This window comes from Hemicordylus capensis, chromosome 2 (genome assembly GCF_027244095.1).
Source record: "Hemicordylus capensis ecotype Gifberg chromosome 2, rHemCap1.1.pri, whole genome shotgun sequence".
Lineage (NCBI taxonomy): Eukaryota > Metazoa > Chordata > Lepidosauria > Squamata > Cordylidae > Hemicordylus > Hemicordylus capensis.
In genome coordinates, this window is record NC_069658.1 from 211,757,977 (window position 1) to 211,860,014 (window position 102,038).

Below are 102,038 nucleotides of genomic sequence, written 5' to 3' on the forward strand. Positions count from 1 at the left end.
TGACTAGAGACCCTCTGGCTGCCAAGCCACTAGAGGGCCTCTTTCTGGCTGTTCCAGACTAAGCAAGCGACGGAGCGAGTGAGCCTCAGCCAAGGGCAGGCGCAGTGAGCAGCATGAAGGGCGCCCGCTGCCAAGCCAGGCCACTGACTGGCCGCAAGCAAAGCAATGGGGGGGTGCGGGGGGCAGGTGCAGTGAGCAGCATGAAAGGGGCCCACCGCGGTGCCCACCGCCACCAAGCCAGGCCACTCACTGGCCGCCAGCAAAGCAATGGGGGGGCGTGGGTGGTGCGGAAGGGACCGCTCGTGGGGGAGGGGGCGCCGACGCACTCCCTTGACTGCTGCAGCGCTGCTGCACTGAGCAGGAGAAATTTGTATTATTATTTTTTTTTAAAAAAGTTTGGTCATGGCGGCGCCCCCCATGTGACCCAAAAGATGGCGCCCGGGGCACGTGCCCCCCCTGCCCCCCCTATAGTTACGCCTCTGGTGACAGCCAAAAACCTGGATGGCTTGAAGAAGGGTTTGGATCACTTCATGGAGGAGAGGTCAATCAATGGCTACTAGTCAGAGGGCTATAGGCCGCCTCCAGCCTCAGAGGCAAGATGCCTCTGAGCACCAGTTGTAGGGGAGTAGCAGCAGGAGGGAGTGCATGTCCCTTTCAACTCCTGCCTGTGGCTTCCAGTGGCATCTGGTGGGCCACTGTGTGAAACAGGATGCTGGACTAGATGGGCCTCCTTGGGCCTGATCCAGCAGGGCTGTTCTTATTATTCTGTCGACCTTCCGGTACAAACATGGAATAATGAACTAACTAGGGCAATAGACACAATCGCTTCTACACGTCCTCTCCGACCTGCTTAAAGAATTAGCCCCATTGTATTCGGAAGAACTATGGGAACTGAAGAGGCAAGGTAGACAACTAGGAGTGCAAGCAGAAGAAGAGAAGTGGTTCTCTTCATGCCTTGCTTCCACAAATTTATGTCTGGTGGAGTTGTCTAGAGGTTGTGCGGGGACTAGTATGTCATGTGCCCCATCCCCTTTGAATTTGAACTTGGAACCATCAGTCACTTGCTGCGACGTCAATGACTTTTTTTGTAGATAAAATATCTCGTATTCAGGCCAAACTGGATTCCACAGTTACTGCAGAATCTACTGCAGAGGTGTCCAGCAGCTCCTCTTATAGGATTAGATTGGATCACTTTCAATTTGTGACTCCTGAGGAAGTGGACAAACTGCTTCGGACTGTACGTCCTACAACCTGTTCTCTTGCTCCTTGCCCCACCTGGCTTATTTCATCTGGTAACTGTATTATCAGAAAGGATTAGGTAAATATTCTGCTTCTCTGAAGGAGGGCAGGATGCCTCGTCTTGCTATTATTTAGACCACTCTTGAAAAATCCTGCACTGGATCCCTTGGAATTAGTTAATTACAAGCCCATTACCAATCTTCCATGGTTGGGCAAGGTGATTGAGTGGGTGGTGGCCTCTCAGCTCCTGGCAATTTTGGTTTATACAATTATCAAACTGGCTTTTGAGTGGGCTATGGGGTTGAGACTGCCTTGGCCAGCCTGATGGATGATCTCCAATTGGCTTTCAACAGAGGGCGCACAACTCTGCTGATCCTTTTTAGATCTCTTGATGGCTTTTGATACCATCAGTCATGGTACCCTTCTGGGTCGCCTGAAGGAGGTGGGATTTGGTGACACTGTTTTACAGTGATTCCGCTCCTACCTCTCTGCTAGATTCCAGATGTTGGCACTTGAGACTGCTACTCTGAAAAGCGAGAACTAAGGTATGGAGATCCGCAAGGCACCATACTGTCTCCAATGCTGCTTAACGTCTACATGAAACGGCTGGGAGAGATCATCATAAGGCTTGGTGTATGGTGTTATCAATATGCCGATGACACCCAGATCTATTTCTCCATATCAACCTCATCAGGAAATGGCATAATTTCCCCAAATGCCGGCTTGGCGGAAGTAATGGGCTGGATGAGGGATAAACTGAAGTTGAATCCAATTATGCTAGAGGTACTGACTGTTGGGGTCAGGACCCAAGAGAGATGGTTTAGATCTGCCTGTTCTGGATGGGTTTACATTCCCCCTTGAAAGATCAAGTACGTAGCTTGGGAGTGCTCCTGGATCCAAAACTCTCTCTGGTTTCTCAGGTTGAGGCAGTGGCCAGAAGCGCTTTTAAAGTCGGCTATATTCGGCTGATACGTCAGCTGCACTCACTACTGGAGGTAAATGACCTTAAAACAGTGGTGCATATGCTGGTAACCTCCATGCTTGACTGCTGTAATGCACTCTACTTGGGACTGACTGCCTTTATACGTAGTCCGGAAACAATTGGTACAGAACGTGGCAGCCAGATTGGCACAACCAGAAACGACCACATAACACCGATTTTAAAGGAATTGCACTGGCTGCTGATATGTTTCCAAGTGAAATACAAAGTGCTGGTTATGACCTATAAAGCCTTCAACAGTTTAGGTCCAGGGTACTTAAGAGAGCACCTTCTTTGTCAGGAACTCTGTCGCCTATTAAGATCATCTGGAGAGGTCCGGTTATGGTTGCCACCAGATCGTTTGGTGGCAACTCGGGACCGGGCCTTCTCTGTGGCTGCCCAAGGGCTTTGGGCTCCCTGCTGAAATAAGAGCATCTCCTTCTCTGTTTGTTTTCAGGAAGACCCTCAGGACACACCTGCTTTCTCAGGCTTCTAACTGAAATTAATTTTAAACTGTTTAATGGTTTTTATGCCATTAAGTTATTTTAACTTTTTTATTCCGTGAAGTTGTTTTGTTTTTAATTTTTTGTTTTCACACACACATCAGGCAGTATATACATATGATAAATAAATTTAACACGCCTCAAAAGAAGCGTGGTAACATCCAGATTGCCTTTTTTTTTTGCAGTGTTTTATCTACACACATCAGTAACAAGGGAGTTAAAAAAACAACGAAGGAACTAAACAGTGTGGCAAGGTGAGCTTGCTCAAATTCCAGCACTGATTTTTAAAATCCTCCTACTTAAACTTGAATTCAGGAGCAGAAGGCAGCACAGAGCAAAACTCCATAGCAAGAGAAATCCACGAATCCCCTCTGTTAATGATATATCCTCCCTGAGAGACATGCTGGATACACCACAAGGCTTTGATATATAGCAAAAAGTCTTTTTATTAAGAAGGCTTTGAAAGTTCAAAAAAATAAAACTCTGGATACAATTTTCATAACTGTCAAGTTGGCTCAGCAAATATATATAATCAGTACTTTAGCTGTTGTAAGGTTAAAGGCCCAGGGCCCCCGCAAACCCTGTTTTTTTTTTTTAATTAAATAAAATATATCTTAGTTCTTTAAAATTTATTCAATAAAGTCCTTATTTTCCTAGAAATGCCCTAAATATACACAGAGGTAAAAAATAAACTTTTTAAAAAAGGAACAAAAAGAGATAGCATTTTTTTGTGTGTATGTGCATTACTCATAATTTGACAGGTCTCTTCCCTTTCCCCACCCCCCAGCACCATTCCCTGGCTTTTCCATTACTGGTCAGCCCAAGACACCCCTTCCCCCGCTGCTCTTCACGCAGATTTTGGGGGGAATTCAACAGAACTGCTCTTACTAATGGATCAATCTCGAGTAATGTTTTTGGACTACAATTCCCATCATCCCAGCCTTTGGCCACTGTAGCTGGGGATGATCGGACTTGTAGCCCAAATCAAGTTATTGACTTCTCCCCAAAATACATAAACACGCACGTGTGCGTGTGCATACACACACACATTCATTGAATTGCATACAAAAAATATCAAAACAAATTTTTAAAAAGAATAAAATGCTTAAAAAAAAGATTTTTCTTTCTTTTTCAAAAAAGAGATAATCCTTGATGTGTCCTTTTTTTAAAAAAAGTGCTCGTGGAGCTGAGTTTTGCTAAATTTTGTTTAGCGTTGCAAAAAACCAAACAGCCAAGGAATACTGTGATCTGGAAATAATGGTGAGAGGAACAGCCAGGGTATTCCTCCACCCGGTTTGCGCACCCGGGTTAGAGGATAAAGCTATTCTGTAAACAACATTTTCCCACTTTCCCCTTTGCCATTCCCCACTCTCTTTCTCAGGATCCCTCCCCACCACTAAATCCTTTCTTCCAGTAGGGGTGTGCATGGAACCGCCACACTGCGGTCCGGCACTGGGGTGGGGGGTAGCTTTAAGAGCGGCGGAAGGGTTTACTTACCCCTCCCGCCGCTTTCCCGCTCTGGCGCCGTAATGTTACGAGTAATTGGGGCGGCAGGATACCTCCCTGCCACCCCTTCCCCTATGTTGCTCTAAAAAAACTCCCAGTAGTCCTTTGCGCGCGCACATCAGAGACGAGTAAACCCTCCCGCCGCTCTTAAAGCTACCCCCCACCCCTGAACCGAACCACCCAGGTCTGGACCGGTCCGGAGGCCTTTACCATGGCCTCCGGACCGGTCCAGGCCCATCCCTATCTTCCAGTCTAATGACACGGCTTCCCTCCCTGCCATATCTTGACGTCCTGCTTTCTGCCCGGAGAGAAATAACGGATGTGTTTCCTTCCCTTCTCCTCCCCCCGCCCACCCCCAACTCCTTTAAAGTTTTAAATTAAAAATACAATGGGTGTATTTAAGCAGTTACGAGTTCGAAAGAGCCATGTTTTTGTGGGTGGGGGTGGGGAGGGCACGGCGGAACCCGTGAAGCCCAACAGCTATGAAAAGATGTGGATGGCTTGCGTCGCTGGCGTGTGGCAGGCGGGACACTCGGGCTCTGCTTTGCCGCAGATCCTCATGGCACACTCCATGCAGAAGAGATTGTGGCCACAAGGCACCAGAGCAGCAATCACCTCGCTCTCGAAGCACACCATGCACTCGCGGGAGCTCTTCCGGGCCCCGTCAGAGCCGCTCGAATCCGTGGGGGAGCCCGAGGTGGCAGAGACGCTACTCGGTAAGGAAGAGGAAGACGAGTATCCGGTGCTGTTGGAAAACGAGGAGAGGGAACCCTGGGTCGGCAGCCACGAGAGGGCACTGACCGGATCACTTTGGATACGCCGGGCCAAAGGATGCTCCAAGGCCACGCTGGTCTCCGGGAGGGTTGGTGAGTGTCGGGGGGTGGCCGAGCTGCTGAGGCTGCTGTTGCATCTCTGGGAAGCGCCGTTGATGGAGGAGGAGCTACTGAAGGCCTGAAGTGGGTTGCCAGAGGGCTCAAATGGAGACCAGATGGTGGTGGGCGTGGTGAGGTCCAAGGCCAGGAAATCGAACCCGAAGTCACAGTTGTCCGAGCTGAGCACGGGGGCCTGGGGCTCGGTGAATGGGAAGCTGGTGCCGGTGCCAAAGGGGCTGTTGGGGGTGCCGTCGGCCACGTGACCCCCAAAGTAAGGCTCTGTCACGGAGGTAGCGTTCCCCAAGGAAGCAAGGTTATCGCCGCGCAGGCCGGAGAGGGGCCGGCGGGCAGGATTGGGTGCTTTGGCCCACAAGCCGGAGGTGCTGCCGCCCAGCAAGTCCAAGCAGACGTCGGTGCCATTGGAATGGAAGTCATTGTCAGTGCTGATGTCGATAAAGGAACCCGTCCGCATCGTGATGTGCGCTTCGATCTCCTCCCGAGCTCGGTCAACGTTCTCGGGCATGCCCGTCACCTCGAAGACAGGCTCCTTGTCCCGACTCGGGGTCACAATGTAGGTGTGAGTCTGCTGCTGGATCCTCTTGATCGTCGCTCCCTTCGGCCCCACCACCAACCCGACCACACGATACGGGACCCGCACCTGGATGGTGGTCTGCCCAGGAAGGTTGGGAGGACCCAGGACGGAACCTGACACCCCGTTGACCTTATTGCGTGTGGCCCGGATCATGGAGAAGTGCTTGGCAGCGGAGAGGATCTCCCGTTGGGCCATTTCCACGTCCTCCTTCCGCCCCGTCACAATGAAGACAGGTTCCTCCCCTCTCACCGGCGTCTTTATGTAGGTGTTCGTCTTCGCCCTCAGTGCTTTGATCTTGCAACCTGGAAGGCAAAGGGGCCGGGAGGAAGAAAAGAAGCGCCCCGTTAGCTGGCAGAGTCACATTTATTACCTTGTGACTTGATTTAGGAAGTGCGTGAACTAAATTAAACAAATCTCAAGCATATTCAGCTTGCGGATTTCTGCAATCTTAGAAGCAGAATTGCTGCACTGAGGCGCTGGCTTACAAACAATCCATCTAGTCCTGCATCCCACAGTGGCAAGGTCAGCTCCGGGGGGGGGGGGAACTGCCCCTCAGACAACTGCCCCCACACCCACCCCACCCTTTGTTTAAAAAATCCAGCATGGGGGACACAGCTTGCCCACCCATAAATGTACTTTGTCCCTTCTGTACTCCACTGCACTGTGGCGAACCAGATGCCACCAAAAGGCCAACAATTCAGACGCTAAGGTAACGGCTTCCCAGCAACTGGTAGTTCAGAAGAACAGCCCTGCGGGATCAGGCCCACCTAGTCCAGCATCCTGTTTCATACAGTGGCCCACCAGATGTTGCTGGGAGCCTACAGGCAGGAGTTGAGGGCATGCCCTCTTTCCTGCTGTTACTCCCCTGCAACTGGTACTCAGAGGCATCCTGCCTCTGTGGCTGGAGGTGGCCTTTAGCCCTCCGACTAGTAGCTGTTGATAGACCTCTTCTCCGTGAAGTGATCCAAACTCCTCTTCAAGCCATCCAGGTTGTTGGCTGTCACCACATCTTGTGGCAGAGAATTCCACAAGTGGATTATGTGTTGTGTGAAAAAGTACTTTCGTTTGCTGGTCCTAAATTTCCCAGCAATCAATTTCATGGGATGACCCCTGGTTCTAGTGTGATGTGAGAGGGAGAAGAATTTCTCCCTATCCACTTTCTCCACACCATGCATGATTTTATAGACCTTTATCATGTCTCCCCGCAGTTGTCAAGGAAGACTACTGCTGAGCATGGGGTTCTATCTATCACTCACAGTTAACAGAACCAGCTAAAAACATGAGAAATTGCCTTGCTCTTTAAAAACAAAGATCCATCTATCCTAGTAGACTACTAGGCTAGATGGATCTTTGGTCTGAATGAGCAAGGCAGTTTCCAACAGGAAGCTCACGGGGAGAAAGGTGGCCATTTCCTGTTTAACTCTAGAATCTTGCATTCAGGGGTAGACTTCTCCTGAACAGGGAGGTTTGGCACTGCAGCTTATAGGCCTCAGTTCTGGAACAAATGTAAATTACAAACGTTTCTCTTATTTTTCCATCATTTAAGCTGCTTCTATAAGTCATCAGACTGGAGAGAGTGTGTGGTGAAGAAGGAAGCCCCAATCCCGCTCCAAAATCTTATTTAAATGCTGCTCTGGTTCCAGAGGCTTCATAAGATAAAATAATGCCTTATTAAGCCTACTTTCCTCCAAGGAGCTCAAGATGTGGTGCACAGGTCTCCTCCCTCATCCTCATCTTATCCTCACAACGATCCTGCGAGGCAGGCGAGGCTGACAGGTAGCAACTCGCCCAAGATCACTCAGTGATCAACTTCATGGCTGACTGGGTACTTGTACCCAGATCCTCTTGTCCTCAGTCCAACACTCTAACCACTACACCACACTGGCATTAACTCTTCCTTTTCAAGCACATATAGGGGCTAGAAACTTGAGCTTTCTAAAAACAAGACCAAAGTTCCTTAGAAAGCCGATTATGCCAAATTAATCAGTTTTTTCTCTGCAAAACAGAGTGAATGAGATGGATAAAGAAATGTACCATCCACAAATGGTCCGCAGCCCTGGCAAGCAGCCCATTTTTAATACTGATTTGGGTGTTACCCGCTCCCCCTCTTCAAATCCTGGGAGATGCAAGGATGCCTTGCCCAGCTTTGCTTAAGAATCCACACACTTGCTTCTTCTCCCCGTCTCTCTGTATCCCAGCGAAACAGATCAGCGACTGCATACGGGTGGTGAGGCTCCAGCTATTAATAGAACACATCCCCACTATACATTTCATTTTAATTATTTATCCTTAAGCCCTGGTTTTCTTTCTTTCTTTCTTTTTTAAATCAGCATTGGCAGAGAGCAGAATTCAGTTCCCAGAGATGTAAAAAATCAAAAAAAAAAAAAAAAAAAAAAAAAACATGCTCTGCTGGATAAGAGCAAAAAAAGTCTACATTCAAGTCCAGAATCCTGCTTCTCATAGTGGCCAATCAGAGGCTTCGGAAGCCCTCTCCCAGCAACTGATATTCACAGAAAGACTGCCTCTGCACATTAAGGTTCCATGATCATCATGGTTGAACCTATTAGGGATGTGCACAAATCAGTTTTTCGATTTGATTTGTGCCTGAATTGAATCAACTGATTTGTTTTGTGTCTGAATTGTCCCCCTGAGTCACCCCAGTTTCGATTTGGATTTGATTGGATTTGAATCAGTTTGGCCCACTTATAAAGGTCCTAGGGGCACCAAATTTGGGTGGTGGGTAGGTCCCCAGTGGTGCCACCTTCAAGGCAGTGGGGCACTTGGTTGATTTTTAATGATTTCCTTTTTGTTTTTACTGATTTTGTATATTTCTGCCATAGGAAATAATGGGGATTTAAATTTGCCCTATTCTAACCCTAACTTGGATCCCCAGCTTTCATTAAAAAAAGAAAGGGGGGGGAGAAAAAAAGCTAAGCTCTAGGCCTTGGAGAAGTGGAATTATGGAGCAAAATGTGTGGTCATTACTTTTCAAGTGTTTGGATTCTTTGGTGTATAATAACTTTTCTTCATAATGAATCCCTATGTGGATTCACTGCATACCTTCATTTCTTCTGTTAATTTTGACTGACATTGCACAGTTTATTTTTTAGGAATTTGTTTAGATTCTATGGTGTCCTCATCATTACACACCTTCATTTCTTCTGTTCATTCTGACCCCACTGCTTTGCAGGTGGGGGTGGGGAATTAGTGGCATCCCATGTGCCAACTAACCCCCAACTCACAAGCCACTGGGTACTCAGTTTATATTTTAGGAATTTGTGAAGTGTTTAGACTCTTTGGTGTGTAACGAACCCCCATAGGGATTCATTATGAGGAAAGGATATTAGACACCAAAGAGTAAGTGCTTGAAAAAATTCCTAGAACATAAACTGAGTAGTACCCCACTGCCTTGTGGGTGGGAGCCGGGTGTAGTTGGCACATAGCAGTTGACAGTTTTCAAAGACAGTCAAAATGAATAGAAGAAATGAAGGTGTGTAATGAATCCTCATAGGGATTCATTGAGGGAAAGTTTATTATACACCAAAGAATCCAAACACTTGAAAAATAGTGACCACACATTCTGCTCCATAACTCCACTTCCACAAGGGCTAGAGCTTAGCTTTTTTTAAAAAAAAAGAAAGCTGGGAATCTGGGAGACTTAATAGGAGGAATCAAATTCTCAAATCCATTTGAGTCGAATCTGGCACAATTCGATTTGAACCCGAATCTAGCCAATGGACCACAGCAGCAATTTGTTCTGTCTCCAAATCACCCAAATCAGCCAGATTTGGGCACAAATCAGCCAGATTTGGGCACAAATCAGCCAGATTTGGGCACAAATTTGTTCTGTCTCCAAATCACCCAAATCAGCCAGATTTGGGCACAAATTTGTTCTGTCTCCAAATCACCCAAATCAGCCAGATTTGGGTACAAATCAGCCAGATTTGGGCACAAATCAATTTGTACCCGAATCAATTTGCACATCCCTAGAACCTGTCCCTTTGGAACTGGAAGACACTTTGTAGGTCTCTTAGTCCAACTCCCTGCTCAGTGCAGAAATCTGCTTCAGCATCTCTGACATATCAGATTAAACAGGGGGCTCTTCCACTGGGCCTCATCCTCATCCTAAAGTGCCAGGGATCGTGGTAAAGGCTCTACCACCAGTGGGTGAGCTTTGTAGAAGACAGGTGAGTGGGGACATTGATTTTTCTAGGAATTCAGCCCTTATTTTTCTAAGATGGAGAAAGCAGGGGAAAGTTGGGAGCACAGATGCACGCTCTAAATAGAAGCTGGGAGTGGCAAGGGAGTGTGGGGAGAAGGGGGGGTGGCGGCAGCCCCCCAGCCACCCAATAGGAATCAAGGAGCGTGATGTCACCACGCTCAACACAGCATGGTCTCAGCTAACAAAGCGAACAATGGGGCATCCTGCCCCACTTCTGACAAGGAAGAATAAGGCAGACCCAGCCTCCCAAAATATTTAAAACACACTTAGATAGACCGAGATCTTATACAGCAGTGCAGTGCCATTATAGACAGAGAAGAAATCAGGAGGTGGGGTGGGTTAGGGTTTGAGACCGAGAAAGAAAGCTAACTCCTACGAAGGAAGCCTCCCCAGGGTGGGTAGAATTCTGTAGACATGACATGAAACACCCTTAAAAACAGACAAACCCAAACACAGCCAATTTTAAGGGGCATTTTTATATATATTGCAAGCTGGTTCCAGGAGTGCACACTCAAAAGGGGGTCCCCACTGTTTTTTTTCATCTGACCTATTGTCCTCTTTGTGTGATATTTTTGCATGAAAAGATACCCCCGCCCCCATCACAGATAGTTTGTTTATAAACTGAAGTTGCAAGTAAATACCCTATTTACTGTCATGGAGCAAAAAGCATCAGTGGTTAGCAAAATCATCATCTCCAAAAGGTGGGAACTTTGCAAACGGAGTGATAACACCTTTTTGCAGGGGCTTGAAGGAGGGGAGGCCTGTGCATTTTATCACAGTTTGAGGACGGGGTGTGTAGCAAATGTGAGAACTTCCGAATCCTAGCTGTGTCTAGCTGGTTGTCTTTTTGAATCCAGTGGGGGTGGGGGGGGGGGGAGAGAAGAGAGAAAGCTTACCCTAAGATATGAAGATTCAGGTTTCTCCCTCTTTTTTGTTGTTCTTGCAAAGGTGTATTTGGGGTGTGTGTGTGTGTGTGTGGCGGGGAGGAGAAATACATAGGTTTCTAGAGGAATTTCAGATGTCCAGCTATAGAAGTTCAGGTTCTCCTAACCATTTCTTCCTCGCACTCCACATCTCGATGCCATGAAAGGAACAAAGGGACTGAAAGTCACCCAGGAGCAAAACGGGATAGGCCAAGCAATGACAGCATTTATTGTCTTTGTGTATTGCTCTATCCCTAGACTTGGGGTGGGGAGTGGGTGGGGGGCATGGCAAAATCTTCATGCACACACACAAACACAAGCAAGATAGGGTGGCTATTTGGGGGGGGTACAGTAGGGAGACACACACCCCCAGTGCTCCTTTTCTATGAAGCTATGCCTGTTGAAAGAGGAGCAAGATTCCTTTTTGTAAGGTGGACAGCATTTGCGGTGTGGGGGGAAGCAGTGGGCTGCAGCCTATATGCCCTCCAAGCTGTACTAACTCCGCACAAAAACACACCCAGTCCCCAAATCATTTTTTTAAAAAAAATAAAAAATAACAACTTGCTCTCCAAGCTCAGGATGGGTTCCCTCCGCCCTCCGCGCCCCCAAACAGCCTATCCCAGCAGCCAGATTTATCCTCCAAAGTTGTATGAATGGGAGAGCCCAGGGCCCAACTGACACCCCCCCATCTCACCATCTTCTAGGAACCCACATGGGGGGCTGGGCGAGATGCAAAGGGGGTGTGTTGACCATGAAAGCGCCTCCCCCGCAAAAAGAGAGCCAGGAAGGCCCACGGTGCCCCGCCTGCCTGCACCCCTGGCCTGATGTGGGGGCAAGGCGCCCCCCCCCCGCCACCCGCAGTTACCTTGCCTTCCCACGATTTCGGCCACATGCTCCGAGCTGGGCACCGAGACGCACTCGGTCATGTTGACGCTCTTCTTGCGGCAGCCGATGATGCCCAGGGGCCCGGCCAGCAGGGGGTGCGGCGGCGGCGGCGGGTGGGGGCCCCCCAGGTGGGGGTGGAAGGCCCCGAAGATCTCCGCGGGGGAGGCCGCGCAGATGGCCGGGGGGCTGCCCTCGTCGGGGTCCAGCAGCAGCAGCCCCCCCGCCGGCGGCGTGGCAGGAGGCGGCGGCGGCGGCAGCAGGGATGCTCCGGCGAAGACCAAGTGGTCCAGGCTGCCGCCCCTCGCCCCTTCCTCCTCCTCGTCCTCCTCTTCCTCGCCGCCGTCCGGCCCCCCGCCTGGACCCTCCATGGCCTTCTTCTTCTTCCTCTCCTCCTCCTCCTCCTCCTCCTGGCCGCCCTTCTCCTCTCCCAAGCCCAGGAGGGAGAGCTGGTCCAGCGCAAAGCGGAGCGCTACCGCCGTGGCCGCCGGCTCCTGCCCGGCCCCTTCCTCGGCGGCTTTGGGGAAGTCTCCCAGCGGGGGGCGAGGAGGAGGAGGAGGAGGAGGGGAGAGGGGCAGGAGAGGGGGAGGCGGGGGCCGCAGCAGTCGCCGCCGCCGCCGCTGCTGCTCTTCCTTGGGCTTGCCCGGCTGCAGAGGGGGGCCGCCGCCGCCGCCGCTCCTCTTGCCGGCGGAGCCCAGCAGCGCCCCCAAGCCGGGAGGGGGCCTGCAGGCGCCCTCCCCGCCGTCCGGCGGGCAGAGGGAGCTGGGCATGGCTGGCCGCTCCCCCGCCTCTGCTGCTGCTGCTGCCGCCGCCCCCTCCTGCCCCCCCAGCCTGGGACTCCCTCTGCCGCCGCCTCCCCGCTGCCCGGCAGCCTTGCAGCAGCAGCGCCCGCGCTTTGCACCAGCTCCCACCACCCCCCTCCTTTGTCTGCTGGCTCCGCCGCCTTCATCCAGCAGGCAAGCCGAAGCGGGAGGGGGGGAGAGGAGAGAGGGCGAGAGAGACCGAGCTCCCCCCGCCGGCTCCCAGCAGCTACCCCCGCCCGCCGCCCGGCCTCGCCTCTGTCCCACCCAGGAGGAGGACGTCACCTCCAGCCCAACAATGAAGGCTGAGCGAAGAGGAGGAGGAGGGTGGAGCAGCAGGGCGCATGCGCTCAGGCAACCCGCCCCCCTCCAGAAGTGCCCCAGCCCAGCACGCACCCCGCTTTCCCCAGGGGTGAGGTGGGGGGGCTTGCAGGCTGCAAAGTCCACCTCCCTCCCCGCCACCGCTTCCTGCCGGCCCGCCTCGCTCTCCCCGGCTGGTGTGCGCACAAGCACAGCTTTGCCTTGCTGGAGGTGGTCTGGGCCGGCCGGGGGTCGCAAAAAGAAACGGCTCCGGCGCCTCCGCGGGGTGCTGGTGCCCCCGCGCCCCCATCTGTGAATCGTTCCCCTTCGGGTACTCGCTTTCGGAGGGGAGTCACAGCAGGAGAGAGAGGGCCTGCCCCTTGAACTCCTGCCTGTGGGCTCCCGGCAGCATCTGGTGGGCCACTGCCGAAACAGGATGCTGGACTAGACGGGCCTCCTTGGGCCTGATCCAGCAGGGCTGTTCTGTAGCCTCCAGAGTCTGCGGCTTCTCTCCACCTCTGCTTTGGAGAGGCTGCCGTTTTGTTTTTAAACACACAGACACCGGGCCCGTTCAGACGATACTTTTACACGCGGGGTCAGCGGATCTGTCGTCTTTTAATACCCACTTGGAAAGACACATTGAGATAACAGACCAATGCCTGTAGAGCAAATGATTCCCGTCTGGGCTCTGCGGTGTGCACAATTCAAATTCAATGGTGGACTTCGCAATCTCGAGGATCAACTAATCACATGGCAGGGTCAAACAGGCACTTTAAATCCTACATTAGATCTAGTAAAAATTGTGGGCAGAGAATAGCCTGATTCAGACAAATGCATTGTACCTACAGATAGTTTACGGGTGCCATTTACAGGTGCCGCAAACTCCTTTGGTGGCAACTCAGGACCGGGCCTTTTCTGTGGTTGCCCCAGGGCTTTGGAACATGCTCCCTGCTGAAATAAGAGCATCTCCTCCACTTTTAGGAGGACCCTGAAGACGCACCTGTTTTCCCAGGCCTTCAACTGAGATTGTATTTTAAATTTTAATGTGTTTTTAATGTGTTTTATCTATAATTTTTATCTTTTTATGAATTTTAAATGCTATATTGTATGTTTTAATTCTGTAAACCACCTAGAGATTTTTATACTAGGCAGTATATAAATTCAATAAATAATAATAATAGGCAGTGTACTTCTGTACCTATGTTCAAAACAACACACGAATGACTGTACCTATGTACAGTGTACACTCAGGGTATGAGTGTTGGGACATACCATGTGAATGGGCTTAATGTACATTTTCCCATTCAGGATAATCTGTGCACTGAGGGGTATCAGCTGAACAGGCCCACACACAATCTAGTTTGCATGCCGAACCACATTTACTTAAGCCCCCCCCCCCAAGATATCCATTACTCCTTACCTTTGCTCTTCTATCACATAACAGGGAAAAATGTATTCCTTTGTTTTGTTTCCAATGTACTATAGACATCACACTAATGCTATACACTTTTTATAATACATTATAACTTTTTAAAAATTATTTTAAACACTTATTTTAAAAAAACCCTGTCCTCTATCTCTGTTATTAGTCCCCATAAGCTACTTCTAACTATGTATAATTGAATGCGAAAGCTGGACTTTGAAGAAGCAAGACAGAAAAAGTACTGATGCTCAAACTTTGGTCTTGGAGAAGACTTTTAAAGGATACCATGGACAGCCAGGAAAAGAAACCAATGGATCCTAGAATAAATCAATCCAGAATTTTCACTCGAGGCACAAATGATGAGGCTCAAACTATCATACTGTGAACACATTTTGCAAAGACCCAGCTCCCTCGAGAAGTCCAAAATACTGGGGAAAGTGGAAGGAAAGAAGATGGCCAGCAGCAAGGTGGATGGACTCGATTACGACAGTAATGAAAGCACTGCCGAGAGACCTTCAAGGCCAAGTTGGAGACAGATCATCCTGGAGAGAATCTATTGATGTGGTCACTAGGAGTCGACTCCAACTTGACAACACTTAATCATCAATAATGGAAGCCACAGCATTTTCCTCCAGTTTAGGCCTTTCTGTGCCCTTTGCAGGCTGTCTTCCTTTTGTTAATTTCTAGATTGCAAGCCCCTTTGGCCAGTCATCTTTCCAACTGCCTGGAGGAGGAGAGCGGGTCTTGTGGTACCAAGCATGACTTGACCCCTTAGCTAAGCAGGGTCTGCCCTGGTTGCATATGAATGGGAGACTGTGACCACTGTAAGATATTCCCCCCTCCGGATGGAGCTGCTCTGGGAAGAGCATCTAGGTTCCAAGTTCCCTCCCTGGCAGCATCTCCAAGATCGGGCTGAGAGAGATTCCTGCCTGCAACCTTGGAGAAGCTGCTGCCAGTCTGTGTTGTAGACAATACTGAGCTAGATGGACCAATGGTCAGACTCAGAATATGGCAGCTTCCTATGTCCCTGGACTGAATAATAACCTGTTCTTCCACTACCTCACCACACCTGTTGTCTTGTTTCCAGTTCTAGATTGTGAGCCCCTCTGGGCAGAGGCCTGTCTCTTGGGGTCATGGCTGAAAGTATAGACTCAGCATGCGGCAGCTGTGAAGAAGGCAAATTCCATGCTAGGGATCATTGGGAGAGGGACTGAAAATAAAAATGCCAATATTATAATGCCCATATATGAATCTATGGTGCAGCCACATTTGGAGAACTGTGTACAATCCTGGCCACCACCTCTCATGAAGAGGTACAGAAGAGGGCAACCAAGATGACCAGGGCAGGTAGCACACCTTCTTTGTAAGGCAAGGTTACAACATCTGCAGCTTTTTAGTTGTGAAAAAGGGAGGTATGAGAGGGGTCTATAAAATTATACACTGTGGAGAGAGGAAGTTTTTCTCCCTCACTCACAACACTAGAACCGGGGGTCATCCCAAACAAATAATGGCCATGAAATCTAGGTCCAAAAGGAAGTACCACCCCACCCACCCCCACAGTGCATACATCATCTATGGAATTCCCTGCCACAGGATGTGGAGGATGGCTTGAAACAAATTCATGGCGGACAGGAGAGACATCTCTTACCTGTGGGTTTCCCAGGATGCCGGATTAGATAGGCGTGATCCAGCAGGGCTGTTCTTATGTTGTTTTGACAGTAGCTAGATACTGGAGTGGATTAAGTGGACAGACTTTCAGACTTCCATAGAATGTTTAGGAAGGGACCGTAGGTGTCTTTGGCCCGCCTCTATTGCACAGAGCAGGAAACATCCACAGCACCCCTGACAGATAGCTATCCATCCTCTGAAAACTTCTAGAGATCACATCCCTCCCCCCCTTCATGGTAATCCTCCTAAAACCAATGGACTCCAAAATACTCCAATCCTGTTCCACAGAGTCTCCAACTCTAGGATATCCCAATTCCAGGGCGATACTGCTCTGAACGCCACACACCAGATTCGTTCGCTCAAAACTCAGCAAGCGTGAAACGTATGAAAACATTTTTATTACAAAACTAATATTCCCCAGACAAGGCTGTACAATAAGATGCTATTACAGTCAGAAGTCCACGTCAGTTAGTGCTAAGGAAAGGGAGTTCAACAGACAGACAAGACATCTGAATTCTCCAAAAGTTAACGTCAGCCTGGTGAGGAAGTCATTTCATCTTTCAAAATCGCAGGCTGGTCTGGCCACCAGGAAAGCCAACCAAGTGTTCACATGTTTGGGCCTGCGAGCAGCATCGAGGCCAGGGAACGCCACCGTGCAAACCTGTGCTTGCCCACATGCGATGTACAGTGGACAAAAGCAGGTGTGCAGAGAGGCTCTTGGGGAGGACCAGCCCAGGGTTATCTGCCTGGCCAGATTCCGGACAGGCAGTGGGCCGTGGGGAAGTGGAAGCACGCGGGGAGGAAATTCAAAGGGCTCATACGGATGACGTGGACAGATTCAAAAATCTGAACATCATCCAGCGAACTGGAGCAGGAAGTTGCTTGCTTCAAAGGCTGGTGGAGAAGCAGTCCAGGGAGGACCCCTCTTTCTGCCACCCCCCCCCAGTTTTAGAGGTCTCAAAGGCAGCTATCTGGGGGACCCACACACCAGCTGCAGCCCCCCCAGAACAGGAACACTCCCACTGTTTAAGCTCGGCAATCAAAACAAAAAGCAAAACCAGGACCTAGGGCCAGAAAGTCAGGTGCAAGAGACAAATCCAGAGGCAGGAGACAGAAGGAAAACCAGATGAGGCTGGGGGTGGGGGCTGGGGTTCCCCCCAAGCAAACCTGTCTCTGCTTGCATTCTGCGCCAAACACCCTCGGATCTGTTTTACTGAGACACAGGATGATGGGAAACTCGTGTGACTGCTCTAGAGTAGAAGGCTTCAAGCCAACCACTGCCTCCTTGAGGTCTCGAGGGTGCAAGACACTCTTGTGATTTTTGGAAGGAGGGGAAGAGGCGTGTGTACACACACAGAGGGATACCCCCAATATCATCTTTGAAGTTCTGTGCCTCAAGGTACCCCCTCCATGCCAACCCAAGTTATGCCAAACGAAGGCCTGGGACACACGGGCAGAATGAGGCAGCAGAAGGGAAGGCACCCGTTGAGAGTGTAGGCTGGGGGCTGTGTTCCCTCTATAACAGGGATTCCCAGATGTTGACTACAACTCCCATCATCCCCAGCCAAAGACGGTTGCAGCTGGGGATGATGGGAGTTGTAGTCAACACCTGAGAATCCCTGTTACAGAAAGTACTGGCTGCAGGAAACTGCTATTGCCCCCAAACTCCCTGCAAATAGACAAGCAGCACACCAAGCAGAGGGCAGGGTTAGAACTTAACTTTTTTCTTCTTAATTTGCAACGAGGCTTTTTAAAAACACACACTCAAAAGGTAGCATTAAAAGCACCCTCCCCGTTCAGTGTGAGCAGGTACTTTCCCCTTTTGCTGAGCATTATCGCCTCCTCATTCTGCTTGTATGGACAGACTATTTTCAGGGGGAGACAACCGTGGGCCTCCAGCTTACAACTCCCACCATCCCCAGTTCCAATTTATAGCAGCAGGGGAGGATGGGAGTTGTAGTCCAGCAACAGCGGGGGGGGGGGGGCGCAAGGTTGCCTACCTCTAGATGACATGAAGGAAATTTCTGCTTTTTCACAACTAGCTTGGTCAAGATCCCCACTCAGGGACATATTCTCTTTGATCCTTGAAGAAGGAGAAAAGGCATTTGATAGTGTGAGACAAAGGCTCCCATGATTGAATCCAAGACACACAGATAACGGCAGGAACAGGGACCCTGTTTCCTAGCCCCCAACCTCTGCAACTCCCTCTGGTTATGGGAGTTGTAGTCCAAAAACAGTGGGGGGGGGGGCTAAGTTGAGCAGGCCTGCCCAAGTATTCTCTCTCTAATGGACTCTGAAGCTTCCGTAAAAGCCATTTGCACTTGGAGAACTCTGCACAGACTCGAGGCAGTTCTGCATTCCATGTCCATTGCCAAAGTCTACAGTTATTTTGGAAAGGGCTCGGGGGTTGATTGAAACTTGGGACAGCCGATTACTCGGGAGCTCAGCTCCCCCAGGCCCACCCCAGCCTGGGAAGGCACCTTTTACCTCTGCGATTTTTTTTTTTGTTCAAGGAAAGTAACCTGCCAGTCAGAAACCACCACCCCCCCGCCCTGGTTCCCAAAGAACAATACGAAAACTTAGTTTCAACGCAAGATTTCACATACAGAATTGATTATTTACAACTCAAAAATGACCCGGCACACAGGGTACCAAGGAGGAAAGGGAGGCTCAGAAGTTCTTTGCATCATTCTCTGGCGGGGGGTGGGGGGGGGAAGAGAAGGAGGAGTTAAACCAAGAGGGGGGGAATTGGCTTGGGGGACACGTGTGGGGTGGTGCAGTTAGTGAGATTGGAGAATCCCGCTCATACGCTATCACTAACCCCTCACTTCGTTTCTGGACTGATTTCACGTAGCTCTTTGAAGCATTCCCCTTCCTTGCTAACAAAGAAAAACAAACTTTGAAGGAAGGGGGGGGGGTATTGGGGGCCGGGGGAGAACACAAGGATTTGTTTAGTAAAGTCCTTCTTCAGAACTACCCAGCATCTACGGAGCTGCTTCTCAACGCTTCCTGCGAGGAGACGTCAACACACACTCACACACCACGCACACACTCACACGGCTGTGTGTAGCCAGCAAGCCATGTGGGCCGAAGACACGCTTAGCTCTGTGCGGACGGGGTCGCGGCTTGAATTCTCAGGCGGAGCTACCTGAAGGGCAAAAAAGATTGCAGTCAATGAGAGTGAGGACTAGCACCTTGATTGTCCGGCTGAGCTGGCAAAGGGAGGGGAGTGGTGAACACAGGAAGCCAGCGTCTACGGATTCAGACCACCGGTCCATCTGGTCGACGATTGCTTGCCTTGACCAGCAGTCCTTTAAAACTTCTATATTTTCTGCCTAGCAACTACCTGATTGTGGACCTTCAAGTCGGAATAAACCTTGGCAGTCTTCTAGTCCAACCCTGTGCTCAGTGCAGGAGTCTGCACTGCGCAGGGGGTTGTGCAACATCCCCGACAAATGCCTGGCCACTCAGTTTGAAAACCCCAAGCAAAGTAGGAACATAGGCAGCTGCCACATACCGAGTCAGACCCTTGGTCCATCTCGCTCAGTATTGTCTACCCAGACTGGCAGCAGCTTCACCAAGGCTGCAGGTAGGAGTCTCTTCCAGCCCTATCTGGAGATGCTGCCAGGGAGGGAACCTGGAACCTTCTGCACGCAAGTGTGCTTCCCAAATAGGCCCCATCCCCTGAGAGGAATGTCTTACAGAGCTCACATGTAGTCTCCCGTTCAAATGCAACCAGGGCAGACTCGGCCCAGCAAAGGGAAAATGCATGCTTGCTGTCACAAGACCAGATCTCCTCTACAAGAGAGCCTCCTGCTTCATGAGGCGGACTGTTCCACTGTCCAACAGCCCTTACAGTTAGAAAATTCTTCCCAATCTCTCGCCTAAGCCTGCTACCTTGCCATTTCAACCAGGGTGGATCTGATTTAAATCAAATCGATTTAAATCACGATTTAAATCACTAGTCAGTAACACTAGATTTAAATCATGGTTTTTTACATAAAGACTCATTCTTGCTGGTATAATCTTAATATTTACAACCAGATGAAGGTTTCATTTTTGGTCCTCTTCTGGCTAGAAAAAAATGCCCGAAATAATCTTACAGAAACCTCTGGAAGAGCATGACATTGTGAATGGATTAATGGAATTCATTTACCAGAAAATTTAAACACTGCATATATACAGCCTCATGCTACATAATTAAAAACTAATCTTTATTTCATTATGAATATAATGAAATATAATGAAATGAAATAATCTGGACTATAATGTATCTTAAATAGAAAACTAGATAGATTTTTCCCTCAAAAAGCATTTTATTTTAAAAATCCGATTTAAATAAAACGAATCCGATTTAGATTTTTAAATATCCAGGTTTGTGTGTGTGTGTGTGTGTGTTTTAAATTGATTTTTCCCCACCCTGATTTCAACCCCCTGGTTCTAGTATTGCCCTCCAGAACAACCAAGGACAAGGACACTCCTCCTTCGACACGACGGCTCTGCAGATATTTGAAGCTGCCTCTTCTCCAGGCTGAACATACACAGCTGGTCTCCGCAACCACTTTAGGGTCAGGAGTCCAGTTATCAAGATTTGCGACACCCACCTACCAAGGAGAATGAACGTTTACTTTCTGATACGGAGAACCCCGAGCCGCTCTGTCCACACTCCGGCCCTACAGCTAAGAATTTGTGCATCATTTTATGGAGCAAGGGTCTAGAACAGGCCTGCTCAACTTTTGCCCCCCCCCCCGGTGTTCTTGCACTACAACTCCCATAATCCCCAGCCACAGTGGCCAATAGCCAGGGGTTATGGGAGTTGTAGGCCAACATCTGCAGGAGGGCCGGAGTTTAGCAGCTCTGGTCTAGACAGAGAGAAAACCATGTCCCCTTCCTGCTTGGGCAATTTAAACCACCGAGTTAAACCTGACCCAATCGGTACTGCTTTTTCCCACCAATAATTCCCATTAAGATTCCAAGGTAACCCTGCTGTTCTCCGCTACCGTAAAGAACTGTAGAGGTGGTGTGGGAAGGTGTTAATGCAGAGCAACTGCAGTTACCTGGACTATACACTCTCCATCTCCTGGCTGCGGTCCGGATCCTCTTCCTCCTCCTCCTCTTCCTCCTCCCCATCTTCGTCACCCCCTGTCTTCTCCGTAGGGGCCTCACCGTCCCTCGCGATCTCCTCCACATGGGCAAGCATGTCTGCCATGAGTGCTTCTTCCAGTCTCTTCCGCACCTGCTGAACGAGCTCCTCCTGTTTCCTGCCAAGGGCAAAACAACAACAAAAACCACCATGTATCAATTTGAATTCTCTATTAGCCTTCAGGAGAGCCCTTAAAACGCATTTTGGCTTAAATCGGTTTTAATATTTTAACCCGGTTTCGGAGTTTTTAATTACTGCAGTTGTTCAATTCTTGTTTTAAAATGTTTTAAAATTGTTAATTGTTGTTATATTGTTTTTAATTTTTCTTTTAGCTCTTTATTGTTTTAGTGGGAAGTGCTTGACTAGCAAGCAGAAGGTTGCCGGTTCAAATGCCCGCTGCTACTATATCAGGCAGCAGCGATACAGGAAGATGCTGAAAGGCATCATCTCATACTGCGCGGGAGATGGCAATGGTCAACCCTTCCTGTATTCTACCAAAGACAACCACAAGGCTCTGTGGGCGCCAGGAGTCAAAATCGACCTGACGGCACACTTTACCTTTGCCACCCTGCACTGCTCAGACCTGGCCTGGGATCTTGTGATTGGTTCAGAAGCCGACATTTTGGGGAACGGGCACTAGTCAACTGGAAGGGGTTCAGAAGATGGTGAGGGGGCTGGACACCATACTGTGAGGGATGGTTGAAGGAGCTGGGTAAGAGGGGTGGGGGATACGAGAGCCATCTGGGTATCGGAGAGGCGGACATGTTCTCTCTCTGGCTCTCAAGGGCAGGACTAGGACCGGTGGGTTGAAACAGCCAGGAAGCAAGTTCAGCCTAGACACAAAGAAGATGTTCTAACCACTAGGGCTGTGGAACAGCCTGCCCCTCCTGCAATGGTGGGCTACCTTCCACTACAGGTTTTCAAACAGAGCCTGCATAGCCATCTGCCAGAGAGGCTGTAGCCGGTCCTTGCACTGAGCCTGGTAGGGGTGTGCACGGAACCGCGGAGCTGCGGTCCGGCACTGGGTGGGGGGTTCCAAAAGAGTGGGGTGGGGGGCTTTACTCACCCCTTCAAGAATTCTGAAGTATATATTCGAGTAAGCGGGCGGCATACCTCCCTGCCGCCCGCTTCACTCCCCCTCCTCCGGCGGCGCGCGTTTCTCCTCGTGTTTCTGGCTTCAATTACAATCGGGCGGCAGGGTAGCTCCCAGTCCCTGCCGCCCGGCTCTTCAATACCCCCGTGTCTCGGCTGGCGGCTTCCCCCTGCTTAGACCCAGGACCCCTGCCGCCCCTTCCCTTCCAATACACAGGCGGTCGGCAGGAGAGCTCTCCTGCCGACCCCGTCCCCTTCCCCGGCTCGGCTGCAAATGGCTTCTAGGAAGCCTTTTGCGCACCTGCGCAAAAGGCTTCCTAGAAGCCATTTGCAGCCGAGCCAGGGAAGCGAGCGGACGGCAGGGAGTTCTCCCGCCGCCCGCTCGCTGAAGTTAACGTTAACTCCCGGAGAAGGGGGAGTGAAGCGGGCGGCAGGGAGGTATGCCGCCCGCTTACTCAAATATATACTTCAGAATTCTTGAAGGGGTGAGTAAAGCCCCCCCTATTCTTTTTGGAACCCCCCACCTGAACCAAAACCACCCCGTGTCCGGACCGGTCTGGAGGCCTTTAGAATGGCCTCCGAACTGGTCCGTGCACATGCCTAGAGCCCGGGGTGGGGTGGGGTTTGACTCAGGCAGCTACAAATCCCCTTGCCAGCTCACCTGTAGCAAGTGCCCTCAGCCCCTCTGGCGAGCAGGACACCCAGCACCACCACACAGCTCTCCTCCCCAGTGGTCTCGCCTCCACTGCCATTTTTGAGCTGGTGAGAAAGAGCAGGAAGGGGCAGCAGGAGGGGGCCAACGGGAGTGACAGACATCTCAGTAATATTAAATGTGCCAAGGTGGGTGCCCTTTGGTGGCCCACTTTTTGGAACACAAGCACTCTTACAAAGATTTCTGTTTGGGGGCTGTTGAAAAGTTTAGGTTTGGCCATGATAGAATCTGACTCAGGAGGAAGGCTTGGTGGAGTCTTGAATTAAAAACCTCAATTTCAGGTGCTTTAAATGAGGAGTTCGATCTTGGGGCTATGCTCAGGTGAAGACGATTCTCCTTTAAATAGCAGGACTTCAGGAGTTGGTTAGGCAATGCAGTACAGCTGGGGTGTTATCTAAGGGTATAAATTTGCAGGAAAATGGAGAAACATGACAAGCTCACATTAGTAAGATATTATCCAATGTGCTCCATCAACTTTGGTAGTCCAGGATGTAAGTATTGCTATGCTTTTCAGTGTTATTTTTGGTCAAGCGCTATGTTTGCAAAACAGAGCTTCTATTTTGAATTTTCTAGATTGTTGCCTGTTTTTGAAGAAGGGTTTTTTAAAACAGGATTACATTGGATAAGATGTAAGTGCACAAGGATTACAGTTTTCACAACAAGTTGGCTGAATACTATCGTCTAAGAGTTTTATGATGGTATATTAACACTTTTCATGTCATGTATCCGGGTTTGCCCCTGAAGGTGGCTCTGGCCAAAACCTGTTGGGTTCAAATAAATAGGTTTACAGCACAGTGGGACTTCTGTCTCTTCATTTGCAACTGTATTTGGTGCTCCTCATTTTTCTTCATCTATGGCTAGGGAGTTATGCCCAAATCTGTGGGGCACTGGTGGGACTAGTGGTGCTCTGATGTCACTTCCAACTCTTAAACAATGTGTTCTCTAATGTTTTTCATCTGTGTGAGGAATGAGTTTTGTTCTGAGCGGCAGTATCAAGGCAGTGTGTGTGCACCTACACTCAGAATGGGGCCTTCCTGATTCAACCTGAGTGGGATCTAAAACTAACTGAATGGGCATCAAAAAACATGTGAGCATGTGCGCACGCCTTAGAGGGAATGCTGCTCTTAACATGCTATAAGCCCAGTGCAGTCATTTCCTTAGCACCTGAGAGATAAGAGCACACTAATTCCAATTTTTTACTGTGCAGTTTTTGTGGTTTTTTAATATTGTGTTGTCCACTGCATTTTTCTAAATTTTGGGTTTCATCTGCTTGGGCCCGGTTTAACGTGTTGCCCTCTTCTCTTTTGGAACGGAGGCTTGCTAAAGATCATCCTGTTACCGTTTTTTGCCCTTGTGGCGCTGGCCTCCTGGAAACTGTCACCCATGTTTTGCAATATTGCTCTTTGTTATCGGGCTGCCAGAGAAGAACTTATTCCTCCTCTGTTACTCAAAATTCCTGGAAGGTGTGAGCTCTTCTATACATATTACTGTCTTGCGGATTCATGCTCCAAGATTACAAAAATTGAAGCTAAATTTTTCTACATTGTCATTAGGTTAAGGTCCTTATTAAGCACTTAATTGCGAGAGTTGTTTGTTTTTAAGTAACTTATTATGAGTGATTGTATTCTGTTTTATTGTGTTTTAGCATTGTTTATCGATCATTGTATTGGACATATTTGTTGTTCTTATTTCTGCTGGCCAATGGCCGTAATAAAATTGATGGTGATATTGTGTTGTCTTGTAAACCACCTTGAGATTGTAATGAAAAGTGGTATACAAGTTTAACAATAAATAATCCTTCACCACCAGAGGGCAGCAGAAAGGTGAGGCAGGGAGGGGGAAAAGCTACCATGTGCAACATGAAATACTGCCCCCCACACCCCAGCAAGAGTGCCCACTTCTACATTTCTTCCACTGCCTGCCTAAGGGGGAACAGGCAGGAACCACATGATGATTATTACTACTTATTTAACACATTTGTATACTGCCCACTAGCCACCTAACGTTGCAGCAGGGAAGTAACTTGTCTAGAGAGCAAGAGGTTGCTCGTTCGAATCCCCACTGGTATGTTTCCCAGACTATGGGAAACACCTATATCAGGCAGCAGCGATATAGGAAGATACAGAAAGGCATCAGCTCAGACTGTGTGGGAGACGGCAATGGTCAACCCCTCCTGTGTTCTACCAAAGACCACCACAGGGCTCTGTGGGTGCCAGGAGTTGACACCGACTCGGTGGCACTACTTTACTTTATACTGCCCACTATTGAAGTATCTAGGTGGTTAACAACAATGATACAATCAACAGTTTCTCCTATTCTAGGCCTGTCATCAAAACGGCAAACACACCCAATACAAATCCAATTTCATGAATTGTGAACTGTTCAGGAGGACTCTTAAGGGTGAAGCACAATGTACAAATATCGTAAAATAAAAGCCAGTGTGGGTGACTCTGGGCCAGTCACGTATCTCCCAGCTTAACCAACCTCACAGGGTTGCTGTGAGAATAACAGTAAGCATGTACACTGCTCTAGGCTCCTTGGAGGAAGATGTTCTATGTTCTTACATAGAAGTGTAAGAACAAAAACAGAATTTTTAAAAAATCATTGAAAAGGAAGCGGCAGTCAGGAAGAGGCATCCCCTTTTGAAAAAAGGTTATCTTGCACCTCTAGTCAAACGAGGGGAAGTTATTTACCCATTTGCAGAATTTGCCTTCAGCCAGCTGGAAAATGAGCTGCTAAGCACAAGGCATTTATTGAGTGGCGCCCAAGAGGGAAGCCATTCCTGCTCCTAGATACCTGATGTCTTCATCCGTCACCATGAAGGCTTTGCAGAGGGGCTGCGAGGTGTTCAGCCAGACGCCCGGATTCTTCTCCACTGCAGCAGAAAGCTGCCCAGTGATGGGCATCGTGCTGGTGTGCAAGGCGCTGGCGATGGCAGAAAGGAGGGTCTCGTCGGTACAGCCGGGCCCCACGCCTAAGAGGCAGCAGGACAAAAGGACAGGTCAGATGAGGTGAGCTCCTCTTTCCTCTCCCACTAGAGAGACTACTGACACCCTCTCTGCTTGCTTGGCAGCTGAACGGCTTACCAGCACTCCCGAGGCCTCAAAAATGCAATTATTTGGGACCCCAATTGACCAGGGTGCTTTGAAGGTCTTGCCTTTCTAAATCCAAGGCCCTGTTGCCTGGCAAAGCAAGGGGAGGAGAGCTGATCTTGCGGTAGCAAGCATCAACTGTCCCTTTGACTAAGCATAATGTGCCCCAGTTTGCATTTGAATGGGAGACTATTGCTGCAAGAGATTTCCTGTAGAGCAGCCTGCTCAACTTTGCCCCCCCCCTGCAGTTTTTTGGACTACAACTCCCATAAATCCCAGCCACAGTGGCCAGCAGCCAGGGATTATGGGAGTTGTAGGCCAACATCTGCAGGAGGAAGGAGGCTGAGGAGCCATGCTACAGAAGATGGGGGTGCAGCTCAGTGGAGGAGCAGAAGGTCCCAAGTTAAATCCTTGGTAGCACCTCCAGGTAGGGCCGGGAGAGACTCCTGCCTCAACCTTTGGAGAAGCCGCTGTCAGTCTGGGTAGACAATACTGGGCTAGATAGACCAAGGGCAGCTTCCTATGAGGCAGGTAGCTCTTTAGAGCAGGGCTTTTTCAGTGGTGGCCCCCTTTGGCTCCCATCCCACCTTCCTTCCAGCCATTTGTTCTATTCTACAATCCTTGTCTTCTTGGTTCCATGTAATATTCTAATTTTCTGGGATTGTGGATTTGGGGTTTTCATGAGCTGTACGCCATGATCATCACAATTATAACAAATTAAGGCTTGACTTATCTCGCTTTGCAGGTAATGCGTCTGTCTCATATATCAGTTTCACCTTTTAATTTGCATTACTGAAATTAATGGACTTTTGCACGATATTCTAATTTTCCGAGTTTCACCTGTATATAGCTAACTCCTGAGATATCTTTCTATGGCTTTTAACAATATATTGCATTATGATTGGTTTTATTAACACTATGTTTATACTGAGTTTTAAAAATACATTTTATATTTTTATACACACACTACTTGTAGCAATTTACATATTTTGTAGAATTGGCTCTGAAGAAGAGCGCTGCCCCCCCCCAAAAGCAATACTGAACCAGTTTTATAAACGTGTACTAATAGACACATTGAGCAAACCCGTCAGCACTTTGGGAGTTCCCCCCACCGCCCCCTTTTTAGCCTTTGACCAGTCAAATGCCCCACCCAAATCCCAGGCCTTGGGCACTCAGCGCCCTGGCTGTTGCCGTCACCTAGGGCCCCAATTCGATTCACTTGCTAAAATGTAAAGCCCGCCCCGTGGTGGATCAGCCCATCCAACAACTGCAGCCATCCAGTTCAAGTACCTTGCAACCCCTTCGGAAGGTCCATCGTTTTCACCAGCTCCTCTGCAATATCAAAGGCATTCAGCCCGCTGAGCTTCTTCTCCCAAAAGAGCTGAGAGAGAGAGAAAGGATGCTCAGTCAACTGGTTTCTCTTACTTGCACCACCCACGACACTCTGGGAGGCCACACTCTGTGTCCCACCAGAACCGGACTGAGTTGGTGGAAATGCTGGACAGTGTCCTTTTGGCTGCTGCACCCAGCCTGTGGAACTCCTTGCCCCAGGAGGTTTGCTCCACACCTCCAACAGCATTTGGCAAAGCCGTGCCAACAGGCCTGAAGGGCTTCTCCCTTGAGTTATACTCTTGCTACTCTCTTCTGCGCATTTGTGATCACAACAGGAACTCTGCCTTATAACCTAAGTCAAGACTATTCATCCATTGTGCTCTCATCCATGCCGACTATCAGCGGCTCTCCAGGTTGCCAGGCAGTGGTTTCCAAGCCTCAATTGGAGATGCCACCAGAAATTAAACCTGCCTATGGTATGTACAACATTTGGGGACAATGAACTAACTGGGCACTGCCCACTTAAGTACAGCCCAGCTGTACTTCAAGCTCCATTCCCACATTCCTTTGTCTAGGGAGGAAAGCGGGTCTTGCGGTTTGCAAAGCAGGGTCCACCCTGGCTTGCATTTGAATGGGAGACATTTGTGAGCACTGTAAGATAGGGGGCTGCTCTGAGAAGAGCCTCTGCATGCAGAAGGTTCCAAGTTCCCTCCCTGGCAGCATCTCCAAGATAGGGCTGAGAGAGACTCCTGCCTGCAGCCTTGGAGAAGCTGCTGCCAGTCTGTGTTGTAGACAATACTGAGCTAGATGGACCAATGGTCAGACTCAGAATATGGCTGCTTCCTATGTTCCTAGGACAGGGTTACACAACTCCCATCAGCCCTCACTACTGGCCACTGTGGAAGGGGATGATGGGAGCTGCAGTCCATAAACAGTCCGAGGGCCAAAATTGTGCAGGCCTGACCTAGGAGAAGCCCTGCGGCAGGCCTGAATTAGGAGCCCTGCCAGGGAGCTACATTTAAAGTTTGTGAGAGTGAATTAGCTAAGCTACAAACATCTTTCTGGAGCTGGAATTCAAGGTTTGACGATGCATAGCGGAGAGCTGGGTGGCGGAGGCCCGAGTTCAAATTCCTGCGCTCTGGGTTGCTGTAGGCAAATCACTGTCACAGGATGCACACAGAACAAATGTTGACAGCAAAACAAGCCAGAATCCTTACCTGGCGGGGCTGGTCAACTGCCTTTTGGGGGTCAGTCTTCACCTTATTACTGGGGTGGTTTGTGATTTTTGTGACAGGCTGTTTGAAGATTGAAGCTGTCTGTCTGACAGGGAGGGCTGTGTTCAAATCTGGCTTGCCCTAAAATGGGAGATTTGGAGAGTGGGGGGAAAGAGAAGATTGAAAGCAGACATTAGCTTTATTCACAGGTTATCTTCAACGCTCATACACAGGTACAGATGTAACCAAGTTCACTTTTAAAACCAACACAGGTACAGCCATCCAAACAAAAACATGTACAAGTGTACAGATACCTGTACACTCATACAATGTCTGAATAGCTGCCTTAAAAGAAAAAAACAAACCAATGTGTAACTTTGGGCTGGTGCTCCAGGAAAAAGCCAGAGAAAAAACCGTTCTACAAATCATCCATGTTTAAGAGCATAAAAGTTGCAGAAGAAGACACCCAACCCAACAAACACCCAGACTTGGGTTAGCTACGGCACTGCCAAGGTCCAATCCCCCGTCACCTTGGCCTGGCTGGAACAGTCGTAGCGCATCCGCTGCCGGTTCTTGTTCACTTTGCTCATCAGCATCTTCCCCGTGCGGAAGTCAAACGTGCTCAAGTCCATGGAGTTCCCCAGGTAGCGGGCCAGCTGGGGCTTGCTGCGGAATTTCTTCCCGCTTGGGCTGATATGTGGACAAGAGGAGTGGGGAGGAGAGAAAGAAAATTACAGCTCTCGATCTTTCTGCCAACGCTATGGTCACCTTCTGGCCAAGCAAGCACATGGCGCGTTTGCAAGCTGCCCCTCTTGATACCAGGGTTAGTATGCGGGTCTGCTGACCATGGTCAAGGCCGCCACCAAGTCAAGAATCCCCATGCAACAGGTGCGCGGAGGGCATCGTTCTCACAAGTACCTAAGGGACCGCCTGCTCCCAAGGGCTGCTGCTCGTTTGATGAGGTCATCTGAGGGTGCTCTGCTCCGGGTGCCGACAATGAGGAAGGCTCGGTTGTCGTGCTCGCGGGACAGGGCCTTCTCTGTTGCTGCCCCCAGATTCTGGAATGCTCTCCCGGTGGCTATTTGCTCCTCGGTCTCCATCACAGGCTTTAGAAAGCATGTTAAATCTTGGCTTTTTATCCAGGCTTTTATGTGATTGTCTCTGTTGCTGCTTCTTCTTTGTATATTGTATGGTTATTTTATGCCTGTATTTTAAATCTTTTTAGTCAGACACATTTTTTGTATTATCTTAATATTTTAACTGTATTTTATAGTCTTGTTTTAATTTTTCTGTGCAAACTGCCTTGGGATTGTTTTAATGAAAGGCGGTATATAAATGTAACAAATACATAAATACCCACTTCGGGCTCTAGATAAAAGGCCAGTTCACAGTTCTCCTCTCACAACCAGTGAGAAACCATGCAAAAAGTAGTCACTATGGTGGGGGCCCCAGACGTTGCTAGCAGTGATTCTCCCAAGCATGGTGTATTCCCCCCCCCCTAGAATTTGCAGCGGGGGCCTCTCGCCCACCAGGTGCTTCAAGCAGCCATCAACATCAAGACAAGTCAATTTCACGGGAGCAAAACATACCACCACAGGTGCCTCCAACATTGCCTGCCAAACCATTCCGAAATATTGGACAAGGCAGCTAGGGGTTCCAAAGCCCCTTAACTGGTCAGATGGCCCGCAGACAGTTCAGGTGCAAAGGGGGTGCCAAGAGACCTCCAGTTCTCACCTTGTGGAAAGCAGCAGGCCCAGAACCACCTGGATGGTCTCATCTGTGCTTCTGCTCTGCACAAAAGATGTGAGACAAGGCTTTGGAAAAAGAGGTGGCTGCAGAAAGCCATGGCAGAGGTGTATAAAATGAGGCATGGAGTAGAGCAAGTGGACAGAGATAGCTTTTCCACATGACTTGGCCCCTTTACTAGAGGTGGGAGGACTGTAAGGTGGGGCGGGATGGAGCACTTAGGGGATGGAAGAGCATCTGCATATTTGCATGGTTCCAAGTTCCCTCCCTGGCAGCATGTCCAAGATAAGGCTGAGGCAGCCTCCTGCCTGCAATTTTGGAGAAGCCGCTGCCAGACGGTGTAGACCAGGGTTTCTTAATCTTGGGCCCCTTAATCTTGTAGCTGTTGGACTACAGCTCCCATCATCCTCAGCCACAAAGGCCATATCTGGGGGTGATGGGAGTTGTAGTCCAACATCATCTAGGGGCCCAAGGTTAAGAAACCCTGGTGTAGACAGTACTGAGCTAGATAGATCAAGGGTCTGACTCGCTTCCTATGTTCCTAACGGATGGCCAGGAAATGTAGGACCAACAAAAGGAAGTTCTTTTTCATGATCAATCAATTTAATTCTCTGCCACAGGATGCGGTGATGGCCACTAGCTTAGATGGCTTTAAAAGGGGCTTAGACCAATTCATGGAGGACATGTCTATCAATGGCTACTAGTCGGGTGGCTATAGGTCACCTCCAACTTCAGAGGCAAGATGCCCCAGAATCCCAGTTGCAGGGGAGCAATGGGGGAGAGAGGGTGTGCGCTCAGCTCTCGCCTGTGGGCTTCCCAGAGGCATTGTGTGGGAAACGGGGGTCTGGAATGGACAGGCCTTGGGCCTGATCCAGCAGGGCTGTTCTTATGAGTCTGCAGGGGGTCTTAAAGCCCAGGCAGATCTCTCTGTGCTGGAAGAATGGTGTGTCACATGCCACTGGGTTGCTCGATTACTTCATCTCAGTCATTTTTGGAGAACATAAGGTGGGAAAATGGAGCCAGGATAAGAGGCTAGCCCTCAGCAAATGCTCGATACCAGTATTCCCTCTAAGGCGTGTGCGCGCTCACACATTTTTTTATGTCCGCTCAGTTAACTTTAGATCCCGCTCTGGTTTAATCAGAAGGCCCCACTCTGAATGCACATGCGCGCACACACTGCCTTGGTACCGCCACACAGAACAGGACACATTCCACACACAGAAGAATCTCTGATTCTTAAAATCTGACAATTTTTTAAAAGCACTAGAAAACCCACCTCTTCAGCCAAGCTCTTTCAGCTTTTTAAATTTAAGTTTTAACTGGTTTTTAATTTTTAGATTGCCTTAATCGTTTTAAGATTTTTGTGTATGTTTTAAATTGTTTTATGTCGTTAACCGCCCAGAGATGAAAGTTTGGGCGGTGTACAAATTTGACAAATACAAAAGAAGAAAATAAAATAAGAGAACATTGTTCGTTACTCCTCTGGCATTCAGATCTTGGCCTTGCTATTCCTCTGAAAAGCCAGTGGGGTTTGTAGGCTGGGTCCAATGGCTCAAATTGAGAGGAATGTTTGCAGGCTTATTCTCAAAGCTGGTTGTAAGGCTGCTCCTTCTCATCCCAATCTATCATCTCATAGGAACATAGGAAGCTGCCATATACTGAGTCAGACCATTGGTCTATCTAGCTCAGTATTGTCTTCACAGACTGGCAGCAGCTTCTCCAAGGTTGCAGGCAGGAATCTCTCTCATCCCTATCTTGGGGATGCTGCCAGGGAGGGAACTTGGGACCTTCTGCTCTTCCCAGAGCGGCCCCATCCCCTGAGGGGAATATCTTGCAGTGCTCACACGTCAAGTCTCCCATTCAGATGCAACCAGGGCAGACCCTGCTTAGCTATGGGGACAAGTCATGCTTGCTACCACAAGACCAGTTCTCCTCTCCTCATCCCATATGAAGCTTCCAAATGAGTCAGGCTCTTGGTCCCTCTAAGCCACTACTGTCAACTCTGACTGGCAGCAGTTCCCCAAGACTTCTCAGAACCTGCTACCTGATCCCTTTGCAGGGGGGAAAGAAGTGTCTTCAGTTCAAACATGTGCCTCCCAGATATAAGTTCTCTCTCTCTTTCTCTCCAATTTGCTACTAAGGGCAAACATCCAGCTTAGTTACTCATGACTAAGCACCACTGAAGCCAATAGGACAAGTTTGTCTCAACTATGTTCTTCCATTTCCAATGGGACTTAGTCATGGCGAACTTCATCCAGATGTTGCCATCTGTACTGGTTATTGTTCAAGGTTTAGGGGTGCTGTAAACAAACGTAAACCCACCCCCGGCCTCCCTTGAACTATCAAGCTGTATCTTGCTTCTGAAATAAGAAAACTGGTTGAATACAAGCTCACGTGAAAATGCACACCAGGCTGGAGATGCCAGCATCTGGACTGGGGCTTCTACATCGCAGGCCCTCTCCCAAAAACCTAGAATCCCGACACCCCACCTTCCTTCCACTACAAAACTCCACAAACAAAGAGTCCGTCCCCCCCACCCCTGCAGACGGCCATCCAGCAAGGCTTACATTTCAGCAAGCCAGCTGCCATTCGGAGACCATGCCTTGAGAGCCTGCCCAGTTCTCCCAACTTTTTGTCAAGTTACACTTGGGGCCCGAAGACGGACATCCACACAGGCAACGCCAGACAGTCCTTCCGGCGGCACGGCACGTGCGCTCCAACACAAAAACTTTGCAAAACCATCCGCACTCGGGGCTGGGCGGCTCACTCCCCGCTGGAAGGCCCCCTCCGCGGCGGAGAGAAGAAAGGCAGCTGCCGAGCGCCGGCCGGGGCAATTTTGCACGCCCGTCTGCTGAAAAGCACGCTGGCACTGTCGAGGTTTCCACGGCTGGCCCCCAGCGCTGGCCCCAAGAAAAGGCAGCCTGGGGAGCCCCCCCCCCGCCCCGCGCGTGTGCTTTTATTTAAGGTGCAGAGCGTTGCCTGCAATCCACAGACTTCTTTGAGGCAGGTGGGGGGAGCAGAGGAAAGAGAATGCAGGGCGGCCTATTCAGCCCTCTGCGCCGCCGGCTCCAGATGTCCACCCCGCATGGGCCAGCAGCCGGCTCTTTGTTCCTTTATGGCCTGCTCACAAGAGGAGAGTCCTGCTTGCAAAAGGCCACTTAGCAGTGCCTCGCCTCCTCCTCCTCCTCGCTACGCTCAGCAGCACCCTGCACACAACATCTGCAGAGCCTGGAAGAACAAGCAGCTTTTAGTGTCTGGGTTTGTTTAAAAAGCATTTCTAAAGAAGCAGAATAAAACTAAGTGGTATAGAGGGATAGTTTGCTAACTGGCAAAGAACAGCCCTTCTGTGTCAAATGGTCTGCTGAAGGGCCCTTGCAAAGGATTCTGGGAAATGCTCTAGGCCAACGTGCTGAAGCTGACTTTGAGCCGATCATGACTTCCCAGCCTCACCTACCTCACAGGGCTGTTGGTGGAATAAAATAGCAGAGGGGGAGAGAGAACCCCAAGCTCTTTGAAGGAAAACCAGGATATAAACAGGATGAAGTAAAGAGTCAATTTCGACTCCTGGCGCCCACAGAGCCCTGTGGTTGCCTTGGGTAGAATACAGGAGGGGCTGACCATTGCCTCCTCCCACTCAGTATGAGATGATGATGCCTTCCAGCATCTTCCTAGATCGCTGCTGCCCGATACAGGGGTTTCCCATAGTCTGGGAAACAGACCAGAGGGGATTCGAAGCCAATCGAAAAACCCAGTTGGGGTTTTTTTTGGTTGGGGGGGGGCAAAGAAAACCCCAACAATTTAACCACATGCAGTAATTTTTACTTAACTGGAGGTGCTTTCACATAATTTCTACCGAGTCAGTCTCTTGGTCCAGCTCAGAATTGTCTGCTCTGACTGGCAGCACTCTCCAGGGTTTCGGGGGGGGGGGGGCTTTCCCCAGCCCTACCTGACAATGCTGCCAGGAACTAATCTAATCTAATCTACCACAGCAAGGCATCCTAAGTATTTTCCCATAGCCTCCAGGAACCCTGCAAGCCAGGACCTAAAGGACGCGGCCATCCCTTGCTGCTGTATTTACAGCATTCCATATTCAGAGGTATACTGCATTTGCCCATGGAAGTTCTATATAGCTTGCATATCTAGTAACCTTAGGACCTCCTCCTCCATGGCGGTCTCTAATCCTCTTAAAGGCCTTGTGTGTGGCTGTCTCTATATCTTGCAGCAGTGAGGGCCACAAATTATTGATGTTTTGTGTGAAAGAGTCTAACCCAGCCCTATTAATAATAATTTAATTTATATACCACCCAACTCCAGAGGCTCTAGGCAGTTTACAAAAATCTCCCTACTTGGAGAGGCTGCCTGGGATTAAACCTGGGACCTTCTGCATGCAAAGGGGGGCCTTTGCCACTGACCTACAGCCCCGGCCCCCTCTTCTTTGAGGAGTGTAGGCAGCTTTATATGGTTCCTATCAGTCTCCCAGGGCACCACCAGGAATTAGACAGCCCTCTAGGTGTGGAATAACTGGACCCCACAGGTTGACTTCCGGACTCTGGGAGTTACTTTGGCTTTTACCAGGGATCCACCAAGGTGCCGAAGACCAGCTCATAGAGGTGGACGGGCATTTAGGGTTAAGGGAAGGGGTACTTCCGAGCACACGTCAAGTCCAGGAATTTGTTCCCAGCACCAGGACTGAACTGGCAAAAAGCTCAACTCGCTATAGAGAAAGTCATCCTTGGTCCAGCAACACAATTTTTTTAGAAAAGGGGGGGGGGATTGAGGCTTTTCGTGTGGGTATAGTTACACGAATTGGAGTCAGAAGCCTGTACTGATCTACTGCAAGCCACACAGAGACCTACTGGGAGATCCCAACCCAATTTCTGCTGCTCTGGTGTGAGAAGCAGGAAGCCTAAGCGCACGCCATGTGCCACTATGCAAGATGATGCATGAGCGCACATATGCACTCATGCGCGCACACATACACACACACAAAATTGAACAGGATGTCACCTGCTATGCTGCTAACAGGCAGCCTGTGAGTGGGAGGGACGGCCTCATATCAGACTGAAGCAATCTGCAGTGCCCCTCTCTGCCCCACACATTATCTGGAGCCCCCCTCAACTAAACCCTAGGCAACCAGAGGGGTCCTCAGCTGCAGAGATCCAAACTGACAGCCTCCCAGGCACTTGGGAATTGACACCCGAGCACTTGGGAAGGGAGATCGAGCCTCCTGGATTCATAGTGATGTGCCGTGCTTCACTCTGTCGGGGTGAGCCAGCAGCAGGTGGGAGCGAGACACAGCTGCCTCCGGATCGCATGCCAACAGGACACCACCCTCACCAGCAAGAGTCCGCTAACCTAGGGGCCTGCCCCACCACCCTCTTGCAGTGGGGTGGCGCGTCAACAGCAGCTGCTGAAACCCACCTGCCCCCTGCCTCTCAAGAGCCAACCTAGTCAGGGTGATCTGAAGACACCCTCCCAACACCAAGTGGGGCGACGGTCTTCCAGAGCGCAAAGGCCCCCACAGCTGCCATGCAGTCAGGGAGGCCGCTGTGATTGGCAGAGGAGCAAAGCCTCCAGTCCCTACCCCCCACCCCGCCTTGCTATGGTGCATTTTTGAAGAGCAGCCGCCCAGCTAGAGACAGAAATCCATATTCGTGGCTAGGCTCCTGCAGAAACACAGCCGCAAGCAGAGGGGCTGGTGGGGTGAGGGGGCAGTCCTTGATAGAGAAAAACCTAGACACACACACACACACACCCCAAATTCAATGAGGTGCCCATTGAATTCCAAGCCCCACAACTGTCATTACACAAAGGTGTCTCCTAGATTAGTGGCTGTCGCCTCCCCCCCCCGCAAAAAGAGAAAGGGTATCCAGTGGGACTCTACTACACAGCAACAGGCCTGTAGTTCACAATCCACTCCCCCCCCCCGCAAAATGCACACAGAGAACAAGCCCTCCACAACCCAGCTTCTCCCTCCCCATATGCAACTGTTCAGCCTGAATGCATCAAGGGATGGCTACAGTTTGCATGTCCCCCCCCACACACACACACAACGCAAAGCCAGAGGGCCTCAGAGCATCATGCAGAGCAGAGGAAAGGGGGGGGTCCCCCCAGACAGCTTCCAGAACCTCCCCCCACCCGATTCTTCTGCAGCAGCCACAAGCACAGCCGGGGGAGGACGGCGGTGGTGGTGCAGCCGCCCCCCCTCCCTGCTGCCATTGTGCAAGCAGTCGGTAGGATCCCCCCCCACACCATTTTCTGTTTGCAATGGGGTGGCAGCATGTTCTAGCAAGCAGAGTGGCAGGCGACGGCAACATCCCCCCCTCCACCTTCCTCCCTCCCCGCCACCTCCCCAGCCCCGCAGGCCCCTCCGCCATGGCACATTCACCTATAATAATAGACATCGCTCTTGCCGGCGGAGAGCCCCGATTTCCTGGTCACTTCTTCCCTTTTCCATCCCTGCGGGAGGGCAGAGCACTCCCACCTCTTCCGATCCATCGCTTCCACTGGGCCCGGCTCTGGTTCAGGCTCGCTCCAACCTCCTCCTCCTCCTCCTGCCGCAGCTCTGCCGCCGCCCGCCTGCCTGCTCCCTCCAAGGTCCCTTCCAGCCAGGGCTGCGGTGGCGGCTGCTTCTCGGGGCGGCTAGCTGGCTGGCTGCTCCTTCCTGCTGCTGGGGGCTCCCGCAGCCTTCACTTTGGCTCCCTGGGCCAGGCTCTTCCAGAGCGCCTCCCTCTGCTGCGATTGGAACGCTGCTGCCGGCGCTGCTGCCTGGCTCTTCCCTCCAGCGCAACCCCCCTCCGCCTCTTCCTGCCTTTCTCCGGCTCCGGAAGGGGGCGCTGTTCCTTTTACCCTCCCTCTGGCTCGGCTCTTCTCAGGAGAGCGCTCCCCTCCTCCCGCTACCGCCGCGGCCCATTCATTCTTGCTTCGCGGTCACCGCGCGCGCGCGCACACTCTCTCTCGCCTTCCTCCCCCTGTCGCTGTTCCATTCTGTCGCGCACCTCCTTCAAGGAGCGCGCGCAGCCGTTGGGCGGGAGCGCGCTCTTTCGAAATAAATAAATAAACAGAAACGGCTCGCCACCTCGCATCCCGCCAAATTGGGGGGGGGGGGCAGACCGACCGTGCGCTTCGATCCCGTATCCGTCCGCGCGCGCCTGTGGAAATATAGTCCCTCGGCTCTCCTGAGGAGGGGGGGAGGAGGAATCCAGTCCTGCGAAGTGCACGTGAAGACGCCTCCCTAAGAGGCACCTGCTGCCTTCTTCCCACCTCGGGAGAACACGGCACGCAGAGCACGTCTGAACGCAAACCCGCACAAGTGTCCCCCAAACACACAACCACGACTGCTCCACACCTGCGAATAAGTCTGGCGTACTTGATCCCCCCCCACACCTCACTTTTCCTGCCCTCCCACCACTCAGATGAAGGATCTTCCATCCCCGCAGAACTCGTACCCCACAGGAACAGCCCCCAAGGCAGCCCCCCTTCAAGCCCCTCAGCTTCACCCCACTTCCACTTTCCACACGTCTTTCCCAGCCCCATAGACCAGACCCCCCCAAGCCCCCCTTTTACCCCCTCTTCTCCTCACACGCCTTCCACAGCCCCCTGCCCCATTGCTGGCCACGGATGTCCCACAGCTCCTCACTACAACCTCCCCCTTTAAGCCCCCCAGCTTCTCCCCACCTCTTTGCACCCTTCAGGTTCTCCACACACACCCAGCCCCATAGACCTCCTCCGCTGCTGCCCCCATAACTCAGTCCCCCAGTACATCTTTTCAACCCTCCCCTTCTTCCCCACATCTTCTAACTCCCCGTGTTTTCTCCAGACCTCTTCGCAGCCCCCCACAGACCTCTGCCCCTTTACTAACACCCCCACTTTTTCCCTTAACCCCTCTGCCTCCCCCCAATGCGCCCTACAGCCCCCAGTTCTCCTGCCCCTCCTAATGTGCCCCACAGCCCCCAGTTCTCCTGCCCCCTCCTAATGTGCCCCACAGCCCCCAGTGCGCCCCACAGCCCCCAGTTCTCCTGCCCTAGAGATCTCTGCCCTCTCTACTGCTAGCGCTCCCCAATTCATCCACGATGCCCACTTTTTTTTTTAAAAAAACACGCATTTAAAACGATATAATATAGTCAACGTCTGCATCACGGAGCCCACTTTTCCCTGGCCGACCCCATAGCTATCAGACGGCATATCAGTGTGATAAACAAATAAAATATAATAAATAATTAAGTGTTGCCCCCAGATCCACTCCCAAGCCATGCTCCCTATACATTTGCACCCCATAGCATCACGCCTCCACCCCCCCCACAGGCCTGCTCTTCTTCCCAAGTTTTCTCACACAACCCCATAGCCCTCCTGCCCCCCCAGCAACCCCTTCCTTCACCCCACTGCTCGACCCCCCCTTTCTGCCCTGACATGCCCCCCATCTCCCCACACTGACCCACCTTTTTAACCCTTTGACTCCCGCCGCATCTCCAAACTACACATCCCACCCCCAACAACGTGCTGCTCTGCCCCATAACTTAACCCACAGACTCCAACCCCCCCCGTTTCTCCCCCTTATTTATCCCGCCCCCGCCCCTCTGCAGTCCCAACCGGCCACAGACTTCTCTATCCTAGCCCGCGTGCAACCCCGAACTCCCCGACCAGCCCCACAACTGCTCTCCTCTGTACCCTACCAAAGCACAGCTTTTTGCCACCCCCTTCGCCTTCCCCTAACATAAGTTTCCGCTTCCTCCAACCCCCCAACCCTATTCCAAACCCCCCACGTGCTGCTCACCCCACGCTTTGCCAGGATGATCCCCTTGGCTGCCCCAGATCCTCTCCCCCAGCCCCATGCACGCACGATGACCCACTGACCCTCCTGACCCATTGTTTGCAGCCTCCTCAACGCCCCCCCTCCCTATGCATGCACCCCCTTGCAAACGGGCATGCTGCTTGCCTTGGAGCCCCCGCCCCATGTCTTCCAACTCACCCCAAGGGAGGGCAGCGCGGACTCCCTCGCGGGCCCCCAGGTGACCCCGGCGCCTTGGCCATCTTCCTCTTTCCCTTCCTCCCCCAGAGAGGCCGCCACGTGGTCCCAAAGCACACACGACCCCCGCCCCTTTTCAGCCCCAAGCCCCGCCCCACCGCAAGCAGCCGGCGGAGAGAAGGAGGGAGGGGGCCGCTTCTAGCCGCGGGACGAGTTTCAAAGCCTCGCTTTCTACTGAAAGAAAGTTTCCAAACCGCCCCCCCCCGCCCCACTCCAAACCATCCAGGATGAGGATCGCCACTTTTCCCCCTGTGGGGGGCACTTGTGCCTTTAAACCAGGCAAAAGCGCAACAGGTGCAGCGCACAGCTCTTGGCATGGGAGAGCCAGTATTATGGTTAGAAAGTGCCGATCTACTATAAACTGTCTCAGCTTCTTGGAAGTAAAGGTGGGATAAATCGGTAATTATTATTTATGATTCCTCCTGCGGTGATGGGGCGTGACTCACATGGTGAGTTTCTGCCTGTCACAAAGCCGTTCGTGACTGTATGCCTGCACAATTTACTCACCACTGCCCACCCACACCCGGGTATGATTGTCCTCTCTGCCCAGGCGCACAGGAGAACTATTTATTTATTTTTAAATTTCTATACCGCCTTTCATTAAAAACAATCACAAGGTGGTTCACATAGGAAAAAAAATAGAAACAGAACTATAAAAATTACACAATTAAAATATTAGGCTAACACCTTACGTCACATAATTTTATTAAAGCGCATTTGAATATATGGATACCCCATTGACACAACAGATAGATCCCTTTACTGGATCACATCGTACAGATATCGTTTTTGGCACAAGCACACCAAATGCGCTCGGCTGTGGCTTCTGTACAGGAATCGCCTCGCCTTAATACAGGAGCATTATGCCACCACCATCCCCTCGCAAATAATTTCCTGCCTTATAGAACACGCACCAGAACCTGCTGCACTACGCAGGGCTTTCCTGGCAGATAAACTGGACGTAGAAAAATTTTCCTGGAGAAGAGTGAGCCCAACATGCATTGCTTCAGCAGGTATCCATGGCCAAATAACCAGGATTCTTGTTGTTATTTAAAACGTTGGGATAGGCGGCTTACCCACCATTTTAGATCTTTCAGGACTTTTCACTTAGATTGTAGCACAGCTATTCCCAAGGCTTCAAAGCTTATTAATATCTATCACTTATTGACTGACTGATTGATTGATTGTTAAATTTATATACTGCCTTTCATTAAAAACAATCCCAAGCCGGTTTACAAAAGTTAAAAAACATACAGTAAAAATGACAATAAAAATATTAATGGTCTTACCACCGCCTCCTTGAGGCACGATGGCATCCTGTCCTCCCTTAATGAGGCATTAATAATCACCTCCAACCATCTACCTGTACCCTCTCTGGCAGCTTTTATTAGCCATGAAGGGCAAGGATCAAGAGCACACGATGTCACCCGCACACTGCCCAGGATCTTGTCCACATCCTCAGGCTGCAGTAACTGAGGATGTGGACAAGATCCTGGGCAGTGTGTGGGCGACATTGTGTGCTCTTGACCCTTGCCCTTCATGGCTAATAAAAGCTGCCAGAGAGGGTACAGGTAGATGGTTGGAGGTAGATGGTTGGATGTTGGCCGACAACTCCCATTATTTGATTGATTGATTGGTTGGTTGGTTTTCTATACCACCCTTCCAAAATGGTTCAGGGCTGTTTACATTAAAACAAAACCAAAATCAATTAACTATTAAAATCAAAAACTGTAAAGACAGCATAAAACCATTATTAAGACAATTAAGACAGTTTGTAAAACCCTGGAAAACCAGGCTGAACGTTTACGGTTTTGAAACCCTGGAAGGCTGGGTCAAACAAATAGGTCTTAAGGGCACTCCTGAAGGCCAATAATGAACTCCGGTTACGAATTTCTGCTGGGAGTGCATTCCAGAGCCCAGGAGCTCTTCATGAAAACGGGCCGTCTCCAACAAAGTGGCACAGCTGGGCTTCTCTCCCTCCATTTTGCTTACAATGTGCTGAGACAAGGCGAAAACGGCCATCATACAGAGGATCCTGGACACGGAACGCCAGGCAGATTTAAGTAAGGCGACAGGTTTTCGGGCCCCGGACTGTCGTAGGCTTACTGTCTCTCCCTCTGCACATCTGGCACAATTGGAAATAGCAAGCCATAGAAGGGCATTCACCCCTACCTGGTGTCATGCTCTTCCCTCCGCCATTCTGGAAGGCAAATACAAGAAGCTCCAATTCATGGAAAGGCTCTGCCCTTGTGACTCTGAGGAGGTGGAAACCATGGACAGGGGCAGAGTCACCGTTGGACCAACAAGTTCAAAGAACCTGGGCTGTGCCCAATCAGGGGCCGCGCCTCATTGCCCCGACACCCCCCCCCCGCATCTGACGTCAGACACGGGGGTGCTGGTTTCTCTCCTAAGTGGGAGCCACGAGGCCCCTTTGGGAATTGAACTCCAACTCCTGAATGCAGCCTCAACGCTCCGTTCGGGAGCCAGACCACACACCCCGCGTCTGATGTCAGATGTGGGGGCGTGGCTAGCCCCGTGTCTGACGTCAGACGCAGGGGGCGGGGTCAGTGAGGCTTCGGCCGCACACGGGCTGCCGGCAGTCAGGCTCCGCCACTGACCATAGAACATGTGCACCTTTCGTGTCCCTTTTATAAAGACAGTCAGGACAGGCCCATATCTCCCCTGCTTCTTTAATACCCCAGCCGCCTGCCCTGGATTAACCATAAGGCAAAACAAGCACGTGCTTAGGGCATCAAGAGAAGGGGGGCACCACAGAGTTTCCCCCTAGCTATCATGCCCTTAACTCTTTCACTGAACATAAGAACAGCCCTGCTGGATCAGGCCCAAGGCCCATCTAGTCCAGCATCCTGTTTCACACAGTGGCCCACAAGATGCTGCTGGAAGTCACAGGCAGGAGTTGAGGGCATGCCCTCTCTCCTGCCATTACTCCCCTGAAACTGGTACTCAGAGGCATCCTGCCTCTGAGGCTGGAGGTGGCCTATAGCCCTCCAACTAGGGGTGTGCAATTCGGGATTTCGGGTGATTCGGCTCGGACCCGAACCGAATCACCCCTGTTCTGTTTTGTGCCCGAATATGGGTCACCCGAATCACCCTTGATTCGGTTCGGATTCGGATTTAACCCAAATCCGAATCCGAATCGATTCGGGGGGTAAAAAGGGGCCCAGGGGCAAAATTTTGGGGTGGGGTGGTAGTGCCCAATGGGTAGAGTCTACCACCCCAATTTCAGGGGGATTGGGCAAAATCCTGATTTTTTGTGAATTTTTAAAGTTTTAGTGACTTTGGGGCATTTTGGGGGCATAGCATGGGATCTGGGCAAAAGGAGTGGGGTGGGGTGGTAGTGCCTAATGGGTGCAGGCTACCACCCCAATTTCAGGGGGATTGGGCAAAGGGCTGATTTTTGGTAAATTTCTGAAAATTTCATGTCTTTGGGGCAGATTGGGGCATATTGGGGCAGAAAGTGGGGCCTGGGGCTGAATAGTGGGGTGGGGTGGTAGTGCCTAATGGGTGGAGGCTACCACCCCAATTTCAGGGGGTTTGGACAAAGGGCTGATTTTTTGAGAATTTTTGAAGTTTTAGTGACTTTGGGGCAGTTTGGGGGCAGAAAGTGGATCTGCCCCAAAATAGTGGGGTGGAGTGGTAGTGCCTAATGGGTGGAGGCTACCACCCCAATTTCAGGGGGATTGGGCAGAGGGCTGATTTTTTGAGAATTTTTGAAGTTTGGGTGTCTTTGGGGCAGATTGGGGGCAGAAAGTGGATCTGCCCCAAAGGAGTGGGGTGGGCTGGTAGATAGTGCCTAATGGGTGGAGGCTACCACCCATCCCCAGTTTAAGAGTGATTGGGAAGAGGGGTGAATTATGGTGAATTTATTTGTATGAGGTTTGTCTATCATTTGCTATGATAGAATGAGAATTCACACCTCAGAAGTTTTTTCTAAGGTGTGAATTCTCATTCTATCATAGCAAATGAGATTTTTTTCAATTAAACAACTCTCATGACCCCACTTTCACTTTTTCACACTTTCCTTTACTATGAATAATATGAGGAAGTAATCAGTTTAGCACACTTCACCTTATGGAGACAAACCTCATACAAATAAATTCACCATAATTCACCCCTCTTCCCAATCACTCTTAAATTGGGGATGGGTGGTAGCCTCCACCCATTAGGCACTATCTACCAGCCCACCACACTCCTTTGGGGCAGATCCACTTTCTGCCCCCAATCTGCCCCAAAGACACCCAAACTTCAAAAATTCTCAAAAAATCAGCCCTCTGCCCAATCCCCCTGAAATTGGGGTGGTAGCCTCCACCCATGAGGCACTACCACCCCACCCCACTATTTTGGGGCAGATCCACTTTCTGCCCCCAAACTGCCCCAAAGTCACTAAAACTTCAAAAATTCTCAAAAAATCAGCCCTTTGTCCAAACCCCCTGAAATTGGGGTGGTAGCCTCCACCCATTAGGCACTACCATCCCACCCCACTATTCTGCCCCAGGCCCCACTTTCTGCCCCAATATGCCCCAATCTGCCCCAAAGACATGAAATTTTCAGAAATTTACCAAAAATCAGCCCTTTGCCCAATCCCCCTGAAATTGAGGTGGTAGCCTGCACCCATTAGGCACTACCACCCCACCCCACTCCTTTTGCCCAGATCCCATGCTATGCCCCCAAACTGCCCCAAAGTCACTAAAACTTTAAAAAATCACCAAAAATCAACCATGAATCCAATCACCCGAATTTTTCATGCCCGAAATTCGGGTGATTCGGCTCGTGCCCAAAAAATATTGGGGGACATCGGGGGTGATTCGGTTTGGCCCCGAATCACCCGAAATTGTTCATTTCGGGCACAGATCGTTCTGTGCCTGAAATTTTTTGCACATCCCTACCTCCAACTAGTAGCCATTGCTAGAATTCTCCTCCATGAAGTGATCCAAACCCCTCTTCAAGCCATCCCAGTTGTTGGCTGTCACCACATCTTGTGGCAGAGAATCCCACAAGTGGATTATGCATTGTGTGAAAAAGTACTTCCGTTTGTTGGTCCTATATTTCCTGGCAATCAATTTCATGGGATGTGACCCCTGGTTCTAGTGTGATGTGAGAGGGAGAAGAATTTCTCTCTATCCGCTTTCTCCACACCATGCATGATTTTATAGACCTCTATCATGTCTCCCCACAGTCACCTTTCTTCTAAACTAAAAAGCCCCAGGTGTTGTAGCCTTGCCTCATAAGAAAGCTCTAGGTCCCTGATCATTTTGGTTGCCATCTTCTGCACCTTTTCCAGTTCTACAATGTCCTTTTTTAAATGTGGTGACCACAATTGTACGCAGTACTCCAGGTGTAGCTGCACCATAGTTTTGTATAAGGGCATTATAATATTAGCCGTTTTTTAAAAAAACCCTTCCTAATGATCCCTAGCATGGAATTGGCCTTTTTCACAGCTGCCGCACATTGAGTCGACACTTTCAACGAGCTGTCCACCATGACCCCAAGATCCCTCTCCTGGTCAGTCAGCAACAGCTCAGATCCCATCAGCGTATACTTGAAGTTGGGGGTTTTTTTTGTCCCAATGTGCATCACTTTACACTTGCCAATATTGAACCGCATTTGCCACTTTGTCGCCCATTCACCCAGTTTGGATAGATCCTTTTGGAGCTCCTCACAATCTGTTTTGTACTTCACAACCCAAAAGAGTTTGGAATCATCTGCAAATTTGGCCACCTTGCTGCTTACCCCTACTTTTAGATCATTTATGAATAAATTAAAAAGCACCGGTCCCAGTACAGATCCCTGGGGAACCCCATTTCTTACTTGCCTCCATTGTCAAAACTCTCGGTTTATACCTACCCTCTGTTTCCTGTCTTTCAAGCAGTTTGCAATCCACACATGTACTTGTCCCCTTATCCCATGACTGCTAAGTTTCTGCGAAGTTAAGGAGATTTTGATGAGAAACTTTGTTGAAAGCTTTTTCCAGGTATACTATGTCAACTGGATCACCTTGATCCACACACTTGTTGACACTCTCAAAGAGCTCCAAAAGGTTTGTGAGACAAGATTTACCTTTGCAGAAGCCATGCTGGTTCTCCCCCAGCAGGGCCTGTTTTTCTATGTGCTTGACAATTTTTTCCTTGAGGATGCTTTCCATCAATTTGCCTGGAATGGATGTTAAGCTAACCGGCCTGTAATTTCCCGGATTGCCCCTGGATCCCTTTTTGAAAATCGGTGTTACATTTGTTACTCTCCAGTCCTCCGATACAGAGCCTGATTGCAGGGATACGTTATATATTTTGGAAAGGAGGTTGGCAATTTCACATTTGAGGGCTCTTGGATGGATGCCATCTGGCCCTGACAATTTGTTAGTTTTCAGTTTTTCCAGACAGTTTAGAACATCATCTCTTGTCACTTCTATCTGACTCAGTTCTTTAACCCCCATCCCTGAAAAGTCTGGTTCAGGAACAGGCATATGCTCTGTATCCTCTGCCATGAAGATGGACACAAAGAACTCATTTAGCTTCTCTGCAACCTCCATATCCTCCGTTATAATCCCTTTCACTCCCTCATTGTCTAATGGTCCAACAGCCTCCCTGGCAGGTTTCCTGCTTCTGATGTATTTAAAGAACTTTTTATTATTCCCTTTGACACTTTTAGCTAAATGTTCCTCCAACTCTCTTTGCGCCTCCCTTATTGTCACCTTGCATTTCTTTTGCCACCTTGCATTTCACTGCCACACTCAACTTTAATAGATTTTTTGTAATTGTTTTCATCTGCCATGTTCGACTTTACTCTGCATTGTTAAAAAACTGCTTTTTTTGGCTCGGTGAGTGACTAAAGTTTCAATAAACTACTAAACTATGTATCTGAAGTAAAAGGTCATTGAGGCGGGTCTCACGATCAGTGAGACCCGCTTTATCCGGGTTTGCGGGGAGACTGGGCTAAGCCCGCCCTCCATGCAGACGATCGGGCAGACCTGCCTGGGTGGATGGATCAGCCGCCCACACAACTGCCGGCTCCGTGATGGAGCCGGCAGGGGTTGGGGAGTTCAGGGGCCACATGGCCCCCAGAAGCTCCAGTATGCCCTGCGCAAGCACGCAGGGCATACTGGAGAGACCTCCCGAGCCGGGATGCTGCTTTTCAGCCTCCCGCTGGGGGTCTACTCGTGAGTAGCTTCAGTGCGGCGTCGTGCCGCAGCTACTCACGATCCCAAAAACGGGGCTTGCAGAGCACTTGCAAGCAGGGGCGTATATAGGGTGGGGCAGGCAGGGCACGTGCCCCGGGCGCCACTTGAAGGCAGGCACCATTTTGTAAAATTAATGTTTTTTTAAAAAAATGTCTGCCAAAAACAAAATGGCCACTATGCATGCTCAAATGGCCTCTGTGAGGCCCTATGCCAGGCTTTGCAGAGGCCATTTGATCATGCACGGTGGCCATTTTGTTTTCAGTGGCCTTTAAAAAAAAAAGATTATTTTTTAAAACAGCCACTGCACATGCTCAATTGGTCCCTGCGAGGCCCTTGAGGCCAGTGGGGTGAGGGGGAACCTTTGCAACCCCCCCCCAGCTTTTAGGAAGCCCCCCAAAGGGGCTATGGGTAAATATAATAATAATAAATATATAATATAAGACACTGTACACATATTCAGATTGGCACTATGTACAGAGAGAATCAGGGCTTGTGTTTACTGAGCTGACGCTTATGAGCTAGGATTGTATTCATTTGCTCTTACTTTGCTTTTTGTGATAAGTGAGTTAAATGTGATGTCTTGCTAATATGGCTATTAATGGTGAGTTTGTCTTTGAATCAGTGTGAAATCCTTAATATTAAGGCCCACTGGGAGTTTTTTGCTCTCTTTCTCTCATTTTAACTGTCTTTCTGAAAGACTAGAATATATTCCAAGCAGTGACACTGTTTACTCTGCATATCCTTTAATTATTTACAGAGTATCTGGGAAAAGTCAAATTCTCCATTTATTTTAAAAACGTAAATAATAGCTATGCTACAATGCATAGTAGAGAATTAGGCAGGCACTTCTGTTTAGTTTTCCAAGTACACCTCCACATAGTATATGGATATTTCATGAGCCCCCGCATACTGAAATTTGTAGTTTTCCAGCATTTTTGGTCTGGCTACGTCCACTGCTAAATAGTTTTTGAAATATTAAAAGATTAAGGAGCCTGAGTTGTCTTTTTCAGCTGATATTATGGTAAAGTTATCTCAAAGATGGGTGTCAGATGCTTGGACAGGGGGCGCAATTTCAGTGTTTGCCCTAGGCGCTATTTTCCCTAGCTACGCCTCTGCTTGCAAAGGGCGGTCTACTTGAGCGGGTTACCCACTTAGGAACCACCGGGCTCTCAGCCGAGCCTGGTGGTTCCCATGGTGGGATGAAATTGGGCTAGCAGAGGCCTCATTGATTTGTGAAAGATTACCGTAAAGAGCAGTACAAAATGTTGATAAAACTTCACATAAAAGATGGTTGTATGTTATGATGTTCGACCTTGAAGATGAAATATTTCTCTCAATCATTCCTTCTGTTGCGGCTATTTATAAGAAATTATAGGCAGTGGAACTGTTTTGTTTTACCTTAAAAAATCTAGAAGAAAACTTTAAACAAAATTAAATAAATATTAAGGTATAAGTAAATAATTTGCTTGAGCCTTAATGTCTTGTCAGTTAAGCAATGGAGGGGGCTGAGGGGGGCACCATTGCTTGTCTGTGCTTAGGGCATCAGTCGCCCTTAATCTGGCCCTGCCGGCCGCTCTAGTCACGTCTACACCAAGATGCTGCTCTCAGATGACAACCGGTCCTTCATGTACAAAGTTGCCAGGTTCTGTGGGGATGCGTCCTTCTCCCATCCAAGGAGGCCCTAGTAGGTCTCTTAGCAGCCCTCCTTCCACAAAACCGGTGCTAGCAGACACTAGGTCTATGAATACGAAAACGGTAGGCAATGTAAATCACTCTGAATTGTGTCCACCACCAGGTTTCTGGGCATAGCAGCAGCCGCCTAGGCAGGGTGAGTGGGGGTGTCCTGGCCTATTGGGAGAACATCCCCCTCACCAGATGCACTGTCCACTCTTCTGGTCATTTTGAGTATCTGTGTGTGGGCTGGGCTCGAGAGACAAAGTTGAGATTCTTGCTTAAGATGGCCTCAGATGTGGAGGACCCCCAATGTCTGTGTTGAGGCCACTTGTAATGCCATGTCCCCCAGGCTTGTTACAGTTAGGAACATAGGAAGCTGCCACATCCGAGTCTATCTAGCTCAGTATTGTCTTCACAGACTGGCAGCGGCTTCTTCAAGGTTGCAGGCAGGAGTCTTTCTCAGCCCTATCTTGGAGATGCTGCCAGGGAGGGAACTTGGGACCTTCTGGGAACTGCTCTTCCCAAAGTGGTTCCATCCCCTGAGGGGAATATCTCCCAGTGCTCACACATCAAGTCTCCCATTCATCTGCAACCAAGGCAGACCCTGCTTAGCTAAGGGGACAAGTCATGCTTGCTACCACCAGACCAGCTCCCCTATGCTGCCAGGGCTGTCTTTCAAGTGGTGCAGCAGCCCCCGGCCAGCACGTGCAGGCCTTAGAGGGAACACTGGCCAGGAGTCGAAATCGACTTGACAGCACACTTTACTTTACTAAGTCCATTTTGGGCATCCTCTCCTCCGACTTGTTTGTGCAGAGCACACCTGCTGTTGTGCAGCACTCTGGCCTTCACCTCCTAGCCAAAACAAGGCCCAGTAGCAAGCGTGACAATGAGCTCATTCGACTTCTGCCTTGTTTTGAATTGGGAGTGGGAAGGTGCCCATGAAACTGTTTATCAGAGGCTGGAGCAGTGTTCTCAGGGCAGTGGGGCGAGGTGTGTGTGTGTGTCTGTGTGTGTAGGGTGGGATCTGGAGTGAGTGTCAGAGGGATTCTGTCTGGGAAGGTGATTTTTGTGCAAGCTATTCCTGTGCTTTAGGGGAGATGGACTGTTCTTCATTCTCAAGCTTGCTTATTGTCTTTTGGTTCTGTATTCTGTACTTGCTACTGTCTGAATCCCTCTACATAAGGGTGTGCCTTGAGCTTAAGTCAGTGTTGATTACTTCTGTTATTCTTTTAGCCTACTTTCAAGTAGGCTTATGAGATCACCCAGCATTTTGTGTGTGTGTGTGTCCATTCCCCCTCTATGAACTTCGCAATGCCTGGACCAATATGAACCAAATCAAGTACAGTTGTAGGGACACCTCAACGGTTTAGATTGTGATGACGTCAACCACCCCGATTCAAGATGGCAGACAGGCAGTGCAAGTGGACTAACTTGTGAACCGTCTAACCAATTTGAACCAAATTTGCTACAGGTGTAGGGATACCGAGGGATGTCCCTACACCTGCAGGCATGGTTGGCATGGTTTGTGATGATGTCATCCACCCTGATTCAAGATGGCAGACGCTTGAATGTTTGAGGTGCAAGTGGGCTAACTTGTGGACTGTCTTCCCTGATTTGAACCAAATTTGATACAGTTGTAGTGAGTGACACACAGGGACACCTCAACGATGTGGTTTCTCATGGAGCCATCCACCCTGATTCAAGATGGCGGACATGTGAACATTTGAGGTTCAAGTGGGAACCAATTTGGACCAAATCTGGTATAGTTGTAAGGATGGTGAAAGAAAAGTAGGCAGATTACTTCTTACTAGAACAACTTCTTGAATCTTTAATGATATGGGAGAAAAGAATCCTATATAATAAAAGGCTAAGTGAGTGGCCGTGGCTTTGGAACGTTGGGGATCTGCGTCCCTGCCTCCCTGGGCTGTTCTGGGCCTGCGCGAAGCACAGGCCCAGAAGAGCCCAAGGGACACAGGACCTCAGACACCAGTGTCCCACAGCCACGGGCGGCCATTAGCCGGTGTGTGGCAGCGGGGAAAGTGAGGAGGCCGAGGCAACCAGAAGCGGCCGCCCTGAAAAAGGCAAGGGCAATGGCGGCGGGGGAAGACCGAGACGGGGGACAGGGAAGCTGGGCGAGGTGGCGGCGAAGCCGCCAACGAGGCCCCTGCCCGCTCACAGCCGTCGCCGCCGCCTGCTCACCCGCCCTCCCAGCTGCCCAAAATGAAGCTGGGCGAGGTGGCGGCAAAGCCGCCAACGAGGCCCCCGCCCGCTCACAGCCGCCGCCGCCGCCTGCTCACCCGCCCTCCCAGCTGCCCAAAATCACCTTCCCCACTCCCCCCCAAAAAAGATTAAGGGCCAAAATGGCCCATGAGAAGGTCGCCGCCCCCGCCTATCGCCCTCCCAGCTGCCGAAGACCACCTTACCCGCTCCAGCCCGAGGGAAAAGAGAGGAGCTCACGAGCAGAGCTCCTCTCTGTGCTAAGTCACTGCTCAAACTGCCGCTATGGACGCAAAGGACGCCTATTGCGTCCATTGCGACAGTATGGGCAGCAGCTTAACACAGAGAATAGCTCTGTTTCCGAGTTCCTCTCTTCTCCTTCGGGCTGGAGCGGGTAAGGTGGGCTCCGGCAGCTGGGTGCGCGGGAGGGCGATAGGCGGGGGCGGCCACCTTCTCATGGGCCATTTTGGCCGTTATTCATCCACACACACACCCCCAAAAAGTATAAGCAAAATAAGGAGGAACAAAAACAGAGACAACAACAAAACAAAAAACAAAAAGAGAGAGGGGACAAGGGGGGGGGGGAAGAGACAGAAAGAGAGAGAGAGAGAGAGAGAGAGAGAGAGAAAAGACGGGATAGAAAGCTAGCGCCCGTTATCATAACGGGCTTAAAAATACTAGTCTTCTTTTTTAATTGACTTGTTTGGACAATACTTGGCATGGCATAGCTCAGGACCAGAGGCGTTCACTGTGTTGGGTAAGAGGTCTGCTTAGATAAGGCATACATTCCCAGCTGGCACTCTCCTCTCCTCCTCCGAAGTGTCACACACAGGACAGAACTAAACCTCTATCATTTAGATTTAGAGTCTTGACCTTGGAGGGAGTGAACACAATCTCCTGTGTGTCTGTTTCAAAGGATGGAGCTGTGAAGAGAAGCTGTGCGAGTAAAGCCTCTCGTCTAAAAGTACAGAACTAGGGGTTAGCTCTGAAAGTTTTATTTTACTTTTACTGTCTGTCCGTTCCCTCTCAGTCCTTAACACCCCCACGCCCCCCGTTCTGGCTATTTTTCAATCAAGTCATTCCAAATGTTGGTGCTGGAGTGATCTCTTCCCCCACAGGCCGGCCACCTGCATGTGCTTCTCTCTTGGCAGCCAAGGGTGGGGGAGATTGGAGGAGGCGGATATTCCCAAGGGGTGATGCAAGTTGTCCTCCTAGCATCCTGGGGGATGGCTGGAAATGGGAAACGAGGAGGGTGTGGCTTTAAGCAGCTGAGGTTTGCACTCTGCTGCTCCCCAGGAGGCTCCATTGTGTGGGAAAGCCCAGAGGAGGAGGAGGAGGAAGTGGGATGGGGAGTTATCAGGAACAGGTCAAAGGGAAGGATCCTGCACTGAAGGCTTCGTTCTGTGGCCCTGATGGTTCTCTTTGACTCTTAGCATTTGTCTCCTTTTCATACAGGCAGAAGATCCAGGAGGTGGACTCTGGGTGTCAAAAACCTCCATCCCACAACAAGGAAATCCTTTGATTTTTAATATGGTTGGAGGCTGCCTTGGCGCACGAATGGAAGATGGGAAGGAAGACCCAGCGAGCTGCGAAGCAGGAGAAGGCCCTGAGGCCGGACAAGTGGAGAGCTCTGGGGAATTCTGGGAAAGGGCCAAGCAGAAGATGCTGGTTGTTGAGGACCTCATGAGTTCTGAGGACCAGCGCCTCTGCTTCAGGCAGTTCCGCTACCAGCCGGCCGAGGGGCCCCGAGCAGTTTGCAGCCAACTCCACAGCCTTTGCCAGCAGTGGCTGAAGCCAGGGAGACACACAAAAGCTCAGATTCTGGACCTGGTGACTCTGGAGCAGTTCTTGAGCATCCTGCCCCCAGAGCTGGAGATCTGGATCAGAGAGTGTGGAGCGGAGACCAGTTCCCAGGCAGTGGCCCTGGCAGAAGGTTTCCTCCTGAGCCAGGCGGAGGACAAGAGGCAGGAAGAACAGCAGGTGAGAGAGCAGTTTATCTTGGGAGCTGCAAAGGACTCAGAATGTGAGCCAGGAGCCGAGGCGGATTAACGTAGTAGCAAATGTAGCATTTGCTATGGGCCCCGCGTTTTTGAGGGCCCCGCACGCCCAGCTTCCAACTGGGAATTAAAGTTAAAACTTTGCCTGTTTTATTTGGTCCATGTTAGTTAAAATATCCCTTTTCTGCTAAATGTGCCTTTTAAGAGAAGGCCCAGCACAGCATCTGACCAGTGGCTGTTGCTGGTGCCTACCACATTTCTCTTTTTAGAGCGTGAGCCCTTTGGAGACAGAGAAGCATCTCTCCACTCTTTATTTTTCTATGTAAACCACTCGGAGAATTTTGATTGAAAAACGGTATATAAATGTTCACTGTTGTTGTAGTGAGTGTGAGTTTGTGGCTTGGTCTCTCATACTCTAAAATATGGCAAATGAAAAAAATTTGAATCACTTTACTATGCAAGTAAATAATTTACATTTTAATATTTATGTGTATTTAAAAAAAAAAAAAATTAGGGCCCCTTTATAACATATGCTACAGGCCCCGCACTGGCTTAATCCGGCTCTGGCCCAGGAGAGGAAAAGGAAGCCAGAGGTGGCATAAAAAAGCAACTTGGAAACCTCTCATGGAGATGATCCACCCACTTCAACCCCTTTGCGGGTGAGGGGCCTTCTATCTTGGGCATGTGGCAGAGCATCTGATTGCATGCAGAAAGCCCCCAGTTCAATCCCTAGCAGCATCTCCAGGTAGGGCTGGGATAACCTCCTGCCTGAAACCTTGGAGAAGAAGTCGCTGCCAGTCAGACAATACTGAGCTAGATTTATGGAAGACAGTATATACATTTATTGCTTGTTTGTTGGATTTATATACTGATTTTCATTAAAATAATCTCAAAGTGGTTTACAATATAATTAAAAAACAATACATAAAATACAAAGGGACAGATAATATAAAAATAAAATCTCTATTTAAAAATCCAATTAAAAAAATATAAAACACAAAGCAGCAGCAGCAGCAAAAGCAATACTTTCATTCAGAAGCCTGGGTGAAGAGCCACATATTTACTTTTTTTCTAAAAACTGTTCAAGAGACAGAAGCAGATGTTGGCCAGGAGAAGAAGCTGGTGTAGACAATACTAAACTAGATTTAACAAAGGCAGCATATAAATTGACATACGTATGTACCGGACCAAGGATCTGACTCAGTATGAGGCACTTTCCTCTGGGACCTTCCTGCCCCTTTCCCTTTCTAATCCCTCTTTTCCTGCTCCCTGTTGGGAATCCCTCCTTCTGTCTGTTCCAGGTGCAAGGACTGTTGTTGGAAGTGGGCCCTGACGTCCCTGATGCTGAGAAGGCTCCATCAGGCACCAGGCAGAGGCCAAGGTCCAAGGAGATCCCCCAGAAGGGCAGCAGTGGGGCCAACTTGCTGGGTAAGGAAGTATGGGACAGATGCCCCCTTATCCCCCCCCCCGATACCCCAATGAAGGAATGAGGCCTTTACCCTCACTTTGTGCTTTTCAAAGGTTTGCATTATACATGTGATTGCTTCCTCCCTGTGTTCTGTATTCAGAAACTGTGCAGGGCTCAAAGGTTCACAGTTGCTGTTCTACCGTTGGATCTGAAAGGGATATTTAAATTTTGGAGGGGAAGAGAGGGTTTCATTTGACTGGCTATAATGGAAAAACTGGAGGGAACTTGAGTTTCTATTTTGATTGGTTTGCCCCAGATTGAACCTGGGACCTTTTTCATGAAAGCACCCAGTGCCCCACTGAGCCATGACCCCAGCTCCTAAGGGGGGCAGAGCGGGGTCCCATGTATTCACCCATCCAAATTCAAATAATAATGAACTCTGTTTAGCGAAGGGGACAATTTATGGTTATTACTCCAAGACTAGCTCTCCAACCCAATTTATCTTTACTTTGGAAAAATCGTCCTGAGTGGGCATTTCCCTAACACTCCCCCCATTCCTTTTTAAATATCTTGGCCCATTTTCCTGTCTGATAGGTTTGACAGAAGGAGAGCACCTGAAATCCTTGCCTTGCTTTTATCTTCACCCGAGTCTTTGGGTGGGGTGGGGTGGTGGTAGACCCTTTTCTCCAGCCTCTCCCACAGTTTAAATAGACAATAGATTGTGTTATGACAGTCATCAACCTGATGTGTCCAAAACTGCATTTTGAATTCTGCACAAAGCCAACATGAGAATTTTTAACTCTAGATTTGATTCTCTCTCTCTCTCTTTTATTCTTGTACATCATCCCGTCACATTTGTGTCCTTGGCAGGTGCTGGAATGACGCTGCCAATGCATTCTCAGCCCTCACTTCTGCCAGGTGGGACGGAAGATGCTTCAAGACCACCGAAGAAGGTAGAGGAGGGATTGCTGGGAATGGAGAATGTGGGGCAGAAAGTGTTAGAGGTTGTTGATTTTTACCCCCAATAGGTAAAACAGCAGAGCACTAAGGAATGAGCACACACTCCAGTTACAGAGTAGGTAGCAGAGGATGGTTTGGATATTGCGGCTGTTTAGAGAAAACACATGGAGATCCTTGTATGACTAAACACTAAACATTTATTGGTTAAATACACTTAGATAGGAAAGACCTATCTCTAATCTAAAGGACTACATAGTGGATAGGTAAGGAGAGAGAGAGAGAGAGATGTTTCCATCTGCTCCCTAGGAGGAAAGGAAGGTTTGTGACTCAGCACAGGAAGTGCTGCAGAGTCAGTTCAGGGGTCATAGAGTAGGGACCTATAGCGAGACCCTGACTCACTAGTGGTCATTAGGACAGTTGGTGCAAAAGGTCGATGCACTGGACGTTCATCTCCAACAGAAAGTGCCCCTGTGTGGCCTGGCCTTCCAGGATTTTTAAAGGACTGACAAACGTTTTAAATTGTTTTAAATTGCTGCCCTAATTTTCCAGGTGTTTTTTTTAGCTGTTTGAATTGTTTAATTGGTTTTATTCTGTTTTTATAGTTTGATTTTAACGGTTTACTTGTTCTAATTGTTTTTATCGTGTTCTATACAACCCTGAGCCATTTTGGAAGGGAGGTATATAAATAAAATAAAATAAAATAAAATAACCCCTATTCCTTGGACACCCCTCTGGGGCTGCAAGTGGCCCTCTGTCCTTTGGCTTCTGTCAAAGATGCTGACTAGAAAGCCTTGAATCTTGTGAAGGTTTGAATCTGGCTAACCAGACAGGGAGGCGTCTTTGAAACGGTTGACTTTCAAGTATTGAGTGGTGGTGGGGGAGAGTAAGTGTGCCTCTTCATCTCATGAGAGCATCTTTTCCAGGGGTGGTTGCTGGTATCTCCACTGTGTTTTTTTAATTGCACCCCCTTTGTGACAGAACCCCATTCCCCCCCCCCACTTATTTTTCTATTTAAACAATAGCAATAGCTATTTTTGTTAAAAAGCGGGTCTAGAAATATAATAGATGACCCTGCAGGGAACATTCCCTGCCCTTCTTACAGCACCTTTCCTGAACGACTCTTGTGGATTCTGCTTCAAGGAAGGAACCATTATGCCTTCTGCAAGGGTGCCGCAAATGAAAAGACCGTGTGAAAAGGCGAAAAATGCAGTGGAAAACTAATAAAACATATTGGAACATATTGAACTTGCTCAGAATAGATTTATAGATTCTAAGTCAACAGAGAAAAATATAAAATATCAATACACACCCATAAATATGGGAACCATAAATACAAAATAAATAACTATAAACAAAGATATATATGAAAGTATCAACAATAATACAAAAACTATATTAAAGCTATACAAAAACACAGACAAGTATTCCAGTATCCAGGGCACGAAAGTCCATAATATGGTGGAAAAATCCCTCTGTTGAACATGTTTCCTTCCTCTCTTTCAGGGCCAGGTGACCTTTGAGGAGGTGGCTGTGCATTTCACGGAAGAGGAGTGGGCTCTGCTGGATCTGGACCAGAGAACCCTGCACAGGGAAGTCATGCGGGAGAATAGGAGGAATGTGGCCTCTCTGGGTAAGGCTCCTTGAAAAGGAAGAGTAAAAAGCCTGGTTCAGACATTATGTTGTACAGCGGTCTGTACACTCATATCATGTGTTTGTGTGAATGACTGGACCTGCATTCATGTTAAAGGTTAACCTGGGTACGGGCCTCTCAGTTGCATAGTATGTACTGATGTACTTGTATTCAACATGCCATGTGAATGACTTCAGCTGTGTACAGATCTGTACCTGGGTACCAATACACTTGTATTTTATTTATTTATCTATTTATTTATTTAACATATTTTTATACCGCCCAAAACTTATGTCTCTGCATGGTTTACAACAAGATAAAAACAAAAGTAAAACATTAGTTAAAAACAAAAACAAGAAATTTAAAACACAACAATTTAAGTTTTAAAAAACCCCAATAGTCTAAAAACATTAAAAATCAAAACAATATCCCTTAAAAGCGTGGGTGAACAGATGTGTCTTTAAAGACTTTAAAAAAATTGTCAGTGTGAGTGTTCAGCATAATGTGTGAATGCAGATCTAGCGAGAGAGAGAGATCAAGCTGGTTTGCTTCGTTGGTAAGAGTGCGGTACAGATATTGCCAAGGCACTGGGTTAGTTGTATACTTGTTTGTGTCAAACTAGCAACTGGAAGATTCGGTCTCAAATGCCCCTCAGCAGTGAAGCTCTTTCGGTGACTCTGAACCAGTGACCTCTCAGTCTCACCTACCTCATAGGGTTGTTGTGAGGGTAGAAGGGGAGGAAGGGTGGAATATAAATGCAATAAATAAAACTCAACCCTGAAGATTCTCTTTCTGACAACCCCGAAGTTATGACCCTGCCTTATGTGGAGTTAGACCCTTCAGCCACCTCAATCAGTAGTCTCTACACTGACTGGCAGCAGCTCTTCAGAGTTTGGAAGAGGGTTTTCCCATCATCCTATGGAGATGCTGCCAGACAGTGAAACGGGGGCCTTGTGCATGCAAAGCAGATGCTCGGCCACTGAGCTCAGGAGACTGGCAATCTGGAGGGAGAGAGATTTCAGCCTCCCAGAACATCTTGGGAGAGGGAGATCCAGCATCTGTGCAGTGACTGGTCCTGCAGAAGGTTCCTCCTCTAAGCTACGTAATGGGACTCTCGCCTGGACAGGAGATTGCCAGCTAAGCCCTGTGAGTTGCCTGCATGACACCCACCAGAGGAAGTAGCAAAGTACGGCAAAGATGCCAACCCTAAGAGCACTCCTTGAATCTCAGAGTTCCAATATCAGGATTATAAATGCAAACATATATAAAAACAAAACATACACTCCCCACCTTTCTTGTGAGTAAGCCAAGCAATATTTCTGTCTCCACTTGGAGACATTTCGAAGACAGAATAATAGAAACGAAGTGGTTGTTTTGAAGTAGGAGGGGTTGCTAGAGTAGCAGCTTTCCATTAAAAAGAGACTTCCATTTAGGCAGTATATAAATGTGTTAAATAAAAATAAAGTGAAGCTCTACAGGGGACAGAGACAGAAGGAACTTTGAATCATGAGCCGAGCACATTTTCAAACAGCCCGCCCCATGGCTGTGCTGTCTAAAGACTTTTTAAAAACATTAAAGTTACTTTTAGAAAAGCAAGATAGAGCTTTCTGGAGACTAGACTAGAAATGTTTACGAGAAGCCAGGATACTTTTAGAGGCACTTTTTAATGCACACTAGAGCTCGCCTTTTGGGGCTGAGAAGGAGAGAGAGAAAGTTTATCAAGCCTTGATTGGTTATTGATCGTTTAATTTCAAGGAAGATCTGTTTTAATATATGCATTTTATTTTAATGCAAACCTTTTTTGTAATGGCAAGTTATTCTTTTTTTATGAAAGTCTTTCCCAACGTAAATTTGTTTTTCTCTTCCATGAAGAGCCTATGCTACCAAACCTCGTCTATAATCCATCCAGTCCAGACTAGACACGGATACTGTTATGGTTCTGGCGGGGTGTTTGTTTCAAGAAAAGAGGCAGTAATTGAGATAAAACAAGTTCCCAGCAGCTTTGGCCCCCTTTCTTGAAAGAATCTCATCTTGACAAGACAAAACAATCAAGAGGGAGCTTCTGTGTTTCTAGATGCTGAGAAAACATTTGATCAAGTTGAACCACTACACTTGTTTCAGACATTAGAAGCCTTTGGACTTGCAGGGAATTTCACTCATTTGATAATTTGATGTATGAAAAAACATTAGGTTGGATCTTGGCAATGGTCCCCCCCGGATCTTGGCAATGGTCCCCCCCCAATGGTCCCCACCCGGTTTTTTTTTCATATTATCAAATGAATTTCATTTGGATAGAGGAACAAGTCAAGGTTGCCCATGTTGGAGAACATTTACTCCTGGAGGTTCTTTAGTAAGCAGGGGCCTCACCATTTCGTCAGATTTGAAGCTTTATTGATCACAACATGCCGGACTATCAATCATGAAGTGAGAGAGCCCCGATTATGTGTGGATACAGAATATATAAGCAGAAGTCTTATCAATTATGCAAATCGTAGGATCCAAAAGATGCACTAATCCCAATGCTCCCAGACACCTCCAGCAACCAATCTTGGGCCATCAGAAAGATACATTTTTCTCCTTTCTGCGCATGACCCACCTTGCAGCACAATAATGCCATTGTGTACCACCAGTAACTGCAGCATCCCCCCGCCCCAAACCACAATAGTCAGTTTTCCCACAACACCCATTCTCTGTTATTCACATTCATTATGGAACCTCTTGCTAAATCTATCAGAGATGAGAAGATTTCAGGAATAACATTAGGAAATCTTAATTAGGAAAAGAACTTAAAATTTCATTGTACACAGATGATATGGTCTTAACATTGTCTACTAGAAGAACCTCTTTCCTTGTGTTCTTTAAAATCTGTCTGGCTATAGAATCAATTACATTAAATCGGGATGGTTAAATACACATTTCAGCAAAGGTATCACAAAGCCATTATGGTGTAATGGTTAAAATGTTGAGCTAAACTGAAGAGGCCTGCACTGAAATCCTTGTTCAACCCCCAAACTCCCTAGGTGACTCTGGGCCGATCACTTCTGTCTCAGCCTAATCTATCTCACAGGTTTGTTGTATAGCCATGTACATCACTTTGGGCTGTATGGATGAAGTGTGGGATACAAGTCCCCAATGATTGGTCCCCGAGGATGTGGACAAGGTGTACAGTTGAGTTTGGCCAACCACGCGCATGCTTGACCCTTGACCTCCACGGCTTATTAAATCTAGTAGGGAGGAAATGTTTAGCTGGGTCCAGCAGGTCTAAGTGTGTGTAAGTGTGTGTGTGTGTGTGTGTGTAAGAGAGTGAGTGAGAGAGAGAGACAGACAGACAGACAGGGGGAGTAAAGGTAAAGTGTGCTGTCGAGTCGGTGTCGACTCCTGGCGACCACAGAGCCCTGTGGTCTTTCTTTGGTAGAATACAGGAGGGGTTGACCATTACCAACTCCCGCGCAGTATGAGATGATGCCATTCAGCATCTTCCTATATCACTGCTGCCTGATATAGGCGTTTCACCAGCGGGTATTCAAACTGGCAACCTCTGGCTTGCTAGTCAAGTCATGAGAGCCAGTGTGGTGTAGTGGTTAGACTGCTGGACTAGGACCAGGAAGAACCGAGTTCAAATCCCCATTCAGCCATGACACTAGCTGGGTGACTCTTGGCCAGTCACTTCTCTCTCATCCTAGCCTACTTCACAGGGTTGTTGTGAAAGAGAAACTTAAGTATGTAGTACACCTCTCTGGGCTCCTTGGAGGAAGAGCGCAGGATATAAATGTAAAAATAATAAATAAATAAATAAATAATTACCCTGCTGCACAATGCAACCCTGTTAATTCTCTAGGATCTCTCAGCCGCTGGTATCCTTTTGGATAAAACGGTTCCTCCTGTCTTCTCCTTTGCTGTCTCTTATTCCACTAGCGTCTCCCTGGACATCTTTCGCTATCCTCGGGCTGCACAGCTTCAACCTTAGCTGTTGGACTACAACACCCACCACCCCTGGCTATGGGCTACTGTGGCAGAGGATGATGGGAGTTGTCGTTTAGAAACAGCGGGAGGGTCAAAGCTGACACCCTGAGCTGTCTCAGTGCTTAACCCTCTTAATCCTGATCACGGGTTCCAACGAAGTTTACACCTGTGTAATTGCATCTCCTTTTCTTCTCCCTCTTGCCCTCAACTCCTGAATTGGGATTGTAACCTTGTTGTGGGCAGAGACTTCTTTTGCTTTTGAAACTCTGTAAAGCACAGTGAATGCTGGAGTAGTGGTGATATTGCTGTCGCTCGATAGGTACATCTTAGTTGATTAAACTTCCAACAGAGCGAACAACAATTTTAAAAAAACAACACCCTTTTAAAAGCAAGGCATTATTTTGGAAGAGGTGTCTCCTGTTTTGAGAAAGAGAGGAATGAATTTCTTTTCTAAGAGGCTATTTGCCTTCTCTAATGTTTAATAAGTACACAGATTAATAATATATATATTTTTAAGTTAATCTGTTAATTGGGGCACCTTTCTAATGGTTCAGAAATGTTTTTGGAGTGAACTTCCTTCTGAATATTACAGTGACTAGAAATTTAGGATTCAAGGTTTGGTTTCCCCCTGTACATAAAATAGTAACAGAGTGGCTTCAGAAGCGGAATTTCATGCTCTTTCACAGGACAGGAAGATCAAAATTCTGCACTTTAACAGGATCACAGAATATGGCCCTCTCCTTCTTCAGCTTGTCATGAGAACATGGGAGAGCCAGTGTGGTGTAGTGGTTAGAGTGCTGGACTAGGACCAGGGAGACCCGAGTTCAAATCCCCATTCAGCCATGAGACTAGCTGGGTGACTCAGGGCCAGTCACTTCTCTCTCAGCCTAACCTGGTGGTTGCACCCCGTTTATGGAATATTTACATTCTCCAAAGCAGAGTTCTCAAAGCAGTTTACATAGAAAAATAAAAATTACATAAATAAGGTGGCCCCCTGTCCCCAAAGGGCTCACAATCTAAAAGGAAATATAAAGCAGATACGAGTTGGGTGGGATGGCCTCCCTAGTGAGGTTCGCCTGGCATCATCACTCTGTTCTTTTAGACTCCAAGTAAAGACCTGTTTGTTCACCCAGGTATTTTAAATTCTTGTTTTCAGATGAGATTATTTCTTTTTAAACTAATTTTAACATAAGTTTTAAAACTGTTTTGTATTGTATTTTGTATTTTCTTTCTCCTTTTTTTGTGTTATGATTTAATTTGTTTTTGTTTTTTATTGTATGTTTTAATCCTGTGTTGTGATTTATTAGGGGGCGGCTAACAAATTAAGTTCTCCTCTATCATCATCATCAGTTTTATTATTATTATTATTATTATTAATAATAAACATTAAGTGTAAAAAATAAATAAGTAACCAAGAAGAAAGCTTGGCTCTGCTGATTTGGAAATGTTACATATTTACAAAAATAATGAAGGTTTTTTAAAAGTCTGTTTGATTATATTATGTTATTATTATTAATTTGATTTGTATACCGCCCTTCCAAAATGGCTCAGGGCAGTTTACAATTAAAACAGACCACTAAAACAGTAAAGAGCTAAAACAAATTAAAAACAATATAACAATTAACAATTTAAAAGCATTTTAAAACAATTAAACAATTACAGTGATTAAAATCCCAAAATCAGGTTTTTAATTTTAAAATAAACCAGATATTAAAACCCCCCCAAATTTAGGAAGCTGAAAAAGCTTGGGTGAAAAGATGGGTTTTCAGGTGTTTTTTGAAAATTGCCAGAGATGGAGAGGATCTTATCTCAGCAGGGAGCTCATTCCACAATGTGACCAAGAAGGCCTGTCTCTGTGTAGCCACCAAACGAGTTGGCGGTAACTGGAGACGGACCTCCTCAGATGACCTCAATGGGCAGTGGGGCTCATAATGAAGAAGATGCTCTTTTAAATACCCAGGGCCTATGCCATTTAGGGCTTTGTAAGTTATAACTAGCACTTTGTATTTCGTCCCGAAACCTATTGGCAGCCATCAGTAAAGGAGTAACATGGTCTCTCCGAGCTGGGGAGACAAAATAGCTGGGGTTCACCCGATGAAAACCAGAGTAACACCAAACAAGGCAGCCTCAGAGCCAGTGTTGAAATACCCTGAGATAACTAGCCTGGGGGACTTCAATACTGCCCTTTAGATACCTCTCAACGCAGGGAGGGAGACGGTAAGGCACCAGGTGTGCAAGGTATGCAAATATGAAGTACAGACATGGCAAACTGAGAGATTTCCCAGCGGGGTGCCCAGTGAATAAGATGAAATCCTGATTGTGACCCCCCGACCCACCAACCCATTGATCCTGTGTTGCGGCTGGCTTGAGAATCTGGAGGATGACAGCTAGGCTTCTGCCTGCCACATCCACCCATGTCTTAGTAACGCAGAACCGTCTGGCTTGCTTCTTCTTCTCTAAAAAAAAACCACATTAAGTGAGGATTGATCAGTGATTGGAGGTTCGATTTCCATCCGAGGCTCTGACCAACTGTCTCTCTTCATTTCAGCAGACGAGAGTGGGGAGAGGAATACGGAGGGAATTTGCAATGGAGGATTGTTGGTTGATGTCAGCTGGAAAATAAGAGGGAAACGGAGAAGGAACACTGAAGCAAAACAGAAGAAGAGGAATGGATCTTCTGTTTCGTATCATGGAGAAATCCATGAACCAAGTTTTCAACCTCAGTGGGAAATGAACATAGGAGAGAACCCATATCAATGCTTGGAGTGTGGAAAGAGCTTGAGTGAGAACAGAACACTTACTATACATCAAAGAACCAATACTAGAGAGAAACCATATAAATGCTTGGAGTGTAGAAAGAGCATCATTTCCAAAACAAACTTTACTAGACATCAAAAAGCCCATACTGGAGAGAATCCATATCAAGGCTTGGAATGTGGAAAGAGCTTCAGTCGTAGCGACGAACTTATTAGCCATCAAAGAACACATACAGGGGAGAAACCATATAAATGCTTGGAGTGTGGAAAAAGTTTCAGTCGGAGCGAGGAACTTACTAGGCATCAAAGAACCCATACTGGAGAGAAACCATATAAATGCTTGGAGTGTGGAAAGAGCTTCAGTCAGAGCGGAACACTTATTAATCATCAAAGAATACATACAGGGGAGAAACCATATAAATGCTTGGAGTGTGGAAAGTGCTTCAATAAGAAAGGAAAACTTACTATTCATCAAAGAACCCATACTGGAGAGAAACCATATAAATGCTTGGAATGTGGAAAAAGCTTCAGTCAGAGTGACGAACTTACTAGCCATCAAAGAACACATACAGGGGAAAAACCATATAAATGCCTGGAGTGTGGAAAGTGCTTCAATAAGAAAGGAAAACTTACTATTCATCAAAGAACCCATACTGGAGAGAAACCATATAAGTGCTTGGACTGTGGAAAAAGCTTCAGTCGGAGCGACAAACTTACCGAGCATCAAAGAACCCATACTGGAGAGAAACCATATAAATGCTTGGAATGTGGAAAAAGCTTCAGTCAGAGTGGAACACTTACTAATCATCAAAGAATACATACAGGGGAGAAACCATATAAATGCTTGGAGTGTGGAAAGTGCTTCATTTCCCAAACAAACTTTACTAGGCATCAAAGAACCCATACTGGAGAGAAACCATATGAATGCTTGGACTGTGGAATGAGCTTCAGTCAGAGAGAAAATCTTACTAGCCATCAAAGAATACATACAGGGGAGAAACCATATAAATGCTTGGAGTGTGGAAAGTGCTTCTATAAGAAAGGAAAACTTACTATTCATCAAAGAACCCATACTGGAGAGAAACCATATAAATGCTTGGAGTGTGGAAAGAGCTTCAGTCAGAGCGGAACACTTACTATTCATCAAAGAACCCATACTGGAGAGAAACCATATACATGCTTGGAATGTGGAAAAAGCTTCAGTCGGAGCGACAAACTTACCGAGCATCAAAGAACCCATACTGGAGAGTAACCATATAAATGCTTGGAGTGTGGAATGAGCTTCATTTCCAAAACAAATTTTACTAGGCATCAAAGAACCCATACTGGAGAGAAACCATATGAATGCTTGGAGTGTGGAAAAAGCTTCAGTCAGAGCGGAACACTTACTAGCCATCAAAGAACACATACAAGGGAGAAACCATATAAATGCTTGGAGTGTGGAAAGTGCTTTAATAAGAAAGGAAAACTTACTAGTCATCAAAGAACCCATACTGGAGAGAAACCATATGAATGCTTGGACTGTGGAATGAGCTTCAGTCGGGGCGACGAACTTACTAGGCATCAAAGAACCCATACTGGAGAGAAACCATATAAATGCTTGGAGTGTGGAAAGAGCTTCAGTCAGAGTGACGAACTTACTAGCCATCAAAGAACACATACAGGGGAAAAACCATATAAATGCCTGGAGTGTGGAAAGTGCTTCAATAAGAAAGGAAAACTTACTATTCATCAAAGAACCCATACTGGAGAGAAACCATATAAGTGCTTGGACTGTGGAAAAAGCTTCAGTCGGAGCGACAAACTTACCGAGCATCAAAGAACCCATACTGGAGAGAAACCATATAAATGCTTGGAATGTGGAAAAAGCTTCAGTCAGAGTGGAACACTTACTAATCATCAAAGAATACATACAGGGGAGAAACCATATAAATGCTTGGAGTGTGGAAAGTGCTTCTATAAGAAAGGAAAACTTACTATTCATCAAAGAACCCATACTGGAGAGAAACCATATAAATGCTTGGAGTGTGGAATGAGCTTCATTTCCCAAACAAACTTTACTAGGCATCAAAGAACCCATACTGGAGAGAAACCATATGAATGCTTGGACTGTGGAATGAGCTTCAGTCAGAGAGAAAATCTTACTAGCCATCAAAGAATACATACAGGGGAGAAACCATATAAATGCTTGGAGTGTGGAAAGTGCTTCTATAAGAAAGGAAAACTTACTATTCATCAAAGAACCCATACTGGAGAGAAACCATATAAATGCTTGGAGTGTGGAAAGAGCTTCAGTCAGAGCGGAACACTTACTATTCATCAAAGAACCCATACTGGAGAGAAACCATATACATGCTTGGAATGTGGAAAAAGCTTCAGTCGGAGCGACAAACTTACCGAGCATCAAAGAACCCATACTGGAGAGTAACCATATAAATGCTTGGAGTGTGGAATGAGCTTCATTTCCAAAACAAATTTTACTAGGCATCAAAGAACCCATACTGGAGAGAAACCATATGAATGCTTGGAGTGTGGAAAAAGCTTCAGTCAGAGCGGAACACTTACTAGCCATCAAAGAACACATACAAGGGAGAAACCATATAAATGCTTGGAGTGTGGAAAGTGCTTTAATAAGAAAGGAAAACTTACTAGTCATCAAAGAACCCATACTGGAGAGAAACCATATGAATGCTTGGACTGTGGAATGAGCTTCAGTCGGGGCGACGAACTTACTAGGCATCAAAGAACCCATACTGGAGAGAAACCATATAAATGCTTGGAGTGTGGAAAGAGCTTCAGTCGTGGCGACGAACTTACTAGCCATCAAAGAACACATACAGGGGAGAAACCATATAAATACTTGGAGTGTGGAATGAGTTTCAGTAAGAGAGAAAATCTTACTTCATCAAAGAACCCATACTGGATAGAAACCATATAAATGCTTGGAAAGTGGAAAAAACTTCAGTCGGAGCGAAAAACTTACTAGCCATCAAAGAACATATACAGGGGAGAAACCATATAAATGCTTGGAGTGTGGAAAGAGCTTCATTCGGAGCAAAAAACCTACTAGCCATCAAAGTACACATACAGGGGAGAAACCATATAAATGCTTGGAGTGTGGAAGGAGTTTCAGCAAAAGTGCACACCTCACTTCCCATCACAGAACCCATACAAGGGAGAAACCATATCAAGGCTTGGAATGTGGAAAAAGCTTCAGTCAGAGCGAAAAACTTACTAGCCATCCAAGAACCCATACTGGAGAGAAACCACATAAATACTTCAAGTGTGGAAAGAACTACAATCCAAGTGTAGAATTTACTAGCCATCAAAGAACGCATACTGGAGAGAAACCATGTATATGCTTGGAGTGTGGAAAAAGCTACAGTCGGAGTGAAGAACTTACTAGCCATCAAAGAACACATACAGGGGGAAAACCATATAAATGCTTGGAGTGTGGAATGTGATTCAAAAAGAAAGGAAATCAAAGAACTCATACTGGAGAGAAACCATATAAATGCTTGGAGTGTGGAAAGCGCTTCAGTAAGAGAGGAAATCTTACTAGCCATCAAAGAACCCATACTGGAGAGAAACCACATAAATGCTTCAAGAGTGGAAGGTGTTTCAGTCAGAACAGAGAACTTACTAGCTATCAAAGAACACATACAGGGGAGAAACCATATAAATGTTTGGAGTGTGGAAAGAGCTTCTGTCAGAGCTGGACACTTAGTAGCCAAAGAAAGCATACTGGAGAAAAGCCCATATAAATGCTTGGAATTTGTTAAATTCTTTAGCCAAAGTGCACATCTCACTTCCCATCAAAGAATCCATCCAGGGGGGAAACCATATAAATGCTAGGTGTGGAAAGCTTCAGTCAGAGTGGAACACTTAGTAGCCATCAAAGAGCCCAAACTGGGGATCATTAGGAAAGGGATTGAAAATATTTTATATTATTATACTTGTGTCCATATCCTGAACATTCCTCCAGTGGCTCAAGGATAAATAGGATTTTAGTTAAGGATGGAGGGGAAAGGGCTTAGATTTATTTAGTAGGGAAAGTAGCTGGGGGTATTGTGTGGACCTCATTATTCACAATAAAATGCCTAGTGCATTCTATGCTTTTGAGAATGCTGGCTGTTCATCTTTCTGTTTTAGCATACTTGCCTTACCTTAACAACTTGTATGCCTTGAATTCTTTGAATAAAACATTTAAGCTTTAAAAGGTGTGGTTATTGAGTCCTGGGGTTAATCAGTCACGGTTCCTCCAAAGGAATCAAGGGACCCAAACTTGCAGTGGGCAAGTCTAGATGAATGATAGAGTTGGTTTGATAAGTTATAGTTGGTAAGCTAAATCAGACAGGTTCCCACCAGGGGTACTAATAACTTTAGGATTACTTGAAGGGATTTTTTTTGGGGGGGGGACCCTGAACCCTCCTGCAGCTGCAGCTGTACAATTTGTTCTCCATGTGAGGCTCGAAGCCAACACATCCTCAGCAATGCGTCTGCTGCAGAAGGGGAGGGAAGAGGGTGGAAACCCTCCTCCTTTGCGCCTGGCAGGCTCAGCATCCCCTGCACCTCAACTTGACTGAAAGGCTTCAGAAAATTATCACTGAGTACTTACACTAAGATTCATAGGATAAGTAAATTTGTCCCATTCATTTCAGCAAGACTGCTTATGAGTAATCTAGTGTGGATGTGTGTCAGTGACAGTAGGACCCTGTATCCCAAATTGAAAGATGTAAGTGTGTGTGTGTGTGTGTGTGTGTGTGTGTGTGTGTGTGTGTGTGTGTATACACACACACACAGAGATTTAAATGTTCCATTTATGAGACTGGCTACTCCACTCACTAACATGCATCCAGATACAGGTTACTCATAAGCAATTGGATTGAAATCAGTGTCCCATTAGTTTCAATTTCAGTGGAAGTATTCCTGACAAACTCTGTAGATCTTCACAGTCCCTGGTGCATCCTCCATCACAATAGCTGTGAGATTTCTATTCTGGGGGGAAATTACACAACTGGTCCAGGTACAACATCTGTAGGTCTCTTGTAAAAGTCATGGGTGGGCAGCCCCTTTCTGCCCTCTGACTGGAGAGGAGAGCTGGGCTTGTGGTCGCAAGCATGACTTGTCCCCTTAGCTAAGCGGGGTCCACCCTGGTTGCATATGAATGGGAGACTAGAAGTGTGAGCACTGGAAGATGTTCCCCTCAGGGGATGGAGCCACTCTGGGAAGAGCATCTGGGTTCCAAGTTCCCTCTCTGGCAGCATCTCCAAGGTAGGGCTGAGAGAGATTCCTGCCTGCAACCTTGGAGAAGCTGCTGCCAGTCTGTGAAGACAATACTGAGCTAGGTAGACCAAGGGTCTGACTCAGTATATGGCAGCTTCCTATGTTCCTATCCTAGTCAGGGCCAGTCATAGGAGAGGCAGGACAGCTGAAACACCTGAGCTGCTTCTCGGCTTGATTCTGCTTCAACCCCTTAGCTATCACTTCAGCTCACTGCCTGCTTGCGGCGTTTGCTGAAGGGCAAGAGGAAAAGGCCTCTCACCCTGCAAGTTATCGTCAGTGGCCTGAAAACATTTGCTGTAGTCCATGAGCCAGGCCCACAGATCGGGGCCATTGGTACTCCCATCTCAGAGGACGGAGGCTCATAGTGATTGCCTGTCATGTCTCTCCTGCTAGAGAGGGAAAATAAGGGATGGCATTATTGTCCTTACAGCTTTCAGTATATGTGGGGGGGGGGGGTGCACTGGGACAAAGAAAAAAAGTGGCTGCCCTGCCCCAATTTAATATAAGATCTAGCAGTTAGTTGGATTTACGTCCAGCACTAAAAACCAAAAAACCCAGAGTTCTTTTCAAGGCAGACACCGCCCCCACCCCCCGACTTAAGCCCTATCAACCTCCTCTACGCCATCTCAAGCCTAACACCAGGATCTGGGGGTTGCCCTTGTCTCTCTTTAACATTCCGCCTGAAAAAAAGGTCGCGGAGCCCGTCCACATTTGCCCTGCCGCCCCCTAGTCTGACATCAGACGCGGGGGCGTGGTCTGGCTCCCGAATGGGGCTGCGCGGCCCCGTCCAGGAGTTAGATCCAGGTGGCACTGCATCTGCAGCGTGGCCCTTTCCTGCCTTCCATCCAACTCCACGCGGCCCCATTTGGGAGCTAGACCAGGGGCCAGAGATGCATTCGCAGCGTGTCTGGAAGCGGCTCTCCCTGCCGTTAAGGCAGGGAAGAGCCGTTCCTGGCCGCGCTGTGAATGCAGCACCAGCCATTTAACTCCTGAACGGGGCCGCGTGGCCCTGCTCGGGAGCTAAACCAGCAACCCCCGCATCTGATGTCAGATGCAGGGGGGCGTGTCGGGGCCAAGAGGTGAGAGGGTTACCTGACTTTGGATGCTTTCCCCTGCTAACTGGGCAAAGAAGCACCTTTTAATGTGGTGATTCTCTTTATTTAGCAGGGGGAGAGTAACTGGCCCTCTCCACCCCCAGCACAGTACTTCCAGTGACTGTGGCTGGTGTCTATCTTGTGTTTCTTTTTAGATTGTGAGCCCTTTGGGGACAGGGAACCATCTTATTTGTTTTATTTCTCTTTGTAAACTGCCCTGAGCCATTTTTGGAAGGGCGGTATAGAAATCGAATTAATAATAATAATAATAATAATAATAATAATAATAGACCGATGGCCACCTACTTGTTAAATTCTGGCCACCCAGAATTTCAGAGGCTCTATCCCAACCTTATCTGACAATGCCACGGATTGCACCTGGGATCCCCCCCCCTTCTGCATGCAGAACATATGCTCTTTTACAGAACTAGAGCCCCATGAGCCCCAACACAAAAACATATACCACAATTAACACAGATTAGGGATTCCAACATAAAACACAAAACACTGGAAAGCAGAACTGCACAAACATCTAGTCAAAGGGAACCATGCTGGTAATGAACACCAAGGCTGGAAGCTAAGCAATTAGCACAAGGCCAGCCATGGTAGAGATGTGGGGTTTTTTTAAACTTGCTCTAGTTAAATTAGTGGGAATCCTCAACTTTCAGTTTATGTACCAAAAGGTTTGAGGGGGGGGGGGGGAAATGTTTGCCAATTGATTGTGACTAGACTTTCTTTAGAGAATTTAGATCTTTCCCATTGCAGGAAAACTCAAAAGCATTTTACAAACTCTCAACTTCAACAACTAAATCAAGTGACAAAACTTCTTGTGTCTTCTCTCTGAAGGTAGATAATCTATACTCACAAGAAGTTGCACATATTTATTTGTTCACCTTCTTGCAAATCAAGTGATTTACAAAGGTAAGCCAGCAAATCTTAAACAAGTGTAATAATCTTAGTGATACACTCAGTTGTTCTTAAACCCTACTTGAGAATGTTTGAGGGAAATGATGGAGAACGTTAGTGTGGTTCTTTAATGGCTTTTCAGAGACAATGGTGTCCCTTCAAAAAAGGCCCTAGCTCTGTGCCTTTTGTCAATGGGAGGAATGTAAAAATGATATTGAAGGACAGAGGGGAACAGCTGTAATCCTGCCAATACATTATTGTATTAAACTGCCTGTTTGCGTTTCCCCAGTTCCTGCAAGCAGGAAGCACACCCACGATGGTGTTCATGCAGAAACTTAGCTCCTTGGAAGGAGAGAGGCCTTCTTTCTTCTCCCATGCTATACAAGTGAACCTTTTGGGCTTTAAGCAGCACACACTGTTTTAAGCCAGCAAGAGTGGTGGTGGTGGGGGGGGAGCAGCGGGATCCTTTGCTACCAGAAGCTTGGGAAACACAGGAGACATTCACACAAACTAGTTCCCTCCCCCGCCCCACCCAGAATTAAAAACTCCACCCCTTTAAAAGTTCACTGAGTCCCTCTAGTGCAGGGTGGCTTAACTTTGGCCCTCCTAAAGATGTTGGCCTACAACTCCCATTTATTTATTTAATTGATTGATTGATTTTCTATACTGCCCTTCCAAAAATGGTAAACAGCCCTGAACAATACAACAAAATTAAAACCAATTAACTATTAAAATAAAAAACTGTAAAGACAGCATAAAACCATTATTCAAAGAATTAAAACAGTTTGGAAAACCAGGCCAAACAGATAGGTCTTAAGGGCTCTCTGGAAGGCCAAGGAGGAACTCAGATTACGAATTTCTGCCAGGAGTGCACTCCAGAGCCCAGGAGCAGCTACAGAGAAGGCCCGCCTCTGAGTTGCCACCAGACGGGTTGGTGGCAACTGAAGACGGACCTCCTCAGATGACCTTAATGAGCAGTGGGGATCGTGCAGAAGGTGGCGCTAAGATAAGAAGATAATAGCCAAAATCCCTGGCTATTGGCCACTGTGGTTGGGGATTATGGGAATTGTAGTCCAAAAAACAGGTGGGGCCCCCAAGTTGAGCAGGCCTACTCTAGTGAAATGCCTCTGTCTTTCCAAATCTCACCAAATTGCTTATTCTGAGAACCTGAAGACTGGCCTTCCCTCTGGCCCTGGATACAAACTCAGATTTTGAACTTTAATTCTATTAGATACTCAGTGAAACACTAACAGACATGCACAAAATAATATTTCCGCCAAAAGTTATATTTGGTTTGCTTTGTACATCAGGTTTCCTGGGTGACGCCCATTGCCCCAAGGAGCTAGACACAAGCTTCATAGGACCATGATGGACTCCAGTGAATGAAAACGTGTTTATTGGTTCACAGGGCAGCAGGGCATATCTGCCAGTTCACGAGGGGGGGAAATGAGGTGTTCCAATTTCTTGGAGGGCGGCATCAGGTGGTTCCAGAGTTTCACAGACTAGAAAATGCCAGGAGAAGAAGTGTTCCAAGTCAGAGCTGCCTGGCCTGCAGAACGAAGAAAACAGGAGGATACGGAAAGGTAAGCAGACTGACGTTTCCCCAAGATTCCTTCCCAGGCAAGCATCAGGAGCAGCTTCCACAGCCTCACCGAACATGCTGCCCTCTGCTTCGTGTGTCCGTTCCCAGAGTCTTCTCAGGTGTGCCTGGGAGTAATTCACAGGACTGGCCATCATTTCCCCATAACCCCCCTTAAGTTCAGGATGGCACAATGGTTTCGTTCCGGGGTTCCCAACCTTTGGCATTCCTGACGCTGGACTACAACTCCCATCACCGCCAACAACAATTTACTGTGGCTGAGGATTATGGGAGTTGTAGTTCAGCAACATCAGGAGCGCCACAGGTTGGGGACACCTGGTGGTGTTGAAGGAACTGCCGTCAACTTGTGCTGTGGGGTTCAAAACTCTGCTCCCCCAGCCCCAGAAGCAATTGTGGCCTCTACCTTTTTCCTGGGAGGGTCCACCCTTCCCTGGTCAGCATCTGATTCATGTGCAGGAGGTCCCAGGTTTAGTCCTTGGCAGCTCCAGTTTTGAATGCTAAATTATGGAACTGTGGGTTTAAGAAACTGCTGGTAACAAATGGTCTGAGGTAACTAGGGATGGGACCAGCTGGGACCTAACAGTTTTACTCAGTATCATTCATTCATTCAGTGTGCACCAGATGCCTGAATCTTAGCCTGTCCTCTCTGCCCTCTCCCAGCCTTTATCAAAAGCCTTTTAATTTAAAGCTGTCTGCATGAAAGCAAGTTCTCCACTCCTTCGATACATCCATTGCCAACTCCAGAATCCATTTTGCTAGATCCTTATACGGATACGACAATATATTTATATACCATGTTTCAACAAAAGTTCTCAAAGCAATTTTCATAAAAATGATTGATTTGATTGAGTTAATTAAGGATGGCTCCCGGTCCCCAAAGGGCCCACAATCTAAAAAGAAACATAAGACAGACACCAGCCACAGCCACTGGAGGGATGCTGTGCTGGGGATGGAGAGGGTCAGTTGCTCTCCCCCTGCTCAATAAAGAGAGTCACCACTTTGAAAAGGGGCCTCTTTGATCAGTTAGGGGTCATTAGTTCCGACTGACTTGGGTGCATTGAAAGGGTTGCAGCATTCCCTCCCATTTTTCTCATCTGTGCTCAGAATGAGTTTACTCATTTATTTATTGTTCAATTTATAGAATGCTTTTCATTAAGATAATCTCAAAGCAGTTCACAACATAATTAAAACAATGCATAATTAAAACACAAAGGTGCAGACGATCTCAAAAATTAAAATACACAATACAAAAGTACAGATAATATAAAAACGATCTCTCTATAAAAATAGTTGTGGTGTTCTGGGCGGCAGTATCAAGGCAGCGTGCGCGCATGTGCATTCAGAGTGGGGCCTTCCTGATTCAACTTGAGCGGGATCTAACATTAACTGAGCGGACATCAAAAAAACCGCTTGCACACGAGCACATCTTAGAAGGAACTCTGGTCAGCAGGGGAGCCACCTACAACTTGCTGCCCATCTTTGCTGCTGGCAAAGCTCTGTCATGCAGGGGCGTAACTACTATTAGGCAAAGGGAGGCAGCTGCCTGGGAGCCCCCACGCCTCGAGGGCCCCCCCAGAGGCAAGTCACACGACGATATATTGTGAAGTGTGTGTGTGTGTGTGCGTGTGTGTGTGTGTGTATCAGCAAGGGGCCCATTTAAAAATTTTGTCTCTGGGCCCACTCCAGCCTTGTTACGCCCCTGCTGTCGTGGACTGTCCCATTTAGCTCCCATTTCAGAAGGACGCAAGAAGTGTCTTGCCAGCTCAAACCCAAGTCCTGATCAAAATAGCATGGTGGCCAGGGAACCCAGGTAAGGGGTTTATGTGGAGCCCCCGGGGGAGTGGCCATAAGAGGGGCTTTTCCAGGAAGGAGATCTATGGGGCCCAGACCATACCTTAATCCCAGCGTGGGCAGCCGTTCAGTCATCCTTCTTAAACTTGCCACTGATGTAGGGAACATACTGGAGGATTAGCCGCCAGTCTGTAGCCCAGATCAACCCGACAGTACCCACGGAGCCCCAGGTGGCCAAGGTGGGCACCCTGTAAAGAGGGAAAGCATGGCAAATGTCACATGATGAACAGCCTGCCACTGACAGAACAAAAAAGTGTCGACTCAGTGTGGAGCAGCTGTGAAAAAGGCCCATTCCATGCTAGGGATCATTAGGAAGGGGACTGAAAATAAAACGGCTAATGTTATCATGCCCTTATGCAAAACTGTGGTGCGGCCACATCTGGAGTACTGCATACAATTCTGGTCACCACATCTAAAAAAGGACATTGTAGAACTGGAAAAGGTGCAGAAGAGGGCAACCCAGATGATCAGGGGCCTGGAGCACCTTCCTTATGAGGCAAGACTACAACACCTGGGGCTATTTAGTTTAGGAAAAAAGATGACTGCAGGGAGACATGACAGAGGTCTATAAAATCATGCATGGTGTGGAGAAAGTGGATAGAGAGAAATTCTCCCTCTCCCATCACACCAGAACCAGGGGTCATCCCATGAAACTAGGGAAATCTAGGACCAACAAACGGAAGTACTTTTTCACACAACGCATAATCCACTTGTGGAATTCTCTGCCACAAGATGTGGTGACAGCCAACAACCTGGATGGCTCGAAGAGGGGTTTGGATCACTTCATGGAGGAGAGGTCTAGCAACGGCTACTAGTCGGAGGACTATAGGCCACCTCCAGCCTCAAAGGCAGGATGCTTCTGAGTACCAGTTGCAGGGGAGTCATAGCACGAGAGAGGTCACGCCCTCGACAACTGCCTGTGGCTTCCAGCGGCATCTGGTGGTCCACTGTGCGAGACGAGATGCTGGACTAGATGGGCCTCCTTGGGCCGGATCCAGCACGGCTGTTCTTATGTTCTAAGAAAAAGCACTTCAAAGCAAGTGATAGAATCCATTGCATGTCATCCGACTAAGGAAACCGTAGTCTACTACAGGCTGTACCACGTGCCCTCAGACCTCCAGCCTCAGGCAAGGTGCCTCTGAATGCCAGTTGCAGGGGAGCAGCCACAGGTGAGAGGGCCTGCCCTTGCCTGTGGGCTCCCCAGAGGCATCTGGTGGGCCACTGTGGGAAACAGGGCGATGGACAAGAAGGGCCTTCTTGGGCCTGATCCGGCAGGGCTCTTCTTAGGTACCATGGGGGATGGGGCCATAGCTCAGGGGCTGAGTCCCTGCCCAACCCCTAGCAACATTCCCAGGTAGGCTGAAACCTTGTAGAGCTGATACCGGTCAGTGCAGACCATACTGAGGAAGAGCAGCCAATGTGCCGATTCAGTATAAGGCAGTTTCCTAGCTTCCCATCCCCAGGGGGAAAAGCTGGCTAAGCAACCCATGTGGAGGAAGGAGGTAGAACTGGAGGAAGAGAGAGAGAAAAGAGATCTGGGGATGTATTTAACATAAGAACCTAAGAACAGCCCTGCTGGATCAGGCCCAAGGAAGCCCATCTAGTCCAGCATCCTGTTTCGCACAGTGGCCCACCAGATGCCCACAGGCAGGAGTTGTGGGCCTGCCCTCTCTCCTGCTGTTGCTTCCCTGCAACTGGTACTCAGAGGCATCCTGCCTTGGAGGCTGGAGGTGGCCTTTAACCCTGCGACTAACTAACTAACTATCTATCAATTAATTACATTTTATCTCCTGCTCTTCTTCCAAGGAGCCCAGAGAGGTATACTACATACTGGAGTTTTTCTTTCACAACAACCCTGTGAAGTAGGTTAGGCTGAGAGAGAAGTGACTGGTCCAGAGTCACCAGCAAGTCTCATGGCTGAATGGGGATTTGAACTCGGGTCTCCTTGGTCCTAGTCCGGCACTCTAACCACTAGACCGCTCCTCCATGGAGTGATCCGAGCTCCCCGACAAAGGCACAAGGACGGCACTGCCCACCTGGACCGAAGGGGCTCCATCCCCCCCACCCCCCACTTTTCATATCAAAATCTCCAGGATTGCTTTCTTGAGTCACCTAGAGTTGAATGCCAGTTACAGTTTACAATAATCCATCACCAGCACCATTAAATAACAATTAATAAGCCACACAACAGCTGTCAAAGTGGATTGCACAGCAAGAAGGAAAGAGAAGAAGGTTCTCTGCCCCAAAGTGCTTACATTACACTCTCAAGAGACACCCAAGGGAGCTGCCATGACCCCCACCAGCAGCCCCCACCCCTTGGAGGGCTAGCGAGGGACAGCTGCCACATTCCCCAAGTGGCCCCTCCTCTCCTGGGGGGAGGTTTGATCCTGCCCCCCTTCCCCCCCTTAGGGGGAGGAAGAGCTGTGGGTGGCAAGAAGGAGGAGGAAAGCAGGTGGCTGGGGCCCCTCCACGTGGGGGGTGCACACCCCACTTCTTAATGATAGGGGGGAGGTTCTCCTAGCCCACCCCCGCCCCCCACTCACCAGAGCCGCAGCCGCTGCAAGTGGCGCGGCCCAATGTATTTGCTCAGCATCTCCTCCGGCCCAATGTCACCCTACTCCTCCTTCTGCGCAGGCGCACGCCTTCCCAAGAAGAGCCCAGCTTCCTCTGCCCAACGCACATGCGCAGCGGCCCCTTATGAGGCCTGCCCGTTTCCTAGCCGGAGGACCCCCGCTCGGGGGCGGATGTGCGGCGTGCAGGTCTTTAAGGGAGCGCGGGCTGCACGTGGCGGTGCCTGATTAAACACTCCCCACTCGCGTTAGTTGAGAGGCGCCGCGAGAAGAGAGATTCGTTGTGGACTGTCCCTGGAGCCCTCTTTGCGCTTACGTGCCCTTAAAATGCAGTGCGTGCGACTGACCATAGTTAAATGCACAATGCACGTACGTGTTTTTTCTTTTCTTGAAGAACGCTGATTGTGCAGAACCCTTTTGTATGTGGGTGTGGGTGTGTGTGTGAATTCTTGTTCATATTGCATTTTTAGAATGAAAAGTGGGGACAAACTTTTTCTTTTTCTTTTTAAAGCAAAATTAACTGGCAAAAAGCAGCTGTGCGGGGAGGGTGATGGATGCCCATCCTCAAACATTGCATCTACCCCCACTCTCTCACTCACTCACTCTCACACCCCCCCCCATCCATTCGCCTATGGAGCTATTTTGGTTAGGGTTGCCAACTGTCCCTCATTACACAGGATGTCCCTTATTTCAGGGAAGAAATATTGGTCCCTTTAGGGACAGCATTTGTCCCTCATTTGTGCAAGAGCATATAATTCAATTGATAAAATTGGTAAAGTGTTGCTTTTTAAATGTAGTTTAACTGGTTTTAAATGGTTTTAATTGTTTTTGAATTTTTTAAAATGGTTTTTAGCACTGTGTTTTCAATTGTGTGTTTTTATGTCTTTTAAAAGTTGTTGTACAACACCTAGAGCTAGGACCAGGGGATCTAAGGACCAGCTGTTCTCTTATGAATCTGCCTGGCAGTCGCCATCAGAAGTTTTCCAGATAACAAGGTTTGTTTAAGCAGAGTAACTCAAGAATCCATTGCTGAAAAACAATCAAAGCAGACCCCCAAAAGCCAAATGGGTTTGGCTCATTATTTATTTAAAATATTTCTATACTGCCCAAAACTTGCGTCTCTGAGCTGTTTACAATTAAAATCATTGAAAACATCAAATCAATTAACAATTAAAATCATTGAAAAAATTTTAAACCCAATATTAAACATATGAAAACTATAAATCTAATTAAAAGCCTGGGTGAATAAATGTGCCTTTTTAAAAGTTGCCAGAGATGGGGAGGCTCTTACTTCAACAGGGAGCACATTCCAAAGTTCAGGGGCAGCAACGGAGAAGGCCCGTTCCTGAGAAGCCGCCAAACGAGTTGGTGGCAAATGCAGATAAACCTCTCCAGATGATCTTAACAGGTGGTGGGGCTCATGGCAAAGAAGACGTTCTCTTAAATACCCAGGGCCCAAGCTGTTTAAGGGCTTTATAGGTAATAACCAGCACCTTGTATTTTGCCTGGAAACTTATCGCCAACCAGTGTAAATCTTTTAAGATTGGAGTGATATGGTCTCTCCTAGATGACCCAGAGACCAACCTGGCTGCCACATTCTGAACCAACTGCAGTTTCCGGACTACGTAAAAAGGCAGCCCCACATAGAGCGCATTGCAGTAATCCAGCCTAGAGGTTACCAGCAGATGTACCACTGTTTTGAGGTTGTTCATCTCAAGAAATGGACGCTGCTGGCTTATCAGCCAAAGCTGATAAAAAGCACCTCTGGCCACTGCCTCAACCTGTGACACCAGGGAGGGGTTTGGATCCAGAAGCACCCCCAGACAGGGCCGGATTAAGCTGGTGCATATGTTATAAAGGGGCCCTAATTTTTTTTTAAAAATGCACATAAATATTAAAACATAGATTATTTACTTGCATAGGAAAGTAATTCATTTTTTTCATTTGCTATATTTTGGAGTATGGGAGACCAAGCCACAAACTCACACTTACTACAACAATGAACATTTATATACCGTTTTTCAATCAAAATTCTCAAAGTGGTTTACATAGAGAAATAAAGAGTGGAGAGATGATTCTCTGTCTCCAGAGGGCTCACACTCTAAAAAGAAAAATGTGGTAGGCACCAGCAACAGCCACTGGACAAATGCTGTGCTGGGCCTTCTTTTAAAAGGCACATTTAGCAGAAAAGGGATATTTTATCTAACATGGACCAAATAAAACAGGCAAAGTTTTAACTTTGATTTCCAGTTGGAAGCTGGGTGTGCGGGGCTCTTGAAAATGCAGGGCCCGTAGCAAATGCTACATTTGCTACTACATTAATCTGCCACAGCCCCCAGACTACAGACTTTATCCTTCTGGGGGAGCGTGACCCAATCCAGAACCAGCAGATCAAAATTGTCTCCCGAGTTCCAACCCCACACAATAAGTTCCTCTGTCTTATCTGGATTCAGCCTCAGTTTGCTATCCTTCATTCAGCCAATTACTGCCTCCAGGCAGGCAATTAGGGAGGTTGTTCCTTCTCCCGATGATGTTGACATGGAGAAATAGATTTGGGTGTCATCAGCATATTGATAACACCCTGCACCAAATCCCCTGATGATCTCTCCCAGCGGTTTCATGTAGATGTTAAACAACATTGGAGACAATATGAAGCCCTGAGCGATACCATAGGAAAGTTCAGATTTTGAAGAACAACAGTCTCCAAGGGACACCATCTGGAATGTGCCCATGAGGTAGGAGCGGAACCACCGCAAAGCAGTGCCTCACAACCCCAATCACTTCAGATGTTCCAGAAGTATACTATGGCCAATAGAATCGAAAGCTGCCAAGAGATCCAAAAGGACCAACAGAGTCACACTCCCTCTGTCAATTCCCAGCTGGAGATCATCCATCAGGTTCTTCATTCTCAAGCTTGCTTATTGTCTTTTGGTTCTGTATTCTGTACTTGCTACTGTCTGAATCCCTCTACATAAGGGTGTGCCTTGAGCTTAAGTCAGTGTTGATTACTTCTGTTATTCTTTTAGCCTACTTTCAAGTAGGCTTATGAGATCACCCAGCATTTTGTGTGTGTGTGTGTCCATTCCCCCTCTATGAACTTCGCAATGCCTGGACCAATATGAACCAAATCAAGTACAGTTGTAGGGATTGTGATGACGTCAACCACCCCGATTGAAGATGGCAGACAGGCGGTGCAAGTGGACTAACTTGTGAACCGTCTAACCAATTTGAACCAAATTTGCTACAGGTGTAGGGATACCGAGGGATGTCCCTACACCTGCAGGCATGGTTGGCATGGTTTGTGATGATGTCATCCACCCTGATTCAAGATGGCAGACGCTTGAATGTTTGAGGTGCAAGTGGGCTAACTTGTGGACTGTCTTCCCTGATTTGAACCAAATTTGATACAGTTGTAGTGAGTGACACACAGGGACACCTCAACGACGTGGTTTCTCATGGAGCCATCCACTCTGATTCAAGATGGCGGACATGTGAACATTTGAGGTTCAAGTGGGAACCAATTTGGACCAAATCTGGTATAGTTGTAAGGATGGTGAAAGAAAAGTAGGCAGATTACTTCTTACTAGAACAACTTCTTGCATCTTTAATGATATGGGAGAAAAGAATCTTCTTTTTTAATTGACTTGTTTGGACAATACTTGGCATGGCATAGCTCAGGACCAGAGGCGTTCACTGTGTTGGGTAAGAGGTCTGCTTAGATAAGGCATACATTCCCAGCTGGCACTCTCCTCTCCTCCTCCGAAGTGTCACACACAGGACAGAACTAAACCTCTATCATTTAGATTTAGAGTCTTGACCTTGGAGGGAGTGAACACAATCTCCTGTGTGTCTGTTTCAAAGGATGGAGCTGTGAAGAGAAGCTGTGCGAGTAAAGCCTCTCGTCTAAAAGTACAGAACTAGGGGTTAGCTCTGAAAGTTTTATTTTACTTTTACTGTCTGTCCGTTCCCTCTCAGTCCTTAACACCCCCACGCCCCCCGTTCTGGCTATTTTTCAATCAAGTCATTCCAAATGTTGGTGCTGGAGTGCTCGGAGGAGTGATCTCTTCCCCCACAGGCCGGCCACCTGCATGTGCTTCTCTCTTGGCAGCCAAGGGTGGGGGAGATTGGAGGAGGCGGATATTCCCAAGGGGTGATGCAAGTTGTCCTCCTAGCATCCTGGGGGATGGCTGGAAATGGGAAACGAGGAGGGTGTGGCTTTAAGCAGCTGAGGTTTGCACTCTGCTGCTCCCCAGGAGGCGCCATTGTGTGGGAAAGCCCAGAGGAGGAGGAGGAGGAAGTGGGATGGGGAGTTATCAGGAACAGGTCAAAGGGAAGGATCCTGCACTGAAGGCTTCGTTCTGTGGCCCTGATGGTTCTCTTTGACTCTTAGCATTTGTCTCCTTTTCATACAGGCAGAAGATCCAGGAGGTGGACTCTGGGTGTCAAAAACCTTCATCCCACAACAAGGAAATCCTTTGATTTTTAATATGGTTGGAGGCTGCCTTGGCGCACGAATGGAAGATGGGAAGGAAGACCCAGCGAGCTGCGAAGCAGGAGAAGGCCCTGAGGCCGGACAAGTGGAGAGCTCTGGGGAATTCTGGGAAAGGGCCAAGCAGAAGATGCTGGTTGTTGAGGACCTCATGAGCTCTGGGGACCAGCGCCTCTGCTTCAGGCAGTTCCTCTACCAGCCGGCCGAGGGGCCCCGAGCAGTTTGCAGCCAACTCCACAGCCTTTGCCAGCAGTGGCTGAAGCCAGGGGGACACACAAAAGCTCAGATTCTGGACCTGGTGACTCTGGAGCAGTTCTTGAGCATCCTGCCCCCAGAGCTGGAGATCTGGATCAGAGAGTGTGGAGCGGAGACCAGTTCCCAGGCAGTGGCCCTGGCAGAAGGTTTCCTCCTGAGCCAGGCGGAGGACAAGAGGCAGGAAGAACAGCAGGTGAGAGAGCAGTTTATCTTGGGAGCTGCAAAGGACTCAGAATGTGAGCCAGGAGCCGAGGCGGATTAACGTAGTAGCAAATGTAGCATTTGCTATGGGCCCCGCGTTTTTGAGGGCCCCGCACGCCCAGCTTCCAACTGGGAATTAAAGTTAAAACTTTGCCTGTTTTATTTGGTCCATGTTAGATAAAATTTTCTGCTAAATGTGCCTTTTAAGAGAAGGCCCAGCACAGCATCTGTCCAGTGGCTGTTGCTGGTACCTACCACATTTTTCTTTTTAGAGTGTGAGCCCTCTGGAGACAGAGAAGCATCTCTCCACTCTTTATTTTTCTATGTAAACCACTTGGAGAATTTTGATTGAAAAACGGTATATAAATGTTCACTGTTGTTGTAGTAAGTGTGAGTTTGTGGCTTGGTCTCTCATACTCTAAAATATGGCAAATGAAAAAAATTTGAATTACTTTACTATGCAAGTAAATAATTTACATTTTAATATTTATGTGTATTTTTAAAAAAATTAGGGCCCCTTTATAACATATGCTACAGGCCCCGCACTGGCTTAATCTGGCTCTGGCCCAGGAGAGGAAAAGGAAGCCAGAGGTGGCATAAAAAAGCAACTTGGAAACCTCTCATGGAGATGATCCACCCACTTCAACCCCTTTGTGGGTGAGGGGCCTTCTATCTTGGGCATGTGGCAGAGCATCTGATTGCATGCAGAAAGCCCCCGGTTCAATCCCTGGCAGCATCTCCAGGTAGGGCTGGGATAACCTCCTGCCTGAAACCTTGGAGAAGAAGTCGCTGCCAGTCAGACAATACTGAGCTAGATTTATGGAAGACGGTATATACATTTATTGCTTGTTTGTTGGATTTATATACTGATTTTCATTAAAATAATCTCAAAGTGGTTTACAATATAATTAAAAAACAATACATAAAATACAAAGGGACAGATAATATAAAAATAAAATCTCTATTTAAAAATCCAATTAAAAAAATATAAAACACAAAGCAGCAGCAGCAGCAAAAGCAATACTTTCATTCAGAAGCCTGGGTGAAGAGCCACATATTTACTTTTTTTCTAAAAACTGTTCAAGAGACAGAAACAGATGTTGGCCAGGAGAAGAAGCTGGTGTAGACAATACTAAACTAGATTTAACAAAGGCAGCATATAAATTGACATACGTATGTACCGGACCAAGGATCTGACTCAGTATGAGGCACTTTCCTCTGGGACCTTCCTGCCCCTTTCCCTTTCTAATCCCTCTTTTCCTGCTCCCTGTTGGGAATCCCTCCTTCTGTCTGTTCCAGGTGCAAGGACTGTTGTTGGAAGTGGGCCCTGACGTCCCTGATGCTGAGAAGGCTCCATCAGGCACCAGGCAGAGGCCAAGGTCCAAGGAGATCCCCCAGAAGGGCAGCAGTGGGGCCAACTTGCTGGGTAAGGAAGTATGGGACGGATGCCCCCTTATCCCCCCCCCGATACCCCAGTGAAGGAATGAGGCCTTTACCCTCACTTTGTGCTTTTCAAAGGTTTGCATTATACATGTGATTGCTTCCTCCCTGTGTTCTGTATTAAGAAACTGTGCAGGGCTCAAAGGTTCACAGTTGCTGTTCTACTCTTGGGTCTGAAAGGGATGTTTAAATTTTGGAGGGGAAGAGAGGGTTTTATTTGACTGGCTATAATGGAAAAACTGGAGGGAACTTGAGTTTCTATTTTGATTGGTTTGCCCCGGATTGAACCTGGGACCTTTTTCATGAAAGCACCCAGTCCCCCACTGAGCCATGACCCCAGCTCCTAAGGGGTGGCAGAGCGGGGTTCCATGTATTCACCCATCCAAATTCAAATAAAAATGAACTCTGTTTAGCAAAGGGGACAATTTATGGTTATTACTCCAAGACTAGCTCTCCAACCCAATTTATCTTTACTTTGGAAAAATCGTCCTGAGTGGGCATTTCCCTAACACTCCCCCCATTCCTTTTTAAATATCTTGGCCCATTTTCCTGTCTGATAGGTTTGACAGAAGGAGAGCACCTGAAATCCTTGCCTTGCTTTTATCTTCACCGGAATCTTTGGGGGGTGGGGGTGGCGGTAGACCCTTTTCTCCAGCCTCTCCCACAGTTTAAATAGACAATAGATTGTGTTATGACAGTCATCAACCTGATGTGTCCAAAACTGCATTTTGAATTCTGCACAAAGCCAACATGAGAATTTTTAACTCTAGATTTGATTCTCTCTCTCTCTCTTTTATTCTTGTACATCATCCTGTCACATTTGTGTCCTTGGCAGGTGCTGGAATGGCGCTGCCAATGCATTCTCAGCCCTCACTTCTGCCAGGTGGGACGGAAGATGCTTCAAGACCACCGAAGAAGGTAGAGGAGGGATTGCTGGGAATGGAGAATGTGGGGCAGAAAGTGTTAGAGGTTGTTGATTTTTACCCCCAATAAATAAAACAGCAGAGCACTAAGGAATGAGCACACACTCCAGTTACAGAGTAGGTAGCAGAGGATGGTTTAGTAGTTGCAGCTATTTAAAGAAAACACATGGAGATCCTTGTATGACTAAACACTAAACATTTATTGGTTAAATACACTTAGATAGGAAAGACCTATCTCTAATCTAAAGGACTACATAGTGGATAGGTAAGGAGAGAGAGAGAGAGATGTTTCCATCTGCTCCCTAGGAGGAAAGGAAGGATTGTGACTCAGCACAGGAAGTGCTGCAGAGTCAGTTCAGGGGTCATAGAGTAGGGACCTATAGCGAGACCCTGACTCACTGTCTCTACTCCCAATGCCCCTAGTGGTCATTAGGACAGTTGGTGCAAAAGGTCGATGCACTGGACGTTCATCTCCAACAGAAAGTGCCCCTGTGTGGCCTGGCCTTCCAGGATTTTTAAAGGACTGACAAACGTTTTAAATTGTTTTAAATTGCTGCCCTAATTTTCCAGGGTTCTTTTTAGCTGTTTGAATTGTTTAATTGGTTTTATTCTGTTTTTATAGTTTGATTTTAACGGTTTACTTGTTCTAATTGTTTTTATCGTGTTCTATACAACCCTGAGCCATTTTGGAAGGGAGGTATATAAATAAAATAAAATAAAATAAAATAAAATAAAATAAAATAAAATAACCCCTATTCCTTGGACACCCCTCTGGGGCTGCAAGTGGCCCTCTGTCCTTTGGCTTCTGTCAAAGATGCTGACTAGAAAGCCTTGAATCTTGTGAAGGTTTGAATCTGGCTAACCAGACAGGGAGGCGTCTTTGAAACGGTTGACTTTCAAGTATTGAGTGGTGGTGGGGGAGAGTAAGTGTGCCTCTTCATCTCATGAGAGCATCTTTTCCAGGGGTGGTTGCTGGTATCTCCACTGTGTTTTTTTAATTGCACCCCCTTTGTGACAGAACCCCATTCCCCCCCCCACTTATTTTTCTATTTAAGCAATAGCTATTTTTGTTAAAAAGCGGGTCTAGAAATATAATAGATGACCCTGCAGGGAACATTCCCTGCCCTTCTTACAGCACCTTTCCTGAACGACTCTTGTGGATTCTGCTTCAAGGAAGGAACCATTATGCCTTCTGCAAGGGTGCCGCAAATGAAAAGACCGTGTGAAAAGGCGAAAAATGCAGTGGAAAACTAATAAAACATATTGGAACATATTGAACTTGCTCAGAATAGATTTATAGATTCTAAGTCAACAGAGAAAAATATAAAATATCAATACACACCCATAAATATGGGAACCATAAATACAAAATAAATAACTATAAACAAAGATATATATGAAAGTATCAACAATAATACAAAAACTATATTAAAGCTATACAAAAACACAGACAAGTATTCCAGTATCCAGGGCACGAAAGTCCATAATATGGTGGAAAAATCCCTCTGTTGAACATGTTTCCTTCCTCTCTTTCAGGGCCAGGTGACCTTTGAGGAGGTGGCTGTGCATTTCACGGAAGAGGAGTGGGCTCTGCTGGATCTGGACCAGAGAACCCTGCACAGGGAAGTCATGCGGGAGAATAGGAGGAATGTGGCCTCTCTGGGTAAGGCTCCTTGAAAAGGAAGAGTAAAAAGCCTGGTTCAGACATTATGTTGTACAGCGGTCTGTACACTCATATCATGTGTTTGTGTGAATGACTGGACCTGCATTCATGTTAAAGGTTAACCTGGGTACGGGCCTCTCAGTTGCATAGTATGTACTGATGTACTTGTATTCAACATGCCATGTGAATGACTTCAGCTGTGTACAGATCTGTACCTGGGTACCAATACACTTGTATTTTATTTATTTATCTATTTATTTATTTAACATATTTTTATACCGCCCAAAACTTATGTCTCTGCATGGTTTACAACAAGATAAAAACAAAAGTAAAACATTAGTTAAAAACAAAAACAAGAAATTTAAAACACAACAATTTAAGTTTTAAAAAACCCCAATAGTCTAAAAACATTAAAAATCAAAACAATATCCCTTAAAAGCGTGGGTGAACAGATGTGTCTTTAAAGACTTTAAAAAAATTGTCAGTGTGAGTGTTCAGCATAATGTGTGAATGCAGATCTAGCGAGAGAGAGAGATCAAGCTGGTTTGCTTCGTTGGTAAGAGTGCGGTACAGATATTGCCAAGGCACTGGGTTAGTTGTATACTTGTTTGTGTCAAACTAGCAACTGGAAGATTCGGTCTCAAATGCCCCTCAGCAGTGAAGCTCTTTCGGTGACTCTGAACCAGTGACCTCTCAGTCTCACCTACCTCATAGGGTTGTTGTGAGGGTAGAAGGGGAGGAAGGGTGGAATATAAATGCAATAAATAAAACTCAACCCTGAAGATTCTCTTTCTGACAACCCCGAAGTTATGACCCTGCCTTATGTGGAGTTAGACCCTTCAGCCACCTCAATCAGTAGTCTCTACACTGACTGGCAGCAGCTCTTCAGAGTTTGGAAGAGGGTTTTCCCATCATCCTATGGAGATGCTGCCAGACAGTGAAACGGGGGCCTTGTGCATGCAAAGCAGATGCTCGGCCACTGAGCTCAGGAGACTGGCAATCTGGAGGGAGAGAGATTTCAGCCTCCCAGAACATCTTGGGAGAGGGAGATCCAGCATCTGTGCAGTGACTGGTCCTGCAGAAGGTTCCTCCTCTAAGCTACGTAATGGGACTCTCGCCTGGACAGGAGATTGCCAGCTAAGCCCTGTGAGTTGCCTGCATGACACCCACCAGAGGAAGTAGCAAAGTACGGCAAAGATGCCAACCCTAAGAGCACTCCTTGAATCTCAGAGTTCCAATATCAGGATTATAAATGCAAACATATATAAAAACAAAACATACACTCCCCACCTTTCTTGTGAGTAAGCCAAGCAATATTTCTGTCTCCACTTGGAGACATTTCGAAGACAGAATAATAGAAACGAAGTGGTTGTTTTGAAGTAGGAGGGGTTGCTAGAGTAGCAGCTTTCCATTAAAAAGAGACTTCCATTTAGGCAGTATATAAATGTGTTAAATAAAAATAAAGTGAAGCTCTACAGGGGACAGAGACAGAAGGAACTTTGAATCATGAGCCGAGCACATTTTCAAACAGCCCGCCCCATGGCTGTGCTGTCTAAAGACTTTTTAAAAACATTAAAGTTACTTTTAGAAAAGCAAGATAGAGCTTTCTGGAGACTAGACTAGAAATGTTTACGAGAAGCCAGGATACTTTTAGAGGCACTTTTTAATGCACACTAGAGCTCGCCTTTTGGGGCTGAGAAGGAGAGAGAGAAAGTTTATCAAGCCTTGATTGGTTATTGATTGTTTAATTTCAAGGAAGATCTGTTTTAATATATGCATTTTATTTTAATGCAAACCTTTTTTGTAATGGCAAGTTATTCTTTTTTTATGAAAGTCTTTCCCAACGTAAATTTGTTTTTCTCTTCCATGAAGAGCCTATGCTACCAAACCTCGTCTATAATCCATCCAGTCCAGACTAGACACGGATACTGTTATGGTTCTGGCGGGGTGTTTGTTTCAAGAAAAGAGGCAGTAATTGAGATAAAACAAGTTCCCAGCAGCTTTGGCCCCCTTTCTTGAAAGAATCTCATCTTGACAAGACAAAACAATCAAGAGGGAGCTTCTCTGTTTCTAGATGCTGAGAAAACATTTGATCAAGTTGAACCACTACACTTGTTTCAGACATTAGAAGCCTTTGGACTTGCAGGGAATTTCACTCATTTGATAATTTGATGTATGAAAAAACATTAGGTTGGATCTTGGCAATGGTCCCCCCCGGATCTTGGCAATGGTCCCCCCCCCAATGGTCCCCACCCGGTTTTTTTTTCATATTATCAAATGAATTTCATTTGGATAGAGGAACAAGTCAAGGTTGCCCATGTTGGAGAACATTTACTCCTGGAGGTTCTTTAGTAAGCAGGGGCCTCACCATTTCGTCAGATTTGAAGCTTTATTGATCACAACATGCCGGACTATCAATCATGAAGTGAGAGAGCCCCGATTATGTGTGGATACAGAATATATAAGCAGAAGTCTTATCAATTATGCAAATCGTAGGATCCAAAAGATGCACTAATCCCAATGCTCCCAGACACCTCCAGCAACCAATCTTGGGCCATCAGAAAGATACATTTTTCTCCTTTCTGCGCATGACCCACCTTGCAGCACAATAATGCCATTGTGTACCACCAGTAACTGCAGCATCCCCCCGCCCCAAACCACAATAGTCAGTTTTCCCACAACACCCATTCTCTGTTATTCACATTCATTATGGAACCTCTTGCTAAATCTATCAGAGATGAGAAGATTTCAGGAATAACATTAGGAAATCTTAATTAGGAAAAGAACTTAAAATTTCATTGTACACAGATGATATGGTCTTAACATTGTCTACTAGAAGAACCTCTTTCCTTGTGTTCTTTAAAATCTGTCTGGCTATAGAATCAATTACATTAAATCGGGATGGTTAAATACACATTTCAGCAAAGGTATCACAAAGCCATTATGGTGTAATGGTTAAAATGTTGAGCTAAACTGAAGAGGCCTGCACTGAAATCCTTGTTCAACCCCCAAACTCCCTAGGTGACTCTGGGCCGATCACTTCTGTCTCAGCCTAATCTATCTCACAGGTTTGTTGTATAGCCATGTACATCACTTTGGGCTGTATGGATGAAGTGTGGGATACAAGTCCCCAATGATTGGTCCCCGAGGATGTGGACAAGGTGTACAGTTGAGTTTGGCCAACCACGCGCATGCTTGACCCTTGACCTCCACGGCTTATTAAATCTAGTAGGGAGGAAATGTTTAGCTGGGTCCAGCAGGTCTAAGTGTGTGTGTAAGTGTGTGTGTGTGTGTGTAAGAGAGTGAGTGAGAGAGAGAGACAGACAGACAGACAGGGGGAGTAAAGGTAAAGTGTGCTGTCGAGTCGGTGTCGACTCCTGGCGACCACAGAGCCCTGTGGTCTTTCTTTGGTAGAATACAGGAGGGGTTGACCATTACCAACTCCCGCGCAGTATGAGATGATGCCATTCAGCATCTTCCTATATCACTGCTGCCTGATATAGGCGTTTCACCAGCGGGTATTCAAACTGGCAACCTCTGGCTTGCTAGTCAAGTCATGAGAGCCAGTGTGGTGTAGTGGTTAGACTGCTGGACTAGGACCAGGAAGAACCGAGTTCAAATCCCCATTCAGCCATGACACTAGCTGGGTGACTCTTAGCCAGTCACTTCTCTCTCATCCTAGCCTACTTCACAGGGTTGTTGTGAAAGAGAAACTTAAGTATGTAGTACACCTCTCTGGGCTCCTTGGAGGAAGAGCGCAGGATATAAATGTAAAAATAATAAATAAATAAATAAATAATTACCCTGCTGCACAATGCAACCCTGTTAATTCTCTAGGATCTCTCAGCCGCTGGTATCCTTTTGGATAAAACGGTTCCTCCTGTCTTCTCCTTTGCTGTCTCTTATTCCGCTAGCGTCTCCCTGGACATCTTTCGCTATCCTCGGGCTGCACAGCTTCAACCTTAGCTGTTGGACTACAACACCCACCACCCCTGGCTATGGGCTACTGTGGCAGAGGATGATGGGAGTTGTCGTTTAGAAACAGCGGGAGGGTCAAAGCTGACACCCTGAGCTGTCTCAGTGCTTAACCCTCTTAATCCTGATCACGGGTTCCAACGAAGTTTACACCTGTGTAATTGCATCTCCTTTTCTTCTCCCTCTTGCCCTCAACTCCTGAATTGGGATTGTAACCTTGTTGTGGGCAGAGACTTCTTTTGCTTTTGAAACTCTGTAAAGCACAGTGAATGCTGGAGTAGTGGTGATATTGCTGTCGCTCGATAGGTACATCTTAGTTGATTAAACTTCCAACAGAGCGACCAACAATTTTAAAAAAACAACACCCTTTTAAAAGCAAGGCATTATTTTGGAAGAGGTGTCTCCTGTTTTGAGAAAGAGAGGAATGAATTTCTTTTCTAAGAGGCTATTTGCCTTCTCTAATGTTTAATAAGTACACAGATTAATAATATATATATTTTTAAGTTAATCTGTTAATTGGGGCACCTTTCTAATGGTTCAGAAATGTTTTTGGAGTGAACTTCCTTCTGAATATTACAGTGACTAGAAATTTAGGATTCAAGGTTTGGTTTCCCCCTGTACATAAAATAGTAACAGAGTGGCTTCAGAAGCGGAATTTCATGCTCTTTCACAGGACAGGAAGATCAAAATTCTGCACTTTAACAGGATCACAGAATATGGCCCTCTCCTTCTTCAGCTTGTCATGAGAACATGGGAGAGCCAGTGTGGTGTAGTGGTTAGAGTGCTGGACTAGGACCAGGGAGACCCGAGTTCAAATCCCCATTCAGCCATGAGACTAGCTGGGTGACTCAGGGCCAGTCACTTCTCTCTCAGCCTAACCTGGTGGTTGCACCCCGTTTATGGAATATTTACATTCTCCAAAGCAGAGTTCTCAAAGCAGTTTACATAGAAAAATAAAAATTACATAAATAAGGTGGCCCCCTGTCCCCAAAGGGCTCACAATCTAAAAGGAAATATAAAGCAGATACGAGTTGGGTGGGATGGCCTCCCTAGTGAGGTTCGCCTGGCATCATCACTCTGTTCTTTTAGACTCCCAAGTAAAGACCTGTTTGTTCACCCAGGTATTTTAAATTCTTGTTTTCAGATGAGATTATTTCTTTTTAAACTAATTTTAACATAAGTTTTAAAACTGTTTTGTATTGTATTTTGTATTTTCTTTCTCCTTTTTTTGTGTTATGATTTAATTTGTTTTTGTTTTTTATTGTATGTTTTAATCCTGTGTTGTGATTTATTAGGGGGCGGCTAACAAATTAAGTTCTCCTCTATCATCATCATCAGTTTTATTATTATTATTATTATTATTATTATTATTAATAATAATAAACATTAAGTGTAAAAAATAAATAAGTAACCAAGAAGAAAGCTTGGCTCTGCTGATTTGGAAATGTTACATATTTACAAAAATAATGAAGGTTTTTTAAAAGTCTGTTTGATTATATTATGTTATTATTATTAATTTGATTTGTATACCGCCCTTCCAAAATGGCTCAGGGCAGTTTACAATTAAAACAGACCACTAAAACAGTAAAGAGCTAAAACAAATTAAAAACAATATAACAATTAACAATTTAAAAGCATTTTAAAACAATTAAACAATTACAGTGATTAAAATCCCAAAATTGGGTTTTTAATTTTAAAATAAACCAGATATTAACCCCCACCCAAATTTAGGAAGCTGAAAAAGCTTGGGTGAAAAGATGGGTTTTCAGGTGTTTTTTGAAAATTGCCAGAGATGGGGAGGATCTTATCTCAGCAGGGAGCTCATTCCACAATGTGACCAAGAAGGCCTGTCTCTGTGTAGCCACCAAATGAGTTGGCGGTAACTCCAGACGGACCTCCTCAGATGACCTCAATGGGCAGTGGGGCTCATAATGAAGAAGATGCTCTTTTAAATACCCAGGGCCTATGCCATTTAGGGCTTTGTAAGTTATAACTAGCACTTTGTATTTCGTCCCGAAACCTATTGGCAGCTATCAGTAAAGGAGTAACATGGTCTCTCCGAGCTGGGGAGACAAAATAGCTGGGGTTCACCCGATGAAAACCAGAGTAACACCAAACAAGGCAGCCTCAGAGCCAGTGTTGAAATACCCTGAGATAACTAGCCTGGGGGACTTCAATACTGCCCTTTAGATACCTCTCAACGCAGGGAGGGAGACGGTAAGGCACCAGGTGTGCAAGGTATGCAAATATGAAGTACAGACATGGCAAACTGAGAGATTTCCCAGCGGGGTGCCCAGTGAATAAGATGAAATCCTGATTGTGACCCCCCGACCCACCAACCCATTGATCCTGTGTTGTGGCTGGCTTGAGAATCTGGAGGATGACAGCTAGGCTTCTGCCTGCCACATCCACCCATGTCTTAGTAACGCAGAACCATCTGGTAGCTTCTTCTTCTCTAAAAAAAAAAACACATTAAGTGAGGATTGATCAGTGATTGGAGGTTCGATTTCCATCCGAGGCTCTGACCAACTGTCTCTCTTCATTTCAGCAGACGAGAGTGGGGAGAGGAATACGGAGGGAATTTGCAATGGAGGATTGTTGGTTGATGTCAGCTGGAAAATAAGAGGGAAACGGAGAAGGAACACTGAAGCAAAACAGAAGAAGAGGAATGGATCTTCTGTTTCGTATCATGGAGAAATCCATGAACCAAGCTTTCAACCTCAGTGGGAAATGCACATAGGAGAGAACCCATATCAATGCTTGGAGTGTGGAAAGAGCTTGAGTGAGAACAGAACACTTACTATACATCAAAGAACCAATACTAGAGAGAAACCATATAAATGCTTGGAGTGTAGAAAGAGCATCATTTCCAAAACAAACTTTACTAGACATCAAAAAGCCCATACTGGAGAGAATCCATATCAAGGCTTGGAATGTGGAAAGAGCTTCAGTCGTAGCGACGAACTTATTAGCCATCAAAGAACCCATACTGGAGAGAAACCATATAAATGCTTGGAGTGTGGAAAGAGCTTCAGTCAGAGCGGAACACTTATTAATCATCAAAGAATACATACAGGGGAGAAACCATATAAATGCTTGGAGTGTGGAAAGTGCTTCAATAAGAAAGGAAAACTTACTATTCATCAAAGAACCCATACTGGAGAGAAACCATATAAATGCTTGGAATGTGGAAAAAGCTTCAGTCAGAGTGACGAACTTACTAGCCATCAAAGAACACATACAGGGGAAAAACCATATAAATGCTTGGAGTGTGGAAAGTGCTTCAATAAGAAAGGAAAACTTACTATTCATCAAAGAACCCATACTGGAGAGAAACCATATAAGTGCTTGGACTGTGGAAAAAGCTTCAGTCGGAGCGACAAACTTACCGAGCATCAAAGAACCCATACTGGAGAGAAACCATATAAATGCTTGGAATGTGGAAAAAGCTTCAGTCAGAGTGGAACACTTACTAATCATCAAAGAATACATACAGGGGAGAAACCATATAAATGCTTGGAGTGTGGAAAGAGCTTCAGTCAGAGCGGAACACTTACTATTCATCAAAGAACCCATGCTGGAGAGAAACCATATACATGCTTTGAATGTGGAAAAAGCTTCAGTCGGAGCAACAAACTTACCGAGCATCAAAGAACCCATACTGGAGAGAAACCATATAAATGCTTGGAGTGTGGAATGAGCTTCAGTAAGAGAGAAAATCTTACTAGTCATCAAAGAACCCATACAAGGGAGAAACCATATTAATGCTTGGAGTGTGGAAAGTGCTTTAATAAGAAAGGAAAACTTACTAGTCATCAAAGAACCCATACTGGAGAGAAACCATATGAATGCTTGGACTGTGGAATGAGCTTCAGTCGGAGCGACAAACTTACTAGGCATCAAAGAACCCATACTGGAGAGAAACCATATAAATGCTTGGAGTGTGGAAAGAGCTTCAGTCGTGGCGACGAACTTACTAGCCATCAAAGAACACATACAGGGGAGAAACCATATAAATACTTGGAGTGTGGAATGAGTTTCAGTAAGAGAGAAAATCTTACTTCATCAAAGAACCCATACTGGAGAGAAACCATATGAATGCTTGGACTGTGGAATGAGCTTCAGTAAGAGAGAAAATCTTACTAGTCATCAAAGAACCCATACAAGGGAGAAACCATATAAATGCTTGGAGTGTGGAAAGTGCTTTAATAAGAAAGGAAAACTTACTAGTCATCAAAGAACCCATACTGGAGAGAAACCATATAAATGCTTGGAAAGTGGAAAAAACTTCAGTCGGAGCGAAAAACATACTAGCCATCAAAGAACATATACAGGGGAGAAACCATATAAATGCTTGGAGTGTGGAAAGAGCTTCATTCGGAGCAAAAAACCTACTAGCCATCAAAGTACACATACAGGGGAGAAACCATATAAATGCTTGGAGTGTGGAAGGAGTTTCAGCAAAAGTGCACACCTCACTTCCCATCACAGAACCCATACAAGGGAGAAACCATATCAAGGCTTGGAATGTGGAAAAAGCTTCAGTCAGAGCGAAAAACTTACTAGCCATCCAAGAACCCATACTGGAGAGAACCCATATCAATGCTTGGAGTGTGGAAAGAGCTTGAGTGAGAACAGAACACTTACTATACATCAAAGAACCAATACTAGAGAGAAACCATATAAATGCTTGGAGTGTAGAAAGAGCATCATTTCCAAAACAAACTTTACTAGACATCAAAAAGCCCATACTGGAGAGAATCCATATCAAGGCTTGGAATGTGGAAAGAGCTTCAGTCGTAGCGACGAACTTATTAGCCATCAAAGAACCCATACTGGAGAGAAACGATATAAATCCTTGGAGTGTGGAAAGAGCTTCAGTCAGAGCGGAACACTTATTAATCATCAAAGAATACATACAGGGGAGAAACCATATAAATGCTTGGAGTGTGGAAAGTGCTTCAATAAGAAAGGAAAACTTACTATTCATCAAAGAACCCATACTGGAGAGAAACCATATAAATGCTTGGAATGTGGAAAAAGCTTCAGTCAGAGTGACGAACTTACTAGCCATCAAAGAACACATACAGGGGAAAAACCATATAAATGCTTGGAGTGTGGAAAGTGCTTCAATAAGAAAGGAAAACTTACTATTCATCAAAGAACCCATACTGGAGAGAAATCATATAAGTGCTTGGACTGTGGAAAAAGCTTCAGTTGGAGCGACAAACTTACCGAGCATCAAAGAACCCATACTGGAGAGAAACCATATAAATGCTTGGAATGTGGAAAAAGCTTCAGTCAGAGTGGAACACTTACTAATCATCAAAGAATACATACAGGGGAGAAACCATATAAATGCTTGGAGTGTGGAAAGAGCTTCAGTCAGAGCGGAACACTTACTATTCATCAAAGAACCCATGCTGGAGAGAAACCATATACATGCTTGGAATGTGGAAAGAGCTTCAGTCGGAGCGACAAACTTACCGAGCATCAAAGAACCCATACTGGAGAGAAACCATATAAATGCTTGGAGTGTGGAATGAGCTTCATTTCCAAAACAAATTTTACTAGGCATCAAAGAACCCATACTGGAGAGAAACCATATGAATGCTTGGACTGTGGAATGAGCTTCAGTAAGAGAGAAAATCTTACTAGTCATCAAAGAACCCATACAAGGGAGAAACCATATAAATGCTTGGAGTGTGGAAAGTGCTTTAATAAGAAAGGAAAACTTACTAGTCATCAAAGAACCCATACTGGAGAGAAACCATATGAATGCTTGGACTGTGGAATGAGCTTCAGTCGGAGCGACAAACTTACTAGGCATCAAAGAACCCATACTGGAGAGAAACCATATAAATGCTTGGAGTGTGGAAAGAGCTTCAGTCGTGGCGACGAACTTACTAGCCATCAAAGAACACATACAGGGGAGAAACCATATAAATACTTGGGAGTGTGGAAAGTGCTTTAATAAGAAAGGAAAACTTACTAGTCATCAAAGAACCCATACTGGAGAGAAACCATATAAATGCTTGGAAAGTGGAAAAAACTTCAGTCGGAGCGAAAAACATACTAGCCATCAAAGAACATATACAGGGGAGAAACCATATAAATGCTTGGAGTGTGGAAAGAGCTTCATTCGGAGCAAAAAACCTACTAGCCATCAAAGTACACATACAGGGGAGAAACCATATAAATGCTTGGAGTGTGGAAGGAGTTTCAGCAAAAGTGCACACCTCACTTCCCATCACAGAACCCATACAAGGGAGAAACCATATCAAGGCTTGGAATGTGGAAAAAGCTTCAGTCAGAGCGAAAAACTTACTAGCCATCCAAGAACCCATACTGGAGAGAAAACATATAAATGCTTGGAGTGTGGAAAGCGCTTCAGTGAGAGTGGAACAATTACTAGCCATCAAAGAACCCATACTGGAGAGAAACCACATAAATACTTCAAGTGTGGAAAGAACTACAATCCAAGTGTAGAATTTACTAGCCATCAAAGAACGCATACTGGAGAGAAACCATGTATATGCTTGGAGTGTGGAAAAAGCTACAGTCGGAGTGAAGAACTTACTAGCCATCAAAGAACACATACAGGGGGGAAACCATATAAATGCTTGGAGTGTGGAATGTGATTCAAAAAGAAAGGAAATCAAAGAACTCATACTGGAGAGAAACCATATAAATGCTTGGAGTGTGGAAAGCGCTTCAGTAAGAGAGGAAATCTTACTAGCCATCAAAGAACCCATACTGGAGAGAAACCACATAAATGCTTCAAGAGTGGAAGGTGTTTCAGTCAGAACAGAGAACTTACTAGCTATCAAAGAACACATACAGGGGAGAAACCATATAAATGTTTGGAGTGTGGAAAGAGCTTCTGTCAGAGCTGGACACTTAGTAGCCAAAGAAAGCATACTGGAGAAAAGCCCATATAAATGCTTGGAATTTGTTAAATTCTTTAGCCAAAGTGCACATCTCACTTCCCATCAAAGAATCCATCCAGGGGGGAAACCATATAAATGCTAGGTGTGGAAAGCTTCAGTCAGAGTGGAACACTTAGTAGCCATCAAAGAGCCCAAACTGGGGATCATTAGGAAAGGGATTGAAAATATTTTATATTATTATACTTGTGTCCATATCCTGAACATTCCTCCAGTGGCTCAAGGATAAATAGGATTTTAGTTAAGGATGGAGGGGAAAGGGCTTAGATTTATTTAGTAGGGAAAGTAGCTGGGGGTATTGTGTGGACCTCATTATTCACAATAAAATGCCTAGTGCATTCTATGCTTTTGAGAATGCTGGCTGTTCATCTTTCTGTTTTAGCATACTTGCCTTACCTTAACAACTTGTATGCCTTGAATTCTTTGAATAAAACATTTAAGCTTTAAAAGGTGTGGTTATTGAGTCCTGGGGTTAATCAGTCACGGTTCCTCCAAAGGAATCAAGGGACCCAAACTTGCAGTGGGCAAGTCTAGATGAATGATAGAGTTGGTTTGATAAGTTATAGTTGGTAAGCTAAATCAGACAGGTTCCCACCAGGGGTACTAATAACTTTAGGATTACTTGAAGGGATTTTTTTCTGGGGGGGGGACCCTGAACCCTCCTGCAGCTGCAGCTGTAGCTGTACAATTTGTTCTCCATGTGAGGCTCGAAGCCAACACATCCTCAGCAATGCGTCTGCTGCAGAAGGGGAGGGAAGAGGGTGGAAACCCTCCTCCTTTGCGCCTGGCAGGCTCAGCATCCCCTGCACCTCAACTTGACTGAAAGGCTTCAGAAAATTATCACTGAGTACTTCCACTAAGATTCATAGGATAAGTAAATTTGTCCCATTCATTTCAGCAAGACTGCTTATGAGTAACCTAGTGTGGATGTGTGTCAGTGACAGTAGGACCCTGTATCCCAAATTGAAAGATGTAAGTAAGTGTGTGTGTGTGCGTGCGTGCGTGCGCGCGCGCGCGCACACACACACACACACACACACAGATTTATATGTTCCATTTATGAGACTGGCTACTCCACTCACTAACATGCATCCAGATACAGGTTACTCATAAGCAATTGGATTGAAATCAGTGTCCCATTAGTTTCAATTTCAGTGGAAGTATTCCTGACAAACTCTGTAGATCTCCACAGTTCCTGGTGCATCCTCCATCACAATAGCTGTGAGATTTCTATTCTGGGGGAAAATTACACAACTGGTCCAGGTACAACATCTGTAGGTCTCTTGTAAAAGTCATGGGTGGGCAGCCCCTTTCTGCCCTCTGACTGGAGAGGAGAGCTGGGCTTGTGGTCGCAAGCATGACTTGTCCCCTTAGCTAAGCAGGGTCCACCCTGGTTGCATATGAATGGGAGACTAGAAGTGTGAGCACTGGAAGAGATTCTCCTCATTAGGGGATGGAGCCGCTCTGGGAAGAGCATCTGGGTTCCCTCTCTGGCAGCATCTCCAAGGTAGGGCTGAGAGAGATTCCTGCCTGCAACCTTGGAGAAACTGCTGCCAGTCTGTGAAGACAATACTGAGCTAGGTAGACCAAGGGTCTGACTCAATATATGGCAGCTTCCTATGTTCCTATCCTAGTCAGGGCCAGTCATAGGAGAGGCAGGACAGCTGAAACACCTGAGCTGCTTCTCGGTTTGATTCTGCTTCAACCCCTTAGCTATCACTTCAGCTCACTGCCCGCTTGCGGCGTTTGCTGAAGGGCAAGAGGAAAAGGCCTCTCACCCTGCAAGTTATCGTCAGTGGCCTGAAAACATTTGCTGTAGTCCATGAGCCAGGCCCACAGATCGGGGCCATTGGTACTCCCATCTCAGAGGACGGAGGCTCATAGTGATTGCCTGTCATGTCTCTCCTGCTAGAGAGGAAAAATAAGGGATGGCATTATTGTCCTTACAGCTTTCAGTATATGTGTGGGGGGGGGGGTGCACTGGGACAAAGAAAAAAAGTGGCTGCCCTGCCCCAATTTAATATAAGATCTAGCAGTTAGTTGGATTTACGTCCAGCACTAAAAACCAAAAAACCCAAGAGTTCTTTTCAAGGCAGACACCGCCCCCACCCCCCGACTTAAGCCCTATCAACCTCCTCTACGCCATCTCAAGCCTAACACCAGGATCTGGGGGTTGCCCTTGTCTCTCTTTAACATTCCGCCTGGAAAAAAAGGTCGCGGAGCTCGTCCACATTTGCCCTGCCGCCCCCTAGTCTGACATCAGACGCGGGGGCGTGGTCTGGCTCCCGAATGGGGCTGCGCGGCCCCGTCCAGGAGTTAGATCCAGGTGGCACTGCATCTGCAGCGTGGCCCTTTCCTGCCTTCCATCCAACTCCACGCGGCCCCATTCGGGAGCTAGACCAGGGGCCAGAGCTGCATTCGCAGCGTGTCTGGAAGTGGCTCTCCCTGCCGTTTAGGCAGGGAAGAGCCGTTCCTGGCCGCGCTGTGAATGTAGCACCAGCAATTTAACTCCTGAACGGGGCCGCGTGGCCCTGCTCGGGAGCTAAACCAGCACCCCCCCGCGTCGGATGTCAGATGCAGGGGGGCATGTCGGGGCCAAGAGGTGAGAGGGTTACCTGACTTTGGATGCTTTCCCCTGCTAACTGGGCAAAGAGGCACCTTTTAATGTGGTGATTCTCTTTATTTAGCAGGGGGAGAGTAACTGGCCCTATCCACCCCCAGCACAGTACTTCCAGTGACTGTGGCTGGTGTCTATCTTGTGTTTCTTTTTAGATTGTGAGCCCTTTGGGGACAGGGAGCCATCTTATTTGTTTTATTTCTCTTTGTAAACCGCCCTGAGCCATTTTTGGAAGGGCGGTATAGAAACCGAATAAATAAATAAATAAATAAATAAATAAATAAATAATAATAATAATAGACCAATGGCCACCTACTTGTTAAATTCTGGCCACCCAACCCTATCCCAACCTTATCTGAGGCCCTATCCCAACCTTATCTGACAATGCCACGGATTGCACCTGGGACCCCCCCCCCTTCTGCATGCAGAACATATGCTCTTTTACAGAACTAGAGCCCCATGAGCCCCAACACAAAAACATATACCACAATTAACACAGATTAGGGATTCCAACATAAAACACTGGAAAGCAGAACTGCACAAACATCTAGTCAAAGGGAACCATGCTGGTAATGAACACCAAGGCTGGAAGCTAAGCAATTAGCACAAGGCCAGCCATGGTAGAGATGTGGGGTTTTTTTAAACTTGCTCTAGTTAAATTAGTGGGAATCCTCAACTTTCAGTTTATGTACCAAAAGGTTTGAGGGGGGGGGGGGAAATGTTTGCCAATTGATTGTGACTAGACTTTCTTTAGAGAATTTAGATCTTTCCCATTGCAGGAAAACTCAAAAGCATTTTACAAACTCTCAACTTCAACAACTAAATCAAGTGACAAAACTTCTTGTGTCTTCTCTCTGAAGGTAGATAATCTATACTCACAAGAAGTTGCACATATTTATTTGTTCACCTTCTTGCAAATCAAGTGATTTACAAAGGTAAGCCAGCAAATCTTAAACAAGTGTAATAATCTTAGTGATACACTCAGTTGTTCTTAAACCCTACTTGAGAATGTTTGAGGGAAATGATGGAGAACGTTAGTGTGGTTCTTTAATGGCTTTTCAGAGACAATGGTGTCCCTTCAAAAAAGGCCCTAGCTCTGTGCCTTTTGTCAATGGGAGGAATGTAAAAATGATATTGAAGGACAGAGGGGAACAGCTGTAATCCTGCCAATACATTATTGTATTAAACTGCCTGTTTGCGTTTCCCCAGTTCCTGCAAGCAGGAAGCACACCCACGATGGTGTTCATGCAGAAACTTAGCTCCTTGGAAGGAGAGAGGCCTTCTTTCTTCTCCCATGCTATACAAGTGAACCTTTTGGGCTTTAAGCAGCACACACTGTTTTAAGCCAGCAAGAGTGGTGGTGGTGGTGGGGGAGCAGCGGGATCCTTTGCTACCAGAAGCTTGGGAAACACAGGAGACATTCACACAAACTAGTTCCCTCCCCCGCCCCACCCAGAATTAAAAACTCCACCCCTTTAAAAGTTCACTGAGTCCCTCTAGTGCAGGGTGGCTTAACTTTGGCCCTCCTAAAGATGTTGGCCTACAACTCCCATTTATTTATTTAATTGATTGATTGATTTTCTATACTGCCCTTCCAAAAATGGTAAACAGCCCTGAACAATACAACAAAATTAAAACCAATTAACTATTAAAATAAAAAACTGTAAAGACAGCATAAAACCATTATTCAAAGAATTAAAACAGTTTGGAAAACCAGGCCAAACAGATAGGTCTTAAGGGCTCTCTGGAAGGCCAAGGAGGAACTCAGATTACGAATTTCTGCCAGGAGTGCACTCCAGAGCCCAGGAGCAGCTACAGAGAAGGCCCGCCTCTGAGTTGCCACCAGACGGGTTGGTGGCAACTGAAGACGGACCTCCTCAGATGACCTTAATGAGCAGTGGGGATCGTGCAGAAGGTGGCGCTAAGATAAGAAGATAATAGCCAAAATCCCTGGCTATTGGCCACTGTGGTTGGGGATTATGGGAATTGTAGTCCAAAAACAGGTGGGGGCCCCAAGTTGAGCAGGCCTACTCTAGCGAAATGCCTCTGTCTTTCCAAATCTCACCAAATTGCTTATTCTGAGAACCTGAAGACTGGCCTTCCCTCTGGCCCTGGATACAAACTCAGATTTTGAACTTTAATTCTATTAGATACTCAGTGAAACACTAACAGACATGCACAAAATAATATTTCCGCCAAAAGTTATATTTGGTTTGCTTTGTACATCAGGTTTCCTGGGTGACGCCCATTGCCCCAAGGAGCTAGACACAAGCTTCATAGGACCATGATGGACTCCAGTGAATGAAAACGTGTTTATTGGTTCACAGGGCAGCAGGGCATATCTGCCAGTTCACGAGGGGGGGAAATGAGGTGTTCCAATTTCTTGGAGGGCGGCATCAGGTGGTTCCAGAGTTTCACAGACTAGAAAATGCCAGGAGAAGAAGTGTTCCAAGTCAGAGCTGCCTGGCCTGCAGAATGAAGAAAACAGGAGGATACGGAAAGGTAAGCAGACTGACGTTTCCCCAAGATTCCTTCCCAGGCAAGCATCAGGAGCAGCTTCCACAGCCTCACCGAACATGCTTCGTGTGTCCGTTCCCAGAGTCTTCTCAGAGAACGTGTGCCTGGGAGTAATTCACAGGACTGGCCATCATTTCCCCATAACCCCCCTTAAGTTCAGGATGGCACAATGGTTTCGTTCCGGGGTTCCCAACCTTTGGCACTCCTGACGCTGGACTACAACTCCCATCACCGCCAACAACAATTTACTGTGACTGAGGATTATGGGAGTTGTAGTTCAGCAACATCAGGAGCGCCACAGGTTGGGGACACCTGGTGGTGTTGAAGGAACTGCCGTCAACTTGTGCTGTGGGGTTCAAAACTCTGCTCCCCCAGCCCCGGAAGCAATTGTGGCCTCTACCTTTTTCCTGGGAGGGTCCACCCTTCCCTGGTCAGCATCTGATTCATGTGCAGGAGGTCCCAGGTTTAGTCCTTGGCAGCTCCAGTTTTGAATGCTAAATTATGGAACTGTGGGTTTAAGAAACTGCTGGTAACAAATGGTCTGAGGTAACTAGGGATGGGACCAGCTGGGACCTAACAGTTTTACTCAGTATCATTCACTCATTCAGTGTGCACCAGATGCCTGAATCTTAGCCTGTC

At 47.2% G+C, this 102,038-nt stretch overlaps 5 protein-coding genes across 10 annotated transcripts; 2 read left to right on the forward strand and 3 right to left on the reverse strand.

The window, feature by feature from the left end:
* Positions 1–4,597: 4,597 nt before the first annotated feature.
* Positions 4,598–12,794, reverse strand: MEX3D (mex-3 RNA binding family member D). Its single transcript, XM_053303468.1, has 2 exons — positions 11,702–12,794; positions 4,598–5,993 (listed from the first exon to the last, which is right to left on the reverse strand). The coding sequence occupies exons 1-2, from the start codon at positions 12,486–12,488 to the stop codon at positions 4,708–4,710; spliced, it is 2,073 nt and encodes a 690-aa protein (XP_053159443.1). The 5' UTR covers positions 12,489–12,794; the 3' UTR covers positions 4,598–4,707.
* A 3,493-nt stretch (positions 12,795–16,287) lies between these two features.
* MBD3 (methyl-CpG binding domain protein 3) lies at positions 16,288–39,355 on the reverse strand. 5 transcript variants are annotated; one of them, XM_053295431.1, is made up of 7 exons: positions 39,209–39,355; positions 29,025–29,184; positions 28,498–28,635; positions 27,239–27,329; positions 25,653–25,830; positions 20,967–21,170; positions 16,288–19,057 (listed from the first exon to the last, which is right to left on the reverse strand). In XM_053295431.1, exons 1-6 carry the CDS (start codon positions 39,268–39,270, stop codon positions 20,972–20,974), a joined length of 828 nt encoding a protein of 275 aa, XP_053151406.1. In that variant the 5' UTR covers positions 39,271–39,355; the 3' UTR covers positions 16,288–19,057; positions 20,967–20,971. The 5 variants fall into 5 exon arrangements, with proteins under 5 accessions (XP_053151406.1, XP_053151408.1, XP_053151407.1 ...); XM_053295433.1 differs by lacking the exon at positions 39,209–39,355 and adding an exon at positions 38,679–38,762; XM_053295432.1 differs by lacking the exon at positions 39,209–39,355 and adding an exon at positions 36,725–37,705.
* LOC128343763 (paternally-expressed gene 3 protein-like) lies at positions 39,210–93,416 on the forward strand. The gene is given in 13 exon segments (XM_053293198.1): positions 39,210–39,651; positions 51,807–52,331; positions 53,650–53,776; positions 54,627–54,709; positions 56,220–56,346; positions 62,858–65,991; positions 66,098–66,257; positions 79,399–79,409; positions 80,785–81,309; positions 82,617–82,743; positions 83,593–83,675; positions 85,217–85,343; positions 91,867–93,416. Coding segments are annotated over 13 exon segments (6,738 nt in total). The 5' UTR covers positions 39,210–39,492.
* LOC128344704 (cytochrome b-c1 complex subunit 10) lies at positions 55,957–76,577 on the reverse strand. Of its 2 annotated transcripts, none has more exons than XM_053295435.1 (3): positions 76,346–76,577; positions 73,846–73,990; positions 55,957–56,355 (listed from the first exon to the last, which is right to left on the reverse strand). In XM_053295435.1, the coding sequence occupies exons 1-2, from the start codon at positions 76,393–76,395 to the stop codon at positions 73,870–73,872; spliced, it is 171 nt and encodes a 56-aa protein (XP_053151410.1). In that variant the 5' UTR covers positions 76,396–76,577; the 3' UTR covers positions 55,957–56,355; positions 73,846–73,869. The 2 variants fall into 2 exon arrangements, with proteins under 2 accessions (XP_053151410.1, XP_053151409.1); XM_053295434.1 differs by lacking the exon at positions 55,957–56,355 and adding an exon at positions 71,731–71,900 and having other exon boundaries at positions 76,346–76,521.
* Positions 93,417–93,425: 9 nt separating the features above from the next.
* LOC128344702 (zinc finger protein 91-like) lies at positions 93,426–95,429 on the forward strand. The gene has a single exon (XM_053295428.1). The coding sequence runs from the start codon at positions 93,433–93,435 to the stop codon at positions 95,290–95,292; it is 1,860 nt and encodes a 619-aa protein (XP_053151403.1). The 5' UTR covers positions 93,426–93,432; the 3' UTR covers positions 95,293–95,429.
* The last annotated feature ends 6,609 nt before the right edge of the window (positions 95,430–102,038 follow it).

Coding starts and splice junctions, on each gene's coding strand:
- MEX3D (XM_053303468.1), bottom strand. CDS start 12,488: ATGCCCAGCTCCCTCTGCCCGCCGGACGGCGGGGAGGGCGCCTGCAGG. Junction 5,994..11,701: donor CGAAATCGTGGGAAGGCAAG/GTAACTGCGGGT, acceptor TTTGCCTTCCAG/GTTGCAAGATCAAAGCACTG.
- MBD3 (XM_053295429.1), bottom strand. CDS start 29,594: ATGGAGACCGAGGAGCAAATAGCCACCGGGAGAGCATTCCAGAATCTG. Junction 28,636..29,024: donor ACTGTTCCAGCCAGGCCAAG/GTGACGGGGGAT, acceptor CTCCCATTTTAG/GGCAAGCCAGATTTGAACAC. Junction 27,330..28,497: donor CAGTTGACCAGCCCCGCCAG/GTAAGGATTCTG, acceptor TCTCTCTCTCAG/CTCTTTTGGGAGAAGAAGCT.
- LOC128344704 (XM_053295435.1), bottom strand. CDS start 76,395: ATGCTGAGCAAATACATTGGGCCGCGCCACTTGCAGCGGCTGCGGCTC. Junction 73,991..76,345: donor TTGCAGCGGCTGCGGCTCTG/GTGAGTGGGGGG, acceptor CCCTCTTTACAG/GGTGCCCACCTTGGCCACCT.
- LOC128344702 (XM_053295428.1), top strand. CDS start 93,433: ATGAGCTTCAGTAAGAGAGAAAATCTTACTAGTCATCAAAGAACCCAT.